The sequence below is a fragment of the Marmota monax genome, unplaced genomic scaffold, assembly GCF_021218885.2.
Source record: "Marmota monax isolate L192 unplaced genomic scaffold, Marmota_monax_Labrador192_F-V1.1 WCK01_AAM20220418_F8-fsc00133, whole genome shotgun sequence".
NCBI classification, from domain to species: Eukaryota; Metazoa; Chordata; class Mammalia; order Rodentia; family Sciuridae; genus Marmota; species Marmota monax.
The window spans coordinates 3050190-3194368 of NW_026694821.1; the positions used below are offsets into that span (position 1 = coordinate 3050190).

The 144179-nt window shown below is 41.1% G+C and overlaps 3 protein-coding genes across 5 annotated transcripts; all 3 read right to left on the reverse strand.

The window, feature by feature from the left end:
* Positions 1-2769: 2769 nt before the first annotated feature.
* On the reverse strand, positions 2770-81885 carry Nod1 (nucleotide binding oligomerization domain containing 1). 3 transcript variants are annotated; one of them, XR_009225094.1, is made up of 15 exons: positions 81476-81885; positions 63563-63645; positions 61565-61875; positions 59522-59696; positions 55882-57706; positions 53391-53474; positions 51885-51968; positions 51000-51083; positions 47656-47739; positions 46706-46789; positions 43627-43710; positions 34952-35035; positions 9669-9783; positions 7802-8158; positions 2770-4662 (listed from the first exon to the last, which is right to left on the reverse strand). XR_009225094.1 is itself a non-coding variant. In XM_046425997.2 (13 exons), exons 3-13 carry the CDS (start codon positions 61757-61759, stop codon positions 24661-24663), a joined length of 2850 nt encoding a protein of 949 aa, XP_046281953.1. In that variant the 5' UTR covers positions 61760-61875; positions 63563-63645; positions 81476-81885; the 3' UTR covers positions 21620-24660. The 3 variants fall into 3 exon arrangements, 2 of the variants coding, with proteins under 2 accessions (XP_046281953.1, XP_046281952.1); XM_046425997.2 differs by lacking the exons at positions 2770-4662; positions 7802-8158; positions 9669-9783 and adding an exon at positions 21620-24727; XM_046425996.2 differs by lacking the exons at positions 2770-4662; positions 7802-8158; positions 9669-9783 and adding an exon at positions 26551-30851 and having other exon boundaries at positions 81476-81884.
* Positions 10932-16428, reverse strand: LOC124080140 (NADH dehydrogenase [ubiquinone] 1 alpha subcomplex subunit 1-like). The gene has a single exon (XM_058573156.1). It carries the CDS (start codon positions 13612-13614, stop codon positions 13408-13410), a length of 207 nt encoding a protein of 68 aa, XP_058429139.1. The 5' UTR covers positions 13615-16428; the 3' UTR covers positions 10932-13407.
* A 19807-nt stretch (positions 81886-101692) lies between the features above and the next one.
* On the reverse strand, positions 101693-109040 carry Ggct (gamma-glutamylcyclotransferase). Its single transcript, XM_046426064.2, has 4 exons — positions 108737-109040; positions 105055-105200; positions 103533-103668; positions 101693-102149 (listed from the first exon to the last, which is right to left on the reverse strand). The coding sequence occupies exons 1-4, from the start codon at positions 108875-108877 to the stop codon at positions 102000-102002; spliced, it is 573 nt and encodes a 190-aa protein (XP_046282020.1). The 5' UTR covers positions 108878-109040; the 3' UTR covers positions 101693-101999.
* Positions 109041-144179: the final 35139 nt, after the last annotated feature.

Here is a 144179-nt window from a genome sequence, read left to right on the forward strand (position 1 = left end):
GGCAGAAAAATAACACTGGGGAGGGTCAGGCTTTCCTTCCCTTTTTTTTTTTTTTTTGATACTGAGGATTGAACTCGGGTACTCGACCAGTGAGCCACATCCCCAGCCCTATTTTGTTTTTTTATTTAGAGACAGGGTCTCACTGAGTTGCTTAGCGCCTTGCTTAGGCTGACTTTGAACTCGTGGTCCTCCTGTCTCAGCCTCCTGAGTTGCCAGGATTACAGGCGTGAGCCATTGTGCCTGGCTTTTCTTTCTTGTCTTGCAAGGTCACAAAGATTCTTTATCTAGCTCTTATATTTAGATCTGTGATATAGTTCACGTAAATTGTTGTATGTTGCATAAAGGTTGAGCTTTATGTTTATCCACATGATTCTTCAGTTTGTTCAAGAATATTAGTTTAAATTAGTATATTTTCCCTATTAACTTGGCATATTGAAAACTATGTGGGTTTTTTCTGGGCTTTTTCTCTTCTGTTAACCTGTGTGGTCTGTTACACCTATGCTAATGTCTCAGTGACTAGATTACTATAGATTGCTAGTAAATCTTAAAATCCTCACCTTCAATTTGGAAAGAAATTTTTACCAGGTATAGAATTCTAGATATTTTCATTCAGCACTTTAGATCCTAACTGCTCCATTCTCTGTCTTGCATAGCTGTAGGCAAGAAGTTTGCTATCATTCTTTTTTAAAATTTATATATATTTTACAATTTAAAACTTTTTAATAATTGATTTATAATTGGACATAATACATGTATCATAAATTCACTATTTTGAAGTGTGTCATTTAGTGTTTATAGTGTATTCACAAAGCTGTGCAACCATCACCACTAATTCTGCAACTTTTATATCACTTTACGAAGAAACTCTATACATGACCAGTGTAACTTCATATCATGTATAATCATAAGATTGGGAAGTTATACTCCATGTATGTATAATCTATCAAAATACTTTTACTGTCATGTATTTAAAAAGAACAAATTAAAAGAAAAAAAAAAAAACCTCTAGGCTGGGGAGGTAGCTTAGTGGTAGAATTCTTACCCTGTAAAAGGCCCTTGGTTCAATCCCCAGCACCACAAACAAAAAGAAACCCTATGCTTTTTAGCAGTCACTCTTCATTTCCCCCTTCCCTTTTTGCTCCAGCTACTACTAGTCTACTTCCTGTCCATATGGATCTACCTATTCTGTACATTTCAGTAAGTGGAATCATACAATATATGGTCTTTTATGTCTGGTTTCTTTCATCTTGCATAATGCTTTCAAGGTTTATCCATGTACCATCACTTCATTTCTTTTCATGGTAGAATAACATTCCACTGCATGGATCTTACACATTTTGTTGATGGGCCTTTAGGTTGCTTCTACTCTTTGGTGATTATGAATAATGCTGCCATGAGCATTATTGTAGGAGTCTGTGTAAATGTATGTTTATTTTCCTCTGGTGTATACCTTAGAGAAGAATTGTTGGGTCATAAGTTAAGAGTATTTAACTTTCTGAAAACTGCCAGTCTTTTTGCTGCACATTTTACATTCCCAACAGCAATGTTGAGGATTCCAGTTTCTCAATATTCTTGCCAAAAACTATCAATTGTCCGTGTTGTATTATAGCCATCCTGTTAGTTGGAGGTTGTGTCTCTTGCCTTTGATTTGCATTTCCATAATGATTAATATGTTGAGCATCTTTTCATATACTTATTGGCTACTTGTTCATCTCTTTGGAGAAATGTCTGTTTAAATCCTCATTTTTAAATTATTTTTTCATGTTGAGTGTTAAGATTCTTTTGGTGTTCCAGGTTCTAGACTCTAACATGATCTGCAATATTTTCTACAATCTCTTAAAGGCCACTTTTTTGATAGTGGCCTTTGCCGAAAAAAAAGTTTTTTGTTTGTTTTGCAGTCATGGGAATCTGACCCAGGGCCTCATGGGTGCCAGGCAAGCACTCTACCACTGAGCTATATCCCCAGCACCCAGAAAAGAGTTCTAGTTTCTATGAAGTATAGTTTATCTGTTTTGTTTGGTTTTGTTTTTCCTTCACTGCTTGTACTTCAGGTTCCATCCAAGTAACTAGTGCCTAAGCAAAGGTCACAAAGATTTACACCTGTGTTCTTTCCTAACAGTTTTATAATTCTAGCTCTTTACATGTAGTTCTTTGATACATTGAAGTTAACTTTTGTACATGACTTGAGTTATAAGGATCTAACTGCATTTTTTGGTGTATGCAGATTTCCAATATTCCAGCACCATTTGTTGAAAACCTGTACTTCATGGTGCTGGTATTTGAATTGGTAGGTCAAATCAGTGCAGTGTTCGAAAAGAACCTTTCTTTGGGATAATATAAAAGTAAATATGTGAGCTGAGGGTGTAGCTCAGTGGCAGAGCACTTGCCTAGCATGTGTGAGTTACTGGGTTCAGTCCCAGCACCACACACACAGAAAGTAAATATGTAACTACTTAACCAATTAAAAAACAATGCCACCTCAAATCCCTCTATTTATGGATAACCACTGTTACCATTTGGTGAATATGGTTCTACTTTATTGTTTTGGTGATAATATCATACCACTATTGAAGTTTACTCATTTTCATTAGCATTCTTTCATTATTGAAATTTTAAGTTGTTTCCAGTTTATACTTCACACCAATAGAATGAGTTCCAAGTTTCCCCATTCTTATGGCAAAACTGACTTTTGTCAATAATTTCCCATCTTTATTAGTCTAATAAGCAAAAAAGTCAGATTTCATTACATTTTTGTCATTGTGACTATAGTTGAACATCTTTTTTTTTTTTTTTTTTTTTTTTAGTATCCTGACCATTTCTTTGTGAATTACTTGTTTATGGCTATATTCTATTTGGGGCTGTTGCTTTTAACAGTTTTTATATATTTTTAACATTAAAACTATTAAATTTCTGTCGCAAATGTGTTTTTCAGCTTATATTTTGTCTTTGAATTTTTTCTTAATTTTTTTTACTGTTCAGCATCTGTACATTTTGTAAACATTATCACATTCTTTGCCTTTGTTTTTGTTTTGCTTTTGATGTATAACACTGTTTTTATAATCACCAGATAATTCTCATCCACATTGTCTAGATTTTTGAAAGTGGTTATAATTGTGTAAAATATAAAACCTATTTTGTGCATATTCATCCTCATTATATTTTTCTGGACAGAAACACATGGATATATGTTCAACCCCGGGACTGCACAGCCCCCCAGTGTACTGTTTTTCAGACCCAAAGAAAGAACTTGGAGGACTGTCAGAGAGGTTTGAACATTTTATTATTCACTCCTTGCCAGCAGCAGGCCAGGATATAATGGAGAGCTGCACAGTGCCTACAAGCTAGGGAAATATATTATAGTTTGCATGCCCACTGTGCAGGTGACTCTCTTTGGATGTTTTATGAGTATATTCCTTTACAACCAAGGTCACTCTCTTCAGATCCTTTCCCAAGGATTGGAGATAAGGGAAGTGGCCAGCTCCCCCTTCCCATTTCTCTCTTATACCTTCTTTTAGAGACCTTTTTCTCACTGCAAGCTTTCCTAGGCACTGATTAGTGTTTAACATAACAGTGTGGTATGGGACAGCATTGTTGAGCCTGGGATCCTTGTACACATGTGGAATCCCTGTCTTCATGGCAAATTTCTGGAAATCAATCTCTCTCCACCCCCATAACACCCTTTGGTGCTGGGGATAGAACCCAGGGCCTCACACATGCTAGTCACAAGCTGTACTACTGAGCAACATGCTTCTTAAAGTCTGTGTAGGTGCACTTGTAAATGTTGATTAGTGTATTGGTGGGTCACCACCTCATGAATGGCACATGAGTCTTCTCACCACCCCTCTTGATGAGAGTCATTCTGCCAGGCCTAAATTGGAAAGCTGCATTTCTGGGTTTTGACCTTTGTAGCTTAAAAGAGTTTAACCCATCTCGAGTTTTTCACCAAGTACTTTATATATATAATCTCATTCTTTAAAAATTTAAATATTTAATTCATCTATTATAAGTTTATAGAACTTTTGATTCTCCATAAAATACTTAAAATAAGTTTCTTAACAAGTGGATTTGTTCTTTATTTTTTGGAAGATCCACTACTAAAGCTTTTTTAGGCCCACTGAGTCAATGCTGGAAAAAGAAAAGCAAGATAGATTTTTTTTTTTTAAAGATAATATTTATGGTCTTCCTCCAAATCTCTTGGCTGGTCTTTATTTAAATCTGCATATAAATGTCACTTCCTCAGAAAGGCATTGAATAAAAAAATATATAGTTGATTCAACATTCAAGAAAGGTACTTACTTCCTTCACAACCTTAATATGATAGACTTCTCATTACTTAGCTCACTCAGTGCCAGTTATGTGTTGGGTAGTATTTCAGTCCCAGGGATATGATAGTGCTCAAAACTATCAAAAGTCCCTGATTTCACAACACTTATTGTGGAAGAATGAAATAAATGTAAAATCTGTCAGTCTTTGGTACTTCTATCTAAAGAAGATGACCACCCCCATTATTCTGATTCCTGTTCCTTTCTTACTAGCACTTATCATTACTCACCTCATCCTGTCTGCTTATTTAGTGTCTCTTCTCCCACTTGGATGTGCACTCCATGAGAGCAGGGACCTTCTGTCTTGTTCATCACATATCCCCTGCACCTTGAACAGATTCTGGAACATAAGAGCCATTTCTAAATACTTAAAGTCAATGACTGGCTTTAGAAACATTATTGCAGTATTTTTTCAGTATGTTAATTTCTATTGGTGTGTGGAAGAAACTAACATGCTTAGCAGTGTATCTGGACTTATAAATTAAAAAGGCAATAGAAGAATATAAATTAATATAAATATGGTGTGTAGATTGACTATACCTAACTATCTTAAAAGTACGACTATGAGTGAAGCTGTTCACATCAGTCTTTATGTTAATTCTTATCAGGTTTTTTTAATATTAATGAGATTATGCCAATAATAGTGATGGCTCTGTTATTTGAGCATTCACTGTGTCAACCTGCATGCCAAGTAAGTTATCTTGGTTCATCCTTACAAAAACTCAGTAAAGGATTTTATTTATTTATTTATTTGGTACTGGTGATTGAACTCAGAGGCTCTCTACCACTGAGTTACATCCCTGGTCCTATTTGTGGTTTTGCTTTTTTGTTTTTGTTTTTCAGACAAGGTCTCTCTAAGTTGCCAAGTATGGCCTTAAACTTGTGACCCTCCTGCCTCAGCCTCCCCAGTCACTGGGATTATAGGCATTTTAACTAATACTGAATAAAAGGATAGATAGTAAAACAGGCAGCCACTTAAAAGCCAAAAAAGGGCTTTTCTTTAAATGTAAAGACCACTATATAAAATTAACCTGGGGGGGAGGGTGTCCACAGGGAAAGATAGGACTGGACAGACCTGAATGAAGGCTATAGACCAGCACCCTACCTGATAGCTACATTAATTAACTTCTAGACTGGTACACTTGGGTGGCAACGGGCTATCAGGTCCCTTCTCCAGGGAGAGATCTGCTGCTTTTCTTCTCAAATCCTACTCCTTTCACTCTCACCTTCTTTATCCTTGGGTTTCTTGCAATCCTAGAACAAGAACCCAGGAAGAAATCAGCAGGAAGCTGCTGGGGTCTGCTGCAATACTAGATTAGGTGTGGGGGTTCATAGCCCACCACTGAAAGCTGCAACAGGTGACTTCAGTAGTAATGGAGATTAATCTGGCTTTTCTGGCTGCAGTTCTGGGAACTGACCCCAGCGCCACTTCAATGTGTGATAGCTGCTACCACTAAAGCCGGCTTCATCAGCAGTAGATTCCTATAATTTAGATGGAGCCTACCCACCAGCAAAAATGGAAAATCTGGTTTCATCTCAAACTCCAGTTTCACTATGGGGAAACTTGGGGATGTTAAGTGATTTGCCCAAGAAGAAACCGTTGGGAGGCAACTGAACTGAAATTATGTTTATGATGATCAGGTTTCCTGGCTCCCAAAACTTGAAAGAGAGGTTGCAAAAACAGAAGTTAAGATGTCAGTCTAGGGAATTCCTGTATCAAAAGTATCAGCTCCTTTTTGTCTTGCTAGCATGATCAGTGAGGATGTGTTATATTAATAGGATGCTTTCTTGATCCTAGAAAACTCAGAGGTTAAAGTGAAAGGAGAGGACAGATGGGTCAATGTCCTTGGGAGCCCCATATCTCCAAAGGCAGACAATGAAAACCTTAATGCTTAGTCAAGGGGAGTTGTCAGTTCCTAGTTTGTAGGTCATTTTGAAGAGAATTTAGAGCTGGATTTTTACAGTTTTATTGAGGCACTTACTTTATAGTTGAGCTTAGGAAATTTTAACACCTGAATACTCAATGTTTCAGACTCTTAATGTTTCAGACTATCTTTTCAGTCACCTATTTCCATGTATCTTAAGCCCCACTGAAAGTATTTCTTCAACAGACTTTTGTAGTGATCCAGGGGAATAAATGTTGAGATTATTTTTCCCTCACATTTTGGTTCTGAATGTCCTACCATTTCCACAAGGGCTTTCTCAAAATGCCCTTGCTTACAGAGGCTGTTCTTCCCTGTGCTGACCTATTGTGAACCCTCCCTTCTTATAACTCATCATTTCTAAGAACTGAGTCATGCTCATTAGCATAATGCCATTTATTATAGTTATCTACACACTTGTGTGATCTCATGTAGTAGCCTTTAAGCCATTAGGTGGAAATGAAATATATATGTACCTATCCCAGTGGTTTATACTTGGATGACACTAAAAAAAATGTGTTTCACCATTCCCAAATAGTATTTTTTTTTGCTGACATGATAATGCAGGAATGGGGAGGGATGTTCAGTCTTCTTGAATAGACTTTTAAGTTTATATTTAGGCTGGTTAACTTTTAAACCAAAGAATATATATCCCCCTCAGCTTAAAATTGTCATTGCTTTACAGTGGGCTTGGTCACAAGCCAGAGTTTCTCACTCTGAAAACATTATGTGCTGAGAATGTTTCAAAAAACTTTCTGCACATTTTTTGTCAGCCACAAATGGTATTACCAACTCTCTTAATGATCAGTGCTACTTGGGTTGGAGCTGGAAAATATCATTCTAAGTGAAATAAGCCAATCCCAAAAAACCAAAAGCTGAATGTTTTCTCTGATATGCGGATGCTAATTCACAATTGGGGGGGGGGGCACTGTAAGGAAGAATAAAGTTACTTTAGGTAGAGAGGATTGAGGAGTGGGGAAGGGTTATGGAGGTAGGAAGAATAGTAGAATAAATCAGACATTATTCCCTATGTACATATATAAGACCAGTGTAATTCTACATCATGTACAACCAGAAGAATGAGAATTATATATGATGTATCATACAAAAAGTGTATTCTACTGTCATGTATAACTAAAATAAAATAATTAAATAAAAATTTTAAAAGGCAGGTATGTTCTCATTAGCCCACCTGTACTAACTCCCTTTATTGGAAATTACACTTTCATATTTGTAGAATCAGATGAATTAGTTGGCTTGGAGAGACCAGGTGTTTTGCTGAAGGTCACAGAAAATGAATAAGTTAAGCCCTAGAACCTAAATGTGCTCTCTGACTTGACTGTCCTAGACTTCTTTCCTCAGTTGTGAGCATGACACACCTCAAATACCTTTATGACTGAAAAGAACAGAGGCCAGGAGGTTTTTAATGATGTGCATAGAAGTTTCCAATACTCCTCAAAAGTAGAGTGTACTTTTTCTCCTTGAATAGTAGAATGCTGTGGGAATGATGCTCTGTGATTTTGGAGTCTAGGTTAGAAATAGCAATACAACTTCTACCTGGCTGTCTTGGGAGGATTGCTTTTGCTGGGCAGTCAGTATGCTGCAAGGAATCCTAGGTCTTGTGGAGGGGCTTGCTTGTGAGCATCCAAACCAGCAGCCTCCATTAACCACCAGTCCTGCAAGGAAGACTTCAAGATTCCAAACCCAACCATCTGGCTGCAATTGCATGAGGCTCCAAGTGGAGTGGAAATCCCAGCTGAGGTCAGCAGGCATGCAGGACTGAGAGATTATGGCATAGGTTATTATCTAAGTAGGGCCTGCCATTACAAAACGCTGATATGTTTGTGACTAGGCAACAGGTGGAAATTGGCAAAACTGAGGAAACTTGGTGGAAGCCTGATGGATCTTGAGGGCCTGTCAGGGCATAAAGTAAAATGAAGAAAATGTTATTGGAATTTGGAGGAAAGGATTTCTTGCTATGTCACAACAAAGATTTTTGCAACACGACCACATTCAATATCATAGTGAATAAGAAATGTGTCTAGTAATTCAAAGAATAACTATTCAGGTCTCCAGGCAGATTGTTGAAGGGCAACATGTCTTCTATCTGCCTGAAATAAAAAGAAAAGCTGAAGCACTATTAAATAAAGGAACCAAGACTTGATAACTTTTTAAAATTGTTATTAACATTCTTATTCCAAGCCTGCCCAGATGGCAAAGGACACTGAAATTAAGAAATAGCTCCTGTCCAGAGAACAAACCCAGGAAAACATCTGAACATGAAGCCAAGGGTGTGTCTGGAAGACCTCAGGGAGATTTTAGATGAAGCCCCAAAGACCCTTTCAAAAGACCGGGCTCGGGGTGTACCCAGTGGTAAGAGTGCTTTTCTTGCATGTTTGAGGCCCCGGCTTCATTCCTGCACTGCACACATACAGACAAGGCCTTCCAAGTGTATGCCTCATTGGTCCTCCCCATTTAATAAAAGGTGAAGGAGAGGGCTTAAGAACCTTCATGGCCTTCTCCCAAAGCAGCATTACAAAGAGCTCAAGGTAGGAAAGCTTGTCCCAGAGAGATTTGTGGGTTTGGAATTTGTGTAATGGAGTAAATCCCTGGTAAGATTCACAGTAAACCACAAGTTTTTTAGATAATTATATTGGCAGACATACCACAGCTTAGACTAGTAGGAATGAAAACAATAAAAAATGAAAAATAGCCTTTGAACCCTCAACTTCTACAAATAATCAACTGCAAACTCTAGCTGCTTTTTATTTTTGCAGGGCTGGGAATTGAACTCAGGTTCTCCTGCATACTAAGCAAGTGGTCTACCACTGAGCTACATCCCAGACAACATTTTTTATTTGAACAGGAAAGAATTTAAAGGGCAGGCCCAAGAACTGAGAGGCAAAAATTGGAGTGTTCCCAAAGAACAGAACTGGATCCAAAAGTATTTCAGAATTGTTATGAACAAATGTCTATTATGTGCCTCCCCTTGAAAAATATCAGATTGCTCACCTCCATCCCAGCAGCTCACCAATGTTGGGTGCATGAAGAGGAGTACACAATTTGTCTCCTTAGTTATGGAACTAAAGATAGTGAGGATTAGTACTTGGGAAACTTCACCAGAGGGACTGGTTCTGTACCCTGAGCCAGTTTACATGACACGGGGTCCTATAGCACTAGCTTAATCCTGATGGGTTAAGAGGACTTCAGGAAATCTTGGAAGAGGTGACTGTTTTGCAGGGAAGGCTGCATCGGGCTAGAATGTAGACTAATGGTTTTAAACTGCCTGCAAGTTCTTTTGACACTTCTCCCATTAAGAGAGATGGTGTCAGTTTCACTCTTGAGTATGGGGTGTCACTCGTTTCTAGGTAATTAGAGTACAGCAGAAGTGATGCTTTATGACTTCATTAGAAAAGCCTTTTACCTGTCTCAGGAATCTTCTTGCTGGCAAGCTTCTGCTGTGAGAAATCCCAGGCAGCATCAGCCACCAGACATATGAGTGAGGAGGTCTTCTAGATGACTCCAGCTCCAGCCAGCATCTGACCACAAGCAAATAAGGAAAGCCCAAAGAACTACCTGAGTCCAGAATTGAGAGGTGATAAGGCGTGACTATTGTTTTATACCACTAGGTTTAGGGTATTTGTTGCACAGCAACCAAAAACTAGAACAGATCTCTGAAACACTGAAGAGAATCCACCAGATGGTCCTGGACCCTCTCCAAGTATGGCTGTTTGTTTCTCAGTACCCATTGGATATGTCTTCTCTGATGCCCTGTTGGCCGGAGGTTCTTATCAACCAAAGCTTCTCCTTGTCTTAGAATCTTGGCATTTTTGAGTCATAGTAAGAGAAATGTATAGACTTATTATCAAAAAATTGGCAAACTAGGTTACATCAGTAAGTGCTACTATGTTCTAGAGAGAAAAAATAGTACTAGTTTCAGCAGTGGTTCAGGGCAGTTAACCTTCTCTAAGCCCTTGCTGAGTGTCACTGGCTCATTATAGAGACTTGTTAGCCACAAGTCAGTTAACATGCCACTTAGTTAATGTATTTTTTTATTATTACAGGACTGAAATGGGTTGCATATAATTGTTTTGAGCTTTTTTTATGGAATAGTTAATGTGTATAGATACGTATTAGAAGCCCAGTTTTCATCATGGGTGATTGTTTTGAGCTTTTAAGGTAAAGCAAAGAAAGGTCATTCTAGCATATAGATCTAGTAATGCATCCTTTGGATATTTCCAAATAATTTTTTTCTCACTGTATATAATAAACATCTGCCCTAGGAGCTTTTAACAACACAAGGAAGCACAAAAGAAAAATATTCCTTATGTTTTTTTGCTTTCTTCATCTCTCCAGGAATTTGTTCTCTTTTTAACTCATGTCTTTCCAGACTTTTTTCCAGGCATATATATTCATGGGGTAATATATAGTGTTTTAGAACTACTTTTCTCAGTCATTCCATTTATCATCATTTTTTTGTATTTGCATAGTATTCCTTTTAATAGTTGTGGTACAATATCACAATGCCTGTGGTTGAATAATCCCCCCGACCTAGTGTTTTACTACTATAAATAATGAGCATTCCCTTTTTTTTTTTTTTTTTTTTGTACCAAGGATTGACTTAACCACTGAGCCACATCCCAGCCCCCCCCCCCTTTTTTTTGTATTTTATTTAAAGACAGGGTCTCACTAAGTTGCTGAGGTTGTCTTTGAACTCTCGATCCTCCTGCCTCAGCCTCCTGAGTCTCTGGGATTACCAGTGTGCATCACTGCCCCCAGCTCAGTGAGCATTCTTGTCTAAAGTGGATGGATCAAGGAATAGGAGTTAAGTTATAAGCTAACCAGTATAATGTCAGATCATGCTACTCCTGTGTGAACCCCCAACCCCATGGCTCCCATCTTAGAGACCTAAAAGGCCCTATAACGCCTGGAGTGCCTGTACGTGCCCTTCCCTGTGTCCTCTCTACCTTATCTTCTCTCAATATTTTCCTTATTTGTTGCCTCAAATCTGTTCCTAAAAATACACTAGGCATGCCCCATTTTGCCTAAGATCTTTGGCCTTGGCGCTTGTCCTTCCCTTTGCCTGTGACACTTCTTGCAGGTATCCACAAGCTGCTGCTTTCACTTCCTTTTTGTTTTGGCAGTTTGGGCTTCAGCAGACAACTTACCTTAACCATACTATGTATTAAACGAACATCTTATCTTAGCAGCTCCTTAATCTGCCCTCACTTTTGCATTCCCTGTTTCCTTCACCCTCTTTCTCCTTCTCTATAACACTTACCTGACAGATTTTACATTTATTTCACTCTTCCACAATAAGTGTTGTGAAATCAGGGACTTTTGATAGTTTTGAGCACTGTTTTACCCATCATACCTTTGGGATTGAAACAGTACCCAACACTTAACTGGCACTGTGTGAGCTAAGTAATGAGAAGCCTATCATATAAAGGTCATGAGGGAGGAAAGTACCTTTCTTGAATGTTGAATCAACTATATATTTTTTTATTCAATTTGCTAATAATTGGTCACAGGTTTTCTACATTTGTATCCATGAAGGACATGGTCTATAGTTTTCTTGTAGTATCTTTGGTTTTGTTATCTGGGAATTGGGGGCCTCATTAAAATAGGGGAGGTGTTCCTTCCTTGTTTATGTCCTGAATTTGTATAGAATGCTAGAAATATTCCTGTGTGCACTGTTTTAGCTGCACCTCCTACATTGTGATGTATTGGGAGCACATGTATCACAGCAAGTGTGAGCCAGCTGCTTTTTCCTTGAGGCAGGCAGATTTCCTGAGTGAAGGTAAAGAGTTCTTGTGAATCAGGCTGTATAATGTCTGAGGAGAACAGACTGACCCTTGTGGAAGCAAGGAAAGCTAGCTCCAGTACTGTTCCCAGTCCTAGTGAGCTTTGCTGTAATGATTTCAGCTGAAGTATTTTATTGACTTAGGGTAAGTTCCATGTTTTAAAAGGCTGAAGTCTGGGGCCAACAAATGTGAAGAAAATTTAAATATCAGAAGGGATCTGTAGAAGAAAATCAACCATCTGTAGTGTTTAAAGTAACAGCTCTAAATTAACTGTGAGAATATGTGCAAGGATTCTGTGAAGTCTTTTAGGTGATTGATGGGGGGTGCCAAAGTACAGCAAATAAGATTAGCAACTAAGCAAAAGAATAAAAAAGAACTTGGGAATAGGAAAAGGAAAGACAGTGGAATGAATCTGACATAGTTTTCCTGTGTACATATATAAAAACAACATCGTGGATCCCACCGTCTTGTACATCCATAAGAAGAGGATCCTAACTGGAACAAAATACATTCTGTACTTGTATGTTTATATCAAAATGGATTCTGCTGTGGAGTATAACTAAAAAGAACTAATAAATCAGAAAAAAAAAAAAAAACAAGAACAACAACAACAAACAGAGCCTTGAGAAAATTACTCTTGATTACTCTTATTCTTCCATGTTAGGTAGAAAGTGTCCATATTTTGTCACCATCTCTTCCAGGTCTTGAATTAGCAGTCTCCATCAGAGGACATCTCCTCCTAGAAAACTTTAAGATTCAAGTGCCTAAGATCTCCTTAAAAGGCCCATTGCATCAAGACTCATAGGTAGTTTTTCTAATACTAAATCACTTTTTTCTAATGATTTGTCAGTTATTGTTATTTTATAATTGGAAAATAATGATGGTTTTAGGTTAAAATTTGGAAATACCAAATAAATTTAACCATTTCTATTCTACTGTTTACAAGATTCAGAAGCAAATAACCTTTTGGCCATTCTAGGATACTCAAAAGAGAGTATAGCAGTTTTACTCTCAATTGGAAAAGGCAAATTAAAGAAGAGTTGACAAGGAAACAAAATATGAAGTGTTATTTAAAAGCAAGAAATCTTTACATATTGATACTGTAAAAAGGTCAGCAAAAGTACGTGGTGATGATTATAGGAAATTTAGTTTTTCAAAAACAAGGAACTTTGCTTCAAGAGTATGCCAAAAGTATAGGGATCTCACCATATTTTTTTCTTTTTCATTTTATTGTGGTTTTAACTTTATTTTGAACATGTATTATGTAACACACTGCATGCTACATAATATATCAAGTAGCCTTCTAGCAGGGGTAGATGACCATACTGAGTTTTTTTCATCAATCAAGAAAATGCTTCCTTAATCCGTGTTCTCCAAACCCTTTGATTTATAATAACGATTAACTCCAAATATATGTCTTTCCATCAAATTCCACTTATAGGGAAAATGGGCAACCCTTTTTTCCTTGCCCCCCTTAGCAAACCTATGGATGTAGACAGTGGCCACTCCCAGGAAAACAAAACACATGCCCATTATACTGACTCCTAGAAGAATTTCAAACCACATTTTGGCAAGGTTATTTAAACCAAATCCCTATCCCTTAGGCTCCTTATAGGTGACTGGTTTTGGCTCCTTTCCCAGTCACCATATTTTATTTTCAAAAATAACGTTTATCTGAGTACAGAAGGAGTTGAACGGTCATTTTATAGAAAGAAAACTCTAATTCGACTTTGTAATCCAAATAATGACTTACTGTGAAGAATTTGCCCTTTATTAATATACTTTCTAAAGCCTTTCTAAATATTTGTTTAGGTATACATAAATTGTAATAAATTTAAAATTAAATTTAAAATAATTACCTTTATGAACATATTAAATAAGCCAACATACATTATACTGAATTTATCATCATAATGAGATTAACAGCTCCCTTAATAAACCAGTAAACACTTCCATTGTGTGTGTAAGGTAAGTGCTCTACCACTGAACTATATACACGAGGTCCTCACATTCATTATCTCATGAGATGTATTACTTTGTAACTGTATTCTGGTGTGGTCTCAACCATTTTATTAATTTTTACCTTAACCAAAATAACGTATTTCTTTTCAACAGAGAGAACTGGTATATATAACACCAGAAACTAAATTTTTTCTTCCATGACTATACATTTTATATCATTTATAGATTTTAAATTCAAAAAATATTATCAAAGACATTTGGACTTGATTACTCTTTAGTCATTCTACAGTGTATAAAAATAGAAGACAAGGTTAAAGCCATGTTGAGTGACCATTGTTTTATATCTTAGAAATTGTCAGAGTATCTAAATACTGTTTATTAATTAAATCTAGTAAATATGAGCCTAAGTTCTTAAAACTGTAGATCTAAAAATTACAATTCATGTTTATACACTTAATCCTTATGATTTGTAGCATAAGAATTTCACATGATTAAATCAAGATCCATAATCCAAGTTTTAGAGAATTTAAATCCTAAAAAAACTAAATCCAAGTCTTGTACAGACGAGCACTTTGTACTGACATTTTACATGATGGTAAAAACAGTGTGTCAGCACAGTTGTTTTTAAACTAAATTCATTTCAATTTGTCTAAAGGGATATCATCAGGAGTATTACCTGGATTATTCTCTAATAAAACTCTCTAATGTTTATATTCAACAGACCTCAATATTCTTAAACCAAAAATTTAAATCACATCAAAATGTTCTAGTTTTCCTGCCTTTCATATCTTACAACATAGTAACCAAGGCCGTTATTCTAGCTCATGGCTAACTTTTTTCTCTTCTGTTACTTTTAGCAAGAAAAAATTTTTAAAAGCCAATATGAGTAAAGCTTAAGAAACTTAAAAAATCATTTGAATTTTATCTGGACTGGATAAGTATGTAAATAACACCTGAGTGCTTTTTTTGATTAATTCATAAAATTTTGCCAAGATTAGAGGAAAGGGAAGGAGAGGAAAGGGGGGAAATGAGAAAGAGGAAATGAGAAAGAGCACAAGGCAAATCAGACTGGTGAAAGCTGATCTATCACCTCATAATTTTATAATTATAAAAAATAGAATTTTGCACTTACAAAAACAGTTGTAGGATTTTATAGTACTATTCATGTCAGTTTGAAGAGTTTTTCCTCCTTCACTAAAGAGGATCGGATCCCTCTTGGGCTAAGGAAATTGTAATTTGAATCCTAAAGCCTATCATCGGGCCCCATTACTGTCGTTTAGAGGCTTCTACTTCTTTTGCTTTTTAGATAAAATAGATAATTTTTCAGTGATTATTGTTGTTGTTTGTTTGCAATGTACAATTTTTCATCTCCTGGAGCCAGGAAAAGATGAACTTCTTGAATAGGTTCAAGGAGTTTTGGAATTTATGGGCCAGGGCAGGATTTGAAAAGTCCTTAACATTGGCACAAAATCTGGATATAGCCAGGATTAGATGTTGTATTATAAAATGTTAGGGTCCTCTTCATATGAAAGCTGCAAAAAAATTTTTTTCGGTATATAATACATAGATATTTTATTATATAACAGATGGAATTTATGAGAAATCATTGCATCTGTTTTATGATGAAATCAAGTGAGGTGGCTCTTCAGAAGCAATTTTGAGTCTGGTCTCTCTTGTAAGTGAAAAATATTCTTTTTAATTCTCTAATTTATTTAATACCTTGTTGTGTGTCTTCCAGTAATCTTTTTCTGGGTGCCTAGCATGACATACACTTTGTGTTCTTGCAGGGAGTATCAGTATGAAAAGAACAGCCCAGGCTACAAAGGACTCTTCTTTGAAGCAATCCCTAGAAAATGGAACTCATCAAGATTCCTCTTATAAGTAAAAGGCAAAGACACCATAAGGCAGTGGACCTCAGGAAGCCCCCCTTAAATAAATATGAGGAATTTAGCTGCTTCTCTGGGGGGAGTGATGGGAAATGGAGAGTAACAGCAAAGTCACGAAGTTCTGGAAAACTGCTTTAGAAAGCTGCAATTTTAAGAGACTTTGCTTTAGTATGCTTATTTCCAAAGATGAGGGAGGAGGAGGGAAGAGAAAGGAGAGCTACAAATAGGAAAGTGTGGAATAGGTTTAGGCAGAAATGTAAGACAGAGTTGATGTTTTTCATAGTTTATTATCAGCATAGATAATAGAATCTTATACCAATTTTTTTCATTTTTTAAAAATATAATTTTAGGGCTGGGGCTGTGGCTCAGTGGTAGAGCATTGCCTAGCTTGTGTGAGGCACTGGGTTTGATTCTCAGCAATACATATAAATAAATATGAACATCTAAAAAAAATTTTAGAAAATAAATTTTATAGTCACAAGGAATTGTAAAAAGTAGCAAGAATCCCTATGTACCTTCACCCAGAATTCCTAAACCCTCTAATAGTAAAATCTTATATAACCTATATATAACCTCTACATTATCAATACCAAGAAACTGACATTTGTATGATACTGCCTACTAACCTGGAGATGCATTTGAATTTTATCAATTACTTGTTTTCTCTCTACATATCATTCAGTGAAATTTAATCACATATATAGATGCATGTAACTACCACAGTAATCCTGAACAAAATGATTTAATCATCACAAAGAAGCACTCAGGCTCCATTTTATAATCATAACCCTCTCTACAAATGTAACCCCTGCCTGGCAACCACTGATCTGTTCTCCATAACCACAATTTTGTCTTTTCAATAGATATATAAGTGGAATCACACAATGCACATAACCTTTTTAGATTGGCTTCTTTTTGCTCAGGCTAACAACCTTGAAATTCTTTCAATGTGTTGCATGTAGCAATGGTTTGTTCTTTTTTTACTACCAAATAGTATTTTAGTGTACGGATAAACCACAGCTTATCCATTCACTTATTAAAGGACTTTTGGGTTATTTCAAGTTGTCAGCTATTCAAAGAAAGTTGCTATAAATATTTATGTGTAGATTCTTGTGTCGATACATGTTCTCATTTCTGTAAATATCCAGGAGTACAATTTCTGAGTCTTACTGTCTACATTTAACTTTATAAAAAAAAAAAAAAACAACTGTCAAACTCTTTTTCAGAGCATTGTTTTATATTCCCACTTTTGGTGTGTGAGAGATCTAGCTGCTTTATGTTCTTATCAGGAGTTGTTATTTGTTTGTTTTTTCCATGTCATTCTAATAGGTGTTTATATCATCATGACTTTAATTTGTATTTTTTCAGTAGTTAATGGTATTGAACATCATTTCATGTGCTTAACATTGAACATTTGAATAATCTCTTTGGTGAAGTGTTTAAGTCTTTTTGCACATTTTCTAATTGGACTTTTTATTTATTTTTTTTTTTTACTGTTGCTTTTAGAGATTTTTAAATTCTGAATATAAGTCTCCTGTCAGAATTATGAATCACAAATATTATCTCCCAGTCTGCACCTTGTATTTCATACTCTTAATAGGATCTTTCTTAGCAAAATGATTTGGTTTGATAAAGTCCAACTTATTGGTAGTTTTCTTTTATGAATCATGATTTGGGCATTATGTCTAAGAACTCCACCTAGCCTTGGGTCATAAAAATTCTCTGTAGTGTTATCTTTTAAAAGTTTGATGGCTTTACTCTTCACATTTGGATAAAATTTAATCATATATAGAGATGCATGTAATTACCACAGTAATCCTGAACAAAATGAGTGGATGTTTGCTTTCAAATGTGAGGTTTAGGTCAAGGTTCATTTTTAGCTAAGGATATCATTCTTCTAACACTGTTTTTTTGAAAAAAAAAAAATCCTTTCTCCTTTGAATTGCTTTTGCCTTTTTGTCAAAATCCATTGACTTTACTTACGTGAATTTACTTATGTCCTATTCCACTGACGTGTATCTGTCCCTCTACCAGGTACCTAATTGTCTTGATTTCTATAGAGAGAGAGCAGTAATTTTGAAACTGGGCAGTGTGATTTTACTGATTTTCTTACATTTCCGTGTAAATTTAAAAATAGTTCTCTTATCTACAAAAAAATATTTTAGATAAAATTTCATTAAGCCAATGAATTAGTTTGGGGAGAATTAACATCTTCAGTCTGAATCATAAGCACACACTGTTCTCTATTTATTTCAGTCTTTTAAAAACTTTTTCATGAGAGGTTTCTAGTTTTCTTCATACAAATCCTGCAGTAGTTTGTTAGATTTAGACTGAAGAAAAATTTGGGGATCAATTGTAAATAGTATCATGTTTTTTAAAAAATATTTTTTTTAGTTGTACATGGACACAATATATTTATTTATTTATTTTTATGTGGTGCTGAGGATCAAACCTAGGGCCTCACACCTGAGAGGCAAGGGCTCTACCACTGAGCTACAGCCCCACCCCTAGTGTCGTGTTTTTAATTAGAGTTTTGACATATTCAGTGCCAGTCCACAGAAGTAAGATTGATTTTTGTGTATGAACTTTGCAACCCTGCCCTCCAAACCCTTCTTTTTTGTTGTTAGAGAGAGAGAGAGAGAGAGAGAGAGAGAGAGAGATTTTTTTTAAATATTTTATTTTTTTAGTTTTCGGCAAACACAACATCTTTGTTTGTATGTGGTGCTGAGGATCAAACCCGGGCCGCACGCATGCCAGGTGAGCGCACTATCGCTTGAGCCACATCCCCAGCCCCAAACCCTTCTTATAAGTTGTTTTCTTCTACTTTCTGGAAGACGTGGTTTTAAATTGCTTATTTATTATTTTGTTTGACACAATTCAGCAGTAAAACAATCTGGGCCCTAGAGACTTCCTTATCAAAAATTATCAAAAATTTTTAAGCCATTAATTCAGTTTCTTTAGTGGTTATGACTTCAAGTTATCTGTTTCGTCTTGGGTGAGTTTTGATAGTTCATAGATTTTAAGGAGTTGGTATTTCTGTTCAGTTGTCAAATTTACATGCAGAGTGGTTTATATAGTTCTTTATTATCCTTACAATGTCTGCTGGATCTATAATAATCTCCCCTTTCATTCGTGGCATTGGTAATTCTTGTCTTTCTTTTTCTTACCTGTCTCTCTTGTCACTCTCACCGTCTTTAGTCAGTATTAGTTTGTCAATTGTATTGACATATCAAAGAATAAGCTTTTGTTTTGATTGATTTTTCTCTATTCTCTATTTGTCTAATTTCAACTTATTATTTCTACTCTTTTTTATTTTTATTTTTTATTTTCTTTCTTCTGCTAGCTTTGGGCTTATTTTGCTTTTTTTTTTTTTTCCTAATTCCTTGAGATGGGAACTTTGTTATAGATTTGACACCATTTTTTTTCCTTTCCTTTTTTTTTTTTTAAAAAAACACTGGAGTTGGAACCCAAGGCCTCATATATGTGCATTGTAAGCATATGCTGTGCCACTGAGCTATACCCTTAGCCCCTTTCTAAGTATTTAATGCTGTAAATATCTCTGCAAGCATTGCTTTAGCTTCACATCAGTCACTTTATATATATTGTATTTTCATTCACTTCAGTATATTTTTTAATTTCCTTTGAAACTTCATTTTTGGCAACTGCATTATTTAGAAATGTGTTGCTTATCATTTTCCACTGTTTTGAGATACTTTGGGTATCTTTCTGTACACACACACACACACACACATTTAATAATGGAACCAACTAGAAATCAATAAGTGTGTGTGTGCAAGTATATATATATATATGAAATTTGTGAAGGTTTTTTTATGACCCTGAGTAGGATCTGGTCTATCCTTGGTATCTATTAGTTTTCCTTACTAAGTAGTCTGTCCTGGAAATAACATATATTCCTTCTACCTACATTCCATTGTAAGACTAATATCATTTGGCCACACCTAACTGCACAAGAGAGCAGGAAATAGATTCTACTTTTGTGCCAGAAGGAACTGTGAATCAGGGTCAGCAATTACAGAACACTCTCTTGGCTGTTTCATTTATATCTTTTGATTTCTGTTTTTCCCATTCTCAAATCTTATAGATATGCTAGTATATTTAATAATATATGTCCTTCTGCTCTATCTTGTATAAATTTATGTTTTTATAAATATTTGAAAAATATGTAGGATTTTTAAAATATGTTTCAAAGTATATGTTGCTGCATATCATTCTAATTATTAATTTTTCACTATTGTATTTTGGAGATAGTTACGGTGCTGTAGGTAAATCTAATTTATCTTTTCTTACCACTTCAAAAATATTTCCCTTTATTCATTTTTATTTAGTATATTTTATTTATCCTGTTTACAAAATCAAAAGTTTTACTAATGATGTTATATTTAGTTTTCCAATTATTTTTGCAGCAATAACAAAGAACTGCTAATTTAGCAGCTTAAATGGCAATAATATTTTTTTCACAAATCCGCATTTGAGCTGGGATTGTCAGGGTCGGCTCCTCTCTGCTCCATGCAGTATCAGCTAGAGTCAGTGGAGACGCAGCAGATTTAACCCAGGGGAACTTTTAACAGCTCCTTTTAAATTTTATCTTGAAACCATCTGACTAAATTGCTGAGGGTCTCATTGTATCACCCAGGTTGTCCTTGGAACTTGAGATCCAAGGCATGTGCCACTGTGCCTGGCTCAAATTCATCTTTCTAAAGTATATTAAGTACCCTCTCACCTGCCATCTCAGTCACATTTTAGAAAGTTTTTCATGCTCCCTAAGGTTAGGGAGAGCTGAAGTGGTGCCAAGAAGATAGGGAAGAGGCTGATCTTTATCACATCCCTTACCATCACTCCTTCTCCAAAATTCTATGCTTAAGTCCTTCATTTCCTATCAGAAATTATCATGGACTTGTGTTGAACTGTGGTGGTTCAGAATTCAGGGCCCTTTTCTTCTGAGAGAACCTAGCCCTGTGAGTCGTCTTGCAGTGGGGTGTGGGGATAACACCCCAATTCCTACTGTGGAAAACAAAGGGCCTACACCCTCCCTTGCCCTATTTCCTGGCAGCTGTGGCATGGCCTGTGACTAAACTTGCTCAGTTGGATGTGTTTGCTCAGAGCTTTGAATATGGGTAAAGATAAAAGTACTATCAGGAGTCCTGGTCATGTTGATTGTGCCACTTTTTAAGCCTTCCAGAACAGTCTTGATTCCTGCCCATTTTCCATATTGATCTTCTAGCCTCTAGGTTATAGGGAAAATTTTTTATGAATTTAAAGGATTCATCCTATAAAATTCCCCCTTTGCCTAAGATACTCAAAGGAAGATTCTATTATTTGCAAACAGGAAAGTCCTAACTGAGAGCACTAATATTCCAGGTGGACTCCGATGCTGATTGAAGCCCCAACCACAGAATACAAAAACTGGCTCTCAAGACCTCTGTATTCAATGTCAGAATCCAGAACTGCCACCTTCCAGAACTGTCCATTAGCCACTATCTACTCTGCCTCAACTATAAGAGCAACTCAGCGGTTGCCTCAAGGCCCCCAACCCAATCTCCATACATTAGCCAAAGCATCTTTGGAAATATAAACCTGATGTCACCACATTCCTCTGCTGAAACCTTGCAGTGGCTTCACTGACTCTCAAAGACCAAAACCCTTAAACTTTTTAAACTTTTAGCCGTAATAAGAAACACAACTTATATTGAGACTCAGTATAATTGGCACATAGTTTATATAGAAAAGTGTTACAAAACAATACTTATGCTTCATTAACAAGTTAGTGTCTTTCTGGCTCTAGATCCATATTGCTTCTCAAAGCTACTCTCTGATGAACTCTGACATTCTGCTTCGCCTTTAAAAACAGAAATCAGGGTTATACGAAAACAACCCCCTAGCAGGTCACGACCTATAGTCTAAGAAATCCTGGCCTGTCCAGGAATGGGCCCCTACCTTGTTCTTCCCAGCCATGCCCATGCTGTGCTCCTCCTCCTGAACCATGCTCCTTTGCAGTGGCCAGGCTTTCAGCAACCACAGGGCCTTTCCCAGGCTGTTTTGACTACTGAATCTCTCACCTTCCTCCCCTCATATCATATTCCCTGTTCTGGGGGCAATGAATGTACCTTATGATAGACCCTCTGAGTCCTCATCATGGTTGTAATTTGATATTTATGGCTGACTGATGATTTGAATAAATACTTGCATCTTCCCCAGTAGACTGGACATGGTAGGAGGGCAGGGTCCCTGTGTTTTAACTCACTGTTGGGAGAGGTAGTCTGCCTGCATCTTGAGCATCCTTGCACCTTGTTGCTGGCTATGTGGACAATTGTTGGCCCTGACTACTCTTCCCAGGCTGTTTCCCAGCAGATATTATGTTGATCATAGATATCTTGAGGTCTGAACTATCATCTTCCTCCAGGAGAGACAGCAGACTTGCTTGCTGCTTTCTGTAACATATCAGGGTCCCCATGCTCAGTGTTCTTCTGCAAAGCCACTATATATGTGTGTGTGGCATCCACCTGGACCCCACCATACTATCCCTGTGGGAATAAGGAACATGGAAAATGTGCAGACCTGCCGGTGCTCATGCTGTCTATTGTCCTGTCACAGTTCTACGCCTCTGTCTGTGTCAGCATCCATGAACCAATAACAGTCTAACTTAACTAACTTGTAAACAGGTTAAAAAGTTCCAGACATAACCCTAGCCATTATTCTCCTAACAGCACACACTATCTGGCAGAAAGTAGATATTCAGTATTTATGTGTAAGATGAATACATGGATAGATGGACTTTCTCAACTCATACTTAAGACATTGCAGGGATCAAACCTTTCCAGAAATGCCAACCACATTCTGGAATCCTTCTGAGATTGCACAGATGACAGTTGAGGGGGGGACACAAAGATTTGTCCTTAAGTCTCTGCATTTATGTGCCTAATTAGAACTTTTTTGTTCAACCAGCCCTTATTCTGATACGTAAAGTATTTAAAGGGGTAAGCTCATCAGATAGCTGTACTTCCTGAATTACTTGACTTGGTCTAATGTTCTAATGTCGAGCTGAACTTGGTGGTGATGTTTGGGGAGGGCTGATGAAGGAGGTTGGCAGCCTGGGGCAGGCAGAAGCTTGGGTTCTATTGCAAAAGGGGAATTCTAGACATATCTGGGTGTCTTGAAGGGGGCTGGAGAGTAGGGGATCCAGGAAGTGAGAAAGAGAAGTGGGACAGCAGCAAAGGCAAATGTGGCCTCAAGTCCTGCCCACTGGCTGGTGGCAGGAGTTAGGGACACATCTCGAAAATTCTTCTCTGAGGCTGCATGGGCTAGAGTGCTTCAGATGACAGCTGTCCAGAGGGATTGTTCCCCTTTTGCAAACAGCATTTTTTTTTACGACATAAGCAAAGTTTTTGCACTTAGATTACAGCTACCTTCAGGACAGATAAAAGAAGGAAAAGAAAGCAAGAGAATGTAAAATTTAAAGCCATTAAGGCTTATTAAATTAAAAGTTGAATAATGTATGGAAAGGCAGATAGCTCTTTGGGATTCTTGGAGATGGTAGGATAAGAAGAACCTTCAGGTTTGGACTGGATCAAGTGTTCTCACCAAGGAGATACCACCCCTGAAGAGGCAGAAATGGGTTCTTAAGAGACAAAAAAGAACTTAGATGTTCCATGGTTGTGGCCCTTTGGAGGATAAAGAGATATACAATGTTTCTATGTATTAAAATGTACTGGAGGAGGGGGATTAGAAAAGTATCTTTAATAGTCTTTGCGGGGGTGATAAGGAAAAAGTTGAAAACACTTGACTTCCTGAATCAAATGGAAGGCTTTTGTTGACCACCAGTGGGTCCTTCTGGAAAATGAAACAAGTGCGTTATTTCAGCAGAAGGAAAAAGATCCCCCCTCCCCTACTTCTCTTTCCAATACTGAGATTTGAACCCAGGGATGTTTTAGCCTGAGTTACATCCCCAGGCCTTTTTATTTTCAGTCTCACTCCGGTGCTGAGGCTAGCTTTGAATTTGTGATCCTCCTGCCTCAGCCTTCTCCTGAGTCTCTGGGATTACAGGCACATGCCACCATGTCCTGTGTGGAAAAAGATCTTACACATCACCTAGAGGACATTGTGTTGGAAATCTAAATGCAGCAGTGGGCAACTGGGATGCTCCACATGGTTGCTCAGTAGGTGATAAGCTTGCTGACCCCATAAAACTTCACTGTGCCCAGACTGCCAGGCTGATGGCCTCACACACACTGGAAGCCCCCTAGACACAGCAAGAGGAAGACTTGATATAGAAGTCAAGATTCTAGAAATTAACCCACCTACTTCCTACCCTCCCATTTGTTCTGTTTCTCTTCTGCCTGTCCTCTCCAGCTCTGGTTTTTGCTACAGGCAGGAAAATCAGTAGCAATGTTCATGAGTGAGTAAGAAGAATGCCAGAAAGAGAGCCGTGTCCTGATAGGAAAGAAAGAACCTTCAGCCAAATCATTTCAGTGTGGAAAGCCAGATCATCTACTCTACTCTCTGTGAAATCAAATCATAATGCAAACCAAGCTTTTGGTTTTCCTAATCCATGCTGCTTTATCCATGTTCACCTAGATGCGTGGTTCCCTTACAAAACAAAAGTGAAGACAGTTTCAAAAGTGGGCAATGTATTGTTCTAATCCCTTAGGTAGGTATTCAACCTTGAATATGGCTTCTGGTCTCTGGGCTTAAAAGTCTGGACTTTGCCATTTGAAACGGTGATGTCGTCTTGGTGCTCTTAGGGTTATGAAAGATGGTCCACTATATCTCCTCTTATCGCCAGCCTTATCCTAATTCCCATTAAGGCAATGCTGGAAAGAAAAAAAATTTAATTGGGTAACAAGAATTTCCACTTTGGAAGCCATAACTACATATAGGTACTGTTTTTAAGAGCTTTGTATTAATTTTTTTTAGTACCAGGGACTGAGTACTACCACTGAGCTACATCCCTGGCCTTTCTTATTTATATTTATTATTATTTATATTATATTTTATTTTGAAACAGGGTCTCACTATGTTACCCAGGCTGGCCTCAAACTTGTGTTCCTCCTGCTTCAGTCTCCCAAACAGCTGGAATTACAGGTGTATGCTACTGTGCCTGGATTAATTAATTCATTTATTCATAAACAACCCTACAAGGGGAACACTATTTTATCAACCCTATGATACAGAGAGGGAATTCGGGTACAGAAAAGGTGAGTCATTTGTCCAAGGTCACACTGCTACTAGTAGCATTAGGATTTGAACCCAAACCTTTGGTCCCTGGAGAACTTGCCAAATGCTCATTTAATGTATCCTTGGCCAACTCTCTGCACTTGTGGACATCTTTGAATTCATGGATGAATGGGCTTAAGATAATATTGCTCTTAGCACAATGTACTTGGGTTTGAGTCTTAATTAAATATAATAATGTGCCAGGCCCCATGCACTGTTGACTCTTTGGGCCACTTTTATATAATGAATGAATTAATGGAGCATGCTGCCCTCTTGTGATGAAAATCACCCCCATGTGTCACCCCCATGTGACCTGTAGCTTTCTTGAATGCACATACTTACTTCCTTTGGTCCAGTCTTGTGGCTGGGGATTGGGGATGTGCGACTATACATGAAGCTGTTGACTCTGTAGAGTCAAAACTCTTAACCTGCCATTCTCCAGGATGCTCCTAACCTAGGACTGTCAGTGAGGTTCACAGATATGACAGAGTCCTGTTGCTTTTAACATCATCAACATAGGAGAAAAATAAGAGGTTTTTTTCTGTGGAAATGCCAGGAACACAAAAAAGACCTCATATCATTTTGCTTGGCCTAGATTGGAACCACGTTTAACAGACTTGGCAGAAAGACGATCAGTTGCAAAGTGAACTGAAGGTTGCAAATCTATCAGAACAGAGGCACAATAAAACCAGCCAGAAGGCACGTGTTTGTGTTCCAGCTCCACCAGGAATAAGTGTCTGACCTTGGGCGAGTTGCTTTTTTCTCTGATACCAGTTTCCAGGTGGGTAGAGTGAGGGGTTGAACTAAGTGATCTGGAGATCTTAGATGGGCAAGGTGCGGCATTCCACATTTGCTGAGCCCCCTTCCCGGAAGGTTTTCCTCTTTGCCTTTTTTAATTTTTGTACACATCCTGTTTAATAAGATACATATTCATGTTACTAGTCCTCAGTTTCCTCATTCATGAAATAATTTCTACATTACAAGGCTATGGGAGGAAGTAGTTTCCATCAGACCTGATATTGCAGGGCTGAGTCAGGCCAGGTTTGTTTAGGCAAAGCAAGCACACAAGCACACGTCATCCAGGAAAACTGACTTTGAATGTCTTAACACATGCACATTAGTCATCACCTTGTACACTACCACCTAAATAGATGGCAATTTGTGGGCTTTTTAATTCTTTCCTTCAGCTATATTTGTTGGTATTGTGAGTCTTGGACACACATGTCCCTGTGCAGGCAGAGCCTGGACATTGTCTCTGCTGAATTGCAGGGGCAGGGAGTTTTATTCCTCCTTAGAGGAGACACTGATGGTTACATTGTTCTCTTTCACCTGTATATCTAAACGTTTTTTTAATCCCTAACAGTTAAAAAGGAAATGAAATTTCATAGCAAGATATTTTAGCCTCAGTAATCCCACTGTGAAGAAATAACCATAAAGTTTTTAATTCTACCAAACAGTGTCTATAATAATCACAGCCAATCCAGAAACATGAATGTCTTAACAATTGGAACATAATAAGCAAATTCTCAAACTCATAGACTACTAATGATAATTTTAAAGACTATGGTAATGATGTGGGAAAATGTTTGATTAAGAACTGCAAATGGGCACTGGAATTATACCTATGAAAAACGATGTTCAGACAAAGCACAGGAGATGATATGTAAAAACTGAAATAGCTGCTTTGGTAAGCTGATATACACATTTTCAAGGTTCCCTTTAACATTGTGATACCCCTTTTACAACAAAAATAAATGCACTGTGAGACAGAGGGAAAAATCAGGGAAGATTTTTTGAGACATTTTGACTTTTGTTATTGGTTACAAAAAGCACCCCAAGTGGTCTTCAAAACCTTGTGTTTATTTAATCTATTATTTTAAGTCTTTCTTAAATCACAGGTCATTTTTTCAGTGTGTAATGTCTCTAGAAGTCTTCAGTCAGTTGTATGTACAGTTCATTCGGTTTTCAGATGGAGAGAACAGTGCTGGAACAGCCCTGCTCTATAGCTGTGCCACAGGCCTCATGTGGTCACACAAGTCTTGGCCTCCTCATGAACCGAGTCTGCTTTCATTGAAATGCCCCTCCATGGTCATAGTTTTGTCTTTCAGCTCCAAAGCAAGTTTCATCTTGTGTTCTTTTCTTCTTCTCCTGTTGAGAGCCACAGCCGAAGGGGCCCCAGCAAACTTCCAGCTGCCAGCAAACTTCCAGCTGCCGGCTGATGATTGGCTCACAGCGGCCCCAGCAACATCTAGCTGATTGGCTCCTCTGCGGTGATGCTCATTGGACTGTTTCCCTGCCCTTTCAGACCACGGAGCTGCTCATTGGGGGACTTTTTTGGCTCCGCCCACATGACCCAGCCAATCGGCCTCAAGAGCAGGAGGATTGTGGGACGGGGGAGAGAAGCTTGTGTGGGAGAGAGAGGTTTGTGGAAAGCCGGTGGTGGCAGTTGAGGCTCTGAGGGTTTTTCCTGAGAGGCTGTTTTGTTTGGCGTGTGTGGTTCTAAAAATAAAGTTAGTTTCTTTTGACAAGTGGCTCCTGATTGTGCCCAGCCAGACTGCGGCATTCTCCTCCTCCTCCTCTTGCTCCTCCACCCCTGTTTCTCACCCCCTCCTCCTCCATCACATGCTACTTAGAAACAGACATACTGTACCACACCTGGAAAAATGTCTATGATCCCAGTGCTCCTGCCTGGTTCCAGAGCTGAAAGGAAATTGGGATATTGCTCACACCCATGTGCCTGGCTCTGTGCAGTGGTGCTGGCCTCTGCCCTACTATGCAATGAGGACAAGATACCACAAAGCTAGGATACTACAGGAACCTTGATGTCGAATTTTACTTTGAGAACTTCCACTGCCATATTTAGTCTTGTTGGAAAGGTCCCTCTAAGCCTAGGAGTGAGAGGGGAAATGAGAAAGGCTGGTTTTATAGTAACTGGTGGGTACAGAGGAGGAGACCCTCAGCCAGGCACACCAACTACTTTCTAGAACACCTTATTTCATCTTCTCTCAATAACCTCCTGAGTCAGTGCTCTTGGATTCCCATTTTTCACAGAGGATATCAAGATTCCAGCAGACCTAGGCTGGGCCCAAAGCCACGCATCAGGGCAAAAGCAGGCTGGAGCTCCTCGGAGCTAATTACACTTGGACACAGTGACTTTCTATGGCTTTTTAAATTGAGTTCCAAATCAGTGTGAACATGATATAAATGCAGGGATGAAGTACAGAAGCAATAGTTTCTTTCCTCAAATCAGCCAAGGCACACTATGGAAAGGAATGGTCAGTCATATCCCAAGTTCACAGAGCTCACTTTTTATATTTTCTGTTGTCTTTTTCATGATTAGGACAAGCCTGCACACCTGTGCTCAGCTCATCTGTGTGGTGGAGACCCTTTCTGGCAAGCTGGAAACCTGCTTTTGGTTTTATAAAAGGATCAGAATCTACCTTTCACCATGTAGAAGATGGAGGTGTTACAAATAGAACTTCAGACTATAACCACACAAATGGAGTCCCTGAGAGGTTGCGGTCTTGCTAGTCTTTAGAGCAATAATGTTCAGTAGTTGCTGAGTAAATTTTAGACTTTCAAGAGTTTACATTTAGCTGTTTGATAAAATCTGAACTTTGTCCCCAGGAAGTGTGTTTCTTGGTGAGTTTGTAGTCTGAGTCTGTGCTCTGTGTTCCTCACGCCCTTGGCCTTCAGCTCACCTTGAGGATTTCCTTGCCCTTTGCAAGAGGATCTACTGCCCAGACTGCTGCCTCAGAGGGAGATGACCAGGTGAATATCTGGGTCTGGGGTGGGAGACACACTGGAGGAAGCACCACAGCAGTGCCTTTAAGGGAATCATCACCATACGGTGGTCTGAGCTACAGGATATCCCCCATAACCTGCTGAATCGCACCCTCCCTAGCAGACTGTGTATGGAGCCAGGCTTGAACCTAGAACACTGTGGCTTTCTAGGAGGGACCCCTTACCCTTCCCATGCTGTCCCCTCTTGCCTCAGGACCACCTTGTCCTCCATCCATCAGTGAACAGCCAAGGAAGGTAGTGGACCTGGCAGGACCTACTGTGTGCTGTGGTGAATGCATGAAATTGGGCCACTCCATGTGTCCTGAGCCCAGCCAGCACAAGAGCCCCCCCCCCCCGTATGGATTCAGAGGCCAGATGGAGCAGCCTCAGATAGTGCCTCCACCTTTTCTTGTCCCTTGGTAGGTGGAGAGGACCGTGCCAGACCACACTTAGGATGCCTCTGGCCTCCCTTCTTCAGGCCTCCCCCTGGAGCACTTTATCCAGAACGTTCTCCACAGTGCATTGAGTCAGGCTCACAGCACACCAGGCCAAGTCCCTCCAAACAATCCCAGCCCTTTCAAAATGGTGAGCTTTTTAAATATTTTATTAACAAATGAGGTGGCCAAAGAACAAGTTCTCTTGTGATAACCCCACCCCACCCCACCTCACAGAGCATCCACCATGTGCCCCCCACAGTGGTGGGGGTCTAGCACACTTTGCTGGCTGAGTTCTCAGCAGGCTCCTCGAGTCTTCATTCACCCCCCCCCACCAGCTGTTGGGGGGCAGGAAGAGACTTCCCTTTTTTATTTCCTTTTTTGGTACCAGGGATTGGACTCAGAGGCACTCGACCACTGAGCCACATCCCCAGCCCTATTTTGTATTTTAGAGACAGGGTCTCACTGAGTTGCTTAGTGCTTCGCTTTTGCTGAGGCTGGCTTTGAACCTGCAATCCTCCTACCTCAGCCTCCCCAAACACTGGTATTACAGGAGTGTGCCATCACGCCTGGCTGAGACTTCCCTTCCTAAGAGGGCAATGTAGAGAAAAGCTTCTGTGTGGTGTGAGTGCCAGGGCCACCAAGACAAGTCATGCCTATCCCTCTGGAGAACAGGAGTCCATGCTTCTTCCTGGGCAGGCACATTAGCTGTGGAGTGCAGTTGGGACAGGTAGAGGCCAGACTCGAAGCTCTATGTGATGAAGGCATTGTCACTGTCTTCCTCTTAGACTGGCCTAGAGAGCATCCTCTTATCTTGTCAGCACACAGACTCAGGACTGAGAAGCCTGTGATGAGCTCCTGACACCAGCTCCCCACAGGACCTTGGATGAGCCACATCCCCACATCCTACACCCTTCAGTATCCACAGCCATGAAGGGGACATCAGTACGTGGGGAAGTACTAAGGAGGGTGGATATTTCCTGTGCATTGAGAACCTTCTTTCCGAGAAGCTTGGCACTGACTCTGCACCAGGTCCTCCACTCTCCCCTGAAGACAGCAGCGGTCAACACACTGGCTCTGATTCTTAGGGCAGGCATCTGTGCCAGCTGAGGCTGGCCTTTTCTCTTCAGTCTTATTCCTCCAGCTTTGGATAAAATTATTACAGATACACAACGAAGTCTTCATAGTATAGAAAACCTGATACTGTTTTGCAGTGACTACCGCAGCTCACAGGGTGCACACTGTTTCTGCAACACCCTAACAGCTTAGGGTGGACATCACCACGGAGGTGGGCCTGCATCATTAGGAGTGTGCTCCAACAGGCCCCTGGCCGCATGCCCTGGGTCGCAGCCTGCTTGCCCTGACTGCACAGGGTGGCAGCAGCTGCTACAGGGTCTTCCAGGGCGAAGACCCAAGCATAGTAAAGTCCTCTCAGAAACAAATGATCCGCTTCTCATCTTCAAAGACTTTGGCCTCCTCTGGCTCTATCAAGTTCCCATTTAGACTAGTAGAAGGAGAAAAATAATTAAAATATATATATATTTTTTTAGTTGTAGATGGACACAATAACTTTTGTTTATTTTTTTATGTGGTGCTGAGAATAGAACCCAGTACTTCACACGTGCAAGGCAAGTGCTCTACCACTGAGCCACAACCCCATCCTGAGAAAAACAAATTTTACACACAGGAAAGCACTGGGGACTATTGGATGCTCCTTCCGTGTCCCTAACTCACTCTTGAGCATAACACAGCCCTCAAGGTAAGGAACAGGCTCTATTCAAGTGGTGCTTTGATACTAACATTAATCCTCTCCAGTCACTTTTGCTTTCATAACTGGGCATCTCACTAAGGTCACCTAGAGCCTCCAAAAGCCTGAACTTAGTGACATTTTTCTCAGGTCTTGTCTTCTGGGCTTTCACAGGCAGCATTTGACTGTCCTAACAGTTTCCCCCTTTTTTTTTTTTTTTTTTTGCAGTAGCAGGGATTGAATCCATGAACATTGCGTGCTAGGCAAGCACTCTGCCACTCAGCTACATCCCCAGTCTTTTTTATTTTAAGACAGGGTTGTAGCAAGTTGCTCAGGCTGGCTTCAAACTTGGGATCCTCCTGCTCCAGAGTCAGCTCTCCATCTTTGAAGCACTACCTTGCCTGGGCTTGATGTCATGTTTTCCGGGTTTCTCCTGTATCTGAGCACTCTGCCTCAGCCTCCTTTCCTGTACTCTCCATGTGACCTCTGACTACTGAGTTTCCTCCAGACTTGGGGCCAGGCCTTTTCCTCAGGCCTTCTCATCTTTGCCACAGCCTCATTCAGAGGTCAGTGGAGCCTGTTTCCTACCTTATGTCTTCAACTTGGAGTTTCCAGGCACCTCAAAATGATAACACCTCCCCAGGATTCCCTTCATCAGTTGTGTCAGATAGGACCCGGGGTCCACCTTGACACTCTCCTCCTCCTAGCCATCCCTAGAATCCCTGCCTGGAATCTCTCTGTGGCCTCCATTCCACACTCTGGGCTGGGCACCCATCTGCTCTCAACCTGGACCACTGCAGTATCTCCCTGTCAGGCCCTTCATAAGTGCCCTAGTCTCAAATCAAGTTTCCCAGAAGGGACCTAAGTGGTCCCTATGCCTTGGAAATCTGACCACATCCTTCTCCTGCTTCAAACCCTTCAATGAACCTTCCATTACTTTTAGGATAAAACCCAAAATACATGATACGTAACTCACAGATCTTTCATGGCCTGGGCTCTGCCTGTCTCCTCTGCCTCCCCTTACCCTCTCACACAGTCTGAACCTTCTAATGCAGCAGCTTCTTACCATTCTCTGTGGACACCACACTCCCTCCTTCCCAGAGCCTGGGCATATGCTGTTCTCCCTACCTTGCAACACTCTCCTTCCCTCCCAGCCTAGCTGACTAACTTACTCACCTGTTTCGTGATACTGGAGGTAGAACCCGGGGCCTTGAGCATGCTCGGCAAGTGCACTGCCTCTGAGCTGCACACTGGCCCCCGTGGCTTCGTTTAAATGCCACTTCCTTAGGAGACCTTTCCTGGACACCTGCTTTTGGCCTTCCCCCTAGGAGCACCCCTCACAATGATAGTTACATAACTCCTTAATGAGTTCCCCCCTCATCTGCCTCTCCCTCACTAGCTAGTGAGCCCAAGAGGGAAGATCCAATTTACCACAGATGCTCGGCACTAGCGGTGCCTGGTGCTCAAGCACTGTGTTCCTCAAGGAATGAATGAAAGATGCATCACTAGCCCCTGGGGACCCAGCTGTAACTACTACACAGGCTCTCCCCCTTCAGGAGCTCACAGGGTTGACACTGCCTCATGGGAGCTCCGTCTTCAAACACAAGAACTCTACTGAATAAATGTCAGTAGAAAAAAAGTCCAAGAAGATGCTCTTGTCAGTAGTGGCCTCAAGCGCAGTGTCCCTAAGCCCCAGGAGCCACAGCTCCCCTCCCAGTCCAGCACAGCCCTATGGCCTGCTGTGGCAGCTCCTGGACCAGGCCTAGTCCTTAGAAGCCATGCACAGAGAAATACCCTTTGGTAGCTCCCAGCACAAGCTAGGAACTGAAGGGAAGATGTCCCCAACGCCAGTACCTGAGCCATCTGTCCTGTCACATGTCTGGATTGATGGCCAGTCCACCCTCTCCACCTGAACACAAGTGTTTACTCTCTGGATAGCATGCCTTGAAGCCAAAGACCCTTGGCCTTACCCAGATAGTTCCTTGTGTAGGAACAGTGGCCTTGAGGGACAAAATGCATGTGTTCAAGCTTGCCAAAATTAAAGCAGCTACAGACAACTGTCTCTACCAGCTTGGAAAAAGAGTGTGGGCCAACTGTGGTCTGCAAACTGCTCCTCTCTGCATTCGGTCCTCAGACACAGAATCAACAGGAAGCAGAGCCATCCAAGGGCAGAGGTCACAGTGTGAGTGTAGCTGGAGATGCCTGCAGGCCAGACGCTCTGGAGCTCTCCAGCACTTTCCAGGCAGAAGAGCCAGCTGTGAGAGCCTCATGGGCATAGATGCCAGCGTTGTCATATTGGATCTAGGCTCCATTCTCTACAACAGCATTTTTTAAAAATGCTTTTGACCATGTCCCCAAATAGAAATTAAATTCACCCACATGCATGTCTGAAGTTAGAATACCCTGCTATGCATGTCGTAGCCCAATATTCTTTCCTTTTCAATTTTATTTGAAAATAATGCAAGCTGCCCTGGGTGCAGTGGCACACACCTGTAATCCCAGCTGCTCAGGAGGATTGCAAGTTCAAAGCCAGCCTCAGCAAAAGGGAGGCACTAAGCAACTCAGTGAGACCCTGTCTCTAAATAAAATACAAAATAGGACTGGGGATGTGGCTCAGTGGTCAAGTGCCCTGAGTTCAATCCCTCAGTGCCAAAATAATAATAATAATAATAATAATAATAATAATAATAATACAATCTGAAAATCACCAGACTGCTTTTTTGCTCCACTGACCAGTTCCAAAGCAAAGTAAAACACTATTCAAGGATCCAAGGCTGAAGACTCTACTTTGATTTTTTTTCTTGGCTGTGAAAGTCTTGAAGGGAGGAAGTAGTTAATAGGCAAGCACCCCCTGAGCTGAAGGACTGGGGTCATGGTGAGGCTGCCCTATGGATCTCAGAGAAGCCACAGTGGACACGTAACTCCCATGGTCAGTGTCCTCTACAGAAACCCAGCTCTGCCCTCTGCCAGCTTCTCCACAATGGTCTCTACCTTCACATTGGCAGGGGCTGTTGGAGACACCAGAGTCATGAGGACAAATATCCAGAGCACTGAAGAGTCTGCACACTGGGGCCTTCAGCTCTCAGCTCAGGCCAGCACTTTTGAGCAGTCAGGGCTCCTGCCATCAATTTAACTGCTGCACCTCTGGTGCCTGGCATGTAGCAGGTCCAGGCCTGGCGACTCTCATGACTACTGGGAAACACCTGTGTGTTCTATGAGCCACTCTCCCAGTATCTACCAGGCCTACCTCAGCCACAGAGTTGTTTCCAAGGGGCTATGGAGTGTGGGGTGGGGGGGACCTTGTGGGAGACAAGGAAGACCTAGATGGGGCTCGATGTTATAAAGCAAAAAGTAGGGTCTTTTTTTTTTTCCTTTTTTGCATTAGCATAAGTATGTTCTCAAAGCAGAACCAAGAATACAGGAAGAGCATACATCAGCTCAAATCCAGCCTGCTGGTGCCTCCTGAATCCCAGGATGCCAAGGAAGAGGGAGAGAGCTCTAAACTCCAGACCAGCACAGCCACCCCTAAGGCTCATGAGGTCCACCTCAGCAGGACTCCCTCTCACAAGCCAGTCTCTCATGCAACACCATGAAGGTCAAGGACAGGGGCCCAGGGCAGCAGAGCACAGGTGGTAGAGCCAGGAGGCTGGGCAGAATTCTACTTCTGCTCTTGCTGTGATCGTGGACAAGTTCTCTGCTGCTCAGGACCCCAGTTTCTACATCTGTATAGTGAAGCCAACACCACCACTCTAGAGGGTCATTGGATAGTCAGTGGAACTGCCCCATGTGGTGCTGGACACACAGACAGTAGTGCTGAGTCAAGAGTCCCTGTCAATATGGCAAGCAGACAACCTTACCAAATCTCCGTTATGCCAGTGTTGTTCTGTAAGGCCTCTGCTAGCTGGGCGGTCCCCGTGGCTGTGATCTGATTCTGGATGAGCCTGAAAGAAGAGCACACCTTGTGTCCAATACAGAATGCTGGGTGAAACCTGCCCCCTTCACAGGGAGTTGCAGGGACCAACAGGATCAGAGATGGGATTGGAGGTGGGGACCAGATCCTGTGACTCTTCATCAAGCTAAGGTAGCCTCACATGAGAATAATGAACAGCCTTTAAAATTTTTTTTCTTAGTGCCCATAATACATCTGTTGACTTAGATGTAGACAATGTCATACATGAAGAGGGGTGTGTGTACATGTGTGTAATACATGAGTAGGGGCAAGTGCATACGTTTGTGTGTGCATGTGTGTGTCTGAGAAAGAGAGACCTTTTTCATCATAGGAGTGCCCAACCAAAAAAGTATGGATATCACCCATCTGAACAACAAATTCCAAGAAACATATCACCAGGGTAAAAGGTCATCCAAGGTCTCCTGGGTATCTCGGGAAACTGAGGGCAGTTTTAAATGTTAAATAGCTACTGAATGGTCATCCCTTCTTTGAGGGATCCAAAGTCTTCTAGAATGATACCACATCTTCCCACCATCCATAAGGGAGGACACAGAAACAATTCTGTTGCTGCCACTCCTGGGTCCTGTTGTAAAGCATCGATAATGGGGCCTTTTAAAGTGTCCCCACGCTGCTGAGTAGCAATGATGCAAATGAAAGTTTCTGGTAGAGCTGGGAAGGCCTGAACTTTCCTGAAATGCTGATCTAGGCAGTGATGATTCTAACCCAACCAGGAAATAAATGCAGAGCGAGGCACTGATGTATCTACCCTTCAGCCCAGGTTCACTTCTCACTCCTTACTACTAAACCTGACCCTTAGAAATCCTGGACACTGACTCAGAAAGGGGTTCTGCATGAGGGCTCTGCTCTCATGATCAATGAGGTCACAGAGATTCATCATGAAGGGGCCTGCCCTGGAGGCAGGACCACATGGCAAGCAGGAGCTACTGTTGCAGCTCTGATCCTGACAATCCTTTTCAGCTACAGAACCATAAAGCCTTACCGGTGCCTTAGTTGTCTCTGTAAAGTGGGAAGAATAGTGGAACTTGGACATTTTTGCAGAAGGAACAAAAACAGAATCTGGAGGTGGGCACTGAGTTCTGCATCCACTTGAACTACTGTTCTCTTGTCGCCACCTTCATGGTGGCTGCCACTACCACCCCTGATGTCTCCGTAGGGGCAAGGCAGCCTGCCCTCAACCAAGAAGTGGTGTGAGGCCAGGAAGAGGAAAGCTCCTACGGTCCCTAACAGGCCTGCAGTCCAAGCCCAATGGCCTGCCAGGGCTACCTTTGCTCGGGCCAGCTTGGCTGTGCACACAAGCAGCAACCAAGACTCCCCAGCCCTGCGCAAGCTCTGCACTCCCTGAAGGGGCTGGCCCAGCAACCTAGGAAAGGGCAGAAGAGAAGACAGCAGATAAACACAGAGGAAGGAAAGTGGATGTAAAAGCACAGTCTGGCCTTTTTGAAGAAATTGACAATGTGGCTCTAAACTTATGAAAACGCAAGGCAACCAGACTGGCCAAGATAACCTGAGAAAGAGCAAAACTAAAGGGTTTGCACTTCTTGATTTCACAAGTTCTTATGAAGCTATAGTAATCAAGACAGTAAGGTCTGACATGATGACAGATACATGCACGCTGATATATGCCTATAATCTTAGTGACTTGGGAGGTCGAGGCAAGCGGATCACAAGTTCAAAGCCTGCCTCACCAACTTAGCAAGGTTCTAAGCAACTTAATGTGACCATGTCTCAAAATAAAAAATAAAAAGGGCTGGATACGTGGCTTAGTGGTAAAGTGCCCTGGGTTCATCCTGGTACCAAAACTTAATTAATTAATCAACAGATTAGAATAGAGTCTAGACATACATTTCTGATCAACTGATTTTTTTAACCTAATTTTTAAAAAAATTTATTCTAATTAGTTATATATGACAGAAGAATGCAATTCCATTCATATTACACAAATAGAGCACAAATTTTCATGTCCCTGGTTGCACACAAAGTAGAGTCACACTATTCATGTTTTCATACATGTACTTAGGGTAATAATGTCCATCTCATTCCACCATCTTCTGCCTATCCTCCCTCCCTTCCCCTCCCTCCCCTTTGCCCTATCTAAAGACCCTCCATTTCTCCCATGTTGCCCCCCAACCCCATTATGAATCAGAATCCTTATATCAGAGAAAATATTCAGCATTTGGTTTTTTGGGGATTGGCTTACTTTACTTAGCATTATATTCTTCAACTTCATCCATTTACATGCAAATGCCATGATTTTATTCTCTTTTAATGCTGAGTAATATTCCATTGTGTATATATACCATATTTTCTTTATCCATTCGTCTACTGAAAGAGTATCTAGGTTGATTCCACAATTTAGCTATTGTGAATTGAGCTGCTATAAACATTGATGTGGCTGTGTCCCTGTAGTATGCTGTTTTTAAGTCCTCTGAATATAAACCAAGGAGTAGGATAGCTGGGTCAAATGGTGGTTTCATTCCCAGTTTTCCAAGGAATCTCCATACTGCTTTCCATATTGGCTGCACCAATTTATAGTCCCACCAACAATGTATGAGTGTGCTTTTTTCCCCATAGCCTTGCCAACACTTTTTTATTCTTAATAGCTGCCATTCTGACTGGAGTGGTTTTGATTTGTATTTCTCTAATTGCTATAGATGTTGAACATTTTTTCATATATTTGTTGATTGATTGCATATCATCTTCTTAGAAGTGTCTGTTCAGTTCCTTGGCCCATTTATTGATTGGGTTATTTGGTGTATTTTTGGTGTTAAGATTTTTGAGTTCTTTATATATTCTAGAGATTAGTGCTCTGATATGTGTGTGGTAAAAATTTGCTCCCATCTGTAGGCTCGATAGTCATTTCACTGATTGCTTCTTTTGCTGAGAAGCTTTTTAGTTTAAATCCATCCCATTTATTGAGTCTTGACTTTAATTCTTGCTCAATAGAAGTCTTATTAAGGAAATAGAGGCCTAATCTGAGATGATGGAGATTAGGGCCTACTTTTTCTTCTATTAGTCGCAGGGTCTCTGGTTTAATTCTTAGGTCCTTGATCTACTTTGAGTTGAGTTTTGTGTATGGTGAGAGATAGAGGTGTAATTTCATTTTGTTGCATATGGATCTCCAGCCGGGCTGGAAGCTCCAGCCAGAGCAGTCCCTTCATGAGCACAGTAGAGGGATAAGGACATTAAAGGAACCCATAGTTTGGGAGGCTCAAGGTGTGTCTGGGTACAGAGCAATTAGATATCAAAGACATTGTCTGGCAAACCTGAAGAACTTGCTGCATGATACCCATGTGTACCCATGTGTGGGGAAAGAAGCTGCCATCTCTCTAGGTGCTTGTGGAAGACGAAAAAACCATTTTGCAGCCATTGAGTGGGGGCCCAGCAGCCAAGGGGGCTGATTCCTGGCAAACCCAAGTTTGGCCCCAAATACAGGCCCATTAAACACATGCTGCACCACATAGAGTGTGCTTAAGTTACCAGGAAAAAATCAAACATGGAAAGAGGTTTACACAGGGAACAACTAGTCAAAGAAACCCACCTGGCTCTACCCTCCCCCTACAATCTGACTGTTTGCAGGACCAGCTGAGAGAGATGCATCTGACCAGAAACTCAGAAGGGTCGGGGCACGAAGGGTTGTTTGGAGACCAGGAAATGTGGGGTCTGCAGGTGATGTAGGGGACTAAGGATTGGATCCTCCAGCACAGGAATGGAACCCAGGGGAGATCCTTGGGGTACAGTCTTCCAGCATGGACCAGAAGTACTAGGCGCTGGAGGTGCACTGATTTAAAATCTCCAGACCAGTTAGCAATCAGTAAAGAGCCTGGAGCCCGCCGAAGCCTAAACCTTGCCTCCAGGAACTCCTCCTGGAATCCTAGCAATCAAGAGGGTGGAACATCACACTCCAGAAGATCCACCTAAAACTGCTGAGAAGAGAAGCTGAAAATGTTTTGAACTCCAAGGGAAAGAATTTTTAACTTTTCATCAAGATTTGTTTTTTCTCTCTCTCTCTTTTTTTTTTTTTTAATTCCTTTTCACTGTTTAATTGTGACCTTCAAGGTACATGGACATTTATACAGTCACCTTTTTGTATCTGCTTCTCATCTCTAGAATTTTGGAAGCTAGTTATTTTAAATGGATTTTTTTGTGTGAACTAGCATATTTAGTATATTTTAGTTTTGCTTTGTATTCCTTTATTTTTGTTTTAAATTTTTTTTAAATTTTGGTTTATTTATATATATTTTTTTTTCTTCTGCTTCCCTTGACTCTCACTTTTCTTCTGCTAACAGCCAATCTCTACTGTTTTTATCTTTCACTCTTCCGTTAACCCTTTCCTTCTGTTTTCTCTCCTCCCACATAACCATCACATCCTATATCACTTCTGTTCTCTCCCTGTCCACCATTTGTAAATGTAAACCCTTTTGCAAACTTGCTGTTTTTATTGTAGGCAATAACTGATCCTATCATTTGTTTATTGTGATAATTTACAGCATTAAACCAAATAGTAGGAGCTATTGGTTTAATGCTGTAAATTGTTTGCATGGTTGTTGTTATTATTTTCTTCCCCCAAACAGTGAGGTACTAGAAACCTTCAGGGACACTATAAATACCCAGGGTAGAAACTCTACTGCCTCAGATCCATACTGTTAGATGGGTAGTACACAAACAACATGAAAAAGCAAGGGAACAAATTGCCCCAAACAAACCAAGATACTCCACTAATAGAATCTATCAATCCCACAGTGGAAGAAATGTCAGGAAAGGAGTTTAGCATGTACATAATTAAATTGATCTGCAAAGTAAAGGATGCTGTAAGAGAACAAATACAGGCAGCAAATAATCACTTCAATAAAGAGAGATTCTGAAGAAAAATCAAACAGAAATCCTTGAAATGAAGGAAACAAACCAAATTAGAAATTCAATAAAAAGCATCACCAAAAGACTAGGCCACTTGGAATATAGAACCTCAGGCAATGAAGACGAAATATATAACCTTAAAAATAAACTCGACCAGAGAGAGAAGATGTTAAGAAACCATGAACAGAACTTCCAGGAAATATGGGATAACATGAAAAGACCAAATTTAAGATGTATTGGGATAGATGAAGGTGCAGAGATATAAACCAAAGGAATGCACAATCTTCACAATGTAATAATGTCAGAAAATTTCCCAAATGTAAAGAATGAAATGGGAAATCAAATACAGAGGCTTATAGGACCCCAATGTGTAAAATTACAACAGATCCATATCAAGGCACATCATAATGAAAATACCTAGCAGACAGAATAAGGATAGAATTTTTAAGGGCTGTAAGAGAAAAATATTAGATTATATATAGGGACAAACCAATATGGAGATCAGCTGATTTGTCAACCCAGACCCTCAAATCTAGGAGGTCCTGGAATAACATATATTAAGCTCTGAAAGAAAATGGATGCCAACCAAGAATCCTATATCCAGCAAAATTAAGCTTCAGATTTAAAGATGAAATAAAAACCTTTCATGATAACCAAAAATTTAAGAACTTCACAACCAGAAAGCTTGCACTTCAGAATATTCTCAACAAAATACTCCATGAAGACAAAATGAAAAAAGAAGACCCAGAGAAGGGAAGAACTACACTAAAGGAACAGTCAATCAAAGGAGAAACTAATTCAAATTAAAAACTAGAAATAAACCAAAATGACTGGGAACACAAATCATATCTCAGTAATAACCTTGAACATCCATGGCCTAAACTCATCAATCAAAAGACACAGACTGGCAGATTGGATTAAAAAACAAGGCCCAACAATATGCTGTCTCCAAGACATTCCCAGACTGAAGGTGAAAGGATAGGAAAAAACATATCTTCACATGGATCTTGTAAACCAACAGGGGGATTTCTATCTTCATATTAGATAAAGTGGTTTTCAAGCCAGTATTAATCAGAAGGGATAAAGAAGGCCATTTCATACTGCTTAAGGGAATCATACATCAACAAAACATAAATATTTATGCCTCAAACAATTAAGCATGTACATATATCAAACAAACACTTCTCAATTTCAAGAATAAAATAGATTACAAAATAATAATTCTGGGTGACTTAACATACCTCTCTCACTACTGGGTAGATCCTCCAAACAAAAACTAAACAAACTATAGAACTAAATAATATAATAATTTAGACTTAACAGACATATGTAGAATATTTCATTCATCAATGACTGCTTTCTTCTCAGAAGCACACGGATCCTTCTCTAATATAGACCATGTTGGCATACAATTGTAATATTACCTTAATATACTTTTAGCATCTGTAGGGTTGTTTTGATAGGTCCCTTTCATTGATATTAATTTCTATATTCTTGTTTTTTTCTTGATTAGACTTATTTGATTTTTATCAATGTTTAGCTGTATTATTTCTTCTCTAATTCATATATTTCTTCTCCTACTCTTATTTTTATCTTCCTACTACTTAATTTGAAAATGATTTGTTATTCTAGCTTCTCTCTGTTATAAATATTCATCTGAATACTGTTTCATCCCAGAGATCCTGATATTTTAAGCTTTTATTATCACTGAGTTCAAAGCACTTTTTATTTACTTTTCTTGTGCTTTTTTCCTTGACCTCAGAGATATTTATAAGTGCACCATTTAATTTTGAAATAGTTGATGTAGGGTTCTATATATCTTAAAGTGATTGATTTATAATGTAATAAAACATGCAGAAAACACAGTCCGCCTGATTTCAAATTTTAAAAAAGAAATGCTTTTTATATTGATTTTATTAATTACATACATGTTAAAATTCATCAAATTTCAATTGCATACTTCAAATATGTGCATTTTATTGTACTTTGGTTTTACCTCAATAAAGCTATGGAAAAAAGAAAAAAATATATCTGGGGATGTTGCTGAGTAGTAGAGCACCTCTGGATGCAACCCTCAGTATGTATGTATAAATAAATAAATCTCAAAATGGGTTATAGACCTAAAATGAGAGAAAAACTATAATATAAAACTTAACAGAAAACAGGTGTAAATTTTTGTGACCTGGATTACATAATGGTTTCTTTTTATATTTTTTTATTTTTTTGATACCGGGGTTGAACCCAGGGGTGCTCTACCACTGAGCCACATCTTTAGTCCCTCTCCCTTTTTATTTTGAGACAAGGTCTCATTAAATTGCTTAGGGCCTCACTAGGTTGGTGAGACTAGCTTTGAACTTGCAATCCTTCTGCCTCAGCCTCATGAGCCACTGGGATTACAGACATGCACTATTGCACCTGGCTAGGTTCTTATTTATTAAATAACACTCTCAAGGCACAAACAACGAAAGAGGAAATAAAAAATTTCAACTTCATCAAAATCAAAAACTTCTATGCTTCAATGGTTGCTATCAAGGAAGAGGAAAACCTCAAACACACAGAGAAAATACTTGCAAATCATTTGTCCAATAAAAGTTTAGATGGGCGCAGTGATACATGCCTGTAATACCAGCAGCTCAAGAGGCTGATACAGGAGGATCATGAGTTCAAAGCCAGCCTTAGCAATTTAGCAAGGCCTTAAGCAACTCAGGGAGACTCTGTCTCTAAATAAAATGCAAAAAAAAAAAAAAAAAGTGGGGGTTTAGGATGTGGCACAGTGGTTAAGTACCCCAGGGTTTAATCCCCATTACAAAAAAATAAAAAAAAATAATAAAAGTCTAGCACCCAACATAAAGAACTCCAACACTACAACTCAGCATTAAAAACAAACCAGTTTAAAAATAGACCAAGGATGTGGAGACATTTCTTCAGTGAAGACATACAGGTGGCCAACAGGGGCAAAAAGAGATGCTCGACACTGTCAGCAGGAAATGCATGTCAAAACCACAATATGGTGTTACTTCACACCCACTGGCATGGCTAGACTCAAAAAGAGGGACCACAACAAGCATTGAGGAAGACATGGAGAAGTTGGAATCCTCCTATGTTGCTGGTGAGAACATAAAACAGTCATTTTGCAAAGCACTTGGTGGTTCCTCAAAAAGTTAAGCATAGAAGTGCCATATGACCCAGCAATTCTATTTTTAAGTATATACTCAAGTGAAATGAAAATACATTTGCAAAAATACTCACAGTGGCATTATTCACACAGTCAAAAAGTAGGAACCACCCAACCACCATCAAATGACATATATCCATACTATGGAGTATCATTTGCTATAAGAAAGTAATTAAGTACTGATACATGCTACAACAAAGATTAACCTTGGAAACTTACGCTAGTGGAACAGAGACAAAAGCTCACATTTATCTGAATTGCCAAGAATAAGCAAATTCAGAGACAAATTAGTGTTTGTCAGGGGTCGAGGAAGGGGAAGGCTGGGCATAGCTGCCTAAGGCATACAAGGGTTTTTCATTGGGGAGTACAGGGCAGTGAAAATGTTCTAGAATAGATCATTATGGTTGTGTAACCTTGTGAATATACTAAAAAATCCTCTAAACTATATACCTCAAAAGAGTGAATTTTGTATATGTCAATTTTATCTTAAAAAATATGAAAATCACAGTCTGGAAATTTTGGGGCTGAGTTACCATAAGTGCTTCAATGTCTGGTTGACTTTCAGCATTTCTGCAAAGCTCTCGGCCACTTCATCATTGAGTTCATTTTGGGTCAGCCTAGAAAAGAGAGGAAGTGATTACTCAGGAGGGTTGAATTGGAAGACATTGTTAGTGAGTTCACAGAAGCCAGAACCAGGCCTGGGTCTCTCCAGCTCTGCAGCTAGTTGCTTGCTGAGAAGGCAGCAGAGTGCAGGCTCCTAGCAGCCCTCCACCCCACACATATATGGAAACTCATTTCTAGTGCAGGTCCTGCTCTGAGTTCCCACTTAGTAGCCCCCTGCCTGCCCAGGAGCCTGCACTCCTCACCATCACTGAGCCTCCAATTTCACAGAAGAGAAAGCCAGAGAACCAGGGCCAGGGCCTGGACTTGGGTCTCCTCCAGCTCCAGGACCCAGGAACATCACTGACAGATTCTTGTCCAAGTCAAGATGAAAACCTGGGGAAACCCACCAACTGCATGGTAAAGTGTGCTCAGTGCTGTGCTCTGAGGCCAGTGGCAAAGGACCCAGGTTCAGTGACTGAAAGTTCAGGAAGCCTCTCAATTGCTCTTAAAACCAGCAGTGGTCTGCACAAGCAAAGGAGTTCACGATGTAACTAGGGTCGGACCCTCTTTTTCAGTGGATGAAGGAATAATGAGGATAATGGAATAGTATACTGTTTTAAAAAGTCTTCCCCTGAAGGGCCATGTGATCACTATCCAAATCTTTTTTTTTTTTTTGGTTGGGGGGAGTACTGGGGATTGAACCTGGGCACTTGACCACTGAGTCACATCTCTAGCCTTATGGGAACTCATTTATTTAGAGACGCAGTCTCACTGAATTGTTAGGCCGGCTTTGAATTCTCTATCCTATCTCAGCCTCCTGGGCTGCTGGGATTACAGGCATGTGACACCGCATCCATCACTACCCAAATCTTAAATGTATTTCCCTTAAGACAAAAGTCAGGTGCAAAGATATGTACAGCAGACCTTTCTACCTTGCAGTGTACACTGTGATATTAGCTGTCAAAATGCAAAACTGGAATAATTTAAAGAACTGGTAAAATAATGAACATCTATGGAACATTGTGTAGCCTTAGAGAGAGTGAGATAGATTGAACAAAGAAGATGGCAGAGGGCACAGTATTTGAATGCTCTTACCAGGCATGGTGGCACACAATGTAATTCCAGGGTCTCAGGAGGCAAGGCAGGAGGATGGCAAGTTTGAGGCCAGTCTCACAACTTAATGAGTCTCTGTCTTAAAATTTTCATTTATTTGTTTGTTTGTTTACCTATTTATTTATTTATTGAGACAAAAATCTGTTTTATTTTACATTTCCCTGATTGCTAGGGATGTTGAACATTTTTTCATACAACCATTGACTATTTGTATTTCTATTTTGAGAAATGTCTGTTCTTTTGGCTATTTATTGATTGGTTTATTTGGATTTTTATATTAAGTTTTTTGAGTTCTTTATATATTCTGGATATTCATCCCCTGTCAAGGGAGTAGCTGGCAAAGATTTTCTCCCATTCTGCAGATTCCCTCTTCACACTCCTGTTTCCTTTACTGTACAGAAGCTCTTAAATTTGATTCCATCTCACTTATTGATTCTTGGTTTTATTTTTTTGAATTTTAGGTATCTTGTTAAGGGAGTTAGAGACTGCAAAAATGTGTTGGGATGACTATGTTTTCTTTTAGCAGTTGCAAAGTTTATCATCTAATTTCTAGGTCTTTGACCCATTTTAATTAAACTTTTGGGCAGGGCGAAAGATCGGGATCTAGGTCCATTCTTCTACATCCAGTTTATCCAGTACCATTTGTTAAAGAGGCCATCTTTTCTCCAACATATGTTTTTGGCACTTTCACTGTGCCCAAATGAAATTATTGTATAATGTGGGTTTGTCTCTTTATCTTCTATTCTATTTCACTGGTCTTCATGTTTGTTCGTTTGTTTTTAGTTGTAGTTGAACATAATAACTTTATTTTATTTATTTTTCTATGTGGTGCTGAGGATCGAACCCAGTGCTTCTCACATGCTAGGCAAGTGCTCTACCACTGAGCCACAACCCCAGCCCTTCCTGTCTGTTTTGATGCCAATACTATGTTGTTTTTGTTACCAAAGCTCTGTAGTATTATTTGAGATCAGGAGCGAAACCTAATGTCATAAAGGGACATGTCAAATATGTACAACAGACAGCTAAGATATTTTTAAATCCATTTGCTAAATGCTCTTCTACTTTGTATGTATTTGAATATATACAGAAAAATGGTTAGAAAGAAAAAAGTCATATTTAGAAAATATAAGAGAGGTAGTTTCAGTTCCTACTTTCAAACTTTCATCCAATATTTTCAGTCATACTTGTTTTTTCTTCAAAAAAAAAAAGCATATGTTACTTTTCAAAATGTTCAAAGATTTTTTTGAGGGAAAAGAATTAAAAAATGCATTTACTGTCCAGTAGATCTAGCATCAGAACACTCATAAAGACAACACTGGCATTATTTTCGGTAAACATCTGAGCAGAATCTAATACTGGGCCCTGGGTGGATGAAATAGAGGGTGTAATGCAACCTGCTCACCCATAAGGAATTTATGATACAGGAAAGTAAATAAAGGAACAACAAAAAGCACTCTCAGGTGGCACCATCCACTTAGTAAGTGCCCTGGAGTGCAGGGAGGAAGAAGCCAGGACTGGGGCTTCCAGTGACAGGTGATGGGTGACAGGTGAACAGGGGCACTGAAGGCCAAATGCTGATGCAGAGACCTGGGAAGGCAGGAACTGGACCCTGCTAGGCATATGGAGGATGTTCTGGGGGGATTCCTGGCAGTTCCAGTGGCCAGCCTTCTGGTTCTCCTGAGGCCAAGGATGGTAAAAAGGATAAGACCGTAAACCCATAAGTTGCAGGCCCATTTCCCCAGCTGTTTCTGAAAACAGCTGTTTTTCTTCTCTGGGAGGAAATTAAATGAGCCATTGCAATTGAGAGGCACCTTTTCAGTAAAGATTCCAGGCTGTGTGTAAGCAGTCCCTGGAACAATTACCACGGCCCAACCCTTCAAAATGACTGGCCATTACCAGAATATCTTCAGTGTCGTATTCTGCTGCAGGGCCCTGGCAAGGCTCTTTCCTCCTTCCGTGGAGATACAGTTGGCTGCAAGACTAGGAAGGAAAACAACTCATTAGAGACAGGTTCACATTTGGCCTTGGCGTCAATACCGAAACAGTGGGGAAGCCTCGTCTGGATGTGGCACCTTCCAGGCCAACCTGGGGCAGCACGTGGAAGAGCTCAGTCATGTCAGCGGCCGCCCAGGCCTTGCTGCTAAAGAGCCACGCTCAGGATCTGAGGACAAGCACAAGACTGAAGACCAACTTCTCCAGCAGTGTCCAGACAGGTAAAGGACATAGAACTCAGGTTTTTACACGCAGACTAGAGGCTGAGGAGGCCAGGGCACTCTGCCACATTTGCGGGCCCCATCAATGAGAACCTAAGAAGTTTCTCCGGCTATTACTCCCACCGTCTTGGACTCCCTTCAATGGCAGTTGGGACAGAGGCAGAGCTTGGGAGACACCAAGGCTCCAGGATTAGGCCACAGGCCTGAAGGAGGGATGGGAAAGGGGAACTCCAATTCCAGAGGGGAGGGGTCCCCTCTGTCCCAGCACCATCATGAGGGAAAAGGGGCAGGAATCTATCAACTAGCATTCCTTTCAGTTTTATCTAGACTTAGGAATTCCTCCCTGACCTCCAACGGCACTTGAATGGCTGCAAAATGTCACATCTTGATCTAGTTGGTGGCTACATTGGTGTGAGTCTGCTAAAATCCTTGAGCTGAACACTTAAAAATAATGTACTTTATTGTTTCCCTCTTGCACCTCAAGAAAAAAAAATTAGAGAAAGAAAAAGTCACACCAGCAAATCCCTGCCAAATTTGGAAATCCACCAGCCCTCTCCCCGCCAGCTCCTCCCCTGGAGAGCTCAGAATGGCCAGGATCCCTGTGGGCCTTGGAGCCCCAGGCACAGCTCTTACCTTAGATTGCTCAGGCTGGGGTGGTTCTTCAGAGCCTCTGCGAAAGCTTTGGCTCCTTCATCCCCTATTTGATTGCCCCACATCCTAAGGAAGAGATAGATAGCTCAAGTTAGCTCCTCCCACTCGGCCAGGCTCCCCCTTCTTTTCTGTCAGTACAGGCAGCTGTTTCACTCAGTCCCTGGAGCTGTGGCCTGGACACCTATTTCTCATGTTGGCCCCTAATGGACTGCTCTGGATTTCCAATGCAAGGGAGAAGCATAGAGAATAAAGAGCCCCGGGCACAGTGGTGCACCCTGTAATCCCAGCCGCTCAGGAGGCTGAAGCAAGAGGATTGGAAGTTCAAAGCCAGCCTCAGCAATGGTGAGATGCTAAGAAATTCAGTGAGACCCTGTCTCTAAATATTTAAAAGGGTTGGAGATGTGGCTCAGTGGCTAAGTACCTCTGATTTCAACACCTGGCACCAAAAAAAAAAAAAAAAAAAAGAGAGAAAGAGAGAATAAACAGCAGTGGAGACCTTGTGAACAGATATTGTCAATCAGGAAGTTGCACAATTAGAGACCAGGTCTCACTGCAAAGTTTTGGAGAGCTGCCAGTTGAGAGTCTCAGCTCCTGCATGTCACCTTCAGAGTACAAAAGTCCATGCTGGCCTGAAAGGACAGCCATGTGCAACACTGAGTGGTGCAAGCAGCACCTGCAAAGTGTCTTCAGGATGCAAGGGTCAGGACCCCTGGGCACCAACTGCACCAGCAGCACTCTTTGTATGTAGAGAGGAATGTCAGGAAGTCAGGCACCAAGGTGGTGGGCAGCTGCAACAATGAAGCTGACTTTTGTCCCCAGAATGGGTGATCTGAGATCTGGCTAACATGGTCTGCATGGTAAGGTGCCAGTCTCCCATCCTGGCTCTGCCACCTACTACCTGTGGATCCCTGGGAAAATGACATAACACAGTGGACCAATGTTGAGAGCCACAGCCGAAGGGGCCTCAGCAAACTTCCAGCTGCCAGCTGATGACTGGCTCACAGCGGCCCCAGCAAACTTCTAGCTGCCAACTAATTGGCTCCTCTGCGGTGATGCTCATTGGGCTGTTTCCCCGCCCTTTCAGACCACGGACCTACTCATTGGGGGACTTTTTTTTTGGCTCCGCCCACGTGACCCAGCCAATCGGCCTCAAGAGCCTGAGGAGTGGGGGAAGTTGAGACGCTTGTGAGAAGCCGGTGGTGGCAGTTTGGCTCTGAGGGTTTTTCCTGAGGAGCTGTGTGGTGTGGTGTGTGTGTTCTAAAAATAAAGTTCATTTCTTTTGACAAGTGGCTCCTGAATTGTGCCCAGCCAGACTGCGGCAGCTAACATGGTCTGCATGGTAAGGTGCCAGTCTCCCATCCTGGCTCTGCCACCTACTACCTGTGGATCCCTGGAAAAATGACATAATACGGTGGGCCTCAGTCTCCTCATCTGTAAAATGGGTATGATAAGAGCATTCCCTCATAGAGTGGTTGTGTGTGAGGATGTGTAAGTTAACATACGCAAAGCATTTAGAACACCATCCGGCCTGTAAAAAACGTTAGCTATTCCTAATAGGACAAGGGGCCTCCATTTACAGAAAGCAGTCTGCCCGGCCCACTCACAACACAACCATGGCTGCCTCAACAACAGGTCCAGCAGCTGCCTGCCTGCGTCCTTCCAGGCAAGGCCTGCTGCTGCCCCTGAACAAGAGTTTTAAGTTTTTGCTTAAAAAATGCAAAACTATACAACTGAATGGTATCAAATGTTTAATAAGGTGGCAAACTACTCATGACCTGAGAGTAAGTGAAAAATGAAGGATAAAATTCTGTACGTGTAGTCTGACCTCTACCCTGTTAAAAAAAATAATAGTGGGGGAAAGAGAAAGTGGGAGTGCTTCAATAGTCTCAAATGCTACCAGTAATTATTTCTGAAAATAAAATTACTTTTTATATTTTCCACAGTTTTAAAATTACCATTATTTTTATAATCCCATAGAATTATAATGATACAGTTCAGAAGCTTCTTAACCTCAATGAGATGCCACCTGTCATCCACTAGGATGGCAGTTACTATTAAAACAAGTGTTGGTGAGGATGCCGGGGAGCAGGATGGGAATGTAAGACGGAACAGGCACCTGGAGAACAGCACAAGGGCTCCTTGAGAAATTAACAATAGAATCATCACAGAATTCAGCATTTCCAAAAGAATTAAAAGCAGGATCTCAAAGATTATGTCTTTGTATGCCTTTGTTCATAGGAGCCTTATACACAATAATTTGTGGCAGTTAAATATGGAAGCAACCAAATGCTTGCTGCTGGATGGGTGGATGAGCTATCCCGTCAAAAGCCTCAGCTCCTGACTGTCTCAGAAAGGAACTACCCGCGTGTCACCTTCAGGGTACAAACATACATACAATGGAGCATTATTCAGTCTTAAAAAGGAAGGAAGCGCAGGGCAAAGTGATCCACGCCTGTAATCCTAGAGGCTCAGGAGGCTGAGGCAGGAGGACCTCAGAGATGGTGAGGCACTAAACAGCTCAGGGAGACCCTGTCTCTAAATAAAATACAAAATAGGGAAGGGGATGTGGCTCAGTGGCTAAGTGCCCCTAAATTCAATCCCTGGTGTGCCCCCACACACATCAAAAAAAAAAAAAAAAGGAAGGAAGCTGGCGTGTCACATGACCAACCTTGAGAATATCATGTAAGCTGCAATAAGCCATCACCAAAAGACAAGCACTATGTGATTCCATTTACAGGAGGTGCCCAGAGTAGTCAAATTCAAAGAGACAAAAAGCAGAGCGGGGGGTTGCTAAGGGCCAGGGGAGGGAGGAAAGGAGAGTTACTGCTTAATGGATGAAGAGTTTCAGTTTTGCAAGATAAAAAGAATTTTGGAGATGGATGGTGGTGATGGTTGCGTAATGATATGAAAGTACTTAATCCCACTGAACTGTACAATTAGCAATGGTGAAGATGGTCAATTTTATATATATTTTACCACGATTTAAAAAATTGAAAGAAAAAAAACCTTCAGAGGATAGATTTCCTTAAAGTAAGAGCATCTGCCTGTGTTAACCATCACATAGAGCTAGAATAACTCCCTCCATTTGCTGGTGGCAATAATGCTGAGTTTGCATGAGTTAATTAGAAAAGTCTGTGCAGTCAGATTTATAATCAACCCTGGGTCTTCCCACACCATTTCCATGAAGAAGCTGCTGGTACATCTCTGTTTCTGCCTCCTCACAGCCAGACCCAGCAGTCCTGCTACATTGATGTACAAAAGACCATTGGGCACCCACATACACCCAGCAGGTCACACACCCCTTGTGTGTGTCCCTTTCTACTCACCCAATCTCAGAGATGGATGTACTGTTCTTCACAGCCAGGGCCAGCCACTTCCCTCCTTCGCTAGATATCTTGTTTTTCCCCAGTCTGCAGAAAATCCCCGCACAGTCAGCCTCCAGCTGTGTGGTAGGGACTCCAATACGGGCCTCCCTCCTCCCCGGCATGGAGCCCCTCCCAGCCCCTCTTGCCAGTCTGTTCCTGCTCCTGGGATGTACAGCAGCCAAGCCCTGGGCCTCCTCTTAAGAAATCACCTGAAGCCTTGGGGATAGCCAGTCAGGGCTCCTCTGCAGGGGATGGCCCACAATCTCTGCAGAAAGTTAGTGACCTGAGCCCTCCTGGGCTTCTTTACATGACCTCGGGACCATCCATTCCACCAGGAGGCCTGGAAGTGCCCACTTCAATTGCTCATGCTCAAGGGGTGCTTCCATCGCCAGGTGGAACAAGGCACTCTGTCACCTTTGGCAGGGCATTTCTATGACAGGGCCAAGGATCAAGCTCTGGCTTGCCATCACATGGTAAGTTCCCTGAGGGTGGAGACAGATCTTTTTCTCTGGTATTCGAGAAAGGGCGATAGGTCTTTCTGCTTGGTCAGTCTTTAATGAAATTGAAGTGCCAAGCTTTCCCTGCCTCCTGCCCCCTTCCCTCAGCTGGCTGTCCCTTCCAAAATCTGAGCCTCTCGCCTGGTCATGCTTTCTCTGCAGAACAAGCTCACTTTCCACACAACAGGTCTCCTGCATTTGACCAGTATGGTCCTGGGGCAGGCAGAAGACTTGAGGATAATAGCTGTTTACAGTGACATTTATTCTTCTAATAACGGAAGGGTTACCCAAAGAATCGAAGAAGAAAAGAAGCTACTAAGGAACTTCACACCAGACCCCACTTACTTACTTCAGGTGGGTGAGGGCCTTGCATTCATCCAAGATTTGGGCGACGTACCTGGCTCCCACATCTGTGATCTGGTTGTTGTATAAACTTGAAGAGAAAGCACAGTCCGGTCACTTCATGACTCCCAAGGTCATATGAACACCCTTTCATGTGTGCTGCTTACTGAGTTTCAAAGTGTGTTGAAAGGACACACAGGACTGTGTGGTCTCAGCCTGGCTTCAAGACCAGCTCCGCCACTGGCCGCCTCTGCCTCAGTCTCTCTGTCTATAGTGGGGGTGACAATCATAGCTCCTCATGGGGTTGGTTGTCATGAGGAGCATGCGACATGGTGCAAAGCCCTGGCAGGGAAGTGCCTGGTTCACCAAGCCATTCATGTAAATGATGATATGTCCATCAGCACACAGTCAGTCTCTTGAGGAGAAGTTTCTCTCTGAAGACATTCTTTCTGAATGACTAAGAGGCAGGCACACAGAACCTTCTCTATGTTTACCTCTTAGTCATTTTACCACTCAATTCCAATTCAGCAATAAAGCTGAGGCTTTGAGGACCCCATTGTCACACAGCATTCCTGAGTGGAGAGAGAGGTGGCCCCGGGATCATCTGCTTCACTGTCCTCGTTCCATGAAGGAGCTGACTGAGGCCCAACACAGCTGAGCAACCACTTGCGCTCATGGAGACAGTGGTAACCTGGGTGGGATGGGGTGGGGTGGGCAAGATCCCTTATCTCAAACTCCACAATCCCAAAGGCTCTGAAAACCTAAAGTGTCTCATAGTTGTTTTGGCAACCGATGTGAACCTATTTATGATCTCTATTTACCCTACTTGGTCTGAACATTCACACATTTCTCTGCAGAAATATCAAGGTAAAGGATAATGGGGTGCTGCCCTGGACCCCTCTGGCCATGTCACTACTACAAAGCAAATACACCGAACCCTGATCCTTGGCTTGACCCAAGGGTTCTGGAGGAGGGATTATGGACTCACAGTATGAAAATCTAATACATAAACAGTATTTTTTTTTTTGGCGGGGGAATACTGGGGATTGAACTCAGGGGCACTCGACTACTGAGCCACATCCCCAGCCCTATTTTGTATTTTATTTAGAGATAGGGTCTCACTGAGTTGCTTAGTGCTTTGCTATTGCTGAGGCTGGCTTTGAATTTGCAATCCTTCTACCTCAGCCTCCAGAGCCACTGGGATTATAGTCGTGCGCCGCTGTGTCTGGTCACAAACAGTATTTTAATGTTTACGAAACTTACCCCCATGTATTTCCTCTTAGCATCTTTCAATAACCAGGTATTAGATGACCTGCATGGATTAGGATCCCCATTTATAAGTGAGGAATCTGAGGCTCAGCAAGAATTCAGTCTGAGACAGAAACAGATCCCAGGCACTTGCCACCCACCGCCCTGATCCTGGCCAACCTGCTGGGGACCCATATGGATGGCAACTTCGGCTACTTAGTATCATTACTAAGTAGTTGGCCCAGTGTTCCTGAGAAAGACATACCCCAAATACTCCAGAATTTTGTACTTGGTCAGCTCTTCACACAGCACCTTCACACCACTATCTGTGATCTGGTTGACACTGAGTCTGAAACACAACAGCAAAGACAATGACAAATTTGGGCAGTTTCTAAATCAGAGGGAAGAGGCTGGGGTCAGCAAACCTCTATAAAGGGCCAGTGAGCAAATGTTTTAGGCTTTGCAGCTGGTTCCCAGCCCCACCACTGCTTCACTGTCCTCGTTCCATAAAGGATCTGACCAAGGCAGTAAAGCAGCCAGTAAGTAATCAAGTGGTATTTTGTGGGAAGCCGTTCTCGCACGTGATTGGGCACCTCCCTGACTGGGTGTGAGGTGTTCTGGCCAAGCTGTGTCAGAACTAATCCCCACCCTTTTTAGGTGCAAGAGCCCATCCGTGTGGGGTGTGATTGACCATTGACCCTGAGACCAGTCACTGACCCTGACCTTGGAATGCTGTCCCCCTCAACCTTCATTGGATGGAATTTTCCCCTGAATTTCTTGTTCCCCAATAAAAGGCCACTCCCTGGTGTGCCCTTCCTCTCTCCTGCTAGTCTCTTGTGTAAACCTCACTACCCCACCAGGTGGCTCGAGGCAGGAGCCAGAGGGGGCCGTCTCTGACCTGGTCAAGAAAAAGTAAATTGAGTTTATGTGTGTTTATTTTGATCTCACTAGTTAAATTCTATGCTTAGGACCTCTAGTATGAAGCTAGCGTGCTGGTCGCGCGGCAGAGTGTGGCTGGGCTCTAATAAAGCTTTATTGACAAACACAAGCCATAGGCCGAATTTAGTCCACAAGCTGACTTCTGTAATAAATTAAAGGCCAAACAGGTAAAAGCTTGATTTTTAGGCCACATCAAAATGATCAGGTCAGACACTCCAGACCCTTACCTGTAGCCAGATTGGTGGTGGTGTACAGTGTGCACATGTCCTGTATGATCATCCCAGGTTGACAGAGGCTATTAGTCACTTCCAGTGTCTATGCTTTCTTAGCAATAGAAACCTCCCTCCTTTTTTACTTGACATATACAATTCAATTCTACCAGTGAAATTGAAGAAACAGTATCATTAGCAGTAGTTGAACAGTCCTTTTAAAATAATAAGGTTTGCTCTTTTTAGCCTTTTCCTTTGTCCTGGTGGCTAGACTGCTGACTGGAGCATGGGTAGCCATGTTGTGTTAAAGCATAGAAGCGAGATAGTGAGAATGGCATTAGAACAAGGCAGAAGAGAACCTGGGCTCCTGATGGTTATGGAGACACTATACCAGCTCTGTATTACCTACCTCTAGCCTTTGCATAAAAAGAGAAATAAGCTTAAAACTTATTTAAGACATCAAGATTTTGTAGTTTGTCTAACTCTCCAGCTGAAATGAATCCTATCGGGTACTCTCGGGGGAAATCAGAGAGCTTCCCCGTAGTCGCCCATAGTCTCCTACTTTCCTGTGAGCTGTTTTTCCTTTCCTGGGGACAGCAGAATGGATCAGGACCACCACACTGCTGCCAAGTCTCTCTTTCATAGGATGGGTGCAAGGTGGCGCAGGATGACAGATTGCCAAAGGCTGCAGAAGAGAGAGCGGTTGGCTGCTAGGGCAGAGGACAGGTTCCAGGCTTTCAATTCCCAGGCCAGGGAAGCCTGCAGCTCCTGGCACTCCATGTGCCCACACAGATTCCTCTCTGGCACCAGTACATCAGGCCCTGGGAGGCAGGTGCAAATCCCCACTGCTCTTCAGAAATACATGAGCCAAGTAATAGAGAATTCCAGGCTGGTAAGACTGACAAGGTTTGTTCTAAGCAGGAAATGCTAATAGACAAGAGCAGACTGGCCTCTTTCCTGAAAACCCTCAAATGGAAAAACTACCATGTGGCAGAATTTTCACCAAGCAAATAGGGCTGCTGATTTGACCATGAAAGGCAACTCATGCCAAGCAGCTCCAGGTCTGCTTTCTCTGCAGTCACGAAACCTCCCTCATGCCAGAAACTTTTCACAGGCTATCTCTAATCCTTCAATTGGTCTTAAAAGATAGCTTCTTTATGCCATCTTTATTCTGGCTCTACCCTGTCTCAGCTATGTGATCTGAGTCAGTAATTATCTCCTCTGTGCCTCTGTTTCCTCATTTACCCAAACGGAGACAATGATAGTACCTACTTTATAGAGTGAAGAGCATTAAATAAGGTAATATTGGTAATGTGCTTCACCCAACCTCAATAAACTAAGTTGTTCTTACTGTGATTGCTGGGATTATGAGCATCTCCTCTTTCCAGAGGAATTCACCAAGGCTCAGAGAGGCTAAGCAGCTTGTTCAAGTGCACCCAGCTGGGGAGGACCAGTTCTGACTCTCTTTAGTCCTTGCCCTCTGTCACCCTGAAAGAAAGTCCAGATGTTCCAAGACCAGTGACTGTGAGTTCTAGGGGACAACAGACTAGGGGATCCTGACCAGTGATGCCAGTCCTGGCCCCATTCCAAGCCCCACCCCACCCTGACCTGATAACGGTGAGGCGGCTGAAGCAAGGCTGCAGCTCCCGCACACCATAGTCGTTGAGATTGTTGTTGTCCAGATCAAGGGCAAGCCGCTTGCGGGAGTGGTGCAGGACGAAGGAAAGGGCACTGCAGTCAGCGGAGCAGGCATTGCAGAAGGTCAGCTTGAGGTAGTTGGCGCAGATGCCCTTGGCCGCCAGCTGCCCCACCTTCTGGCTCTGCGTCTCATAGATACAGCGCAGCATCCAGAGGAAGGTGGGCATGGCCTGCACTTGGCTGAAACCCCCGGAATGACACCGGGGCAGGCTCTTCAGGTAGGCGCGCAGGCTGGCAAACAGGTGCCCCCACAAGGCCTTGCGCTTCCTCCGCAGGGTGGCAGCAGGCACCAGGTGCTGCAGGAGTTTCTGTCTGGCTTTGGACAACAGCCCGCACAGGAAGAGGTTGGTGAACTGAAAATGATCCTTGTTTTTGAAGGGATCAGAACGTGCCAGCCTGCCGCCCCCGAAGCACTGGAAAGGAAGGAAGGGAGGATAGCAGGACTCTACCGCTGCCTCTCCAGGAGGCGCCCACTCTTGAAAGAACCTGAGCAGCTCCCGGTGTCCCACCTTGTTGTCCACCACGAGAAAAAAGGCGGTAAAGAAGGCCTGGAGGGTGATGTGGAAAAACTCATAAGACTGCTGTCCCCCTTCAGGGGTCATTTCTGGCACGGCCCTCAGGAAGCCCAGCTGCAGGTCCCCCTCCTGCAGCTCTGAGGCCTGCACCTCCTCCTGGGTGAACACGAAGAGGCTCCTCTCCATGCCGCTGTGAGCCACCTGCCCCAGCGAGCGCAGTGTGCGCCAGCCCGCGCTGAAGGTCTCGGCCGGGCTGCGCGTGTTGCGCTGCACCAAGCTGCTGGGCTGCGTCCTGTTCAGATGGACCTCGGTGACCAGCAGGAAGACGTCGGTCAGGGTCACCGTGCATTCCGAAAGTTGCGGGGAGCCTTCGAGGGTGGTGTAGAAGTGCTGGAAGCACCGGAAGATGATCCAGCAGAAGAGAGGCACGGTGCACAGGCTGCAGAGGTTGGGGTTGGCCTCCAGCTGCTGCAGCAGGCGGTCCTGCGCAGGGCGCTCAGGGAACATCTTCCGGGCATAAGTCTGCAGGTGGCTGGGGGAAAAGCCCCGGAGAAGCACCTTCTTCCGCAGGAGCTGGCGGGGCACCTCGACACCCGTGCGGGCCGTGAGCAGCTTGCTGGCGCCCTTGAGCAGCCTTCCGCTGAGCAGGTTGGCCAGCAGGACCAGCGGGTGGGCGGGCTCCCAGGGGCAGCAGCTGTCAGGCACTCGGCTCAAGTCGAAGTCCGAGTGCAGCTCGTCCAAGCCATCGAAGGTGAAGAGGGCCACGTGGGGAAAGCGCAACAGGAAAGCAAACACCTCATCGGGGTCCTGCTCCGGGTAGCAGTAATGCTTGAAAAGCAGGTCCTGCAGGCACAGCGTGTCACTCTCCTTGAAGCAGCTGAACATGCGGCAGCGGAAGTGGAAGAAGAACTTGACCCCTGTGTCCAGCCGGCCTGAGGCCCAGAGGCTCTGCAGCCGCTGCAGCAGCATGGATTTGCCCACACCCGCGTCCCCGAACACGAAGATGGTCTCGCCCTGCTCGTTGAGGACGCCTGAGCTGTGGTCCAGGAGGCAGGACAGGCTGCCCAGGCTGCCCAGGTTCTCGTTGCTGAAGCTCACCAGCTCCATGACGGTATCCATGTAGATCTCCTCCAGCAGCAGGTCCTCCTTTTGGGCATAACACAGCATGAATTTGGAGTCACAACCCAATTGGTGCCGCAGCTTCTGGGTGTACCTGCTCACTGGAGAGACGGGTGGCAGGCACATGTCGGGGTGAGAGGCAGAGAGAGAGAGGTGGAAACCACATCAAACAGGGAGATATCAAGGAGGAAAGGCAAGCCCTCAAGCAAACCAAACACCCCCCAGGGCCCCTGGGGTGCTCAGTGCAGGCATTCCTCAATACTGGCCCTCTGAAACCTGGAAGAGCCCACACTCCAGAAACTGAGCATCTCCAGGTTTCCATCCCTCTGCTTGCCTTCCTTTTTAGCCCCGCTAGAGGGCGACACATTTCAACTGGGATCAGAGTCTGAGATAGGCCTCTTGTTCCTCTGCAGTGTTGTCACTGAACTCTAGCTGAAGACAGAAGCCCCTACACTGGAGGGCCAGGCCAGATGGCCCTGCTTCCCTGCCCCATCCCTCAGCCTTGTTCAAATACCACGAGCCAGTTCCCATTGGAAATTTCACTGTTAAAGAAAAAATGACCCTGACCTTTCTTTTGCTTGCAACATAGCTGTTAAAGCAGCTGGTCTCAAAAGCCAGAGGCCAAAACTTTTTATACAATGATGAACATTATGGTTTACAAAGGAGCCGCGTGCCTCACCTAAAATACCACAACTAGTACACTAAGATGAAGGCAGCACCAGCCCTGGCGCCCAAGCTGTGGGCCTTGGGTTACCAATGTTTGGCATAACGACTGGGTAAGGTCTGAGCAGCCCACAGGGGCAGAGATGCTCACATGGGTGCCATGCTCCCAGCAAACCTGAGTGACAAGAATGAGACTTAATGCCACAAAGCAAGTGGTTCTTCCCCGAACAAAAGGCTGTTCCCTACATTCCTTTATAATAGTCTTAATTATAATTCAATTAGCCAAAATTGGGTACCCACGTATATTTCCAGATTCATCTCCAATCCTTTTCCCATCAACTTTCCAACTTGGTTGCCTATTTAATATTTGTGAAGTGAATTGTATTTTGTTTACCACTTTATTGAAGTGTAATTTATATACCACAAATTTCACTCACTAGTGTTATAGACTTATCATTGACTTTTACAAGTGTATAAAGTTGTGCAAACATTAGCACGATCCAGTTCTAGAATACATCCATCGCACTCCTGAAGATTTTTCATGCCTATTTGCGGCCAATCCCTGCCCCCACCTTTACTGCTCTACTTTCTTTCTAAATCGGCTTTTCCTATGATTTTAGTCTTTTGCATGCAGCTTCTTATAGAGTGAATTATACTTTAAAGGCTAGGAAATAACTGGCTAAAGGAACCAATGGAGAAGTCCTTTGAGAGGACTACTCACCATGGAATATTTTTCCTTTATTCATAGGGGAAGGAGCAATAAGAGCAAAACGCTGGCTGTGGATGGCAGCTACAGGAGCAAGTCCATCCCTGGCCCTAAAAGTCTGCTTGTTGGCCATTGGCCTTGTTCTCCCTAAACATACACCTGGCTCTCTAGGTATGTTCTTTGCTTCTGTTTCCAAGGTCAAACTATCTTTTTTTTTGGTACTGACATTAAATTAAGGGGTGCTTTACCACTGAGCCACATTCCTAGTCCTTTTTATCTTTTATTTTGAGACAGGGTCTCGCTAAATGGCTAAGGCTGGCCTCAAACTTGCAATCCTTTTGCCTCGGCCTCCCAGGTGTCCAGGATTACAAGCATGTGTTACAGTGCCTAGCAAGAATTAAATTAATTTTATTATCTGGTGCTATTCCAACTTGAGGTGGAATACGAGACTGACTTTTATGCCCACTTGGGTCTCAGTGCTACAGCATTTCCAGACCCACTGTCCTTGTGCACAGGTGCCTGTAGTCACCCTGGAGCTGACTCATACCTGGGTCGGTGTTGACAATAGTTTTGCTCTGAATGAGCTGGGAAGGAGAGTAGCAGATCTCCAATAGCCACGGCCTGAGGTCCACATAAGCATCTGCAAGTTGCTGGAGCACGTAGAGGAAGAACTCAGAAACCTCCTCACCCTTGCTCTGGACCAGGTCCAGAAGTTTTCGGACCTGGTGGCAGCACAAGCAGAAGGGTTATGAGCTGGCACGAGGGGTCCTTCCTGACAGAAAGATACCTCGGTGGGCTTAGTTCAGGGCTCTGAGCTCTTACTAAGCCAATATGAAAATCTGATGCATTAGAAGCCTAGCATCTTCTAAATTGATCTTCTTGGCAAGAGGCAAAACTGGGAAGCTTCCATGAGCCTAAAAATAAAAAAGTTTAGACTCACGACTAGAACCATATCCACCCATGGAATTCTCTGTCTGCTTTCCCTGGGGATTGAACCCAGAGCTTCATACATAGAAGGCAAGTATTCCACTACCAGGCTGAATCCCGGCTTTTTATCTTAACCTAGCACTATTGCCATCAGGAATGATTATGGAGAGGGAAAAAATCACCCTGAAGCCTAATGAGGCGGCAGCTGGGCCATGCAGCAAGAGGGTAACAGACCCCCATATGTATTATATGTTTTAAGTAGCCTTTTTTTTTAATTAAAAATGCAGGGGGAAAATAAGTGTGCTACGGAGTTTCAAATAAGTTCTGTCATTCCTTTAAGTGAGACGGAGTTATGGGTCTCAATTCTATTTTTTCAGAAGGTAACACCAAACTTAGGTGAAACTAGTTGCTGCTACATTGTCTACAATGGAACGTGGAGACCTCCTCCTTGGGGAACCACCTTGGATGTAGTCCTTCCTAAACACAAGGCCATGTCCATCCTGAGTCCTAGCCTGCTACCAGCAGCCCATAGGGCTTCAAGGCACAGAATGACCATCACTGCTAGTGTTCTGTGCTCATCTGCTTTTTCTCTCCCATTCATTTAAAGTGGATTTAACCATAAGTTGTCTGGAACCAATATATATGGCAATGAAAGCTAGATCTAAGAGCTTGCTCCAGCCACAACCACGGAACTGATATGCATAACCATGAAAAGAACCCAATAATTGGAGCACTGACGCTCTAACAAGACCTCAGCATGGGCTGACCACTTCCGGCTCATCCATGGCATCTACCACTACCACCAACCTGTCGTAGCTACTGCCACTAGAGCCTGTGGACAAGTGTATAGGATCAAGCATTCACATTGTGATGAAGAGTGAGAAGGAAATTGTTGGAACATTTCTAGGATTTGATGACTTTGTCAGCATCCTTTTAAAAAGTGGTGGTGGCCTAGGTTTTTTTAATTTTTTTTTTTAGTTGTTGATAGACATTTATTTTGTTTATTTAGTTGCAGTGCTGAGAATCAGACCTAGTGCTTCACACGGGCCAGGCAAGTGCACTACAGCTGAGGCCCAGCTCCAGCCCCCAAATGCTTTTACTGATACAATGAAAATCACACCAGAAGGAAGAGGATTACTAAATTAGATCAGATTTTGCTAAATGGAAATGAAATCACACCAGAAGGAAGAGGATTAATAAATTAGATCAGATTTTGCTAAAGGGAAATAATATAACAATGCTGATTCCTAGAGGAGAAGGACTTGGAGTCCAAACGAATTTCCTTGACTTATGCTAGATTCCACTTTGTTTGTAATAGCAACAAAATAGATTTTGTAAAACATCTTCTAACGTTTAGATTCTCTAAAGCTCGTTTTCCTGTTAAAGGGAAATACTTTGAAAATGTATTATATGGCCCTTTTTCTAAGTTAATCATGATTATCTTGGAAAAAGAAGAAATTAGGGTTTTTTTGAAGATTAAAAAAATAAAGGTATTTTTGGTTAAAAAATTAAAACAACAACAACAACAACAACAAATAAACTCAACGTGAAATTCTTCCCCGCTTACTAAACTCACAAAACCCCTGACTCAGGCCAGAAGGGACAAGACCCTTCCAGCTTCAGGGGCTCAAGTCCTGCCAGTACCAATCCCATCACCAAGCACCTTGTCAGGTTGGGTGGGGCAGGCACCCACGATCTCTGCATCCTCAGCTGAGAAGTAGTCATTCTCCAGCAAGTTGTCCACCACACACTGAGTGTTACGGATGTGAGTGACCAGAAGTTCCCGGTTGATCTTCAACAAGTTGATGTAGGAGTCAGAACCAGCTGGGATGCTCTCACGGTGCTCCTGTGTTTCCATAGTTAAAGTAGCAAATAGCTACTTTTCCCACATTCATCGTTAGCTGCAGGTGTCTTCCTGGTACAAGGGCAATCAGGATTCAGGACCCTCAGGGTCCCCGCCTCCCAGTGCAGACTCTAAAGTGATAAAGGAAGTGATCAACAAAGCAAAAGCCCTGGAAGGGTTCCCCCAGCTGTCTCTCCCACGGGATTTCTTTACTTACAGCAGGACGGAGGCATGCTTATGACTTTTATCTGAGATGCATTCCAGAAAAAAAATATATTTAATTTTTGGCTTGTGGGTTTTTAATAATTACTAGGGTAACTGAACAAAAGCACCCACCTCTTGTTTAGCAAAGCTCCCTAATTTTTATTATCTTCTTTGAGAAAGCAAAAGTGTGCCTGAATTCTAGACTGTGATCGAGCTGGACAGGTGTATGATCTTACATATCAAGGTTAACTGGGATGGGAGGTGTCTGCATCCTCCACGTGATGAGCACAGCAATCTCAGAACTGGGAACAGAGGAACTACAGGGGAGGGTGAGATACAGAGTGCGCAGAAAATGGCCCAAGGAAACAGCCTGCATGAGGACTCCTATGGTGACCAGAGCCAAGAAACCTAGGGACAACGATGTGTCATTACTGCCCCTTCTGTGTTGAGCCATAGACCTCTGCTGACCCTACTATCTTCATACCTTCAGTAAAGTCTGTTCTGTACAAGCACCATGGGGAGGAAGGAAGAGCAATGGCCATGTGTGGACTGAGAGGACAGAGGGAACATGGGTTCTTAGTGTGAGGTGACCAGGAGAGGCATCTTTCTGGAAACCCTTGAAAACCTCATGAACATGATGAATTTCCAGGAACAGGGACCCAAGTTATTTTAGCTGGGTATTAAAAATGGGTTCATCTGAGTTATCTCCAAATTGCGTTGATTTGCTTTCTTGCAACAACAAACTAAGATCATTGAGCTACATCTTTGGTTATCCGTATATGTGAAGAAAGAATCAAAATCTTGGAAGCAGAAAGACCTTGAACTGACCACTTGGTCCTTTGCCCAGGTAGGAAAATCCATACATTTCACAGAAATAGTATAAAATTATTATTGTTGAGCTAAAAAAAGTTCATAGACCTCTGAACAGTGTTATTCATTTATGTCTCATGAACCATGCCTGCTAACATTCAAGTCTAGTGGTTTTCAAATTTTTGTTTAACAAGTCATTTGTGAGTTTCTACGCTAACATAGTTCCATTTCTTTCTTTCTTTTTTTCTTTTCTTTTTTTTTTTTTTTTGTACCAGGGATTGAACTTAGAGCACTCAACCACTGAGCCACATCCCCAGCCCTATTTTGTATTTTATTTAAAGACAGGGTCTCACTGAGTTGTTTAGTGCTTCACTTTTTGCTGAGGCTGGTTTTGAACTCCAATCCTCCTGCCTTAGCCTCCCAAGACACTGGGATTACAGGTGTGTACCACCACGCCTGGCCTTCTTCTTAATTTACCTACCAAATTGCTAAGTCTTCATAGAATCTCAGTTGTACCTCACATAATAACCTCCCTTTTTTAACCTGAGTGACTAAGCAAGTGACAATATAAAATAAAACTTTGAGCAACAGAAGAGCAAGAGATTCTTACCAAAATGAATTTAAAGGATGAGAATGATTTGTTACTATTCTACTAACAGCATGCTAACCTATTAGATGTGAATGCAGCCTTTTTTATTGTGGTCAATTCTGTGACCCACTTTTAAGAGCCACAGCTTTAGAAAATCAATTCCTTTAAGACATATCAGCTGATAACATTAAATTTAAGTTAATGGTTAATAATACCTTTTAAAGTGTCTGGCATCATTCTGGGAAGGAAGTAAAAATGTTTCACTTCTCGCCTTAAAACTTCAATTTCTTTCTGGAATCTGCAAAATTGAAAAAGAAGAAAGGTGTTTGAAAATGCTATAGTGTGGAATGGTGAAGGAATGAGTGAAATTGCTAATAACATAGTTTTTAAATCCCAAAACTCCAGGATCTGAGAGTACTTTCTGTACCATTTTCTTTCTGGACAGGTTTCCAAATGTCAATCACTGGGGCACTACGTCACTTGTTTTGTTGTTGCCATAATTGAGACCATAATTGAGACCCACCTGTCCTTTACTTGCTTAACTTTTTGATTACAATTGAGTTTTTAAAACTCTAATAGATTAGGTGCACATTTGTAATCCCAGCAGCTGGGGAGACTGTGGCAGGAGGATCGAGAGTTCAAAGCCAGCCTCAGCAACTTGGCGAGGCACTTAGCAACGCAGCAAGACCCTGTCTCTAAATAAAATATTTTAAAAAGGGCTAAGGATGTGGCTCAGTGGTTAAGCACCCCTGGGTTCAATCCTCAGTACCAAAAAGGAAAAAACCAAGACCAAAAACAAAAACCCTCTAATAGATTAATTTTCAGGGCGGTTTTATGTTGCCATTAGAAAGAGGAAAAAATTACTTGCAATAAAGTAAATAAACTCACCAGAAATAAAACAATGTAAGTATATTCCAGCTGGTGGTACTGTCTGGAGAGTCTAGGGGTGTGAGGCCCTTTCCTCTTGGAAGCATTGGAGAGATGTTAAAGACCTAGTAGCGCAATGTTGAGACTTTTTCTTTAAGATGATGCCAACTGAGAAAGGAGTAGCTTCTCAGTTGACGATGCAGTTTTAATGCCTCGCTCTCTTCTTTAGGGGGCTGGGAATGGGGGTGACACACTTGCTTATCCCTCCCGTACCCCTCTCTGCTTCAGGCATCCATGATCCCATAGGAACAGTGACTTCTCTCCCTAGACTTTTCCTGTAATGACCACCTCGGACATCGCCGTCTCTCACCATCAAAGGTGGAAACGTTCTCCCGATTTCTGGCCACCTAAACAAAACACTATGTTACAGGTCGGCCAGCTGGTGAGGAGACTGTTCATATGGAAGTTCCAGAGCCCGGGTTTGGGATTTAATCAGGGGGCTGTTAGCTCAATTCAGCAGGATGTCAGAAAGACAAAAAGAGGAACTCAAGACTGTCGGGTCAACAGGATCCAAAGGGAGACCAAATCCATACCATGCACACGGCGGGAAAATTCAGAGTCCATGGGCATCTGTAACTAGGAACACCAGGGAGTCAGGGATCTCCTGGCCCTGAGAGATCTTTCACTGTATTTGCTGGTAAAGGGTGAGTCCTTCTGAGAAAAGGCAAGGCAAGGCCAAGGTCAGGCCAGGGCCAGGTTTCTGGGAGTAGAACTTGCTCTGCTGGGTGGGGCTCTCTGGCCAGTGGTACAGGAGAGTGAGGTTGGCAGCTGGAGGGAGACCCTGGTGAGGCAGCTCTAGGAAACAAACCAAGGGGTTCGGGACAGGAATCAAGGCAAAGAAAAGAAAGAAAGAAACAGTAAAAGGAAATCCACATCAATTGTGATTTTTTTTTCATACCAAGAATTGAACCCACGGGTGCTAAAGCACTGAGTCACATCCGCAGCCCTTTTCATTTTTATTTTGAGACTGGGTCTCACTAAGTTGCTTAGGACCTTGATAAATTGCTGAGGCTGGCCTTGAACTTGTGATCCTCCTGCCTCAGCCTCCCCAGGATTACAGGCATGTGTCACCCCATCCAACTAGTTGTGATTACTTTTGACTGATGGAATGACAGTGATTTATTTTGATTTTGGGAGGCATATTCCAAATTATCAAAAACAAAGAAAATACTTTGTAAGGGGAACTTGGAACCCTAGAATACAGAGAGGTCTCTGGGGACTGCAAGTGGGGTCAGGGGATTACCAGGGTTTTGCCGATGACGATTGTCAGAACTCAGCATCAGCACATGAGATGAGGTCACGGGGACCTATCAGAGAAATGATTATCCTAGAAGGGAGAGCAACTGGGACTCAGGGGCCAAAACTAGCTTCCTGTTTCTGTCCCCTAATCACAAGGAGAAACCACAGATACACATATTCAATGTCACTTTCTAAATGGGGATTTACCCCAGCTTTTTTTTTCCTCTTTACTATTCTAGGGCACCCTGAGAGGAGGTGTTTTCCAGACATCTTTCTAGGTTTTAATAATTTTTTTTCTGTTTTAATAACTTGTCCTCTTTTCTATAGTGACAACACCTGGTCACTGTAGAAAATTCGAGAATTTTGTAATGCATTCCGCTGTCATATATAAATTTTTAAAAAAAAAGAAAATGCGAGAAATGAAAAGAAAGAACAGGAAAAAAAGGAGGAAAAGGCAGAAAAAAGTTTGGAGGAAAAAAATTGTCACCTGTCACCCACATGCAATAATCACCTAACATTTTGAAGCCTTTTCTTTCAGTTTTCACCTATGTGGTTTGTGGGTACATTGGGTTCTGGTGTGTTTCTATCTCACCCTTACCTTTATCTCAGAGTTCTTTGTGAATGTCAGGGTCCTTTTGAAGCTGGTTTCTGACCAATCCACCAGGCTTCCAGAAAGCAGAACGCTTCACCTTACCTGGCTTTCCTTTTATAAAGATAAGAAGAACTTACAAGCCACGCTGCTGTGCCCCTGTGCAAGTCCCCGAACCCAAAAGAGGCTCAAAAGCGATGGCGGATGGCTGCACCTTCCCTGGCCTGACCCTGCCTGCCCGAACTGTGTAGCAAACCTGGGTGCTCGGCAGCCTCCACCAGCTGCCACGTCAGCCAACAGAGTTCTACCCTCCACCTGACCTGAGGAACGGCTGTCAGGGTGGAAATGCCTCCATGATGTTGCAGCCTCATGCATTCCTTCCACACAGATCCACTACACACTTGCTCACACTCACAGTCAGCCCAGCTCTGTGAGGGGCCCCAGCAGGCAGATGATCATTGCAAACACAGAGTAAGCGCTTTGGTTGGGGACCTGCATTGACCTAATGCTTTACATACTCTGCAAAAGGCAGGCTTAAATACATGGTCTCTGGAGTCCTTCTCTGGTGTTCAAACTTGATCATTAGCAAGTTAGAAGGAAGCACCTGCTGCATAGATCCATGGCGGAAAGGACTGGTTGCTAGTAAGTTATTTTCAGGTTACAGGGAACAGGGCACACCAAAGTGATCTCGTTCATGGGCTTTATCAGATGGCTCATTGTAAGGACCGCCACTCACTAGCAAGTTAGCCAGCTTCTCTGGGCCTTGATTTCCTCAAAGTGAGAATCCCTGCCTCAAAGTGTTGCTGGAAGAATTGAGTTAATGTGCACAAAATGTCTAGACCAGGGCTGCAGACAATAGACCTCAGTCATTTTCAAATCATTTGATCTTTTCTGTCATCTCCATCCTTACCACAACCGCAGGTGGCAGAGGCCAGTGTTACCACTGCTTTACAAATGAGAAAACTGAGGTTAAGTGTCTTCATGTGGTTCACAGCTGGGCAGGGCAGACCACTCCAGAATGAAGAGTGAGTGCATAAATGGAACGAGAAATGCAGAGAGAGCCCATCTGGAGCTCTCTAGAGAGCTTCCTTGGGCTCCAGTCATGGTGACCACAGAGGTGACTGCTCCATGGGAGCCCTCTGTAGTGGAATGTGACAGGTAGATATGGTTAGAGCCCCTCTCCCTTAGGGAGTTTGAATTTGAGGCACACAGACACTGACCTGGAATAACTCAGACACATGAGTAACAGCCAAATGGTCTCCACAGCCACCAGACACGGGAGCCCTTATTTCATGTGGCCTTTTAATAAATCCCATGAACAAATCTTCCCAGCATGCCCTTGTTCCTGCAGCCTATTAACACTAGCAAATACAGTCCTGTTTAGCAGGTAGCTTTGTCCTGTGCAAGATCATCCAGCAGTGCCTGGATGCAGAAGTCACCCTGCCTCGAGTGTGGCTGTGACTCTTTACTCCCAGAACAAGCAGACACAATCTTCTCCCAAGACAGAATTTGGCCTCCATCCCAACTGATGAGGGCTGGGCAAGAGGAGAAATCTCAAGAAGTCATTTCCCATCATCTACACTGGCTCTATTATTTCACTCTTTGCCAAGACATCCAATTCTTGGAAATCATCATTCATTCTCCTTTAAACATATGTATTTCAAAATGAACAACACAGCTTTCTGCAAATTGGTGTTGCAATACCAGCAGATAAGATTCCAAACTTCTGAGTCCTGTTCAGGGAAACATAAAGAATGTAGCAGATGATAACTTTGAGTTAAAACTCAAAAGATTACACAAACAAAAAACCAAAAAAAACAGTGAGATAGATGTAGTCAGGCCATTCTGCAAGTATTTCTGCTGTGGAAACTTTCTGCAAATATATTGGAAACAAACAGAACTGTAAATAAAAACAAGGCCAGCTTTGGAATCTGGCCCAGGTCATCTCCCTGGCCACATCCCACTTCTCTCTTCTCAAGTTCTTTTCTTTCTTGAAATGCAAGTTCTCAAACAACCTTCTGCTCAGGAACCTGGGCAGCCCTAGGTAAAGGCTAGTGCTTTTACATACACAGAAACAGGCTTATAATTGGACTTTACTGACCATAGGCTATTTTTCACAGACTTCCTTGAAGATCAACATAGTGGTAGAAATATGCTGCTAGTTACATAGCCCAGGTGTTCCTCCTAGAGACCTGGATTACCACTCCCTACCTCCTTGCTTTGACCCATGACATGTGAGCAGAAGTGAAGGGAGGTGCTTTGGGTAGGCAGCTTGAGGTATCGGTGCACCATTCATCAACAGGCAACTCTTCTTTGGCACTATGGCCAACACCACGCAAGATGGTGGCTGCTCCATCAGCCCAAGGCCAAGTCCATAAATAACTCCAGTGAGTGGCACCCTTGCCAACTGGAGATGCATAGAGGGTGAGCGAGAAATAAGCGATGGTTGTTTGAGCTGCTGCGATTTTAAAATTATCTGTTACTGTGGTTCCTCCTTGCCCAATAATTTGACAGATACAATTTTATATAAGAAGAGCATTCTGGACGTGAAGAAACCAAGGCCCAAGATAGGGAGTGAGTTGTCTAAGGCCACTGGGATTGGAAGCAGAGGAGGAACAGTTAAGATGTCTAGCCCAGGAAGCTCACCATAGTCCTCTCTCTCCCTCAGGAGACTGCAGTTTCTACAGGACAGAAACCCACTCCATTAAAGGAGGCATTTTGGCAATCACCCTGTCCTAAGGAAATCACCTCGACTCAAAGATCCTTCCCAGCTAGAAAAAAAAAAAATGCTCAGTGCTCATTAAACTAAACAATGGTTCATTAAAACCAAACACACATGGGCACAAGGCTCTTCCTGTGCACTGGAAGTAAGTGAAAAGCTCCTCCTGGTTTGGGGAAATATCACAGTGAATCTGATGAGCTTGTTCTGAGTGTGAGCAGGAGTATTTTTGTCTTTGATTTAGGAGAAGGCTATCAACTCATGGACTGGTTTGAAATAAGGAATCTAAAGTGAAAAATCAATAGCTGCAAAAATAGCACAGAGCAAAAGTCAACAAAGATGACTTTCAAGTAGGTTTTTTGTTTTTGTTTTTTTTAATCCAAGGGCCTCAAAAAACACCATACTGAAGAAATGCTTCCTGATTCCCAAGATGTTTTATCATTTCCCCTTCTTTTCCTGTAAATCACACTGCAAAACATTCTCAGCTCAGCTGCCTTCGTGTACCATTCTCACCCCAAGTGGTGTTTCAATTTCAATTTCTTAGCAGATGTGTGATGCCAAATGGACTTTAATCTTCCCCACCCCATACTTGCTTCCCATTCAAATGGTTACCCAGGGAACCACTATAAACACTGTCTCCCTTTCTGTTAAGAACACACCACCACTGGAGTCTAGCCATCAGAAACATCCACAGCAAACCCAGAACTTGCCATACTTGCCAAATAGGCTTCCAGATATTCTGTCCACCACAGTCATGGAGGATTGAAAGAGATAATTGGTAGCATTTATTTATTCATTAAAATAAGTTATAACCATCATTTCCAGCCTACCCACCTTGGGGTTCATAGTATCAGGATGACAGTATGTCATTAGGACATTCTGGCCCCAGCAACTTAACAATAACCCCAAGCACAATTTGAATATATACCCATAAATGCTAAGGGTTGTAGCTGGATTCTCCTTGAGGAAATTGCTTCTCTCATTAACAACATTCATGATGGTGAATTTAATACAAAACTATCTCCTGAGAGGAGTTTTGCAAATGATGAAGATAATCACGCTGAATCAGTTGACATGAACCCAGATATTCAGGGACAAGGTGATCATGTGAATGACATGCCTCCACCATCCTTCAAGATGCCCAAGAATGAAGCAAGAGGACTAACCCATCCCAAGAGCACTCCAACAGGAAGCTCATGCCCAGCCTGTTTTTATACACTATGCTAGAGCTATAGAGGGAACACATAGGCTCCGTCAACTCAAACTGGGTCCTGCTTTCTCTGCAGCTTAATCCTCAAAAATCCACATTGGGGGGGGGGGGGGCATTTCTTCTGTTTTCTTGTTTTGTTTTCAATTCATTAAGGAACTTAACCTGGAAAACGAGCTCAGCCTGTGCCTTTGCCACAGCAGGAAACTACAGGTGCATGAAGCTATAGTGACTATTGGACACTTTGAAGCTCCATTAACACTCATTTACTTTAAGGATCAGGAAGCACTTAGTCCCTCAGAACTTCAAAGCAGATAGAAGCCAGTCAATCCCTCTCAATATGCCTTCTCTCAGTTTCTCTCCCTTCTTCTATCCCCTTCCCCTCTCCATCTCTCCTTCCCTCCATCTTCCTCTCATGAGAAAGCACCGTATAATCTGAACCCCAGACACACAGACACTGTCATTCTGCCCACAAAGGAAGGAATGCAGACACAGTCATCGTAAGCACTCAGGGTGGGACCATGATGAAATGCAGAACGTCCCTTCGCAGCTGCCTGGACCTTCGGAGAAGCCAAGCAGCTGCCTCGCATTCTCCAGTCAAGTAGCTCTTTTCTCTGGTCAAGAAACCCTGTTCACAGTGCATGGAGGGCCAGCCCCTCCATTCTGCTGGGCTCCCAGAGTGGACTGGAATGCTGACCCACTCACCCATTTTAGAGATGCAGAAACTGAGGCCCTCAGCAGCACAGAAAGTTGTCTGGATCAACCAAAACTAGAATCCAGGTCTCCTGGCACCAAGGCAATTGCTTGTTTTGCTTACTTCTGTTTAGGGTAGCCCCCTTAGCAGGTAAGAGTTTGCCATTTCCCAGTGGGGACTGATACCTGTCAGAGTGGGAAAAGGGCAGTGGTCCCACTTCACCCTGTCCCTCCTCTACAGCAAGGGTGTACTTTATCCCACCTCTCTCAGAGGAGGTGGTACTTTCTTTCCTACACTGATCATTCTTTCTGATCAATTGATTGTGGCAGGGAAGGGCAAAGACCCTAATCACTAGTTGTGTGACTTGGGCAAATAACACTACCCTTTTGTGCTTGTAATTTCTTATCTGCAAAACACAGATAATAAGAGCACCTACCTCATAGGATCACCATGAGGATGCAATGAATTGATGCATCTTCTGGGTTTAGATCAGCCCTGGGCACACAGTGACCTGGGAATTCTGCCCGGGGAATCTTTGAGGCTCAGCATTTGACTATAAGGGATGGCGTCCATGTGCTTAGTTATTGTATCTCTAGCACAAATAGGGTGCTAGAGAAAAACCATCGAATGAATGGATCTGGCCCGACTGCCTACAGCCAGTGCTTCATCACACTCACTGAAGAATATGTGCATTTCCATGGTTCACAATCCCCCTTAGCGAATTCCAACTGCTAAGTTTATTTGTATAAGTTCCCATTTGTAGGACCACCAGCATTTCCTGTTGCTCTAAGCCTTTCATATTAGCTACTGCCTTAAAAAGGTGAATCAGAGCCTAGCTCTCAGTTTCCAAAGTATTATCAGTTCAGTTGCTGGCTGTTTAAATACCCACTGCTTAGTAATTAGCCTCTCCCTGCAGTGCCTTACGGGGTTGGTTGGCAACTGTGGATTGACCCTTTCCTGGTTTGGTCCAGGCTTTGAAAAACAAGAGTTTCAAAAACATCATGCATGGGGTTCATCTCTGAGGGTCCAGTGAATAAAAACATCTTGGTAAGGACAACTGATAGCAAATAAGAGTCTTGAATAAGAAGCCCAGGTCCTGGAACTCAGAAAGGCTTAAGTGCTTATGCAGAAGAAAGCACTACACAAAGGGCAGATCTGGAAGCCCGAGGACATCTGGAGGTGGCATTTAGGACTGACACAGAAAGTGTCTGGGCTTCTCCAGTGAAAAGCAGTTCACAGGAACAAAATGTATTAGTCACCACAGAAGCTTGAGTTGGAACTTGGCTGTGAGCAAATAAACATTGCTGACTGCTAGCCAAAGTGCTTAGCTGAAGACTTGTATTACCCCATTTGAACATGTTACTTCAGCCAGCCAGCGTCTGGGACACAGATCTATCAGACCTCAGCCAGACTACCTGGCGTTCATGTGCATTGGCCCTGAGTAGCAATCAGACATTGAGATTTTGACAGAACCACAAACCATGGACCGTTCTCTATGGAGCCCACTCAGCCTGGGCCAGGGCTGCTTACTGCGAGAGCTCCAAGCTTATGGAGAAGACCCAGTGACCAGCCAAGACCCACTGAGGGAGGAGGAGTGGTCCATGCAGATGTCAGAAGCAAGCCAGCATGCTCTGGTAGGGGCTTGGCCCTGTATAGAGGAACCTTTTCCAGTCACCCGAGCTTCAAATAAAGAATGTCCTTCTTCCAAACCCCACACCTCCAAGTATATGCAAATTCAACTGCTGGTAGATGAATTTGAATTTTTCAACCTGTAGTGTAATTTGAAGTTTCAAAAGTGATAGAGTGGGGCCCGTGGCACACGCCTGTAATCCCAGAGGCTCTGAATGTTGAGGCAGGAGGATCACACGTTCAAAGCCAACCTCAGCAATTTAGCGAGGCCCTAAGCAATTTAGTGAGATGCTGTCTGTAAATAAAATATTTTAAAAAGGGCTGGGGATATAGCTCGGTGGTTAAGCACCCCTGGATTCAATCCCTGGTGCCAAAAAATAAAAAAATAAAAAGGTGATAGGGTGGGGAAAGCATCCCTTTCAGGAATTCTGGGAGGCAGAATAGATGTCTGAAAACCTTCTGTGGATGCCCCTTCCCCAGGGGGTTCCTGGCATTTTGTGTTCACAAAGACTGACACCTGACCCCACTCCCCCAACTCCCCCCCCTTCACCCTTTGGAGTCTTTTGTTTCTGCTTCCAGAGGCCTAGAAGGATTAGAAGCCACCAGACCATCCCTTGAGGCTCCTGATGAAGAATGCGGGGTACTTAGGAGGACCCCACCCATTCAAACTCATCTGACCCAGAAAACTCTAGAGCTGGTGCTGTGGGCTGGGCACATCTGGCTCCAAATCCTGGTTCTGCCCTCTTTCACTTTATTCTGAGCCTTGGTTCCTTTGTCTAGAAATTGAAAAGTGCCATGTCTATTTCCAGAATTGTTTCACACTTGAACACAAGGTCTACAAAGCTTCAGAGGTAGGGGTAGCTATGGTTTGAACACGTGTCCCCCAGAAAGTCTGTGTTGGAAACATAACCCTCAACGTCATGTGCTTTCTTTTCTGCTTTTTTCCTTTTCTCTCATGCCGGGGACATGCCAGGCCTCACACATGCCAGGCAGGTGCTCTACCCCTCGGCTACACCCAGCACAGCCATATGGGAACTTCTGGAAATGACAGGGTCTGGGGACTCTGTCCTCATGATGGGATAATCCATTCATGGATTAAAGCAATAATAGATTCACGGAGGTTAAAGTTTGCATCCTAAATGTCCCCCAAAGGCCTGTATACTAAAAAGTCTTGGCTGCTAGCTAGCCTGTGGCACCGGGAGGTAGTGACCTCACTTTTCAGAGGTGAGGCCTCATTAGAGGAAGTTAGGTCACTGGGGGTGTGTCCTTGAAGGGATACTGGCACCCTAAACCCTTCCTTTCTCTCTTTGCTTCTCAGTTGCCATGAGGTGAGCAGTTTCCTCCATGATGCCCCCTGCCGTGATGTTTTACCTTTTCTGGACAGATTAATGATAGGGAAAAGAAGGGGGGGGGGGGAATTCTTCAACAGCTTCTCACTCACTGAACATTAGGGAAAAAATCTCGACTCCTTACCCAGCCTCTTTCCCAGACACTCTGCTTGGCCTGAGCTTGGTTCATTCTCTAGCTATTCTCTGTGCTTCCAGGCTCAGGCCTCACCAGGCCTCTCTGTTCCCCCCCACTCCCAATCCTGGGAGACCTCTGGTCTTCAAGCATACTCTTCTCTGCATCTGTATCTTTGGTGCAGGCCCAAGTCCAAGTTGAAGAGGCTAGTTTTTGGAGAAGCAACTCCACACTGTCCTGATCCTGGCACAGCTCTGATCTTTTGTATCACAGCATGCTGTAGTTTCCACTTAAAGCCTTGCTGAAACAGAGTCCCTTTAACATTAAAAACAACTTTAAAATTAAAAGCAACTTTCTGAGTGTGGTGGAACATATCTATATTTCCAGGGACTCGGGAGGCTGAGGTAGGAGGATGGTGTTTGAGGCCAGCCTCAGCCACTTAGTGAGACCCTCATCAACTAAGTGAAACCCTGTCTCAAAATGAAAAATTAAAAAAAAGGGCGGTGGATGTAACTCAGTGATAAAGGGTGTCTGGGTTCAATCCCCAGTACCAAAGTAAATAAATAAAAGCTATTTCTTCATAACAGCTTCTCCCCATCTGGAGTTTCCTCTTGCTGAGAATGGAAACTAGAAGCTATCAAGCTACCCCCTAGTGGGGGTGTTAGGGGAGAAATGAATTGCAACATGTTCCTGACTAGCACAGCCTCATGGAATGTACATGTTTATTTCCTGCCTTTTGTCCTACTGTTCACACACCCCTGAGTCTCTAGAAAAGGGGAATTGGAGACCAAAATGTTCTCCTCAAGGCCAATTTTGCATAAATCTGTTTTCCTTCACCAACCTTTGCCTCCCAAAATATAGTGGAACCTTCTATTCCCAGTAACATTACCACAACTGATGACTAAATATTTTCTTGTTTGCCCCCCCCACCACCTATGGATGGAAATTCTGTGTTCCTCACAGTTCCTATGCTGAGGTCCTAATCCCCAAGTCCTTGGAGGTGGGGCTTCACAAAGATGCAGATGCATCTTTGATGAAGTCCTGAGAGTAAAGCCCTCTTGACTAATGTCTTTATAAGAAGGGACATGAGGAAGATCTCTTGCTTTCTGTTTCTCTTTCTCTGCCACATGAAGACCCAGCAATAAGGAGGCCATCTGCAAGCCAGGGTGGGTTTACCTGTATACCTGAATGTGCTGCACCCAACATTCATGCCCTCAGCCTCCAGGACTGTAGGAAATTAAGGTCTGTTGTTGAAGCCACCGATCCATGGATTTGTGATAAAGACAGCCTCCAGTCACCTGCCAACTCCATTTGGCCTGAGACTGGGTCTGTGTCATTCACTGCTGCATCCCAAGTATTTAGTCGACTTCTGGTCCTGGCAGGACCGCCTGATAATATTGATTGAATGGATGTATTGAAGAGCTGAAGCCCCAAAGAGCCAGCAGGAACCAGGAATTACAAATAGCTTTCTAATACTCTTCAACACCAGGCTGGGGAGCCAGCAAAATGCTTCATCCCGCAGGGAAAGCCTGAAATTGTCACCTCCTTCACAGAAATGCTAAAGTATCCATCACTTGCTCAGTTGAGAATTTGCTTTTCTGAGCTCCCAAGCTCCATGGACATAGGCCCCTGGGAAGTTGGTGAGATTTCAAGAAGAAGAGATAGCCACTGGAGTAAGGGAAGGTAAGAGATTTCAGTAAAAGGGGTATAATTAGAAGAGCCACCCGTAATTTGTGATGGAATTCTATTTTAGAATTAGAGACCAAAATGTTCTCCTATATCTTCCTCAAGGCCAATTTTGCAAAAATCAATTTTGCACCTGAATCCCATCCTTGGATGTCTGGGACTGTTTTCTGTGCTCCTAAATATCCCCATACCCGTCTGGGTAAAGGTATGCATTGCTGTACCTTTACACAGGCTAACAATCTCAGTGCACACAGATGGCACTTATTGTAAAACAAACACAATAATTCATCCTAATAGCATCAGTCAATATCAATATCAATATCAGGGGCTTCTGTTTTTCATTTTTTTTAGCTGATATTAGGTAGCACACTCTAAGAAATGGTTGAGGTTTACAAGTTACCCGAGTGGGCAAAAGGAGGAGACCCCGACGGTACTACATAAGCAGCCATTTCTTTGGAAGCTGGGGCCCTCTGTCCAGAAACAGGGCTCTAAGCAGAACAGGTGCTCTCCCACCAGTTAATTGTTTAGGAAGTGGTGGCCAGGGCAGGTGGGTGGGACCAGCAGAGGCTAAGCCCTGCTCACTGTGCAGTTGGGGCAGAGGTTAAGAACAAGGGCCCTCTGAGACTGTGGTTGTGGCTCAGTTAGAGGACTCGCCTATCATGTGTGAAGCACTGGATTTGATCCCCAGCACCACAAACAAATAAATAAATAAAATGAAGGTATTGGGTCCATCTCCAACTAAAAATAAATTAAAAAAAATAACAGGGGCCCTACCTTCTTCAAGTCCTGGGAACAGCATTTATTCTCTGTCAACTTTGAGCTACTTAACCTAATAAAGCCTCAGTGGTTTCATCTGTAAAATGGAGGGAATGATAAATACTGGGTAGAATTGTTGGAAAGATTTAATGAGCTAAAAACCAAAATTAAAAGCTCTAAAGCCTTACTGGTATGCAGGAAGTCAATGTAAGTGTCTGCTATTATTATTCGGGGTCTATTAAATCAGATGCATCATCATTTCATTTAATCAAATTAAGTCTCAGACCAGTCTTTCCAGACAGATGAGTTATCCCCATTTTGTACCAAAAGCTGAAGGTAGTGAGGATCAAGTACTTTATTCAAAGTCACACCAGTAGCTGATGGCAAAACCAGCACAGGAACCAAAACAGCTGTCATAGTTATCATCACCGTCACAATCACCAGTTCCCAAGAGCTAACTCCTGTTTTTGGAGCTTCACAGAGATTAGTCATCAATACTCAAGCACCTGGTAAGAAAGGAGTCACTATAAAGGTGGACAGAGAGTTGGGGAGGTTAAAGATCTTAGCCAAAGTCACACAGTTAGTTAAGAAACAAGGTAAGGGAGGGATCCTTGTTCTGGCTCTAAAACCCACTTACATCCTGTCTGCCTGGCATTTGTTATAGATCTCATATCTCCACTTGAAATCACCAACATGGCTGGTTTCATGTTCAGTAAACACTGGTCTTGTTAAGTGGGGTCAGGAATGGCCTTCTCAGTGAAGGGGCCTGTGGTCCTATATTGTAAAGACTTAGGATACCCCACACACACCCAAAAAAGAAGCCTAGCTTTCTACACAGTTCCTTGCAGAAGGTTTGGTCCAAGATCATAGAAAGAAATTTGGGAATGTATTCAAATGAAGCATGGTCATTCCTGTTATTAGACCTTTAATCTTTTGGGAATAAGAGCAATGTGTGATATTCTCCCAAGTACATCATCATCTCTCTCACCAAGTAAGGAGTCTCCTCAGCCAGATATGACTGCCCTCTCCAGTCGCATGTGGCTCTGGAAATACCCAGTCACTACATCCTCCCAGTTCCTCTGGCCCTAACTTATATCGTGGTGATGAGACAACAAAAAAGGGACATCAATATTCTCAAACATACAAGGGGTGTTTGTTTAATAAAATAATTTTAATAAAACTCACAGGGATAAATTTTCATGTTTTGTTAAAATATTAATCTACCAGAACCTGGTGCTAATCTGGTACTCAATTAATTGGTAATGACCTGGCTCCTTATCTTGACCTATTTAATATCCCTTTAAACTATATATTTTTTTTCTAATTTAAAGTAAAATTACTTCTCAGCTAAACAAATTCCAAAGTGGTGGCTTACTAGAGAGTAGCCTATTGATTGTAATGACATAAAATCACCTTGCTGGCTGCATAGAAGCCATCTCTTCTCAGGGAATTCTGCTCCATCAAAGGACCAAGAAAAGATGCCCTAAGAGTAACAGCATCCCCAGCTGGCTCCAGAAGTTGCGGAGAAGGCAAAGGGAAAGGTGGTGGAGAACTTGCATTGGCCACCTCTGTGTAGCCATCTGCCTAGCTTGGTGTGTGACAGTTCCAGAAAAAACTCAAGTTGAAATAAGAATCTGTTGCAGGGCCTGACCTTGGACCCTCATGGAGGAATGCTTATCTTGCTCATTGTGCAGCAGGGAAGTCCTAACACAGAACAATAGAACCGCTATGTTTTGGGACAGAACACTGGCAAGCGCCATTTCCTTGCTCCTTTGACAAAAAGTTATTCTCCTGTTGGTGCAAGGTCAGCCTAGTGGCAGTTCCTGAACTCTTGGTGTCTGTACTTTTGTAAGATGATACGTTGTGTATCACCTCTGGCCTATCATGAATGTTATATGTAAATTGGCCCATACCCACTATAAAAGCTATTTTTTAAATATTTTGTTTATTTAGTTGTAGTTGGACCCAGTACCTTTATTTTATTTTTATGTAGTGCTGAGGATCGAACCCAGGGCCTTGCATATGCTAGGCAAGCACTCTACCTCTGAGCTACAACCCCAGCCCATTATAAAAGATATTTTTGCTGTGCAATAAAGCAGACTCTGTTCTCCAAACCCTCTCAGGAGGGGTTTCTCAGTGCTCTTAAGCTCCCCACAGTCGATGCTGGAAGGGCAGGCCTCTCAACAAGAATCCAAGCCAGGATATCTTGCTTCAATAAACTTTCTAGCACTGGGTAAAATCCATCAATTCACTGAAATGGTAGCAGCTACACAGTACTTTCCACAAGAGTCAAATTTGGAAAGAACACTTATCCTCAACAAATACTCCTTCCACCCCTGTACTGCGGATAGAACCCAGGGACTCTACCACTGAGCTACAGCCCCAGCCATTTTCATTTTTTTAAATTTATTTATTCTAATTAGGTATATATGACAACAGAATGCATTTTGATTCATTGTACACAACTGCAGCACAATTTTCATTTCTCTGGTTGTACACAATGTAGCGTCCCACAATGTTATGCATGTAAAGAGAGTAATGATGTCCATCTCATTCCGCCATCTTTCCTGCCCCCATGCCTATTGTTTATTTTGGGACTGGGTCTAGCTAAGTTTCCCAGGCTGGCGTCAAACTTGTGATCCTCCCAAGTCACTAGGATTACAGGCCTGTGCTCCCATGCCAGAACTCAGTGAGCATTTGATGCAATGAAGAAGAGTGTTCCCAGAAACAAGTTCAGACCTATAGATGGCTGAAAGAAGGTCCTTTGTGTGACATGCAATTGACTTCCCCAAGATGTCAAAAAAAACAAAAAATACCAGGGCCTGGAAACTTGCAAAATACCTATAGCTTCTGCATGACAAAAATTCAGCACAAGTAGAAATGTTAGTTAATTTCATCTTGTCTAACTCTCCACTCCTCCTAAAAAAAGAATTGTAGAAGAAACTGGTAACTTGAACTTCAAATCCTAGGTTTGTATCTTAGATTTTTAACAAATAGTGAAACTTTTTTTTTTTTTGATAAAAGGTCCTATTATCTTGTTTAAGCTAATATCAGTGATCACACAGACACTATAAACCTTACTCTTCATACCTCTATGACTTCACTGTTTATATTTGTAATGTCTAAACAGTGTTGCTGCTGTTGCTATCAAAGTGACTGTCACATCACAATGAGGGGTGAAAGTTTTGGCTGGAGTGCAGGCATCAGCAGCTATAGGATTTGGGCTTCATGATCTAGATTTCTGACTGTCTTTGGTCATCAAAGAAAGAGTCACTGCCCCTAGGCCAAGAGTCAGGAGCAAAACAGGAACAGCAGGTGCATGATCTGAGATGGCAGCCCGCAGGAGATACACATGTATGCCACAGGAGTCTCTGCTGACAGCCCCCATTGGAGGCCATTTGGGGATGTAGGAGGCAGTGGGGTGCGGGAAGACTGAAGATTCAGGACAGCTTTCTTTTGTGAAGAAATTTATTTCTATCACATGGAATAAACCTGTATTGTAGAGCCATTAATTAGCCCTCTTGGTGATTGTGGTAGAGTGCTAGTAGTCTGATGACCCAGACCTCAAAGACCTGAGGAGGAAGATACCCTAAGCAGGGCAGCAGGGTGGGAGAAGAGCAGGACCAGCTTTTGTTGGTGGTTGCAGGGTACTGGGAATTGAACTAAGGGGCATTTAACCACTGAGCCACATCCTTTTTTTTTTTTTTTGTATTTTATTTAGAAACAGGATCTCACTGAGTTGCTTAGGGCCTTGCTAAGTTGGTGAGGCTGGCTTTGAACTCACAATCCTCCTGCCTTAGTCTCCCAAGCCTCTGGGACGACAGGGGTATGCCACCAGGCCCAGCAGGAATAAAACTTTGAAGGAGACACCTTCTGGACCAACACTATCATAAAATAAAATAAACAATTGTTGGACACAAGTTACCACTACTGTGACTAGTAACTACCAATGACAGAGTACCTGCCATGTGTCCTGCCTGATGTTTGATATACATCATGTCACTAAAAGATGTTAGCCTCTGGAGAGAGCTCCTACTTTACTCTTATTCCATAGGTAATCGAACATGGGCTCAGAGAGGTCTAGTAACTTGCCAAAGGTCTGAGATCACAGAAGTGTCAGAATCTGAATTTGAACTTAGGGTTAGTGGGCTCCAAAGCTTGAACATTCCTCCATTCCCTCTTTTCTTGCAACCTTTGAAAGACCCCTCTTCTACCTTTTTACTGTGGTTTTAAATCTACCTTTCTCACCTGCCCAGCACATCTGGGGAGCTGCCTGACCCTTGTCCAATGGCTCTGCTTCCGAGTTACAGCTATCTGCCCCTGGGGTCTACCCCCAGGTGAGGACAGAGAATCCACTTCTAACTTCTGAGGCAGAGACAGGCAAATCTTAACTGAGAGCTTTCAAGGGAAGACCAACCCCACCCTCAGGCAAATACACCTCTGGTTTCACCCTTAGGGCCTAAGGTGTTAAAGTTGTCAAGGGTGCACTTGACTTCCCAAGACTAAATTTCAAAAAACCAGCAATCCAGGCATTTCACAGACTGCAGAACCAAAAGAGCATCATTAATCATTCTTATCATTCTGTGTTCCGTGTACCAAAAGATTGCACACTTGAAGCAATTTTTCATATGATATTCAGCGACCCTGCCAAGCATTGTCTCATTTCCTAATTTTGTTGCCAGTTGAACACTTAGGGAAGTCCTACCTCAGATTCAGGGCCAAACAGGGCACTGGAAGGAGCCAGCGTATCTGATGGCTGGACTCCAGGAAGGCTCCCATCAGCCCTCCCAACTTCTCTTGGAAGCCACCCTTGGGTCCTCTGGTCCTAACTCCGGTGCACACTGGAGTCACCCTGGGAGCTTTTCAACAATACAGACGCCTGGGTCCCACCCTAGAGATTCTGACTGCATTGATCTAGGGTGTGGCCTGGGTATCTGGATGTTTAAAATGCCCCCCAGGTGACTCTAAATTGCCCGCAGTACAGAGAAGGCCAGCTAGACCACAGCTGGATAAACATCTCCCCTGAGCTTCAGTGCCGTTTCTGAACTTTGGCGGCATTTCTCCAACTCCTGGGTTTCTCTACCTCGTCCACCCGAGCTCTTCCAGAGCACTGTTGTGTTCCACCCGCAAGCAGATCTCGCCTCCCTGTGCGCCTCCTCGCCTGCGGCGCCCCAGACCCCAACACACGTCACGTCTCTTCGCGCGATCGCCTAAGACTTACTTGGCCAAGTTTGCAGAACAGGCAGCGGCTGCAGGCGAGACCCAGCGCCAGGTGCGCCGGGAGCGCAGTCGCCGCGGTAGCGCGGAGGCCCCGGGAGCGCCGCGCCGGCAGCAGCGCTAGGGCAGAGCAGGCACCGCCGCCTCGCGGTCCCGGAACGGGAACTGGTCGGGACGGCTGCTGCGGCCGCGCCCCTCTGGCGGCGCCGGGAGTCTGGCGGGCTTCTGCGGGAGGCCGAGGCCGGTTGGGGGCGGGCCAGGGTGGACTGGCGCCGAAACCTCGAGGGGCGCTCTGTGCCGAAAGACACGCGGCCCGCGCCACCGCACAAGTGCGAGTGGACAAGCCTCAGAGTTCGCCGAGGGGTGACAAGCTGGGAACTCGTCGTGACAGCTTGGCCACGGCCTCTGGGAGCCAAGGCCCGCCCCCTAAAGAGCAACCAGAGTCAATGCCTGGACGTAACGGGGAACTCTGGTTAAAATGGCACGTGAGCTCCACCTGGGTGAAAACTAGTTCAAAGTACTCAAATTTGCAACTGAGCATAGACTTTGATTTAGACTTTTTAAAAAAAGATCTTAGCTTTTCTTCTTGTGTGTCCTTAAGCTTGTTATTAACAATGCATATTTAATATTCTTTTCATTTCCTATCTGAGTTGTAAAGGAATTTTTAACATGCTAATAACTTTGCCTGATATTTTTAAACACATTATCGATGCCATAAAATGTTGTCACTTATTCACACTGAAGAAGTGCATTCGATCAGGTGACCACATATACTTAGGCATATTAAAATTCCAAACAAAGGCTGGCTTCTGAGAAAAGGAGAGCAGGATCGTAACTCAAAAGTGAAACTTCGCAAACACAAGGGGTTAAAACTTGCAAGTACAGGGCTGGGGGTGTGGCTCAAGCGGTAGCGCGCTCGCCTGGCATGCGTGCGGCCCGGGTTCGATCCTCAGCACCACATACAAACAAAGATGTTGTGTCCGCCGAGAATTAAAATAAATAAATAAATATTTAAAAAAAAAAAAAAAAAAAACTTGCAAGTACAAAAATGAAGTCTAGATTTTAATTCCTCCATCTTATCCTTATATGAGCCTCTCATAGGAAAAAAACAAAACCCAAAAAACTTCCTCTAGGATTCTGAACTGAATCTTTTATGTATTTTAACCTGTCGTTTAATATTTTCTAATCTGGTTTCTCCTGCTGCATTCTGAATAATTTCAAGTCTTTCAAATGTTATTTTGTAGATGTTTGAATTTTTATCATATGTTTGTTTTGTAATACTAAGGATTAAACCCGAGGCTTAGCTTTACTCCCCACCCCCAGCCCTTTTTATTTTATTTTAAGATAAGGTCTAGATTTGCAATCCTCCTGACTCAGCCTTCAGAGCAGCCGGATTATAGGCACACACTGGCTTGGATTGGTTTTTAAACTATGTGTGGTAGATTGAATAGTGACCCCGACCCCCTATCATGGTATCAATCCTAAACCTGGAACATGTGAATATGGCAAAGGGGAACTGAAGTTGCAGTTAATTAAAGTTGCAGGAATTAAAGTTACTAATCAGCTGACTTTGAGATTGGAAAATTATGCTGGATTATTGAGATGGGCCCACTGTAATCCCAAGGGTCCACCTAAATGGAAGAAGGAGGCCAATAAGGACCAGAAAAATAGCAGCCTGAGAAGGAACTGGCCAACACTGCTGGCTTTGAAGATAAAGAAAAGGAACTGTGAGCCAAGAACTGCTGTTCTGCTGACACTTTGATTTTAACCCAGGAGACATATTTTGAAAAGCTGACTTTCAGAACCATAAGATAATATTAAAATGTTATAGTTAAAGATTCATCCTGGGGTTTCATAAACTGATTTCCAGACCACTCACGTATAATCGAATCAAGCCTTTACTGAAGCACACCAGTGGCGGCTGACCAGAACATAAAGCTGTTCCCCTGATCAGCCCCGAACAATTGCAAGGGCGCTCCTTATAAGCCTGAAAACCACAAAAGGAATGTTGGGGGGTCCAGCCAATGCAAGCAAGCCAGGTTACAGAAGCGGGAGAGTGCAGTCTAGCGGCAGGAAGCCTAACCAATCACAGCCCAGTCACCCCAGTTACAGAAACAGAGCCCCATTAGGTAGTCCCATGTTCTTAAAGGTGTCTATAGCAAAAGGAAAAGAACATCTTGCCCCAGTCATGACCTTTCTACTTGGCATGGTTGTTTTACAGGATGAAGTCATAAAACAAAATGGAGTCACATTTGCTTCTACTATCACAAAAATATTAAATTTATGGTAACTTGGAATAGCAATAAAAAACAAATAACAACAAAAATAGCAATAAAAAACAAGTCCTTAAGTCCTTAGAGGAAGAACGTTCACCTAACATGCATGAGTCACTGGGTTCGATCCTCAGCACCACATAAAGTAAAATAAAGACATTGTGTCCACCAATAAGTATAAAATAAATTTTTTAAAAAGTCCTTAATTTTAACAATATTTATTTTCTAAGTTTTTTTTAAGTTCTATTTCTAGTTTTCTTGTTTGTTTTGCAGTGGTGGGGATCAAATTCAAGGCCTCATACATGCTAAGCACACCCTATACCACTGAGTTACACTCCAGCCCTATTGTTTGTACTTAATAGTCTCCTGTTCTTTGCTGAATCCATAATTTAAAAAAAATTAACAGCTTATTTCTTTTGTTTTTTTTTTTTTTGATTTGAGATAATTATAAATTCACATGTAATTCGAAGAAAGAATGCAAATGCATGTACCCTGTTTTCCCCAATGATAACAACATACGGCAAAGCTAGGTATAACAGTACAACCAGAACATGGACATTAATATAGTCAAGATATAAAACATTTCTACCACTACAACCACACACTGCCTTTATACCACCTCAACCCTTCCTTAACCCCTGGCAACTACTAATCTGCTATCTATTTTTATACTTTTGCTATTTCAAGAATGTTAAATACATAGAATCATATATTATGTAGTAAGTTTGGGAAAGATTTTTTTTTCCACCTAGCATTATTCTATGGAGATTCATCCAGGTCTTTGCATGAATCAATAATTCTTTCCTTTTTATTGTTGATCAGAAATTCCATGGTATGAATTTCCATAGTTCATTTAATCATTCACCCATTCAAAGGACATCTGGGGCTATTTTGAATATTGTTGTTATAAGAATTCATAACATAATGTATGTGTAAACATAAGTTTTCATTTTCCTTGGTTAATACCCAGGGGAGCAACTATCTTCCAGAATGGCTAATTTTACATTTCCACTAGCAACTGGATGAGTAATTATTTTGTAACATTCTCACCAGCATTTGGTGCTGTCAAAATTTTTCATTTTAGCCATTTGGATAGGTGTGTGGTGATAGTGATACATTATTATTGTTTTACTTTCTCGTTGAACATTTTTGCATGTGCTTATTTGCTATCTGTATTATTATTATTATTATTATTATTATTATTATTATTATTTGTACTGGGGATTAAACCCAGGGGTGCTGAGCCACATCTCAGCCCTTTTTATTTTTGATTTTGGGACAGGTCTCACTAAGTTGCTTAGGGCCTCAATCATTTCCTGAGACTGGCCTTGAACTTGTACTTGAACTTATAGTCTTCTGCCTCCCGAGTTGCTGGGATTACAGACATTTGCCTCTGCACCTGGCTGTCATCGGTATCTTAAGTGAAGTGTATCTCTTTGTCTCTTGCTTATTTTCTAATTGGATTGTTTGCTTTTTTTTTCCCCTGTTGAGTTTTAAGATAAGTTTAAGTTTTCTATAAGTGGTTTGTAAATATTTTCTTCTACTCCTTGCTTATCTTTCCATTCACTTATTACGGCCTTCATAAAGAAAAATATTTTTAATTTTGACATGGTTCACATGTTAGCTTCTCTTCACTGTGACCAAAATACCTGACAAGAACAACTCAAGAGGAGAAAAAGTTTATTTTGGCTCAGAGTTTCAGAGGATCAGTCTGTGGATGGATGACTCCATTGCTGTGGGACCAAGAAGCAGCAGAACATCACGGTGGGAGGGTATGGTGGAATAAAGCTCTTTAGCACATGGAAGCCAGGAATCAGAGAAAGACCTTGAGGAGCCAAGGATAAGATATAAACACCAAAGACCTGCCCCAGTGACCTGCTTCCCCCAGTTATACCCTACCTGCCTATAGTTACCACCCAGTAGTCCTTTCAAATTATTAATCTATCAAATGGATTAAACCACTGATTAGGTTACAGCTCTCAACATCTAATCATGAGCTTTTGGGGGATAGCTTATATCCAAACCATAATACCCCCACCCCTGTGATAAGCTCGTGCCCATATCACGATGCAAAATGCCTTTAGTTAATCTCCAAGAGTTCCCATAGTCTTCACAGTCCCAGCATTTTCCAAAAGTCCAAGTCCAAAGTCTCCTCTGATATGAGCCTCTGTAAAGATCAAAAGCAAGTAACGTGCTTCTATATAATGGCACTGAATAAACATTCCCATTCCAAAGGGAAGAAATAGGGACATAGAAAGAAGGGATGTAAAACTGAAACCCAGCTGAGCAAACAAGTCCTGTAGCTCTATGTTCAGTATCTGGGAAAAATGGTGGTGAGACTGGGGTCCAAAGGACTTGGGAAGCCCTGCCATTATGCCCTTGCTGCTTGCAGCTCACATGGCCTCTCTCTTAGGTTGGCTCTGCTGCATCCAAAAGCTTTCTTTTGCAGACATACGTTCCTCATTACTGGCATCTATTAATCCCAGGAGTCTCCACTGCAGCTTTGACTTCCTTTTCATAGCTTCATGAATCACCTTCTCTAGGCAGGGATTCTAATCCTGCTACATCTTGCCTGGATTCCCATGCCTTTCTCTGAAACCTTGATAGAAACATGACCCCTTAACTCCGGCATCCTACATTCCTGCAGAACCAGTACCATATGGATGGTGCCAAGGTCTGTTGCTAGCTTGAACAGTAAGTAGCTGGACCCCCTTGTTTGACAGCTGTTGATACCTGGAAGTACCAAGTACCTGGAAGAGCATGGTGAAACAAATCCTAGAGAAACAACTTCCTATGCACCTGTGTGATAAGGGTGCCTCCATGGTCTCTTAACTGTTTTCCCTTTTATACCCTTAAGCCTGCCATAAATATGTCCATGCTGATTCCTGAGATGCCCTCAAGACATCTGTCCTATTGTCTCTGTGCAAATACTCAACTTCTTTTCAGGAGTTGGTAATCTCTTCAACAACCACAACTTCCTTGGATCCAGTTTTACACATGCTTTTCTGGCCCAACTGCAAGTTTTTTTTGTTTTGTTTTGTTTTGTTTTTTTGGTTTTTTTAAAGCTTTCTTCTCTGCTTCCTGCCAATTCTCACAATAAATCTGGCTAAAAGCTGTTGGCAATATTGATGCTACTGCCTGAGTGTTGTGCTTTCTTGAACTTTCTTCCACTAGATTACGTAGTCCAACACCTTTAAATTCATACTCACAGAAAGTTTCAGGACAAGGGCAAAATGTAGACAAGTCCTTTGCCAGAATGTAACATAAACGGCCACTGGTTCAAAGCCCAATAGAGTCCTAATTCCCCTCTGAAACCCCATGAGCATGTTACTCTCCACATTCCTATGGGCTTTCTGGTCTTCTGAGCTCCCATTAGAATCACCCATTTTGCTCTGCTTACAACATTCTAAGCCTTTTCTAGCCTGCATGTCCAAACTTTTCCAAACTCCATCTGCAAAGCAGTTCCAAAAGCTTCTGAACCACATGTCAAGTTAGTCACAGCAACAACTCCCCTCTTGGTACCAATTTGTGGTTGTCAGCTTTTCATTTCTGGGATAAAATACCCAGCCAGAACAATTTCAAGAAGAAAAGGTTTATTTTGGGCTCATGGTTTCAGAGGTTCAGTCAGAGTTGTCTAGCTCTGTCACCATGGGCTCAACGTGAGGCAGAACATCATGGAAGGAGAAAATAGGTCACTGGGGATGTGCTTTTGGGATTATTTATCTTGTGCTTGGCTCCTTGTGCTCTCTCTCTGCTTCATAGCAGTCATGAGCTTAGCAGCTTTCCTCCACCATGCCATTGTACCATATTTTCTCCCTCACCTTGGGCCCAAGGCAGTGGAGCCAGGTGACTATGGACTGTCCTCGGAAACCATGAGCCCAAAATGAAATTTTCCTCCTTTAAGTGGTTCTTGTTGGGCATTTTGGTCACATTGATGAAAAGTGACTTAACACAGTGAATTTCATTAATTTTCCTTTTGATGGATCATACTTTTGGTGTTAAGTCTAAGAACGCTTTGCCAAAATCTAGAACTTAAAAAGATTTTCAAATGTTATTTTGTCCTTAAAGTTTCTACAGTGTAATGTCAGATTTGAATTTTTGATCCACTTTAATTTTTGTAAAAGGCTTGAAACTCAGGTCAAGATTAATGTGTCTTCCCTCCCCCTTACTTACTTGGTTTGAGTGTCCAATTGCTGACTCAGTACCATTTATTGAGACGGTGATCTTTCCTCCATTAAACTGTCTTTGTACCTCTATCTTTGTACAAATATACCAAACTAAGTTTTGGTATATTTGCATGTGTCTTTTTCTGAGTTCTCTATTCTCCTCTATTTATCTATGTTTTTAATCCATTTGCCAATAACATGCAGTCTTAAAATTCAGTATATTGAATTCTCTCATTTTATTCTTTTTAAAAATCGCATTACCTATTTATTCTAGTTTCCTTAACTTTCTATAAAAATTGTAAAACAATAAAAATGCTTTGTTTTTGATAGGAATTTTTTTAATCCTGTATATCTAGTTTGGGGGATGATGAAATCTTTACTATGTTGAGTCATCCAATTCATGAACATTTATATTGCCATTTATTTAGACCTACTTTGATTTCTTTACTGGTATTTTGTAATTTTCAGCATACAAATCCTATATGTTTTCTAAGATTTACAATAAAGTGTTGTCATTTTTTAAAAACAGCATTTGTATATATTACTTGTAGGAATGTAAAATGGTTTGGCCCATCTAGGAAATTTTGGTGGCTCCTCAAAAACTTAAATATAGGGCTGGGGCAGAGCACTTGTCTAGCATGTGTGAGGCACTGGTTTGATCCTTAGCAGCACATAAAAATAAATTCATAAACAAAGATATTGTGTGTTCCTCTATAACTAAAAAAATTTTTTTAAAGTTAATTGTAGAATTACTATATGATTCAACAATTCTACTTCTGAAGATAAACCAAAAATTATTTAAAATAGGTACTCAAATACATGCACATGAGAGTTCACAGGAGCACTATCACAATAGATAAAAAGTGAAAATAGGTCAAATATTCATCAATGGATGAAAAGATAAACAAAATTATACAATACCATAAAACAAATATTATTCAGCTATAAAAACGAATTAAGTACTGATACATGCTACAACATGAATGAATGTCAAGACATAAATGAACGAAGCCATAAAAAGTCACATCTTGTATAATTCCATTTTTATTAACTATATAGTGTAGAAGGCCGGCTGGCTGCAAAATAACCGGGGGGTGACGAACAACTTGTGCACGTTGATACAGCAGGAGAGGGAGCCGTTTATTGCAGGACAGGAGCAGTATTTATACATTCCACACAGCTTATCTTATTAGCATAAACTAGATACATCAGTCAACCAATAAGGAATCTCCACACTTAATAGCTCGCTTTTGTTACTTCTCAAACCACTCCCTCTGGCATTTTGCCAGGCACCATTCAGACTTGTTTACGAACTCTAACATTCCCCTGGCAAAATGCCAGGTGTTATTTTTGACTTGTTTACAGACTCTAACATTTGCTGTATCAACGTACACAAGTTCTTCGTCACCCCCCCAGTTATTTTGCTGCAGCCGGACTGCGGCAATATAGAATCATAAATCTATAAAAACAAAGCAAATTGGTGGGTGGCAGGATCTGGAAAGAGAGGGGAATGAGAAATAACTTTCTAATGAGTACATGGTTTCCTTTGGAGGGAGGAAAGTGTGGAAAATATAAAGAGTTGGTTGCACAATGTTATAAAAATATCCAATGCCATTGAGCTGTTCACCTTAACATGATTAGTTTTGTTATGTTAATTTCATTTCAATAAAAATTAATTAGAAAAATAGTAAATTGAACCATATTTTTAATTTCAATGTCCATGTGCTCTAGTATATAGGAAGTACAATGGTTTTTCTTCGTTCATCTTGTATCCTGTGACCCAGCCGAACTATTTGGTTCTGGGTTTATTTTAATATAGATTACTTGGAATTTCTGTATAGATAATCATATCAACCCTCTGTAAATAGGAATAGTTTAATTTATTCCTCTCTGATTTGTGTGTTTTTTATTTCCTTTTCTGCCTTGTTGTACTGGCTTCCAAAACTTAAAGCTTGCAGAACTTACAGAACTATGTTAGGTAAAAGTGGTGAGAGAAGACATCCTTGCCTTGTTCCCAAATCCAGGGGAAAGCATTCAGACTTCTATTATTAATAAGTAATAATATTAGTAAATAATATTAGTGATAGGTATTTTGACAATGCTGTCAAGTTGTTCAATTCCTCTCTATTCCTATTTTTTCTGATGCTTTTCTGAATCAATTGATATTTATGACTTTTCTTCTTTTTTTTCTGTTAACACAGTAGCTTACTTTGATGACTTTTCAAGTGTTGAAGTAACATCACATGTCTGAAATAAACTCCACTGGTTATGGTCTGTAATTCTTCTTATGTATTGCTGAATTCTATTTGATAATGTTCTGTTAAGCATTTCCCCCTGCCTTTGTCCATATGGGATTTGTTATTACATATTTGTAAGTACATTCAATATAACAATATAATTTGGCCAATATCACTCCCCAGCACTTCCCTCCTCTCTTCCTACCTTACATCTCTTGGTCCCTTTCTTCTACAGAGCTCTCTTTGATTTTTAGGAGACTTACCCCCCACCTTTCTTTTTGTTTTTCCTCCCTAGCTCCTGCATGTGACAGAAAACATGACCCTAAACCTTCTGAATTTGATTTTTTTCACCTAACATGATGGGTCTCTAGTTCCATCCATTTTCCTGCAAATGACATTATTCCATTCTTGTTTATGGCTGAATAAAAATCCATTGTGGGGATGGGGCTGTGGCTCAGCAGTAGAGCATGTGTCTCGCATGTGTGAGGCCCTGGGTTTGATCCTCAGCACCACATAAATAAAATAAAAAGGTATTGTGTCCACTTACAACTAAAAAAAAAAAATTTTTTTTAAGTCCATTGTGTATATATGCCACATTTTCTTTACTCATTCGTCTGTTGATGAACACCTAGGCTGGTTTTGGAATTTGGCTATTGTGAATTGTTCTGCTATAAACCTGGGTGTGCATGTATCACTATAGGAAGAGAACTTTAATTTTTCAGGATAAATATCACTGAGTAGTACAGCTGGGTCCTATGGTGGTTCCATGCCTAGTCGTTTGAGGAGCCTCCATGCTTATTTCCAAAGCAATTGTATTAATTTACAGTCCCAACAACAGTGTAAATAGTTTCTTTTTCTCCAAATCCTCTCCAGCATTTATTATTATTTCTATACTTGATGACTGCCATTCTGCCTGGTATGAGATGAAATCTCATTGTAATTTTGATTTCCATTTCCCTAATTGCTGATGATGTTGAATATTTTTTCATGTATTTGCTGGTCATGTGTATTTCTTCTTTCGAGAAGTAGCTATTTAATTCATTTGCCCATTTATTAATTAGGTTATTTGATGTTTTGGTGCAAAGTCTTTTGAGCTATTTATATATTCTAGCTATTAATCCTCCATCAGAAGAGTATCCAGCAAAGATTTTTTTCTCCATTTCTGTGGGTTCTCTCTTCACATTTCTAATTATTTACTTTCCTGTGCAGAAGTATTTTTTTTAATTTGATGCTGTCTCATTTAATAACTCTTGGTATTGTGTCCTGAGCCTTAGGAGTCTTGTTGAGGAAGTTGTTGCCTGTGCCTAAAAGCTGGAGTGTTGACCCTAAGTTTTCTTCTTGGAGTTGCGTAGTTTCTGGTCTAATTTTGAGGTCTTTGATCCATTTTGATTTTATTTTTGTGCAGGGTGTGATACGGGATTAATTTCATTCTTCTATATGTGGATAACCAGTTGTCCAGCACCTTTTATTTAAAAAGCTGTCTTTTCTTCAATATGTGCTTTGGGCACCTCTGTCAGGATCAAATGACTGTAAATATGTGGCTTTGTCTCTGTCTTTTCTATTCTATACCATTGATCTATGTGTCTGTTTTTTATGCCACTACCATGCAGTTTTTGTTACTATAGCAGTGTATTATAATTTAAAGTTAAGTATTCTGTTTTTTTTTTCTTAAAATTGCTTTGGCTATTCTAGGTTTTTTCTTTTTCTTTTATCCTTCCACATGAATTTTAGGACTGTTTTTTCTAACCCTGTGAAAAATGCCATGGGTATTTTGATGGGGATTGCACTGAATCTGTATATTGCTTTTGGTAGTATGACCATTTTAACAATATTAATTCTGTTTATACATGAACATGGGAGGTCTTTCCATCTCCTGAGGTCGCCTTCAATTTCTTTCTTCTATGTTAGTTTTCATTATAGATATTATAGATGTTATTCACCTCCTTGGTTAGATTTATTCTTAGGTTTGTTTTTTTAGGCTATTGTGAATGGAATTTTTTTTTCCTGATTTCTTTCTCAGTGGATTCATGGTTGGTATATAGGAAAGTTACTGGTTTTTACATATTAGTTTGTAACAGGCTACTTTGCCAAATTTGTTTATTATCTCCAGCAATCTTTTGGTGGCGTGGATCTTTTAGGTATAGGATCATATCATTTGTAAACAGTGATAATTTGACTTCTTCCTTTCCTATTGTTATCCCCTTTATTTCCTTCTCTGAGTAATTGCTCTGGCTAGAACTTCTAGCACTATATTAAATAGGAATGGTGAGAATGAACATCCTTGTCTTATCCCAGATTTTAAAGAAAATTCTTCCAGTTTTTCCCCATTTATTATGAGGTCAGTTTGGGATTTTTCATATGTAACCTTTATGATGTTAAGATTAGGTTCCCTCTATGCCTAGTTTTGTCAGTGTTTTATGGGTGCTGAATTTTGTTGATGGCCTTTTCTGTATTTGTTGAGATTACTAAATAATTTTTGTCCTTAATTCTGTTTATGTGATCAGTTGCATTTATTGATTTGCATATATTAAACCATACTTGCATCTCTGGAATAAAACCAACTTAGTCAAAGTGTAAAATTTTCTAAATGTGTTATTGACAAAATTTGCTACAATTTTATTAACTATTTTTGCATCCAAGTTCATCAGGGATAATGGATCTATAGTTCTCTTTCCTCAATTTGTTCTTACCTGGTTTACATACAAGTGTAATTCTAGCTTCATAGAATGAATTTTGTAGTGTTCCATTTGTTTATTTCATGGAATAATTTGAAGAGTAATGGCATTAGTTAGTTTTTAGAGGTTTGATAAAATTCAGCTGAGAATTCATCTGGTCCTGAGTGTTTCTTTGTTGGAAGGCTTTTTATTATGGCTTGTATCCCATAACAAATTATTGGTCTGCTCAGATTTTCTATGTCCTCTTAATTCAGTTTGGCAGACTGTATTTATCTAGGAGCATAGCCATGTCTTCCAGGTTTTCCAATTTATTGGCATATACATTTTCAAAATAGTCTCTAGTGATCCACTGGATTTGTGAGATGTCTGTGGTTATTTCTACTTTTTCATCTCTAATTTTATTAATTCAAATTTTCTCTTTTTCTTTTATTTAGTTTGGCTAAGGGCTTATCAATCTTGTTTATTTTTTCAAAGAATCGACTCTCTGTTTCATTAATCCTTTGTATTATTTTATTATTCTCAGTTTCATTGATTTTGTCTCTGAATTTAATTATTTGTTTCCTTCTACTGGATCTGGAATTGGTTTGTAAAGGGCCTTGAGTTGCATCATTAGGTTGTTTATTTGGGATCTTTTTGATTTTCTTATGTAGGCACTCATAGCTATAAACTTTTCTCTTAGACTTCTTTTATAACATTTCAGAGGTTCTTGTATGTTGTATCACTTTTCTCATTTGAGTCTAAGAATTTTTAAATTTCTTCCTTGACTTTTTTTAATCACCCATTCATTGCTTGAAAGTTTATTGTTCAATCTCCATGTGTTTATATAGTTTCTGTATGGTTTTGTCATGTTGATTTCTAATTTCATTCCATTATGATCTGAGGAATTATATCAGTTTTTTTAAAATATTTTCTTTTTGGTCTAAAATATGGTCTATTTTTGAGAAGGTTCCATGAACTGCTTAGAAGAAAATGTACTGAGATGTTGTAAGATGCCTTATTCCACAGATGTCCGTTAACTCCATTTGATTTATAATATCTTTCAGGTCCAAAAAGTCTTTACCAAGTTTATGTCTGGATGACCTATCTAATGGTGAGGGAGGTGTGTTGAAACACTCAGTGTTATTGTACTGGGGTTTATGGAGTTTGTACTGAGAAAGTGAAAGTGATTCTGATTGGCTTGCCTCCAAATGTGACCTGACGTTTTTCTCTTGTGGCTTTTAAAATTCTATCTTTGTTCTGTAGGTTAGGCATTTTAATTATAGGATGTCATGCAGAAGTTCTTTTTTAATCTTGTCTGTTTGGGGTTCTGAATGCCTCCTGTATCTGGATGTCCTTCTCATTCTGAAGGTTTGGAATCTTTGTTATTATGTCCCTGTAAAGGTACACACTCCATTAGCCTGCACCTCACATTCCTCCTTAATTCTAGGATTCTTAAATTTGATCTCTTTGTGTTGTCCCAGAGTCTTTGCATATTCTGATCATGGTTACTTTTTTTTTTTCTTTTAATACCATCCAAATGTTCAAGGCTGGCCACTTTGTCTTCCAGCTCTGAGATTCTGTCTTCAGCATAGTCTACTCTATTAGAGTGACTTTCAACTGAACATTTTATTTGCTTTGCTACATCTTTCATTTCCAAGATTTCGTTCTTGTTTTAGTCAGCTTTTTTGCCACTGTGACTAAAATACCTGACCAACACAATTGTAAAGAGGGAAAGTTTATTTGGGGGCTCACAGTTTCAGAGGCCTCAGTCCATAGACAGCAAGCTCTATTCCCTGGGGCTTGAGGTGGGTCTGAACTTCGTGGAGGAAGCGTGTGGTGGAGGGAAGCAGCTCATATGATGATCAGAAAGCAGAAAGAGGTATCTTTCACTTTCCAAATACAAATATATACCCCAAAGTCACATCCCCAATGCTTACTTCCTCCAGCCACACCCCACCCACTCCACCCTCATTTGTTACCCAATTAATCCTATCAAGGGATTAATTCACTGATTGGGTTAAAACTCTCATAATCCAAACAGTTCTTTTTCAATATTTCTACCTCCTTATTGAATTGCTCATTCCTATTCTGTACTGACTTCCTTAATCCATTCAGTTGTTTCCCTGTGCTCTCCTGGAATTCATTGATCATTTTTATAATGATTTGTTTGAATTCCTTATATTTCATCCTCTTCAATATATTTTGGGTCACTTGCTAGTGAATTATGTACTTTAGAAAGTGTTGGGTTGTTTTTAAAAAGTATTTCTTATATTCCTGTGTTGGATTTTATGCATGTGTTGGAAGAGATTTCTCTTCCACTCTTATTTGTGGGCCTTTGTAGGCACAGCTTCACTTGCCAAAGTGTCCTGGAGTTAATGATCTAGATTGAGCCTTTGTGTTATTTCTCTCTGTTTTTGCTATAGCAATGGATGTCCATTGGTGAGACCTGAGGGCCTGCCCCTAACCATTTCTACTTGAGTCCTGGTTATTAGTTCGGATTTTTTCCTCTTCTATTCTCTGTGTTAAAGAAAAGCTGAATGTTAGGTGTCATCAATTTGTGTGATGGGCAATGTGCACTGTCTTTCTTTTTAATTCACTTCAGCAGCAGAGTTTCTACCCTGTGAACTTGTAGTGTCCTTGTCGTTTCCCAGAACCTCACAGAATAGGGAGAAACAAATAACAGCAACAACCAATGCAAATAATATACAGCATTAAATACTTGGTTCCTACTATGACATCTACAATGTTAATTGCCACAAAACCCAGAAATTATAGGGTCAGCAACTGCCAACAGCAAAAAACAATAAGCATATGAACTATATGTGGCATTAAAACAAAAAAAACAGGTGTCAACTGTGTCACCTACAGCAGTAATAACTGCTATAGCATTAATGGCAGGGACAGGAGTTATATACAGCAATTAGTTCTAAAAGATGATAAGAGCACAATTAAGAGAAACTGTAAAAACAGAGCGAGAAATGTGACACAAAGATAGAAAAGAATTTACAATTTCATGAAGTGACCAGAGAATGCAGAAGAGAGGTAGCATGTGATGGTTGTAATAAAGGAGGAGAAAAAAGAGAAGTAACAAAGTGAAGGGAAAGTGAAAAAGAGAACAATAGAATTTGTCAGAGAATAAAAGAGAGAAAGAGAAAGATATAAATGAAAACAATAAAAACAAAAACAAAATATACTAATGAAAACATCTTGTTGGGTGTGTTGGCACATGCCTGTATTCCCAGCAGCTCAGGAGGCTGAGGCAGAAGGGTCTTGAGTTGAAAGTCAGACTCAGCAAAAGTGTGGTGTTAAGCAACTCAATGAGATGCTGTCTCTAAATAAAATACAAAACAGGGCTGCGGATGTGGCTCAGTGGTTGAGTGCCCCAGAGTTCAATCCCTGGTACCAAAAGAAAAGAAAACCAAAACCAAACCAAATCAAAACAAAACAAAAAACAAACCTTAATCCTCAAAAGACAAAGCAAGAAAAAATAACCACATTTAAACAATGCTAAAAATGAGAAAAAAGGAACAAATATGTATATATGTCCATGGACCAAACAGCACAGCGAACACACCCACACAAAACAACAAACAAAAACAAAAAGAAAAGATTTTTAATGAAAAATTCAAGAATCCTCTGCATCAAAGTAGATTTTGATGAGAATGGATGGTTACTGTCTATGCCTGTCTTTCTTTCTTTCTTTTTTGAAACTTCATTTTGTTGGCTTTTTTATGTGCTACTGAGGATCAGCAACTCACACATACTAGGTAAGCACTCCACCACTGAGCCACAACCCCAGCCCCTGTTTCTTCTTGAGGTATGTGCTAGAACAAAAACAAGGGGCTGGGGGTTGTTAACCTCTTCCTCTTTTTGTGTTGGAGTGGCCTAAGACTGCAGATGGTTCGAATAATTTTCAGCTTCTCTTCTCCCCAGTATTGACACACCTCCCTGGCTGCCAAGCCATGCAACAGACCTACTGGTCTCTGTCAAGAAGTGGCAGCACAGTGGGTGGAGTGGCAGACTCAGTCCGAGTGGGTTAGAGTGTGGGCAGCAAATACAGCCCTCAGCTGCATGTAGCCAGCCATACAGGTGCAGTGGGCCTAAGGGACTACAAGCCAGCACCAAGGCAACCAATGAATACCAACCTGTCATCCTCCAGTGGCCAGGACTGGGCACAAGTACAAATGCCTACTTCAGCAGCATACTCCATGCAGTGCCTGCAAGCATAGACTATCTGACGCCCTCAACCTCCTGCTTCCTAATCAGCAGCCAGAAAATAGAAGTGGAGCAGAGCTGAATGGAAGTCTATAGGACTCGAGAATTGACCAATAGTGTCAGTACATTTCCAAACCCTAATTAGCATAATTTTGGACCAATAGCAATGACCCACATGTTATATAAACCCTTAGGCTAGCATGCTCTGGGGGAGAAAACCTATCTGGTCCCCTCTTGCACTGCAAGAGTTCTGTTCCTGTTTCTTTTCTTCAATAAGTACTACTCTTACTCTTACTCATCTTGTTCTGTGGATTTCATTCTTTGGATTCACAAGAAGCCTGAAAGAAGAAATTGACAGTGAACTGCTGGGTCTGCTGCAACATTAGAGGGCTTGGTCCACCATTAAAAGCTGCAACACTTCTCTGCTGTAGAATCCTGCAGCTTGTGCAGATCCCACCCACCAACAGAAGCAAGAATTGAGTCTCATCTCTAAACTCTGGTTTCAAAATGAGGTAGGATGGGATGGGAAGTGCTGTTAGTTGAAGATTTTTCCTGCATAGACCCAACTGATGCACTCCCACGGTCCAGTGTCTGCAGAATTCTGAGGGTAGAGTTCCAGCAGGTGAGAGCTTAGGTCTAATCAGGCATTAGGGGCTTTGGTGGGTGGTGTCTGCTCTGGAGAGATTAGATCAACACCCCTCTAGGGCCTGGCAGTTGCCAATCTCTCCTGGGAGTCTGGAATTTTGAAGCTTCCCAAGGATTCTACACACGGGGTGGGGGAGTCAATCCTCCACCCCCTCTGCTGACCATGAACACAGACTTTCTAGGCTTAGTCTTCGAAAGCATTTACACCCAACTCTTGACAGATTCCCAACCTGCTTCAGCTGGTAACACGAGCCACCAGACTCAAAGGTGGGATTAAGCAGATTCGCCTTCACTTTTCTGACTTGAATACTCCTGGGTAAAATATTCTCTCTGTTTGCTCCCATTCTGCTAGATATACCCTAGGCTATACCGAAGCCTGCCAAGATGTTCTAGCCTCTTTGCTCAGATCTTCCAACTCCTGTGACAGCAACTGCAGTATGGCCACCTCAGGATGGCTCTCCATGGCCATCTGGGAAACAGAGGGCCTTTTTCAGGCACTAGTGCACAGTGTACCCTCTAGATCAGCTAAGGGCGGGTTGCCTTTTTGATGTCAGATTTTTTCATACTAAATCTGTTCATTGTGTTTCTGTGTTCTCCCTCCCTCTGTGCTGAACCAGAACCAGTGCCCCTACCAAATCTGCCAGTGTTACCACAACTGGCTTGGCTCCAAGTGCTCTTTCTTCTTTGTTTAATGGAGCCAAATTTTTGAGTCTCTAAGACATGCTGACTGTCCAATATTTTAGTGAAATCCCTCTTTTAACCACCTCACAGAGAAGCAGTATTCCTGTTGCTTGAATCTGGAGTCATGGAGTGACAGGAATGCGGCCTTCATCTAGCCCGCCATCTTGAATCCCCCTGTTAAGGATTTTTGCATCTATATTCATGAAGGATAGTTTAATTGTTTTTGGTATTATCTTTGTATGGCTCTGAAACTCACTTTACCTGATAATAATGCAATCATTTATTCTTTCCTTTGATTAATGCCTGAATCATGTATCCTTTTCCATTATTTTACCTTTAAACTGCTTATAATAGTTGATGTATCTTGTAGACAGAATAAGGGTAGGTCATGTTTTTAATCTGCTCTGCCAATTTCTCTTTTAACTAGTATACAATTTATATCCCATGCAATTATTGATATGTTGGGACTAAAGTTCGCCACTTTGTTTTTTGTCTTCAGTTTGTTCTCTCATTTCTTTTTCTATTATACATTTTAGTAATAAAATTTCCACTTGGTTCTTCCTTATATCTTCTATTTCTTCACTGAGGCTGTCTACATTTTCACTTGTTTCAAGCAAGTTCCTTAACACATTTTTCTGTTATCAGTTTTAAATCTTTTTTTTTTTTCATTGTAGATGGACATAATACTTTTATTCATTTGATTTTATGTGATACTGAGGATCAAACCCAGTGCCCCACACATTGAAGGCAGGCTGCAATACCCTGAGCCACAACCCCAGCCCCAGTTTTAAACCTTTTAACACATAATTCTAACATATTTGTCTTCTTGGTTTTGGCCATCTATGGTTTGTCTTTTTACATTTTAATTTGGGATCTGCTTTTTCTCAGAATGAATGACGTTCAACTGAAACTTGGGCATATTAGAGATTATGAGACTGTGGACTGTATTTAAGTCTACTTTTGCGAGTTTACTCTGAAACCACTCCAACAGGGAAGGCAAACAGGTATTGTTACCATCAGATGAGGGTTTAAATCCAAGCTTCCCACATGATTTTCTCTGACACACTGACAGAGGGAGGCTTATTGCTCTGAGGAGGCTCCCTCAAAGGCCTTTTCCTACTACTTTGGTGGTGACAGGTTAGGGTGCCTTGCTTCCAGTTCAGGGGGTATGGAAATCTAAGCTCCCTGCTTGGCCTCTGCTGGCAGAGGTAGAGATGGGAGCCCACATTTTTCTTCTATGATAACTGCAGTTAGAATGCTTATTCTCTAAGTTGTCTTATTAGGTTGTCTCTCTCTTGGGCCTCTGCCTAGAGATAGCAGGCTTTTCCTGTCATGTGTGTTCACATAGTACTTTTGGGTCACTTTTTCAAACCCAAGTCTGTGACATATGAGGGAATTCAGCACCACACTGTGTCTTGCCTGAGGTCCCTAGCTAGGACTCTGCCTTCTCTCCACTTTTTAGGGTCTTCCCATTATATTTTATATTCACAGATTTTAGTTGCATTTAACTAGTGAAATATGGAACCGTATCTCTACTTCATCCCAGAACTCAAAGTCTCCCTACATATTTTATTGTCTGTTTTTCTGATTTTTTTTTCAGTTGTAGTTGGACACAATACCTTAATTTTATTTAGTTATTTTTTATGTGGTGCTGGGAATTGAACCCAGCACCTCCCACGTGCTAGGTGAGCTCGCTACCTTTGAGCCACAACCCCAGCCTCTGTTTCTGATAATATCTTAAAATCTTGTGGATTTTTTAAAATTTGATTTTTAAACAAATCTGGGTTTTTTTTCTGCTTTTACTTGCAGGAGGCACTGCAGCTATCACTTGGGGACCATAGTAGTTCCTCTTCAAGGGTCCTGGTTTCTCAGATTGTTTTCCTGTCCATTGGCAGGAGTGCTCCGGAGCTGTAGTCCAATTCTGGAGCTGCCTTTGGCATTTGAATCCCAGGACATCAGGGTCACTTCAGTACAGTCTGTTCTTTCAACTCACAGTTCATCTTCCTTCATTCTTTTTGTGGGGAAGGGGCTGGTCCACCTTGAAGATAGCCTATGTTTTCTTACAACCCCAGAAACCCTTTTCAAAACTATGGCTTATCCAGGATCTGGTTATTTTGTGGTTAGAGGGTCAAAGTCTCTGGTAGAAAGGGAAATCCAACATATGACATTTGGTGTTACCTCGAAAACAACTGGAAAAAGTGTGCCTCATGAGTATCAGATTTTCGTTAAAAGGCCAGACATGAAGGTCTTGGTGTTAGCATTGTGAATCCTTAGTGGAAGTTGCTATCTTTGGTGAGACAGACTATTAGAGTAATATTCAGGTCTTAGTATCTGTAGCAAAATTGAGCCTTACTGTCACTGGTTTCTGGGTTGCTGACAAACTTGGTCTTCTGGGGAGAAGTTAAACCACAATACTGGAGGGTATATGGAAAACCATGAGGTATGACAGTTATGAATCACATCTATCTGTGGTCTACAGCTCAACTTCACTACAGAATAATTGCTGCAACCTGAAGGTGATTTGGGCCTTACCTCAAAAGAACAAATCACATTTTATTTTATGTTCCTGTGCCCAGTTCATTCCCATTCAAGTTTAAAAGGACAGCTCACTGCCCACCACACAGACATGAGTTTCTGATAATCAGTATAGCTTAATTTGTGAGTCTTCTTTCCTCATTTATTCAGTAAATAAGTTTAGTGATGTTACCATTTATTTTTTCAATGTTAACTGTTTCTTGAAAAGCCAAGACTCAAATGGTAACTATCCCTGAAACATTCCTTCTTTCATAATCCTGACTCTTCTATTTTAAAATCCTGTTCCAAGAATGGCCATGTACAAACTGAATTCTTTAAATGAGGACAATAATGATTGTTAATATTTATCACCAGGCTTTGACCTAAATTTATTACGTTTTTACTTGTCCCTCCAAACTATCCTGAAATATTGATTATCCTTACCCTGTGGGTGAAGAAATTCTTTACTCTATGGGTAAGTCACAGAGCATCAAATAAACTAAAGTCTCATAGCTAGAAAGTGGTGGGACTGATCACTGAACCCAGGCTGCTTGGCTCCAGAGTCTGTGCATTTCTCCATGCATACAGACTCCACATGGCCAAGACTGGCTCCAGCATGTATGATGATTTGTCTAACAGCACAATGGAAAGGAGTACTTTGGTAGGGAAAACGGGTTAAACCACCACTACATTTATTCCTCTTAGGACGGTGTCCCATCTTTCTAGTTTCCAAAATTTTATTATCAACTTGCCATTAGTTTGCTTACTCTGATTAAACTGATTTAAAAAAAAAAAAAAAAAAAGCCCAGACAGAGCAGATCAATTCACCAGCACCATCACTGAGCAGAATGTAAATCTATTCTTGTCACAGAGCAAGAGGACACTTAAGATCAACCCAAGACATGAGCTTTAAGTGTCCACAGGAGTACCCACATCTACTTGTCACTCCAGAATTGCATAGTCCCTTTTTGTCTAACTCTTAACCCAGCTGCTTTTTATAGTCTGAAAATATAGAATCACTCAAGTGAGGTACCCCTTCCAAACATTGGTGAAAACAGATGAGACATAGTGATATCCCAGATCCCTGTTCTTAAATGTTACAAATATTTTATATTAGTACATAAAATATTCTTAGATATACTGTTATGTTCTAAAGAGTTTTTGTTCCTCCTTTTTGATAATGTCTTCCATTTCTTCTGAGACCTTTCCTTTATAGTCATTTGGTTCTATTGCTTTTAATCTCTCTTGATACTCCAGTGGCAAACCATTTTCTTTTGCACCCATGCAAATAACCTAGAAATGGTTAAAATAAATAAATAAATGGCTTTTAGTTAGGAATATTATTTTAATTTAGCAGACTACACCTTCTTTTGTATTGTAAAAGCCTGAGATATTAGCTTTCAGGTAACTACAGAATAATTATAGAACAAAATTGAGAAACAGCCATTTCTCTCACACAGTAGGAATGAATACGGAGTTTTCAAAGCTGTTTGAGTCATCTTTGCAGAATGTCAATTTTATGCAATAACATGATTTAACATATTTTTATATTAAGACAAAAAGTTTATTTATATAACCTTTTAAGAAAAAAAATTATAAAAAAAAAAAAGTAAAGCTTTCGTTTTAATCCCGTTGTCTACTCTTGCTTTGAATTAAAAGGCAACTGTGTCCAGTGGCACTTTCAAGATCCATACCAAGATCCATAATAACTCTAGGATCCATACTAGAACATCCCTGACTAGGTCTGGGAACTATGTTAACCCTCCACAGTGCCGTGTTCCAACTGACCTTGCCAGTAAGCACTTAAACTTGGGTTTCTAAAAAGGCATGTCAGGGTCTCTGCCCCACATTCTTGTCTTATGCTTACAAGGGTGATTTCTCTGATTTTAAAAGGCCCAGTGACTTTTCTTTTTCCATCTAGGGTTAAAAAACAGTTCAGCATTAGGGAATATATTTTTCCCCCAGAAAAATGAATCCTGGTGTTCATGAAACACTGTTTAGTGAAGGGGAAAGAAAAAAAGATTATAAAAACCATGTATAAAATAAATCTATTAAAAATATACTCACTGGGCTGGGGTTATGGCTCCATGGTGGAGCACCTAGGCACTGGGTTCGATTCTCAGCACCACACAAAAACAAATGAATAAAGGTCCATCAATAACTAAAAGTATATTAAAAAAAATATAAACTAAAAAAATAAAATAAAATAAAAATACCCTCATAAGCCGGGCACAGTGGTGACCACCTGTAATCCCAGATACTCAGGAAGCTGAGGCACGAGGACTGCAAGTTCAAGGCCAGCTTCAGCAACTTAGCTGTCTCAAAAAATAAAAAGTACTAGGATGTAGCACAGTGGCAGAGCACCACTCTGGATTTAGAACCCAGTGCCATAAAAAGGAAAAAAACAAACAAACCCAAAAAATCATATGCTTTTCTACTTTAAAAAAGAAAATACATGTCTAGAATTGTGACTTATATAAATTTATAAAGGCTTTTTTTAATGAACAGTTTCAGAAACAGTTCTATCATTACACATAAATATGCACCATATTCTAAAATTTGCCCATCATTTTTGAAAACACACAAAACCTTAAAAAAAAAAAAAAAAACCAAGATATTCTGTAGTTTATCTCAGTGAAAATTACAAAGGATTCACCAAAAGTCCAAGTAGCTTACCTTTTTATATTGTGGAGATGGGGGAGCAGGCTCATAATTTGTCATCAGATAGCTTCGACAGGTTACTTCTTTCCCTTCTTGAGTTGAAACTTTCACTTCTATTACAACATATATTCCACTTTTAACCCCTTCTTGCCTGAAACCAGAAGAGTGAAATTTCAACCACATGTGACACAGGCAATTTAGGACTTTTAATCAAGTCAGATACAGTATTAACAACTTAACTATACAGATGTAGTTGCTCCCTATGTTGTTAGAAATTTAGTGGAACATATAACTACCACCACATCGAAAGGACTTTAGTGTTTCAATTAGAAAGCCTGAGACTTAATATTATAGTTGGCCCAATGTATCCATGGGTTCTGCATCCAGATTCAACCAACCCCAGATTGAAAATATTTTTTTTTTTTTAAATTGGGTCTGAACTAAATATACACAGACTTTTTTCTTGTCATTTCATAAAAAATACAGTATTAAAAACTACTTACATAGCATTTACATTGTATTAGGTATTATAAGTAATCTGCAGTTGATTTAAATTATACAGAAGATGTACATAGATTGTATGCACATACTCCACCAGTTTTTATAAGCGACTTGAACATTCTTTGATTTTGGAATCTTCAGGAATCCTGAAACCTATCCCTAGAAGTCGCCTAAGAACAACTGCAGGTGGTATACTTCCAACAGATCTGTGGTAATCATCTTAGAATATTTGCTTAGATGTACCTATTTCCATTTTTAAACTCCTGAAACATGGTTGTCTAGGCTACAAAAAAATTAACTGAAGTTTTCTGACAGCAGAATATCCATTCAGAGAAGAGCAGAGGGAGTGTGGCTGGTTCTTATGTGAGTTACAGTATCAAGCATGTCAGATAACATGTTCTTCTCAAGGTCCACTCTTTTGACTCGTTCTCTTTGTATTTGCTCTGCCAGGGCTGGAGTGGTAGAGTGCTTGCCTCACATGTGTGAGGCACTGGGTTTGATCCTCAGCACCACATAAAAATGAATACATAAAATAAAGGTATTGTGTCCATCTACAACTAAAAAAAATTCTTTTAAATGCTCTGCCATACAACTCTGAGAGTTCTTATTATAACAAGTATCAAATTTCTAATATGCTGTTAGATGCTTTCACAAATTGCTATTACTGACTGACTCAACTACCATCTTCAAGAATTGTTCTTCAAAAAGTGAATCTACTTGCTTTCAAAAAATCAATAAAAATAGGTAACAATTACAAAAGTCTTTATGCCTTTTTACAATCTGAAACTACAAACATAAATTTTTATAAAAAAAATCAGAGCTCCCATCTTTCTACATAAGAGATTACAAACATCACCCCAAATCTCAACAGAAATGTCATTCTTTAAAACTCACTATTATACCTTTTATGTTGGTTCTAAGTGTAAAGAATACATTTGTAGAATATGGTTTTGAAAACTAACACACAAATACACATGCTTACACACAGTTCACTTCTGAATCAGTTATTTTAAACTTATAATTAGAAGTCACCTACTCATCCAAAGAATTTAAATTGCTTTTGTTCATTTTCCATACTACTCCCCACACTTCATCGCCAGGACTTTGAAAAATGGTAGCTATACCTCCATGCCACCTCTGACTTGTTTTGCCTTGGAAATTGCCAAAGTCAAGCTTAAAATCCTGCAAAGGAAGCCAAAGTGATAAAATCAATATCCACTTGAACCCCCATTTCCCTTCTCAAAATAAAAACGATTTACCTTGAACTCCATGCAATTAAAGCATTCAATAAGCTTTAAGTTCCTTCTATATAAAAGCAGCTGTGGAAAATACAGAGATTAACAGACAAAGACACAGATCTGAAGAACTATGTTTTTTCTCATATTTTCCATAAAAAAATGAAACATGCTGAATCAGTACAGGCATCTCAGCATGCAAAAAAGAAAAAAAAAAAAGACTTAAGGAAAAAACCTCATAGCCTCACTACCTTAACACAACCTGCATGCAAATTACTCCCCAGTTTACTTATGTGCACATATATAATTTTACTTAGAGAGAAACAGGTTGATGGCTACATGGGGGTTATACTTTGATGCCTGCAGAGTATCCTAGCAGCCTATATCACTATATTTATCCTAAGGGAACTGGCATGTGAGGGTGATTTGTATACTCAAGACCATTACTCTAATATTCATGAAGTGTATTTATTTATCCACAAAAATCATAGGAGCAGTTAACCCTGGAAAGTTATTGGGCACTATAAACTATATTCTGAGCTTTATGTGGACCATCTCCTTTTGTCCCGCAGAAACTTTATTTATACTTATTTTACAGCAAGACAAACTGGCTGAGAAAGACTAGGCAACTTGCATAAGGTCTCACAACTAATAAGAATGGAGCCACGGTTCTAGTTTAGATGCTTCCATCAGAGATGAGCCATCAGGGGATAAGTCCTGGGGAAGACTGAAAATTCTAACTTGGCTTGCTTGGTCTAGGAAGATTTCTTTCCATCTCTTCAGCAATTCATTCCCTTAATAGTAAAGTGAAAGAGGTTGGAATAGATAATAACCTAAGGTCCTTTCCACATTTATAGTTTATCCCTGTAGCCTATTTTCTCAAAAACTGTGTCACACATTTCGGAAAAAAGGATGGTTCAAATGACCAGTACCTTCAATTGCCATATGGGTGTTCCAAGCGCCAAGCATCCCTGGCGGGTAATCAGAGATCTGATGAAAATTACAACCCACACCAGGAACTGGTCGTCTATTGCTAAATCCAATGGACCATTCTCATTTCTCATCTTGCTCTACTTCTCAGCTGCTTGTGACATGGCTAACCACCCTCACCTGTCTGCCTTCTATTCTCATTTTCAGGCTGTTCCTTAATCTCTTCAATTCCCTTTGCCAACTCCTCCCTGACTACCCTATCTTTAAACACTGGGGTTTCTCAAGATTCAGTATAGGCCGTTTTCTCTATCCATTCAGCAACCTGCCCAAGACAATCTCATCACCTCCAGTGGCTTCAAATGCCATCTAAACTTTCAGATTGATTAGACTTTCATACTGATAAACTGATTATCTTTAAACCCAGCCCACCTCTGAGATTCAAAAGTGCTTAGAACAGGGCCTAGTACATAGTATGTAGCTAACAGATGTCCACTAGTACTTTTCTGTTCACTTGGCTTTGGGACAAGCATTTCAAACTCAGCATGTTCAGATTTTTCCCTCCCAAACTTGATTTTCCTCTTCCCTCTGTCATCATCAACATTGGTCTTGTGCAAAAACTCAAGTCCTATCTTCAGACTCAATCACCAAGCGTCAACAACGTTATCTCCCAAATATCCCTCTAATCTATTCAAATCCATTCAAGGTGGCATTTGGTATCTTTGGCATGAACTAATGTAAAAACTACCTGACCTTCCCACTCTTATCCCCCTTTAAACTCATTTTCCATAGTGACCAGGATGACCTTTCAAAGATGTAAATATGATCTTTCATTTGCTTCCATTCTGCAATGGGTCTTCTCATTGCTTTTGAGATACAGTCTAAAATCTTATTAGGCCTCTGTGGTCCTGTTAGGATGTTGTCCTTTCCTATTCCTCTAGTCCCATGCTTCTTCTTTTCTCAGGTCCTTTGTACATGCTCTTCTATTTTCTCTCCACCTCCCCAATCATTTAGGCCTTAGCTTAAAAGTCACATTTTTTAAAAGGGAGGGCTTTCCTGAACATCCTGGGTAGGACAGGTCCTCTGGTTATATATTCTCTTAGACCTTGAAAGTCTGCATGTGTGTGTATATGTGCTGCTGGAGATTGACCCCAGGGCCTCATGCATGTTAGGCAAGCACATTACCACATACCTACACCCCCAGCCCTGAATATCTCCTTCTTAAGACTGATCATACTTGTAAATGAATAGCTCTTCCTTAATATTACTTCCTTCTGCTCCGATTATAAACATTTGAACTCTCTTTCCACATTTGGGATGTTCCATATTTTATGAGTTTGGGGTATGAGGTACCAGAGACTGAATACCATTTTTGAAGCTTCAAAAGTAAGGTGGTCAGGCACAGATCTGCAGCCAAGACTTAAGCCAATCAGGACATCCACCTGGGGCTTTGAATTAGAAGCTAATATTCAGGGTGGACAGGGACTCCACCCTAGTGGTGTGAGTTTTGGGAAGTTCTGGGATGCAGTACAGTGGCTGGGTACTGCGCAGGTGGTGATGCAACACACAGCATCCATATTTACAAGTTCAGCAAAGGCGCAACAGTGGCTGCCTGCGCTGGTTCTGTTGTCTATCAGAGGGGGCCGCACCTCCCTTTATGTCTGTCTCTTTTGTCAGCTTTGTACTCCTGCCTTTCTAGTCATTCTGTGAGCTCTCCAGCAGCCTTTCAACACTTTTTTTTCTCTTTTTTTTTTGCTTAAATCAGCCTATTTCTGTTGCTTGCAACTAAGAACTCTGACGAGGTTAGCAAAGATCATGCTTGTTTAGCTCAACACTGTCAAAAATGTTTTGCACATAATATGCACCTGTCTCCTATAGATCAGGAGGTCCTCAAAGCAGTAACATTACTCAATTATCTTTGTATTACTCAATTATCTTTGTATCGTCAGCGTTCAGTGCCAGAACAGGTGCTGAATGAATGAAATGTACTGTCTCCTAAGGTCCTTTGAAGAACAATGATTTACCAAGGTTGGTTAAAGTTCATCCAGTCACTTGACCTAACTGAACACAGCTGTTAGTATGAAGACAGGGTTCCAACTTTCAGGACCTCCTAGATCAGGAGAGAAAAACAGGTAAATAGATTTTTACAATACCATGTAACAAAACAACTAATTCTCTGTCTCAGGTCAGAGAAGGCTTCTGTAAAGTACCAACTGAATGAGCTCTATGAGGATGTCCCCAAGTGGAGAAGACAGAAGGGGCCAAAGCTATGCAGTGAACAGCAGTGGTGGAAACGTCAAGAGGGAGAAAGCTCAGGGCAGCTTGAGAGGATGCTGCTGCAGGGGTACACAGTCCAAAGGGGGTCAAGCACAGGGCCTTGAAAGCAGTGGAGGCGGGATCCAGATCCCCCCAAAATCCGGACGTCCACGCCTCCGAATGAACTGCATTCCTGGCCCATTTTGCCCAGGCATACCCCTCAGGACGCGCCTTCGGGGAGCCTGGTCCTGACGTGTGCACCACCCGCCCGCCGTCGCAGGGGTAGGATGGACCACTGACCTGCAGGCGGGCCACGCAGCAGAACGTGGCCGAGGGGTTTCGGTGGTGGATCCTCTCCGTCAGTAGGTTGCTGCCATAGGCAAAGTACAGAAAACTCTCCTCCTCCTGGCCCACGCCTTCCTCGCAACACGAGCTAGCCATATCTCACCAGACGCCTGCACCGTCCTGGGGGGGGGGGAAAGCAGGAGTGCAAGAAGCCCGCAGGAACCTAGCGCTGCTGCCAACGAACCGAAGCCGGTCTCCGCAGCGCTGGCCCCCAGGGGATCGGGAAGACTCCACGCGCGTGCCGAGAGCGGTGGAGCGAGCGCTCTTCTGATTGGCTGCCGTCCCGCCTACGTGAGTCGCTCCCTGTGATTGGCCAAACTCCACCGCTCCCTCTCCGCCCTCCGCGGGGACTCTGAAATGTTTTCTCCTGAGGCGACCCGAAGCTGACTCCTCATTGGATGCGCTCCTCTGATGGTCCCGACTCCTGCTCAAGGCTCCTTCTGATTGGCAGGAGTTTAGTGCGAGTGGCGCCCGCTGAGGGTCGCGGCGCGCAATCCGTTTCCCACCTAGCGGTTGATCCACTCTGCGCTGTGGGAAGCGCTGGTCAGATCCAGTCGAAACGGCGGTCCTGGGTGCTCCCCGATGGCTCCTTCGCCCGGCAGCTTGCTCCCGACTGTCCTCCTGGAGTCCGCGGGACCTTTCTGTTCATCCCGCGGCTTCCGGCACCCAGCCCTGATCATCAACCTGACACCTTTTCTAAGGACCCTCTGCCACCTGAAGAAGGCCCTCTGAATGCTCTGCTCCCTTCCTGGAGGAAGAACGCCTGGGTTCAAATCCCGAGGCTGCCCTTTACTAGCCATGTAACCTTTTAAAATAGGGATCATAAAATAAGTTATCTCAAGTAAAAACTTGTGTTAATTTTGAAGTGGGGGGAAAAAAATGAAGAATATGAACTCAAGCCCAGAAGTAATAACTATCCCTAGCACCCGGATGTTGGTTTCTGAATACCACTCATGGTTAAAAGGGGCTCCTGGAGAAATGACTGACGTCAGTTTGGAAGCTGAGAATGGTTAAGTAACGCTTGGAACATTTAGCAGAAAAGAAGAAAAAAAAAAGTCCTTTCAAAAGGACAGCCCACTGGCCAAAACTAGAACAAGTGAGCATCAAAGATAACAACAAACTGTAAAATGATTTTAAAAATTAAATGAATAAAAGTCACTTTCCCTGAAAATTAAGCCAAATTAAGGAGGCAGGGAACAATCTTTATTGAAATTTGTAATAGTCACTATTAAACCAATTCTTAATCTGAAAAGTGGTAATTTAAGAAAATAAACATTTAATCTGCCTTTCCAGTAGCAGCTGTTTTTCAGGGTAACCAAGTAGCGCCACTTGATGAAGGCGAAGTTCTCTTTAGAAACCTGCTAAGTTAAAAGAATGATAGAAAGTTGTTATTAGGAAATAACTGATTCATGCTGGGGTCATCAATGAAACCATTTGGTGAAGGGCCATAGTGAGTGGGATATTTACACGGTGCCAAATTATCTCTGGAAAAACAACCAACTGTGGAGAAATCTGGTCCCTCCTACCTTATCCCAGATCAATCAGATCACTAACAGTGGACCAGCCTACCATTATGTTTTCTGATGTGTTGCAATATGAAGCTCCAGCATCATCCATGAAATATCATTTCCAAACATCTTTAACCTCTGCATAATCAAGCCTTTAACATCCATCTTTCTGTCTCAGGAACTACCAGCATAGAAGAATCAAATAACATCAAATGCAGAACAATCAGGAAAACCAAGAACAAATGATAGGATACCCTACTGACTCTTTAAGTCATGGTTATGGTGGCTGATAGGGGTAATCCCAGTGAGTTGATGCCAAGGCAGGAGGGACTGTAATTCAAGGCCAGCCTGGGCAACTTGGTGAGACCCTGTATCAAAATGTAAAAAGTGACTGAGGATGTAGCTCAGTGGTAGAGCACCCCTGGGTTCAATCCTAGTGCCATAAACAATAAAAATTTTAAAACGCAAGGCTGAGAACAAGCTGTCATGCTTTATAAAAGATTTAAGAAACTAAACAAACATAACAGTGAGTGCTTGATTGATTCTGGTTTAACAAAGCAGAAAGAAAAGACATTTGGGGGACAAGGGAAGATATTTCCATTTGAACTGGGTATTGGATGATACCAGACAATTGTTATTAGGTGTGATAATGTTGTCTTATGCTTATGTAGAAAAATGTCTATTTTAAGCATGCATACTGACATATTCAGAATGAAACATTTTAAAATAATTCATAAAAATAGAAATATAAACTGTTAAATTGGGGCTGGAGTTGTGGCTCAGTGGTAAAGTGCTTGCTTGGCATGTGTGAAGCCCTGGATTTGATCCTCAGCACCACATATAAATAAATAAATAATCCACTGACAACTAAAAAAATTTTTTTTAAAAAGTGTTAAATGTTGAATGGAGTGACGTGTGTATGGATGTTCACTATATTATTTTTTCTTATGTCCAAACGTATTCATGTTAAAAAGAAATGAAAAATAGGTGATATATTGAAAGCACATGGCTTATAGTGAACCCTTTATAAGCAATAACATTATAATTGTATAATCTGCAAATCTGAAGATTCATATCTTCTTCTACCTCCAGATATCAAGGCAAATCTTGAAACATGTATTTGGTTATTTCAGGGAGAAAATTGCTTTTCTTGGCAAATCATGCTCTATTTCACCAGAAATTATCAAGGTCTCTGCTTTTGGAACACTGTCATTTAAAATGTCCCAATTTTAAAATTGCTTTTGAACATCTAGAATGTATTATTTATTTTAAAAGATTTAATTTCTTGCTCTGTACTTCTTGCTAATTGCTTAATTTCACAGCAGTTGATTTTTCTCAATACTATTTTGCAAAAAAAAAAAATCTGAAGTTAAGCATTGATGTTTTATTCAACACTAAAAATCTTTCCTTACCTCAAACATTTATTTAGCTAACCCATGTAGAGTGTACTGTACTGATTCATGTTGACCAGCAAGGGGCAGGGGTAGCAAGGTTAGTTTTATTTTTTTGTTTGTTTTCTCAAACATAACTAAAGCCAGATTAATATTAGCATTCGCCAAGCACTTATTTTTTAATCTTTATTATTCTCATTTGTGTGTGTGGCACTAGGGATTGAACTCAGGGATACTCTACCACTGAACTACATCTCCAGCCTTTTTTATTTTTTATTTCAAGACAGGATCTTATTAAATTGCCTAGTCTGGCTTTGAACTTGGGATCCTCCTGCCTCAGCCTCCACAATTGTTGGGATTACAGGGATGCACCACCACACTCAGCATTGAGCACTAATTAAAAGCACGATCTCGTCTAAATTCTTGTATCAGCTCATTTAATCCTCAAAATAGCCCTATGCAAAATTATGCCATGCTACTATTATCCTCATTTTATAACCAATGAAACTGAGGGAAAGTAAATTAACTAACTTGCCCAGGTTGTAGTTATGACTGAAGCAGAGATTGAGCTATGCAGTCTATCTCTAGAGTCACCACTGGGGGCTACTCCCAGATTTCCCACAGTTGTAAAGCCCTGGTGCTCTAGATGTGAGTGGTTATTAATAACTCAGTTTAAAGTACAATCTTTATGTCATACAAAAGGATATTATGAAATAAGGAGAGTAGCCTTTGATCACTTGATAATCATGATAATGAAGATTTCTTCCAAATGCCATCTCTTAATTTAGTGGTCCTTAAAGTCTTTTTGATTGTATCATTAAATATTTTTTCAGCATTCACAGACACACACAAAAAAACTAATGCACATTAATATAATACACATAGAATAGTATTACATCATAATTATATTTTAATATTAATATGCTAGTATATAAAGTGCATTAGTAATAATCACAAAATAGAAATTTAAAAACAAAAAAAATTTAACTGTCATGTTAATTGTGATAGTTTCATTCAATCATTAGCTAATCTCAAGGAAAATGCACATGTAGGTCAAAGTTAATTGTAAATAATACTGGGTACAAATTCATATTGTAAGTAGTCCTGAAAATTTTCCACATTACGATGACCCTGTCAGATCGTACTAGAACATCATTATCTTTACACCTCAATGACTGTGATGAGGCATTAGAAGTCTGAAAAATGTCAGCTCTGTCCTTTTCTTTTTTCTTTATTTGTGCTTACAGATTTAGTTGGAGCTCTCTTCTAGTTCTTTGCAGGAATCTACATGTTTCCATTTTGTGAGAATTAGTTACTTGTCTATAAATCCACTTAACCAAGCATGATGAATGACAATAAATCCCAAGACATGGTAAGTGAAGAAATGAGGGCCAGTGCCATTGTCAACCCTTCCTCCAGAAGAGGCACTGCCATCCCTCCCCCAGGACACTTCATACATCCTATGGGAAAGATAATGACGAACTGATAGATGGTTGTATAGATACAGTAAAGCTGTAGTAGTGTGTATGTTTGTTTATTAAGTACAGTAAAGGAAGAGTAACATATAGGTCAGTCAGGGGCAGTAGTATTTTAGTGGAATAGACAGACTATCTTATGAGTCTGTCTCTTAGCTCTGTGAGTTTAGAAAAACAATCTCATTTGTAAATTGCCGCAGTCCTGCTGGCTGCAGCAAAATAACGGGGGGGGGGGGGTGTGTGTGTGACAAATAACTTGTGTATGTTGATACAGCAGGAGTAGGAGCCATTTATTGCAGGACAGGAGCGGTATTTATACATTCCACACAGCTTATCTAATTAGCATAAACTAGATACATCAGTCAACCAATAAGAAATCTCCACACATAATGGCTCGCTGGGGTTACTTCACAAACCACTCCCTCTGGCATTTTGCCAGGTGCTATCCAGACTTGTTTACAGACTCTAACATTTGCCAGGCGCCATCCTGACTTGTTTACAGACTCTAACAGTAAATTCACACTAAGTTGACTCGTCAGAGATGGTTGTACACATCAGAATGCCAATTTGTTGATGTATGATGAAAACTGTATCAGATAAATCATATACTTGTGTTCACAGATCAATGCATTTTCTTCCACTAGGAAAATAAGTCCACATGGGGCATGAGTGTAACAAGGTTGAGCTACAAATGGAGGTCAAGGGGCCAGTGTGGAAGGCAAGTACAAGATGAGTGGAGGTCTGAAATAAGGTAGAGATTTGACAGGGGCAATGTCACAAGGTTCCCTAAAGGCCATGTCAAGGAGTCTGGATTGTGTTCTAAGAGATCAAAAAAAGCTATAGGGGTGTTTTAGGCAGGGATGGGGTCCAAGTTACACTTCAACAGAGTAATTCTATATACTAAGTGGAGAATCGATTCTAAGGAAATAAAAAGGATAGGTTAGAGGCAGAGAAACTACTGTGTGAAAGTTTGATAACTTCATTCTTGTGGTCTAGGATCTGTTCCAGGGTCTTGAACATGGCAGGCAAGCGCTCTATCACTGAACTACATTCCCAGTCCATTTTTGCCAACTTTGGATGGTGGCTTGGACTAGGACGCATTTGGAATTCTCTGTTATGGTAAAGCAGAAAGCAGAACAGACTTGCTGAAGAATTGGACATGTGATTGATTCCATGTTTGCTTACCAAATAGTCTTCTAACTATAATTTACCTTCTTAGTGGATTTTCCTTCTGAAGAAGAAGGAATCAGGGGACATAAGGATCAGATTTTCCTGCTAATTCTAGCTTTTCTCCCTGAGAATTTGTACCTGGTTCTAAGAGGGTTGGGTTACCCTCTGAACACTTAAATTATAGCTTTTAACACTCCTAGCTAGTCTAGACTTGTGGCTGGAGAGGTGGAGGAAGATGATTCTACTAACATAGGTGAGGAAAACAGACACAGCCAAAGCAGAGAGGAGCTGGAGAAAAAAATCTGAGCACCCACAAGTGCCTGCTCTAGCTGTTTTTTTAAGACCTCTAGCTCCCAAAGCTTTATTAGTCATGCATTATTTAAAATAAATATATAAATATTCATTAGTAAACTAGAGTAGACATCATCGTTGATTACAAATGGTCCTGGGTTACACAGGCAGTATGAAATAAACATTAACTTCCAATAACTACGAGGACATGGGCCCTGCAATTGTTAAGAACACCATTTGCTGCTTAAAACCTAAATGAGTTGCCTCTTACTCAGCTCTCTCCTTCCCACCCCACTTGTAATCAGTCACCAGGCCCCAGGAGGGGGCTGCTCCGTCTGTGTCCCCGCCCTCCTCTCTCTTCCCACACTCCCAACCCTCTCCCTGGTGTGGTCATCTCACACTGGATGACTGCAACCAGCTACTCCAGGACTGGTTCCTCTGACTGGCTATGGAGATGGGAGGGTGCTGAGTAGGGGATGGGAGGTGGCGCTGGCAAGGAGAGAATGTGAATCACAAGAGGCTGACACAGAGGTGGTTTTGGGGAATGGTGAATAGCTCAATTTGAATACAGTACAGGGTTCATCTTAGGAAATGTGCTACAAGTCTGGAAGGATATTAGCATAGTTTATGAGAGGACATTGAATTATTCTCAAAAAGTTCAGACTATTTGGTGGTCAAAGAAGAGTCAGTTTTAATTTTAAGCAGAGAGGGTCCCTCTTGCCCCTGTGGAAAAGCAATCTTGTGGGTATGTGTTCAGGATGACTTGGGAGAGGGTAAATTGGGGAGATGGCAGGGTGCTGCATACAAGTTCATTACGAGAGGGCAAGGTCATGAAAGTCTGAGCCGGGGCAGGAGTGATGGAATGAAAATGAAAGGCCAGGAGGGAGTGAAGACATTGCTCACTTTGATTTTGTCATGTCCCTTCTTTCTGTTAAAAAACAAATGAACAGGGGCTGGGGTTGTGGCTCAGCGGTAGAGCGCTTGCCTAGCATGTGCAGGGCACTGGGTTCAATCCTCAACACCACATAAAAATAAAATAAAAGATGTTGTTTCCAACTACAACTAAAAAACAAAAACAAACAAACAAACAAAAAACCCTCAAAACCTCTGGAGGCTGACTTTGATTCATCCCTTTACCAAATTCAGGTTCTTGTGCAAGCTCTTTTTATGTAATTCCATTCTGTCTGCCCAGCTGATTTCTCAGTAGATGGCAAACCCTTTGGAAGCAGAGACCACACCTTCTATTTCTATATGCCTATAGTGCTCACCCCAGCACAGAAGAATAATAAGTATTTGCTGATTACCTGAACCAGAGTCAAAATCTCCCTGACTTCACACCGACTCCCAAATCCTTTCGTCTCTAAGAATTTGTTCCTCTTTTCTAGAGTTTGCCTCTCTGTAATGAGAAGGAATTATTCTTTAACTCTGGTTTATGATTTAAAGTTTTACATTAATGCTTTATCACATTCTAAGCAAATTTTATTAGACGTGGTGGTATTCATATTTACAGATCCTTCTAGCTGGGGTCTGGTACATGCAGAAAGCCATAATATAGGAAATCAGCGATGTTCTGGAGGTGGGGATGTATTAAAATTCTATTAGGCTGCAATTTCTCAGGATGTTTGATAGATAATCTGTATTCTTGTTTTGAGAGTAACCTTGATAAATGGTTCCAATATAGTTCATTGTGTAGGGCTTAGAAAATAATCTCCTTTTATATCTCTGTAACTACATACTTTGAAAAGGTTTGCAGTAAACTTAGCTGTGCTCACCACAGGGAAGGAAAATAAATTGGACAGGTGGGAAGTAGGGAAGCAAGCTGAACAAATGCTTTTATTTATTTTTTATCCTGTATTTTATTTGTCATACTCTTGAGTATGAATTCTTATCTTCTATTGTTTTAAATATATATATCTATATACACTATATATACATATATATACATGTACACACACTATGAAAATACATATATTATTAAAATTTAGAACAAAAGCCAGGCATGGTAGTGCATGCCTGTTATCCTAGCTACTCAGGAGGCTGAGGGTAGAGGATTGCAAGTTCAAGGCCAGCCTGAGCAACTTAGTCATGATTTGTTTCAAAATAGAATTTTTACAAAAAGCTGTGAATATAATTCAGTGGTAGAGCATTACCTTGCACATATGAGGCCCTGGGTTCCATCTCCAGTACCACCATCACCAAAAAAAAAAATTTAAATATTATGGAATTTTTGGTAAACACCACAGAATATACTGTGAGGAGGATAAAGAGAGTAATGGCTAAATTTCCCAAAGAGAAAATAGTTGCATGAGTGCATTATCAAGTTGGTTTGCCTCTCAATTATCAATCAGTAATTAAGGCAGACCCTCGTCAGCGCTGCTGCATGGAAGAGATCTGTTTTACCCTGAGAGGCCTGCAGTTGCAGAATCTCACATTCAGAATCTGAAAGGCACATTCTCTCTTTGCCCATTGAGATGTCTATGAATGTAAGAACCAGAATTTTCCCAGTTTGGGTTAGGAGAGGAATGCATGCTCCAGGACAATGTGTATATGGTCTAGATCCCACTGCTAACTCCACTGTCACTTCCAGAAGGTCCTGGAAACACAATTCAGCAATCCTATGTCATTACCACGGCCATGTTAGATTGTGATGTACCAGTCTCAAGATTAATACTTGTCCATGTCTGACAAACTGCATCACCATCGTCACATTTATTTCCTTAGCTTATATACTCATGGTATTTACAAAACTTTAAACTCAGTTGAAATTACAATGTAAAAGAAAATTTTTGCTGCATGTATCTATTACTATATTGCTATCTATTGTTAATAATACTTTCTAAACAAAAATTTAGATTTTACTTAAATGAAAAAGCCCCATGCTTCTCTTGAGTATAGACCACATTCTTCTTAGAAATTTAAACTCAGTCAATTCTTAATATCACATATAATAATTAGATAAGAGTCAAGAGCTTTTTAAAACCTCCATTAAAAGAATGGATTTGGAATGAGGCCCAGTTGAAGACTTAGAAAATGTTTATGGAAAATGAGAACTACACTTGAGGGTTTCTGCTTAATTAATATGCTTGTGTTTCATGTTGCCAGTGTATTCAATGATATTAATCAATAATTAACTATTCTCAGAGATACAGAGCTTAAATGAAGCACTTTAATTGACTATTTAAAAAAGAAAGTTTGGATGTTTCTGGAGCTTTTCAGAATAGCTGACCCAGTTCTAGTGTTACCTTTTCTCCTTTATTTTCTGCCTTCACATGAATACAAAAGACATCTCTACTTACTGTCTTTGTTAGACTCTTATTGGCGGAGAAGACAACAGAATAACAGAAACGAATGACTCACTGATAATGAGTAGTTCCTCATGGGAGAAGCAAATATGTTTCGTGTAGCAAGAAGAAACTAGCTTCAGCAAGTTATTCTCTCAAAGCTTCTTGAAGAGCTGGGCGTGGTGGCCCACACCTGTAATCCCAGTGGCTCCGAAGGCTGAGGCGGGAGGATCTCAAATTCAAACCAAGACTCAGCAATGGCAAGGTGCTAAGCAACTCAGTGAGACCCTGTCTCTAAATAAAATACAAAATAGGGCTGGGGATGTGGTTCAGTGGTCAAGTGCCCCCGAGTTCAATCCCTAGTACCAAAAAAAAAAAAAAAAAAAGAGAGCTTCTTGAAGGTGGTATATTTTATATCTATTAAAAATTATGTCTCAAGCTAACTAAATCATAAATGATTGGAGTTGCCTTAGGATGTCACAAAATTTAGTGGCAAAAGTTAATTTCTTAAAAAAGCAAAAACAAAACAGAACTTTATTTCTGTGTCTCAGCAATTCCACCTGGGTCTATCTCCAAATGAATTGGGAAAAAAAATGCTCATACACAAATCTTCATAGTAGGTCTATTCACAATAGCGTAAAGGTACAAATGCCTATTGAGGATGAATGAATAAACAAATTATGGTACATAAATACAATGGAATATTATTTAGCCATAAAGGGAATGAAGTCCATCACACTCCAGTCAGAATGGCAATTATCAAGAATACAAGTAACAATAAGTGTTGGCGAGGATGTGGGGAAACAGGTAAACTCATACATTGCTGGTGGGACTACAAATTGGTGCAACCACTATGGAAGGCAGCATGGAGATTCCTCGGAAAACTTGGTATGGAACCACCATTTAACTCAGTTATCCCACTCCTCCGTTTATCAGCCAGTACTGATATGCTCCTTCCCTGGGTCTTCTCCTTTTTTTCCTCCTTTTTATTCTCCTTCTCCTTCTCCTTCTCCTTCTTCTTCTATGACTTTATTTATTGATACCGGAGATTGAACTCAAGGGTGCTTAACCTCTGAGCTACACTCCCAGCCCTTTTTATTTTTTATTTTGGGACAGGGTCTCACTAAGTTTCTTAGGGTCTTGCTGAGTAGCTGAGGTTGGCTTTGAACTTGCAATCCTCCTGCCTCAGCCTCCCAAGTTGCTTGGATTATAGGCTTGTGCCACCATCCTGGGCTGGTCCCCTTCTTACAGTGTCTAGTGCTCCACTAATAATTGAGGTTTTGAGGTTGAGGGCATAGCTCTGTGGTAGATCACTTGCCTAGCATGTACAAAGGTTTTGATTCCCAGAACCACAAACAAAACAACCCCCACAAAAAAATTGGGGTGTTTGAAAATAACAGAATTAGGGGTATAGCTCAATGGTAAAGCACATGCATGAGGCCCCGGGTTAGATCCCCTGCACTATAAAAATTAAAACAAAAAAGTTATAACTTGAACAGAAGTATTTCCGAAAGTCTGGCCTGTGGGACATTGGACACACCACATGGTGCTCAGACACAGCTTCTGAAGTCAAATGAGCTAGAATATACAAATATAATCACCCTTGATGTCCATGGGGACTGGTTCTAGGACCCTCTGTAGATACCAAAATTTTCAGAACTCAAGTCTTTTATATAAAATGATGTAGTATTTGAGTACATCCTGCTTATACTTTAAATCACCTGTAGATGACTTATAATACCTAACACAACATAAATGCTCTGCAAACTGTTGTTCTACTATATGTTTACGCAATCATGACAAGAAAATGTCTGTACATGTTTAGTACAGATGGTCTTTTCTCCCCCCGTATAGGTTCCATGAGAGGGGGGTTGAAATCTAGAATGTGGAACCCCCAGATGCACAGGGCCACCTATCTGCTGTATTTCTTGGAGATTAGTAATGCACGTGGCCATGTGAAGGGATGTAAGGAAGCCTTAAGCAAGAAAACTGGTGGAGTCTGTGGGGCCCCACACTTCAGGGGTCCCACAACCTCCTAGATATAAAAAGCCTAGTAAGGAGCATGTGGGAAATGCTGCTCCGTGTGATGCATTTGGCCTTGATTTAGTTAAGGTGATTTTTCAGTCCTTGAAGAATTATCTTATTAGGATCCTTATTAGGATCCTAAATTATCCCACAAATTGAAACTAAGCTATATATTGTATTTGCTATCGAGAATTCCAAATCTTTGCACTATTCTGTTTTGCCACTGACTGTCTCAGTGGGTGGTAACCTTTTATTACAGGATTGACTCCTACAAGTGGTACACAGTTTTGCTGGTTAAATATTTTGTAATCTGCTGGGCATGGTAGCACCCGCCTGTAATCCCAGCAGCTTGGGAGGCTGAGGCAGGAGGATCGCAAGTTCAAAGCCAGCCTAAGCCAGCCTCAGCAAAAACAAGGTGCTAAGCAACTCAGTGAGACCCTGTCTCTAAATAAAATACAAAATAGGGCTGGGATGTGGCTCAGTGGTCGAGTGCCCCTGAGTTCAATCCCTGGTTCACCACCAGCAAAAACAAACAAACAAACAAAAAAACCTTGTAATCAGTTTGAACCTGTGGTGTTATGTTAAAAATACACACCAACCTCTATACTAGCAGTGCAAAAAGAACCGGATTGCTAGGCCAAGTGTATAAGTGACAGAATCCCAAATTGATTTGGCTCTTTGGCTTTCTCTTCCCACTTTTTTTTTTTTTTTACTTTGTTCCTTTTTGTTTCTTTTATGATTGTCCAAGTAGTTTATAGGTTGAATAGAACAGGTTGGGTAACTTCAGAGAAAGGTACCTAATTAGCATTAGTAATACTGGCAGCTCTTGCTAGACCAGTAGTTTCTTCCAAATGCTTAAGCTTACTCATTAAAACATTTCAGTGAGTGTCAGTATTGATCCACGTTTCTTTTTGCAAATAAAGAGTTCTTTCTGAATTCCAATTTAGAGGAACCTGTTGGCTTCGCAAGCTTGTCTCCCTGGTGTAATGTGATTTTCTGTGCTGTCATGCAATTAAGAATTTTCTCAGTGTACTTAATCACTAGTGAATTGATAGTGACAAATTAGATTACTGTATTTTGCTGTTCCAAGTCCTTCTGCCATTTTGGTTTAGTGTGTACCATGTCTGACGGTTCCCTGAACTGCTCTGAAGTATGAAAAGAACAGTAAACATGGGGAAAATTTAAAAAACAGAAAAAAATAAAGGAAAAAGAACAGTAAACACCAATCTGGTATGGAATTGGGGGTGGTGTGGAGTTCTGAGTTCTCAGGTGTGAGAAAAAGTTAAGAGGTAAAGGAGACCATCTGTAAGGAAAAATATCTTTCCCCTGGTTTAAAAGCAACATTTTACACAAAAAGTAAAAGATTCTCTCAGGAAGAAACTTGGAATATTACCCCCTTTTTTTCTTGAATTAATTTCATCCAATCTGTCAAAATAATCTGTTTTATAGAGTAGTTTTGCATCTAACGTTGCCAACCTATCACTGCTTTGGGAGCAAAAATAAAATTAACATGGATGTAGGGGAAAAGGTACATTCATGCATTGCTGATAACTACTTATACACAAGTCTTTATAGTGGGTCTGTTCACAACAGCCTAACGGTACAAATGCCTATCAAGGATGAATGGATAAAGAAATATGGTACATAAATACAATGGAATATTATTTAGCCATAAAAGGGAATGAAGTCCATCTTACTCCAGTCAGAATGGCAATTATCAAGAATTCAAGAAACAATAATGTTGATGAGGATGTGGGGGAAAAGGTACACTCATACACTGCTGTGCAATCATGTGGAAGGCAGTAAGAAGATTCCTCAGAAAACTTGGAATGGAACCACTATTTGACCCAGTTATCCCACTCCTCAGTATATAACTAAAGGACTTAAAATCACCATACTACAGTGACGCAGCCACATCAATATTTATAGCAGCTCAATTCACCATAACTAAACTATGGAACCTAGCTAGGTGCCCTTCAACAGATGAATGGATAAGAAAATGTGGCATATATACACAATGGAATATTCCTCAGCCATAAAGAAGAATGGAATGATAGCATTTGCTGGTAAATGGATGGAGCTAGAGATGATCAGGCTAAGTGAAATAAACTAATCCCCAAAAAACCAAAGGCCTAATGTTCTCTCGGATATGCAGATGCTAACACACAATAAGAGAAGGAGAGAGGAAAGAAGAGAAGTTCACTGGAGTTCAAACAAATGTCACCTCCTCTATCAAACCATCCCTAACTTCTAGGTAGATGCAATCCTAAATAATACTTGATTTATTCATTCAGTATTGCACTACATTATTTGTTTACATGCCTCCTTCCCCTACTTGTCTAGGATGCCCGGAGAGGGCAAGAATGATTATTCAACATAGATTTGTTAAGAAATTACTTAGTGCCTCCATTTTGCTCCTCCTAAAGGTCACCACAGTTACTTCCCAACTTTAGTACTGAGTAGGGACTCAAAAAATGAGTTATCAAGTAATCAAATGCCTGAGTAAGTGAAAGTAAAAACCAATAAATAGACCCTATTGTGTAAGGTAAAAATACACCAGTTTTTGCAATCAAGTTTTAGTTCCCCAATTTCCAAGTGGAATCTGTATATGGAGAGGTTACGCTATGAAGAGGAGCAGGTTTGTCATTCTGCAGGGAGATGCATTGACTCAATTTGTGGTAACTTTAAAGTAACTTTTTAGGAGAGGGCAGTTCTGGTTCCTTTCATGTGCTGGAATTCTACCCTGTTCTGATTAAAAAAAAAAAAAAAAAAAACCAAAACTTAAAATCGATGGCTGGCTGATCCAGAGAAAACTCAGGGCTCTTCTGCTAACAACCAGAGTGGAGAGAGTTGGGGGAGAGAGAGGAGAGGGAGGGAGAGAGGGAAAAAGAGAGAGAGGAGGGGAGAGGCTGAGAGGAGAAGGGAGGGGAGACTAATAGACAGACATTGGACCAAAGAGGAAAGAATAATGCCACTTGAGACATTTGAAACACTAGAATTTCTCCTTACTGCGATACACTTGCTGAGAAAGACACAGGTTTGTTGATTTTTCTCTTATAATACTTCCCTGGTATTCTCTCTCTCTCTTCATAAATAATATGGCAGTCTCCATCCAGCTGTTGCAAATCACTGTTGACAGCAGGGAGTACTTTTCCAAGATGCGTCTGAGCATCTTCAGCCCTGAACTCACTCATCAGTAATTTGCCCACACACGCGGCCTCTGCATTGGCTCAGACAGATCGCTCTGTCTCTGAATTTCACACTTGGGACCAAGGCTTATTACGCGCAGTCTGATCTAGTTCCATTAGCAACTGTGATCTCTGCAGTTGGGTTTGACATAAAGGAAAGTAGGCTCAAAAGAAAACCATCAATCTTGTCTGTGCCTCTTGTCAATTGCATTTCCTATTTTCTGCATGGCTATTCCAATCCCTTGCCTGTCTCTTCAAGCCACCTCATCAGCAGATAACAACTTCACGTTTAATTTTACAAAGAAAATTGAGACCATAAAGCATTCTCCTTTCCCTCCTTCCCTATCACTCATATCACTCTCTGATTTCCTTTTGCCTTAGAGAAAGAGGGTGTATTAGTTACCTGTTGCTGTGTAACAAATTATCTTCCCAAGTTTAGCAGCTTAAAGGAACTAATTGCATTTATTATCTCACAGTTTCATGAGTAAGGAATTTGGAAGTTGTTTAGTTGGGTGATTCTGGTTCAGAGTCTTTCATGAGGTCATAGTCAAGATATCAGTGTGGCTGCCATCATCTGAAAACTTGAGGATCAAATCCAAGGTGGCCATTCATGGGGCTGTTGGCAGGAGGCGTCAGCATCTCAACTCCTGGGCCTCTTCAGAGGGTTACTTGACATTACCCCTAGATTGAGCAATTCAAAAGAACAAGTGTGGAATAAGTTGCAAAGACTTTTGTAAATTCCAAAGTTGCATATCATCATTTCTGCCATGTTTTATTAGTTAGAGGTGAGTCTGTAAGTAACACCTGCACTTAGGAGAAGGGAATTGGGTTCTATCTTGGGAAGTTTATAAAAAGGGTACCAAAGAATTTAGACATATTTTAGAACCACCACAGAGGGATCCCTCTTCTTTTTCCCAGGTAATTCCTCCACCTGAACTGGATCCTCTCCTTTCCCACCTGGACTTGGCTAATCTATTCCACTGTTTCTCCACTTCTTAACAGGAGATTCTATCCATATGCATTCACTGTGTCGTGGTCACTGTGCCAAGCATTTTATATGGATAATCTCAATACTACGAAACTCCCTAACTTGGGGGACGCTTATCCCATCTTTACAAATGAGAAGACAAAAGCTCATCTCACTTAAGTGAGATGTCCAATGTCACAAGATTGGTGAATAGAAGTTACTATTCAAATTTATCCCTGACTCCATAGCTATACCCCTCTCTACGGATTTATTTCATACTGTCTCGTATGACCTTTAACCTTTACTTCCCTACCAGTTTCTTCTATTAACTTGTCCATCAGCTTCCTGAGTTTCCTTAGTCTTCAAACAGGCTGAATTACCTTCCTATAAATCCTGCCTATCTCAAGCTTCATCACTTCTTCATATCACCAGAAATTTCCTGCCACAGTGGTAGGCATACCATCCCAACTTCTACACCTCCTATTTGCCTAAACCCACAGCCCTCTAGTTCTAGTGAGATGGATTTCTCTAGGCAAGGTCACTAGAAACAGTAATGATTACATTATTGGGTTGTGATAGGATCATTTAAAGGTCATTTTACAGCCTAAGAACTTAATTTAGAAATAATAAAAGAAGAAGATAAATAGTAAAATGTAAGTTCTAATTATGATTCTTAATCTGAAAGTCTTTGGTAGAAACCATCTCTATGTCATAGCATCTTTTTTGGGAGACAGGGGAGGTTACCAGGGATTGAACTCAGGGACGCTCCACCACTGAGCCACCTCCTCAGCCCTGTTTTGTATTTTAGAGACAAGGCCTTACTGAATTGCTTAGCACCTTGTTGTTGCTGAGGCCGGCTGACCTCTCGATCCTCCTGCCTCTGGAGCTGCTGGGATTACGGGCGTGCACCACTGCATCCAGCTGTCATATTGTCTTGATCCACTAATTTTTTGAGGAGCTATGAGTTCCCAGAGCTGTGTACATCTAAAAGCATTTCTCTGAGTACCACAGTGATGTATCTCCTGTGGGACTGGATGTCCAAATTGTAGATTCTTTAGCATAACTTTATACTGGGAATCATGAGCTCATGAGCACATGTACATCCTGGAGTTTAATACTAATATTTATGGTTAAAAGTACTTAGGGGCTGGGGAAAGAGCCCAATGGTAGATTGATTGCCCTGGGTTTGATCTGCAGCACCAAACACACACACAAAAATATTTGAGATGAATCTTCCAAGGCTGATGTCTTGGAATCCTATTCATGACACCCAATTTCCCAACTTTATATCATGTAAGAATGTGTCCGACGTCTCTTTCAAAGTGTAGCTTGCATCCACTGGCATGTGACTATGTACACAATACTAGTTTTGACAATAACTGACAATATCAGAATGTAACAAGGAAATTATGTTGGCAAAGGAGTTATTCTTGGCCCCATGGGTCCATATGAATTTCACATGGAGAGAGGTTGAGGTTTCATGGTATACATCACATTATACCATGAAATACATCACATTAGGACAGGGGTAGAACTTTAGGCTAAACAAGATTAAACTCTCCTAAAAATTGGACAGTTTTGATTTGGTTTGGATTGGTTTTGTTTTGGCAGTGCCAGGGATCAAACCCAGGTCCTTGTTCATGCTAGGCAAGCTCTACCACTGAGCTACACCCCCCAGCTCCTGAACACTTGATTTTGATTACATTATTAATTTGTTTTTCTTTCTAGAACATAAGGGATAATGTGGACAGTGAGGTTTCTGTTTTATTTGAAGATTTTTACATAGTTCCCTAAGTATGGTACCTGAAAAATAGTCCCTTCATCCAAGTGGGAGAAAACGTCCAAGTTTTCTTGCTGTCAATTAAAACATCATTTTTTTCAGCAGAAGAAAACCTTTTTCTGTTTGTCATGCTAGTGACTGAGACCAGGGCCTCACACATGCTAGGTAAGCACTCTACCACTGAGCTACATCCCCAGCCCAGAAGAAAGCTATTGTCCCGACCAGAAAAAGTGCAGGCTATTCCTGAAACATATGGAAAGCTTTGTTGTCATTGGGCAATAGAATGAATCCATATGTAAATATTCATGATTCTTGAGATGGGATTCTAAGCCTCACCCCCTACTTTTGTCATTTTTTTCTAGGTTTTGATATTTATGCATAAAGGAAGTTTCAGTCACTTGTTCAGCCATGGGTACAAATTTCTCCACCTCTATTTTTGTATTTTGGACAGATCCATCCTTGGCATGGCAACTATAGCTGCTTCTAGGTAACATTGGTAATAAAGGTCTGAAGATGTACTTAGGAGCCACCAAGTGGCCATCCTGGGAAGTCTAACACCCAAAGCTCCCCAACACATTTCTCCCCAAATTTTTAAATTCATGTATTATAACTATAATACATAATGTACATAATGTTTGGGTTTGTTGTTACCTATTTGTACATGCACACAATATGACAACATAATTTGACCATTATCATTCCCTAGGATTTCCTCTTTCCCTCTCCTCCTCCCTCACCCCATCAGAGTTTGTAAATCACCGTCTTCTCCCTCCTGTATGGTTAGATAATTGTATTGGAATGAGTCCTTCTGGATTGATGAAATCATATTAATTAAATAACTACCTTGGGGGAAAGTGGCTGCTCAATTTGCATAGTGGATAGCTAGAGCATTTCCTTTCCTTTCAGAAGTGTAACTTATAGAATGTTCTCCAATTTTAGAAATTATATTGCTTCTTTCAGGTGTTGACTTGCCTCTAACAAGTCTTTAGTTCATTGCCCATTTAAAAATTTTGTTTATAGTTTTAGATGTACAGCATACCTTTATTTTATTTATTTATTTTTATGTGGTGCTGAGGCTCAAACCCAGTGCCTTACAAGTGCTAGGCGAGCACTCTGCCACTGAGCCACAGCCCCAGTCCCTTCATTGCCCATTTTTGATTCAAGTGTCCAAGGAAGTCAGACAACAAACCCGTATGCTTTCATACCATGTCTACAATCCTATCTGCTATCAGTGAGCGGTTGTGAATTCTTTTATCTTTAATTGGTGGTATGCTCTTGATGAGAGACAGAGAGTTCAGAAATTACAACTTATATAGTACAGGATGAACTCGGATTATTTTTGAGATAAGAAACATGAAAAAAATATAATATGTCAAGAGAATGCTAATCAGGACAGGGACTGGCTGGATCTGGGTTGGAGAGGTGCTTGACAGTTACATGGGAAGCAATGGGAAAATGTCGAAGATGAGAAGTGGATTTCTACTATGGATGATTTTGAAGCAATAACATTTGAACAGGACGAGGAGAGCAAGTGGAAGTAGGATGCCTGCTGAAACACCCACTAGCTTGACTGTCTCTGCCACAACTGTAAACAAGGCAGGTAAACCATCCCAGGTAGGCAATACACTTGTGATGAGTTTTTGGCTTTGGTCTTAGCACTTTTAAAGCACATCGTGGGCTGGGGTTGTAGCTCACTGGTAGAGCTCTTGCCTAGCACTTGTGAGGCACTGGGTTTGATCTTCAGCACCACATAAAAATAAATAAATAAAGTTTTTATGGAATTTTTTATTTATATATGATAGCAGAATGCATTACAATTTTTATTACATATATAGAGCACGATTTTTCATATCCCTGTTCTATACATAGTATATCCACAACAATTCGTGTCTTCACATCTGTACTTTGGATAGTAATGATCATCACATTCTACCATCATTAATTACCCCATGCCCCCTCCTTTCCCCTCCAACCTCTCTGCCCTATCTAGAGCTTATCTATTCCTCCCATGCTCCTGCTCCCTATCCCACTATGAATCAGCCTCCTTTTATCAAAGAAAACATTCGGCATTTGGGGTTTTGGGGATTGGCTAAATTCACTTAGCATTATCTTCTCTAACTCCATCCATTTACTGCAAATTTCTCTTTTATTGCTGAGTAATATTCCATTGTGTATATATGCCACATTTTTTTTTATCCATTCATCTATTGAAGGGTATCTAGGTTGGTTCCACAGTTTAGCTATTGTGAATTGTGCAGCTATAAACATTGATGTGACCGTGTCCCTGTAGTATGCTGTTTTTAAGTCCTTTGGATATAGACTGAGGAGAGGGACATCTGGATCAAATGGTGGTTCCATTCCCAATTTTCCAAGAAATCTCCATACTGCTTTCCATATTGGCAGCATCAATTTGCAGTCCCACCAGCGATGAGTGTACCTTTTTCCCCACAGCCTTACCAATACTTATTGTTGTTTGTATGCATAATAGCTACATTCTGACTGGAGAGAGATGAAATCTTAGAGTGGTTTTGATTTGCATTTCTTAGTGATGATGAACATTTTTTCATGTGTTTGTTGATTGATTGTACATCATCTCTGAGAAGTGTCTTTTCAGGTCCTTGGCCCATTTATTGATTGTGTTATTTGTTTTTTTGGTGTTTAGCTTTTTGAGTTCTTTATATACCTTAGTGATTAATGTTCTATCTGATGAGTGAGGGGTAAAAATTTGCTCCCAAGATGTAGGCTCTCTATTCACATCACAGATTTCTCTCAGATTTCTTTTGCTGAGAAGAAACTTTTTAGTTTGAGTACATCTCATTTATTGATTCTTGATTTTAATTTTGTGCCACAGGAGTCTTATTAAGGAAGTTGGGGCCTAATCCCATATGATGGAGATTAGGGCCTACTTTTTCTTCTATTAGACAGGTCTTTTTTAAATCCAATCTGCTGGTCTATGTCTTTTGATTGGTGAGTTTAGGCCATTAACATTTAGGGTTATTATTGAGATATGACTTGTATTCCCAGTCATTTTTGTTTATTTTTGGTATTTAACATGATTTGGTTTCTCCTCTGATTAGATTTTCCTTTAGTGTAATCCCTCCCTCTGCTGATTTTCATCATTGTTTTTCATTTTCTCTTCTTGGAATATTTTGCTGAGGATGTTCTATAGTGCAGGCTTTCTAGTTGTAAATTCTTTTAACTTTTAATTATCATGGAATGTTTTTATTTCATCATCAAATCTAAAGCTTAGTTTTGCTGGATATAAGATTCTTGGTTGGCATCCATTTTCTTTCAGAGCTTGGTATATGTTGTTCCATGATCTCCTGGCTTTGAGGATCTGGGTTGAAAAATCTGCTGAGATACAAGTTGGTCTCTCCCTATATGTGATCTAATTCCTCTCTCTTGCGGCTTTTAAGAGTCTATCCTTATTCTGTATGCTAGGCATTTTCATTATAATGTGTCTTGGTGTATATATGTTGTAATTTTGTACATGTGGTATCCTGTAAGCCTCTTGTATTTGGTTTTCCAATTTGTTCTTCATGCTTGGGAAATTTTCTGATATTATCTCATTGAGAGATTGTGCATTCCTTTGGTTTGAAACTCTGTGCCTTCCTCTATCCCAATAACTCTTTTTTTTAAAAATTTTTTATTGTTGGTTATCCAAACATTACATAGTTCTTGATATATCATATTTCACCCTTTGATTCAAGTGGGTTATGAGCTCCCTTTTTTACCCCATATACAGATTGCAGAATCACATCAGTTACACATCCATTGATTTACATATTGCCATACTAGTGTCTGTTGTGTTCTGCTGCCTTTCCTATCCTCTACTATACCCCCTCCCCTCCCCTCCCCTCCCCTCTTCTCTCTCTGCCCCCTCTACTGTCATTCATTTGTCCCCCTTGTATTATTTTTCCCTTTCCCCTCACTTCCTCTTGTATGTACTTTTGTATAACCCTGAGGGTCTCCTTCCATTTCCATGCAATTTCCCTTCTCTCTCCCTTTCCCTCCCACCTCTCATCCCTGTTTAATGTTAATCTTCTTCTCATGCTCTTCAACCCTACTCTGTTCTTAGTTACTCTCCTTATATCAAAGAAGACATTTGGCATTTGTTTTTTAGGGATTGGCTAGCTTCACTTAGCATAATCTGCTCTAATGCCATCCATTTCCCTGCAAATTCTAGGATTTTGTCATTTTTTAATGCAGAGTAATACTCCATTGTGTATAAATGCCACATTTTTTTATCCATTCGTCTATTGAAGGGCATCTAGGTTGGTTCCACAGTCTTGCTATTGTGAATTGTGCTGCTATGAACATCGATGTAGCAGTGTCCCTGTAGCATGCTCTTTTTAGGTCTTTAGGGAATAGACCGAGAAGGGGAATAGCTGGGTCAAATGGTGGCTCCATTCCCAGCTTTCCAAGAAATCTCCATACTGCTTTCCAAATTGGCTGCACCAATTTGCAGTCCCACCAGCAATGTACAAGTGTACCCTTTTCCCCACATCCTCGCCAGCACTTGTTGTTGTTTGACTTCATAATGGCTGCCAATCTTACTGGAGTGAGATGGTATCTTAGGGTGGTTTTGATTTGCATTTCTCTGACTGCTAGAGATGGTGAGCATTTTTTCATGTACTTGTTGATTGATTGTATGTCCTCCTCTAAGAAGTGTCTGTTCAGGTCCTTGGCCCATTTGTTGATTGGGTTGTTTGTTATTTTATTGTCTAATTTTTTGAGTTCTTTGTATACTCTGGATATTAGGGCTCTATCTGAAGTGTGAGGAGTAAAGATTTGTTCCCAGGATGTAGGCTCCCTATTTACCTCTCTTATTGTTTCTTTTGCTGATAAAAAACTTTTTAGTTTAAGTAAGTCCCATTTGTTGATTCTAGTTATTAACTTTTGTGCTATGGGTGTCCTATTGAGGAATTTGGAGCCCGACCCCACAGTATGTAGATCGTAGCCAACTTTTTCTTCTATCAGACGGCGTGTCTCTGATTTGATATCAAGCTCCTTGATCCATTTTGAATTCACTTTTGTGCATGGCGAGAGAAAGGGATTCAGTTTCATTTTATTGCATATGGATTTCCAGTTTTCCCAGCACCATTTGTTGAAGATGCTATCCTTCCTCCATTGCATGCTTTTAGCCCCTTTATCAAATATAAGGTAGTTGTAGTTTTGTGGATTGGTTTCTGTGTCCTCTATTCTGTACCATTGGTCCACCCGCCTGTTTTGGTACCAGTACCATGCTGTTTTTGTTACTATTGCTCTGTAGTATAGTTTGAAGTCTGGTATCGCTATACCGCCTGATTCACACTTCCTGCTTAGCATTGTTTTTGCTATTCTGGGTCTTTTATTTTTCCATATGAATTTCATGATTGCTTTCTCTATTTCTACAAGAAATGTCCTTGGGATTTTGATTGGCATTGCATTAAACCTATAGAGAACTTTTGGTAATATCGCCATTTTGATGATGTTAGTTCTGCCTATCCAGGAACAGGGTATATTTTTCCATCTTCTAAGATCTTCGTCTATTTCTCTCTTTAGGGTTCTATAGTTTTCATTGTATAAGTCTTTCACCTCTTTTGTTAGGTTGATTCCCAAGTATTTTATTTTTTTTTTGAGGATATTGTGAATGGAGTGGTTGTCCTCATTTCCATTTCAGAGGATTTGTCGCTGATATACAGGAATGCCTTTGATTTATGCGTGTTGATTTTATATCCTGCCACTTTGCTGAATTCATTTATTAGCTCTAATAGTTTCTTTGTAGACCCTTTTGGGTCTGCTAGGTATAGAATCATGTCATCTGCAACTAGTGATAATTTAAGTTCTTCTTTTCCTATTTTTATGCCTTTAATTTCTTTCTTCTAATTGCTCTGGCCAGTGTTTCGAGAACTATGTTGAACAGAAGTGGTGAGAGAGGGCATCCCTGTCTTGTTCCAGATTTTAGAGGGAATGCCTTCAATTTTTCTCCATTCAGAATGATGCTAGCCTGAGGCTTAGCATAGATTGCTTTTACAATATTGAGGTATGTTCCTGTTATCCCTAGTTTTTCTAGAGTTTTGAACATAAAGGGATGCTGTACTTTGTCAAATGCTTTTTCCGCGTCTATCGAGATGATCATATGGTTCTTATTTTTAAGTCTATTGATGTGGTGAATAACATTTATTGATTTCTGTATATTGAACCAGCCTTGCATCCCAGGGATGAATCCTACTTGATCATGGTGCACAATTTTTTTGATATGTTTTTGTATCTGATTCGCCAGAATTTTATTGAGGATTTTTGCATCTAGGTTCATTAGAGATATTGGTCTGTAGTTTTCTTTCTTTGAAGTGTCTTTGTCTGGTTTAGGTATCAGGGTGATGTTGGCCTCGTAAAATGAATTTGGAAGTTCTCCCTCTTTTTCTATTTCCTGAAGTAGCTTGAAAAGTATTGGTATTAGTTCCTCTTTAAAGGTTTTGTAAAACTCTGCTGTATACCCATCCGGTCCTGGGCTTTTCTTAGTTGGTAGTCTTTTGATGGTTTCTTCTATTTCCTCAATTGATATTGGTCTGTTTAGGTTTTCTATATCTTCCTGACTCAATCTGGGCAGATCATATGACTTAAGAAATTTATCTATGCCTTCACTATCTTCTAATTTATTGGAGTATAAGGATTCAAAATAATTTTTGATTATCTTCTGTATTTCTGAAGTGTCTGTTGTGATATTGCCTTTTTCATCCCGTATGCTAGTAATTTGAGTTCTCTCTCTTCTTCTTTTTGCTAGCATGGCTAAGGGTCTGTCGATTTTGTTTATTTTTTCAAAGAACCAACTTTTAGTTTTGTCAATTTTTTCAATTGTTTCTTTTGTTTCGATTTCATTAATTTCAGCTCTGATTTTAATTATTTCTTGCCTTCTACTTCTTTTGCTGTTGTTTTGCTCTTCTTTTTCAAGGATTTTGAGATGAAGTATGAGATCATTTATTTGTTGGTTTTTTCTTTTTTTAAGGAATGAACTCCACGCAATGAATTTTCCTCTTAGAACTGCTTTCAATGTGTCCCATAGATTCCGATATGTTGTGTCTGTGTTTTCATTTATCTCTAAGAATTTTTTAATTTCCTCCTTGATGTCTTCTATAACCCATTGATCATTCAGTAACCTATTGTTCATTCTCCAAGTGATGCATGCTTTTTCCTTCCTTCTTTTATCGTTGATTTTCAGTTTCATTCCATTATGATCAGATAAGATGCATGGTATTATCTCTACTCCTTTATATTGTCTAAGAGTTGCCCTGTGACATAATATGTGATCTATTTTTGAGAAGGATCCATGTGCTGCTGAGAAAAAAGTGTAACTGCTTGATGTTGGGTAGTATATTCTATATATGTCAATTAAGTCTAGGTTATTAATTGTGTTATTGAGTTCTATAGTTTCCTTATTCAACTTTTGTTTGGAAGATCTGTCCATTGGTGAGAGAGGTGTGTTGAAGTCTCCCATGATTATTGTATGGTGGTCTATTAGACTCTTGAACTTGAGAAGAGTTTGTTTGATGAACATAGCTGCACCATTGTTAGGGGCATATATATTTATGATTGTTATGTCTTGTTGGTGTATGGTTCCCTTGAGCAGTATGTAGTGTCCCTCTTTATCCCTTTTGATTAACTTGGGCTTGAAATCTATTTTATTTGATATGAGTATGGACACACCTGCTTGTTTCCGAAGTCCATATGAGTGATATGATTTTTCCCAACCTTTCACCTTCAGCCTATGTATGTCTTTTCCTATCAAATGCGACTCCTGTAGGCAGCATATTGTTGGGTCTTGTTTTGTGATCCATTCTACTAGCCTGTGTCTCTTAATTGGTGAGTTTAAGCCATTAACATTTAGGGTTATTATTGAGATATGGGTTGTTCTTCCAGCCATATTTGTTTATTTATGTTACTAAACATGGTTTGTTTTCCTCTTTGATTATTTTCCCCCCTTTACTCTCCTACCTCCCACTGTTGGTTTTCATTGTTATTTTCCATTTCCTCCTCCTGTAATGTTTTGCCGAGGATGTTTTGAAGAGATGGTTTTCTAGCTGCAAATTCTTTTAACTTTTGTTTATCGTGGAAGGTTTTAATTTCATCTTCCATCCTGAAGCTTAATTTCGCTGGATACACAATTCTTGGTTGGAACCCATTTTCTTTCAGTGTTTGAAATATGTTATTCCAGGATCTTCTAGCTTTCAGAGTCTGTGTTGAAAGATCAGCTGTTATCCTGATTGGCTTACCCCTAAATGTAATCTGCTTCCTTTGTCTTGTAGCTTTTAAAATTCTCTCCTTATTCTGTATGTTGGGCATCTTCATTATAATGTGTCTAGGTGTGGATCTCTTATGATTTTGCACATTCGGCGTCCTGTAGGCTTCTAGGATTTGGGATTCTGTCTCATTCTTCAAGTCTGGGAAGTTTTCTCGTATTATTTCATTGAATAGATTGCTCATTCCTTTGGTTTGAAACTCTGTCCCTTCCTGTATCCCAATGACTCTTAAATTTGGTCTCTTGATGTTATCCCATATTTCTTGGATGTTCTGCTCATGGTTTCTTAACAGTCTTGCTGAGCTGTCTATGTTCTTTTCAAGTTGAAATACTTTATCTTCATTGTCTGATGTTCTATCTTCTAAGTGTTCTACTCTGCTGGTAGTATTCTCAATTGAGTTTTTAAGTTGGTTTATTGCTTCCTGCATTTCTAGGATTTCTGTTTGTTTGTTTTTTATAACTTCTATCTCCCTGTATAGTTGATCTTTTGCTTCTTGGATTTGTTTATGTAATTCATTGTTGAAGTGATCTTTCATTGTCTGATTTTGCTGTCTGATGTCTTCCTTGAGACTCCAGATCATCTGAAGCATGTATATCCTGAATTCTTTATCTGACATTCCATCTGCTGCAGCTATTACCTCTTCTAACGTTGAGTTGACCTGCATTGCTTGTGGTCCTTTCTTTCCTTGTCTCTTCATACTGTTCGCGTTTCTTTCTGCTTGGTGAAACTTTGTGCTATTGAATTTTCCCCCTATATATTTATATTGGTCTTGTATAGTTGCAAAGTCTCCCTCACAGGCGCGGGTGGCGGCTCTGCCCCTCCTCCAATTGGGGCAATGTGCCTACCACGCCGGCAGGCCGCTGGGCCTGTTCTACTGGTCGGTAGCAGGTCCGCCTACCTTGCAGGCGCGGGCGGCGGCTCTGTCCCTCTGCGGGCCGCTAGGCTTGTTCTGTCGGTGGTCGCAGTTCTGCCTACTTTGCAGGCGCAGGCAGCGGCACTGCCCCTCTGCAGGCCTCTGGGGCTGTTCTGCCAGTGGGTCGCAGGTCCGCCTACCTTGCAGGTGCGGGGGGGGGGGGCGGCTCTACCCTTCCGCAGGCCACTGGGCCTGTTCTGTTTGTCGGTTGCAGGTCTGGCGTGTTCTGTTGGTGGTCACAGTTCCGCCTACCTTGCAAGCGCGGGGGGTGGGGGCGGCTCTGCCTCTCAGCAGGCCGCTGCTCCTGTTCTGCCGGTGGGTCGCAGACCCGCCTACCTTGCAGGAGTGGTTGGCAGCTTTGCCCCTCCGCGGGCCACTGGGCCTTTTCTGTCGGTGGTCACAGTTCTGCCTACCTGGCAGGCACGGGGGGTGGGGGGCGGCTCTGCTCCTCAGTAGGCCGCTGGGCCTGTTCTGTGGGTGGTCACAGTTCCGTCTACCTTGCAGGCGCGGGGGGAGGGGGCGGCTCTGCCTCTCAGCAGGCCGCTGCGCCTGTTCTGCCAGTGGGTCGCAGGCCCGCCTACCTTGCCGGCGTGGTTGGCAGCTCTGCCCCTCCGCGGGCCACTGGGCCTTTTCCGTTGGTGGTCACAGTTCCATCTACCTGGCAGGCGCGGGGGGTGGGGGCGGCTCTGCCTCTCAGCAGGCAGCTCCCCAATAACTCTTAGATTTGGTCTTTTGATGCTGTCCCATAATTCTTGGATGTTCTGTTCATGGTTTCTTACTCTCTTCACTGTGCAATCAACTTTATTTTCCAGATTATACGTTGTCTACATTATCTGACATTCTTTCTTCCAAGTGATCTAGTCTGTTGGTTATGCTTTCTATTGAGTTTTTTATTTGATTTATTGTATCCTTAATTTCAAAGCTTTCTGATTTTTTTTTTCAGGGTCTCTATCTCTCTCTTGAAGTAACCTTTTGCTACCTGTATTTGCTCTCTTATCTCATTGTTGGAGTGATCAATTTTTGCTTGTATTTGCTCATTTAGGTCATTCTTTAATTCACAGATCATTTTAACTATGAACATTCTGCACACCTTCTCTGACACTTCATCAGCTTCACTGTCCATGGGTTCTGTTATTATAGTGTCCTGGTTTGTTTGGGGAACTTTCCTCCTTTGTTTTTTCATGCTGTCTATGTGTCTTCCTTTCTCGCAGTGTGGATCTGAGGTATTACAGTTTCTCCCCTATATTCTTATAGTACCCATGTAGATTGTCTGTACCTCACCTTGATATTGGGCTTCCAGGCCCTGCTGGTGTCCCTCAATGGATATTACTGCATCCTGGGTCTGGGACCTGCAGAAAGTCGGAGTGGGTGGATCTGGGCTGCTGGGCTTGACCTCTTTTGTAGTCTACTGGTAGGAAGGGGCGGTCCTGCGCCAAAGTCTAGGCTCTGGAGAGTGTCTGCCCCTCTGGGAAAGGGGTGGACCGGGCCTGCTGTGTGCCGGGCTCTGCAGAGGCCAGTGTGGGTGGATCTGGGCTGCTGGGCTTGACCTCCCACCATAGTCTGCTGGTAGGAAGGGGTGGTCCTGAGCCAAAGGCTAGGCTCTGGCAGGATCCCCCTTGTGGGCTGGTGCAGGCAGTCTGGCTGGATCTTGGCTCTCATGGTAGTGCCCTTTTTTTTTTATAAGCACATCCTGCTTTTTCTGTACAAACAACTTGAAAGGTACAGCATGGTCAGGTCATCCAAAGTCTGGAGTTGCGTTAATGTCTGCCAGAAAGGAGAAGGCTTATTTAATATCTGGATAGAGGGGCGTTGCATTGAACATGTGTTTAGGTAATTGTTATAGTGATTAAAACATGGAATGAACATGTATCTGTGCATATCTCTAGCATACCTTCCAGGATAAAGGAGTGCTTCCTTCCATGGTAAAGGAAGTTATGCTAGAGATAAGTACAGATGTGTGTTTATTCCATGTAGGGAGACCAATGCTGGTGCTACACAATAACCTTCTGCTGAGGGTCATGATTGCAAGAAATATCTAATAGCTTTGCTATTTTGGTTTTAGAACTTGACTATGGGAAATGCAAAAATTAAAAAAAAAGAATATCAGATAAGTGGACATACATAAAGATAAAAGCATAAGTAAGAGATGCCCAAAGATAAAAAAAAAAATCATTATAGTCTTGGTCAGATGGATGGACAATACTTAAAATAAAAATGTCAATAAATAATAATTATTGGGAATCCTAACATTGTAAAAGTGAAGAACTTTTGTGCAAAAATGATTCAGAAGCATGCCAAAACCAAAGAAAAGAGATAGTCAAAGATCAATCATTTTCTGGGCTATCTTTACTATTCATAAATTTTGTTTACTAATTTCCATGCCTTTGTATGTATACGTGCAGACATGCACATAAAGTTCAATGGTACATTAATAGCTTTCTACCTAGCTGGAAAACATACCACATCGATATATCATGCAAAGTAGATAAATACCACATTGAACTCACAGTAATTTATTTGAAATCCAACAAACATATCCATCACCTTACATATTCGAATCTGCATTTACTCTTTTAGTACCCATTTTATTACAGTTTTTAATCAAACAAATTTCGGTTGCCCCTTGGGTAAGGGAAAAGATGGGAAGTAAGTAGCTGTGCTCTGATGGGCACATGTGCACAACAACCCACAGACGAGAGCTCTAGGATGAGAGTTCTCATGTGCCACAGGCACCCACAGCGTGTTCAGGCTGTGTGTTATTGACAGAGCAAATGGTAATGTGTGCAAACATTACACAAAAGCATTTGAGCTTCACTTTAATTCACTAACTGATGGTCACTCTCTAAAAAATAAAAACAAGAGTCAAGTGCATATGTGCGCCAGAGGTGGTGGCACATGGCTTGATCCCAGAAACTCAGGAGGCTGAGGCAGGAGGATTGCAAATTCAAGGCTATCCTCAGCAAAATAGTGAGACCAACAAAATAAAATTTACAAAGGGCAGGGGATGCAACTTCTCCAGTGTTTTTTCTTTCTTTCTATTTTTTTTAATTGTAGATGGACTTAATACCTTTATTTATTTATTTATTTTTATGCAGTGCTGAGGATGGAACCCAATACCTCATAAGTGTGAGATAAGCATACCACTACTGAGCTACAACCTCAGCCCCTCTCCAGTGTTTTTTTAATGAAAAATTTAAAGCATACAGCAATGATAGAAGAATTTTATTGTGAGGTGCATCCTACCCCTTGTTTACTCACATATCTATCCAATGTTCTATTCTATAGCCAATGTTCTATTCTTATAAGCATATCAAATTAAGTAGCAGTTATGAGATACTTTCTTCTTAAAAACTTCATCATGCATATCACTGCTAGAATTTGATATTGTCTCAATTTTTTTCTCCTAATTATAGTAAAAACATATTATTTTAAGCTGGGCCTCAAATCCCAGCAACTTGGGAGGCAGAGGCAGGAGAATTGCAAGTTGGAGGCCAGACTGGGCAACTTGGAAAGATTCTATTGCAGAATAAGAAATAAAAGGGGCTGGGGATGTAGGTAAGTTGTAGAGTGTTCCTGGTTGAATCCCTAGTACAGACACAGAAACACACATACACACACAAAAAATGCTATTTTAGCCATGTTTAAGTACACATATAATTCAGTAGCATTAAGTACATTCATATTGGGGTGCAATGGATCTCCAAAACATTTTCATCTTGCAAAACTTCATTTCCATATTATTAAATAGTAATTTCCCATTCCTCCCTTCCTCCAGCTCCTGGCAGCCACCATTCAACTGTCTGTTTCTACAAATTTGACTACTCTAGGTCCTTCATATAAGTGGAATCATACAGTGTGTGTTCGTGATTGGTTGGTTTTACTTAACACAGTATCTTCAAGTTTCACCCATGGTTTAGCATGTAAGAGTATTTTCTTCTTTTTAAAAGACTGAACAGGGGGGCTGGGGTTATGGCTCTGCAGTAGCCATTTGCCTAGCACATGCAAGGCACTGGGTTTGATTCTCAGCACCACATATAAATAAATAAATAAATAAATAAAGCTATTGTGTCCAACTACAACTAAAAAAATATTTTTAAAAAAAGGCTGAACAGTATTCCATTGACTATGATATTTTTTCTTTTGATATGAGATTTAAATTCAATAAAACAAACAACAACAAAAAACCCACTTCAGTGTACATTCACGTGTAAGTCTAAATGGGCCTTAAGTGATCCTTATCTTACCCTTCCAGAGGAAGAGTCCAGGCTGAACTCTTTACTCATCTGATTCTTCTACCATGGATTCATTCATTTTCTTCTGGAACTTCATATAGACTCAATAATCGTTGTTTTCTTTCATTAGATGTGTACCAGGCTGGCAAAGCAAAATGTATAAAATACTCAAGCCTCTGCTAAGTGATCATCAATTGAGAAGGAAGGGCACAGGAACTCCTAATTTAGATTTGGTTTAAATCCAAATTCCATTTAAACACAACTTTTTGGCAAAACCTTTCCTTTAAGAATGTGAGTTGCCTTCTCAATTCCGTGATTTCCATGATTATCCCGAGACAACTCATTTTCAAACTGTGCTCCTTGGACACCCTAGAACTTATAAGTTCATGGAGAGGCCAAAGAGGATGTTTAGAAATCTATGATAGGAGTTAAAAATGAATAAAACTTGAGAACCATTCTTCTAAGTCATTGAATGTTAATGATGAAAAGGAATTTTAAAATCATAAGCATCAGACAGTTTCAGTTAGGGAAACTGAGGGCCAGGGAGATCAATTTCCTGAAGTCACCAAGCTGTCATGAGCAGGTTTAAGTTCAGAACATTGGGTTCTTATTTGGCCTTTGATTATCCTAGTGCATCCTCAACGTGATCAGTCTGCTGGGCTGTCAACTGCAGGATTTGCTTGACTTGTTCAAACCCTTCACTACTACTGTGATTCCTCAGTAAAAGCTGTACTAATCCAAGTGCTTATTAAAAATGAGTCATTTCAAATCAGCTTGTAAGATAATTACTTTAATCACAAATAATAATAATGCATGTGATGTTGACCAACTGTAGAGAACATGATTTCAAGGACTCCCTGAAGGGCCTCTGGCAATGAACCTTCTCTTTGGGTACAGACCATTTGCAAAAGCTGGTAAAAGCCCCAAACCGTCCCCAGAAGAGGTACACACTTTCATACACATTTCACCTTGCCTAATAGTTCAAGGGGGATAGAGTCTTCAAAGTCAGAATCTGAGCTCTAGCTTAAATATTTGGGTCTTACAGCATGTATCCAATCCCAAAGATACCCTGGAAAGATTTTTTATTTATCTTCAACAGAAGATGCAGATTGCCAAATCTTTATAATTAGAGTTTCCATCTGTCTGATGTACATTTTGTATTTTAAAAATTTTAATCTCATTAATGCAGATGTAATTAATGAAATGTAATTCACAAGATTAATGAGATGTAATTAATGCAGAAGTAATTCCTGGCCTCTGGCCCAAGGAAAAAGATACAATGCACAAACCTAATAACAGCAACTTTTTGATCAGTTACTCTGTGCCTCTCTGTAGATTTTTGATGCTGGTCAAATAATTCCTGAAAATGACCAAGTGTATCACATATTGTCACCTACTAGGTATTTAAGATATTTAAACATCAGAACTAATTTCGTAGAAGAAGACATGTTTTTAAGAGTCCAGGAGGGTTGGAGGCATATCTTGGTGGTGAAGCGTTTGCCTAGCATGGCTGTGTGTAAGACCCTGGGTTTAATTTCCAGCACTGCCAAAATAAAGAGTATGGGGGGAATGTATAACCTGTTTCTTCAAGCCTTACTAAGATGTAGGGAGAGGTGGGGGTCACAGTAGCAATTATAACTCTTGTTCCCATGTGCCAATGTTAGACTTCCAACTCTTGGAAATTTCTCTCCAAATATTTCTTCCCCATCTCAGAGTTTCTCAGGGTTGGTATTACAGGAGGCAGTATTCTACACCACCATTTCCACCAGGTGGCAGCACCACATTAGTACGCCTCAGTGTGATGCGCCTCCTGCCAGAGCGACCAAGCTGCCTTTCTCCTCTTGAGCTTCTGTTAAGAGTTCCTAGAGAGCAGTTTTGTGTTTGTTTGTTTGTTTAGGATATGGGATATGACTATTTCATCCCTTTTCTCTCCCAGGTTTCAGACAGTCCTCTGAAAGCCAAATCTGAGTCATGGCCGCTCCTCAGAATTGTCCCTGTATTGACAAAGGCTTTGCTGCTGGTTCTTCTGAGCCCTGGCTGGCTGAGACTTTGAGAACGCAACAGAACTCTAGGGAGCCCAACCTCTGCCACTTACTAGCTTTGCAACGTTGGACAGATTAACCTCTTAAAGCCTCAGTTTCCTCTTCTATAAAATGGTTATCATGATGGTACCTTCTTCACAGGGCTGATGTGGAGGTTAAATGAGAATCTAGCATGGCCCCTGGCACATGGAATATATTAAATCAATGTTAGTGCTTATTATCACCATATAGACTCACCCAAAAGGCAAAATTGTTACCAGTGGTTGTTCTAGGGGCAGGATCAAAAATATTTATTCTTTGTTTTTCAAATTCCCTTCAATAAGCATTGTTTTTATAACCATTTAATAAAGCAATTAAAATACAGTAGATTATTGATCTCAGAGTCAGATTGGTGGCGGTGACTTAGGAACAAAGCACGAAGCAGCTCACACCTGCGAAAGAAACATCATTCAGGCGCCATGGAAACACCTGTCAATCAGCAGGATCTCCTGGCCAATCCTGGTCTCAGACAAGTTCCCTGGACCAACTCCAGCGGGACTAGGGACTCTAAAAATCCCTTTTCCTGTCTCTAGCCCTTCCCTTCCTGCCCTAAGGCCCACAAAATCCCAGTCTGGTGGAGCTCCCACGCGGTTTCTCTTCAGACCCTCCTCCTGTCCACTCTGTCGGTCTGATCTAGTTCCACCTGGGAGTGAGTCTCAATAAAGCCTCATTTGTCGATCTTTTTAAATCTGCCTCCTTTAGATGTCGCCCCCGTTGCCGGACCTCACACTCAGTTCTTGAGGATTCCCCTGAACATTCCAATATGAGCTCCCCAGGCTGGTCCTGTCTTATCTAATTTAGAATCTTTAACATTCAGCACATCATTCAACACACAGTAGGTAGTCAATACTCATTTCCTGAACAAAATCTCAAAGGTGATTGCTTCAGGTTTCTGTTACTCATTGTAACGGAACATCTTTTTTTCCTTCAAGAACCCTCTTTCCTCACTTAGGTCTAATTTGTAATCCTTTTACCCAATTAATTGGATGCTCTCCAAACTCTCCCTAGCTGAATTCCTTATAGACAGCTCAGTTGGTTTTCGGCAGGTTTCCAGAGAGCCTTTCACTGGTGCCCCAGAATTCATACCAGGAGGGGTAGAATAGGATCCTTGAGCTGAGATCAAATCTTTTCAGTAGCTAAATGAAAATCTAAGGGCCAGGACAGCCTAGATGATACACAGGATTTTGAAAGGAAATAGTTGTTTCTGACATATATTTTATGCAGAAATGCATGGGGAAGAGGGTGAATATATTTGACCACGGGTAAATGGCACAGGGTTACTGAGTAGGAGGACAGGCTCACCACAATATTGCCTGGTGTTTATTCCACAAAAGCAAAAGCGAAATAGAAGAATTAGCCCTTAGGAGTGGTTATAGTTTAGTTCTTTCCTCAGATTCTTATTTTTTGCAATTTTGGGGTGCTGAGGATCAAACCTAGGGCCTCATGCATGCCAGGCCAGTAGTCTACCACTGATCTTCACCACCAGTAGTTTTCTAATTATTGTTATTATCATTTTGTGGTACTGGGGGTGAAAGCTGGGCCTTGTGTATTCTAGGTGAGCACTCTATCAGTGGGCCACATCCAGCCTTTTTAAAAATTGTACTTTGAGCTGGGTGCAGTGGCGCAGGCCTGTAATCCCAGTAGCTCAGGAGGCTGAGGCAGGAGGATACAGAGTTCAAAGCCAGCCTCAGCAATGGTGAGTGCTAAGAAACTCAGTGAGACTCTGTCTCTAAATAAAACTCAGTGAGACTCTGTCTCTAAATAAAATATGTACTGATCAGATAATGAGGACCACATCAGCCTAAGGATTCTGAGATTGATTGGATCCTCTTGAGATCACCAGACTAGATGTCATCCCTACATACTTTCCCATACCCACCTCTCCCCATGTTTCCTTTAAAAGAAGAATTAGGAACCCCAAACACATCTCTCACCCACAAGAGCTGAGGATGTGGCTCAGTGGTCAAGTGCCCCTGAGTTCAATACCCAGTACCCACCCCGCAAAATGTACTTTGAGACAGTATCTTGCTAAGTTGCCCAGGCTGGCCTCCAATTTTCGATCCTCTGCCTCAGCCTATGAGTAGCTGGGACAACAGGTGTATGACACCATGCTGGCTTTTTCCTCATGGTATTAATAGTCAGGAGACTCTCTTTCTAGGGAATTGGAATATGAATGGGAGTCCAAGACGATTATAGCAGAGCCACTCTAAGGTAGAGTCCCTGAGAAACACGGATGTCAACCAGTGAGGTAGGATGGAAGAAATAAGAGGTAGAAAGAAGATAGAAAAGAAAGACAAAGAAATAAGATTTTAATCCAAAATTTTTGCATACTTTTCTCAATCCCCCACTCACTCACCAGTCTCTCTTCCAGCCCTATTGCTCCTAAATTCCTAGGAATTCTGCAAACCTACCTGTGTGCTATTAATTAACCTCCAATAAATAGTTTAAGAGAGATGTATCATCTTAAAAAAATTTTTTAGTTGTAGATGGACACAATACCTTTATTTATTTATTTTTATTTATTCTTATGTAGTGCTGAGGATCTAACCCAGTGCCTCACATGTGCCAGGCAAGTGCTCTACCACTGAGCCCCAGCCCAGCACCTGAGATACAATATCTTGAGAAACCCATAATTTAGGGGACTTTCCACTGCTATGTACTGATCGGATAATGAAGACCACGTCAGCCTAAGAATTTTGAGATTGATTGGATCCTCTTGAGATCACCAGACGAGATGTCATCCCTACATATGTTCCCATACCCACTTCTCCCTATGTATCCTTTAAAAGAAGAATCAGGAACCCCAAACACATCTCT

Excerpts from the sequence above, each read along its gene's own strand:
- LOC124080140 (XM_058573156.1), bottom strand. The coding sequence starts at position 13,614 with ATGTGGTTTGAAATTCTTCTAGGAGTCAGTATAATGGGCATGTGTTTT.
- Nod1 (XM_046425996.2), bottom strand. The coding sequence starts at position 61,759 with ATGGAAACACAGGAGCACCGTGAGAGCATCCCAGCTGGTTCTGACTCC. Across the intron at positions 51,084-51,884 it reads AAGGCCCTCACCCACCTGAA|ACTGGGGAAAAACAAGATAT; the intron begins GTAAGTAAGTGG and ends GATTTTCTGCAG. Across the intron at positions 47,740-50,999 it reads ACATCCATCTCTGAGATTGG|GATGTGGGGCAATCAAATAG; the intron begins GTGAGTAGAAAG and ends TCTCTTCCTTAG.
- Ggct (XM_046426064.2), bottom strand. The coding sequence starts at position 108,877 with ATGGCTAGCTCGTGTTGCGAGGAAGGCGTGGGCCAGGAGGAGGAGAGT. Across the intron at positions 103,669-105,054 it reads AATTTAAATTCTTTGGATGA|GCAAGAAGGGGTTAAAAGTG; the intron begins GTAGGTGACTTC and ends TTCTGGTTTCAG. Across the intron at positions 102,150-103,532 it reads CATCTCCACAATATAAAAAG|GTTATTTGCATGGGTGCAAA; the intron begins GTAAGCTACTTG and ends AACCATTTCTAG.